The 144,179-nt window shown below is 39.8% G+C and overlaps 2 protein-coding genes across 4 annotated transcripts; one reads left to right on the forward strand and one right to left on the reverse strand.

The window, feature by feature from the left end:
• Positions 1-8,969: 8,969 nt before the first annotated feature.
• On the forward strand, positions 8,970-10,716 carry POU3F2 (POU class 3 homeobox 2). Its single transcript, XM_024552167.4, has one exon. The coding sequence runs from the start codon at positions 9,058-9,060 to the stop codon at positions 10,387-10,389; it is 1,332 nt and encodes a 443-aa protein (XP_024407935.2). The 5' UTR covers positions 8,970-9,057; the 3' UTR covers positions 10,390-10,716.
• Positions 10,717-38,114: 27,398 nt separating this feature from the next.
• Positions 38,115-113,357, reverse strand: FBXL4 (F-box and leucine rich repeat protein 4). 3 transcript variants are annotated; one of them, XM_024551749.4, is made up of 9 exons: positions 113,205-113,357; positions 98,087-98,168; positions 96,833-97,424; positions 88,349-88,691; positions 82,003-82,247; positions 70,817-71,030; positions 48,944-49,015; positions 43,811-44,123; positions 38,115-40,321 (listed from the first exon to the last, which is right to left on the reverse strand). In XM_024551749.4, the coding sequence occupies exons 3-9, from the start codon at positions 97,342-97,344 to the stop codon at positions 40,158-40,160; spliced, it is 1,863 nt and encodes a 620-aa protein (XP_024407517.2). In that variant the 5' UTR covers positions 97,345-97,424; positions 98,087-98,168; positions 113,205-113,357; the 3' UTR covers positions 38,115-40,157. The 3 variants fall into 3 exon arrangements, with proteins under 3 accessions (XP_024407517.2, XP_024407515.2, XP_045044558.2); XM_024551747.4 differs by having other exon boundaries at positions 88,349-88,694; XM_045188623.3 differs by having other exon boundaries at positions 88,349-88,694; positions 96,833-98,168.
• Between the last annotated feature and the right edge of the window lie 30,822 nt (positions 113,358-144,179).

The raw sequence follows: 144,179 nt of genomic DNA on the forward strand, positions 1-144,179 counted from the left end.
AGATTTCTAAACGTGAGGGCACTGCTGGGGAGATGATGGACACACCTCTTACAAACCTCTTCATGAAGGAAATGAGTGCTCCTGTCTTAGTCTTTGGCTGTTCTTCCGCCAAGAAAACCTTTTTTCTTTTCCAAATACAACATTGAGGACTCCTTACATCCCTGCACTTCTGGCTTAGAGGTTTCTATTCTAGAAGGGTCCGTGGCGCGTTTGGGCTGGGCTGGGCTTTCCTGCCTTCCCCGTCCCTGCAGGGTTCTTACCGCCTAGATTTCCTGGCCTCAGACACTGACTGGTGACCCAGCCTTCTTGGGGCAGCTGCAACAGGTCCCGCGGATACGCCAGGTCTGCTTGCGGACCTCCCACCAAGCTTTCTGCTCTCCACTACCACAGCCAGGAGGAGGTGGAGACGCAGTCTAATTCTCTATAATATGACCTCCAACGTGAGGACTCTTCCTGCTGAAGAGTCAACGGAAGAAGAAGAGGAAAGCTGTGGAGTTGGGGGCTTGGTCAGCCCCAAACTCTAACCTCAGAAAAGGAAAACCCTCAACTACCACCTCTCCCCATTTTGCACTGTATTCCTGAAACCTGGAAATGAAAATGGAAATTGTTTGATGTGTGAGGAGACGTTATCTAATTAGGGCGTAAGAAATTTAATCTTTCCAGCATGCAGGTCATATAATTAATGTTAATTTAACGCTCAAATTCTCAGTCATTAATTTTTATTCTCTTAAATGCAGTTTGGCAGGGGCCCCTGATCCATGGCAATGGATTTTACTGGATGTGAGAGCACACTTGGTCTTAGAAGTGACTCACCGCAGACCTTCCCATCCCAATAACAAGATCACATCATGTATGCATTATTAAGCCCCATAATTGAACGGTCCATAGTTTGCATATCAGACTATTAAAATAATGTGTTTTTCTTTTCTCTGAACACGTATTGTTCAAGCCTCTGCGAATATGTGGCGATTCTGATAATTATCACCAAATTACTGCAAATGTTCTCTTCATTAACATGATTTCTTTCAAGCGTTTTTTAAAAATGTGACTATTATTATGAATTAAGGAACTTCTTACAAAGTTATATAAACTTTTTAAGGGATTTGTCACTGGGAAGGAAAGGAAATATTTGAATGGAGGAGGAAGAGAAATGTGTTTCATATGCCTTTCAAATGGCTTTTCTCAAGTCAAATAAAAGTTTTCTCTCTAGTTTCTCAGGCAGTTTCTAGTCAAAAGGCAGAAAAGGGGGGAATGGGGGAGAGGAAGAGAGGAAGAATTTAAGAGTCACAGGAAAGTAAGAAAGAATTAATTTTTATAAGTCCTACAATCCAGTCCTTTTTGATGTAGATAACTTCTCCCCATAAATAAATAACTTTTTACCTGATCTACGATAAACTAATATTACCCCCTTTAAAAGTACCAACTCAAAATTTTCTAAAGCTAACAGCTCACAATTAACTAAATGTTGCTGTTCCCTCCCCCCAGTTATTGTGAGCCATACTGTTGGAGAAATTATAAGCCATAAAGAGCCTTTATTGTAACCTTCCCTTCACACACTGTTTTCAAAGTTGAATGGCAAGACATTAAAAGAAAAAAAAAACTACTGCAAAATAAGAGTCTCTTGTAAATGTAGAAATTTGCATCTACACTACTTTCTAGCACAATTTCCTCTAAGTGATGTTTAAACTCGTAACAAACAGGTCATTCTGCCGCTGGTATTATATCTCCTTCTGCGTAAAGAGTGGGCGCCCGCGCAGGTCTCTGTCCTCCGACGGCGCCTCCAAACGCCTAAACGCGACCATCGGCCCCTCCCAGGTGGTGTTTTCACCCACCAGGAAAGTTTCACGAGTTTGAGAAGGTTGTGAGATTTTTTTCCCCTTAAAAAATGCAAAATATGCCTGGAAAAGTGTGGGAGTGTGGGGCCAGAAGCGAATGGAGAGCGAACGAGAGGTGGCTGGTGCATCTGGCCCGCTGCAGCAGTAACCGCTTGGTCGTTCCCTGCGTGGCTGGACACCCCCTCCCTTTGCTCGGTTCCAGGATCCTCTGGGCCCCTTCTTACAGCCCACAGTCAGCTCTCCGGGGAAGGGGTGCCAGGCCCTGGGAGGCACTTTTATTTTGGCTGAGAGGAGGGAACTCTGCTCCCAGGCCCAGGGGAGGCGAACTGAGCTCTTCTGTTTGGATTTCCCTCCTCTCTATAGCAACCAGCAGCATCAGGACAAAAATGCGCCCTCCCTGGACAATGGCCCGGCCTCCCGCTTCTCACCCTCGTCTTCCTCCCCCGGAACGCAACCAGGCCCTGCCTAGAAGCTCAGTGGCTCAGTGGCCGGGAACGGCTCCACCCCCTCCCCGCTGTGTTCCCTAGCAGTCCCTCGGGAGGTCAGGCCAGGGCGCGGGGGCACCGCAAACGCTTCTCCCTACTGAGCTTGATCCCCCATGTAGGCCGAGGCCGAGACACAGAACCTCCTGACGGAGCTCGGGGCTCCCACAGCGGAGTTCTCAGCGGGATTGTGTGAGTGGTTGGATGGCCCCGAGTGGCACAAATTCCAGCTAGCTTTCTTCGGGGTTAAAAAAAAAAATTGTTCGTATAATGCACAAAGCTGACTAGACCCTCTCCCCACCCCCACCTCCCACAAACGCATTCGTGTAAATATAAGCATCCTAAACCAAGGTCCTAAGCATGATCTCTGACTTTCTTTCACTCTCCCAAGGTTAATTAAGTTCCCTTCCACGAAGTGAGCTCTGCGCCTATTCATTATTCTCTCCCTCTGACCTAGGGCGTTAATATGATCAGGCCTGTGACTTGGCCGTGTCCTGTTTTCCTATTCTGCATTTAATGCTAGGGCCCGGCTGCCCTAGATTACCATCGAAAACTCGCAGGAAAGGCGAGAGAAGTGAGCTGGTTTCATTGCTTCATCCTGCCTAAGGCTTCCTATTTCTTCATCTTCTTCCCGACAGTGTCAGCCTCTACATTCCAGGACCCATATTCTGGAAGTCCGCCTTTTAAAAATAGTCGTCTCTAAGTTCATTAAGCCCAAAGGTGCCTAGAATGACAGTTCTGAAACTCAGAGACTAGCAGAAGGTCCCGGCCCACAGCCATTACGGCTGTGGTTAACTGTGCTCCAGAAAACCTTTGCCGGGGTGCACCGCCCCTCCCGCGCTGGCTGCGGTCCCCAGGACACTAACAACACAACTGTTAAGTGCACCCGTGCACTTTAGAAGAAATTTACATTCATGCTCTGTGCAGCCGGAATAAGGAATCTGAAGTTCAACCTCGACCAAATGCAGCCTTGTTTCCCCGAGCGATGGAAACCCAGACCCAGCCTTGGCCACCGCACCAAGGAAATAGCTGAGGACGCCCTTCCCCCGCGTCTGTGCCCAGGTGTTTGCCGTTGCTCTTGCTCCTCGCCTTCCGCTACTTAGATTGCTCCCGAAGATAAGAGAAGGAAGGGACTGCGACAAGGGCTTCATCTCGGTACACTTCCAAATGTTTTAGAGCTAAGGTGGTTTCTGTTGAAATCACTTTAATTTATAAAAGAATTGTCATTCCCTCCTGGTGGCCAGCCATCCACCTGCTTTGAAGCAGGGTAGGGGATTGGGGTGGGGAGGGACACCTTCAGGCTCCATTGTTAGGAAGTCATTTAACTGTTATTCCTTTGAAAACGAATTTTCAGGAGGGGAACTAGGAGCCACCAATCGCCTCACGTTCTGTTCCTGATATTTCAGTATAAACAAGGTGTATTAACTCCAAATAGAATTTATCTTGCACATTGATGAAATGTGTCCTTTATGCTTTCTTCCCCGTAAGGCCTCATATTCACCAGTCAGAATTTAACAGGCTTCCTTTGATAAATTACTCAAAGTAATCCCTGAAACAGCTAGACTGCCTGAGTGATATGGTTTTAGAAGTCTTCATGCCTTGCCTGCCCATAAAATATTCACTTCTGGACTACAAAGGTGGGATCATTTTTAATGATGAGAGTCAGAACTGGAATAAAAAAGGAAAGATTAGTATCCACAAATTCAAATAATTTCATTTTAAACACTCAACTTAGAACATTATATCTCACTGGTTTACACAGTAGTGAAGATAAAGTAGACTCATCTACATGTGAGATGTGGGCAAACAGAATTGCCAAGCATATGAAGAATGGGAGTTTTAACTTTCAGAAAACTTTTCCTTCTTCAAGACCACTTATAAAATGGAAACAGATGCACATTTAGAAACTTGTAAATTATATGAATAGATAGTAACATATAAATCTATATGGGGATTTTTTTTTAATCCAGGAGACAATATGCTGCTACATCAAGATGTTAATTTCTGTCCCTTTTAAAGGTAAATGTTGATTGTGTTCTCACAAGAACTGGCAACTTGGAAAAGCATTTTCCATGCTTCTTATAAATGCAACCCAAGCCTGCAGTTCTTGAAGCTTTAAGGAGGTTTCTATTAAAGCAGTCAGCTTCCTCTTTGTGTGGATTGGCTGCTTAAAGCTGCAGCTCTGAAGTGTGAACCTCAGTTTTGACATTCTGTAGGCCCTTAGCAAAGAAGTTCCATTCAAATATGGGGGAGCTCTCCACCAAATAAGACAGCCTCTGGGGGCTCACAAGGGAGAAGAAAGCATGGAAATGAATGGCTGGGACTAGGCAGAAGATGGAGTAGGATGAGAAGGAGAAAGGATTCAAGCCATCCTCCTCCAGGGTGGATACATTTAGAAGAAAATACCAGGAGGCAATTTTACCCATTTAAACCAGTTGCCACCTCCTAACAAATTTTCTTTGTTTTTCTATTTCTATTATCATAGGAATACATAGATAACAAATTGAGATCTGTCAAATGAATACTATCTCACCTCTGTTCCAGTAACCATGTTCTTTCAGCTCAATGTATGGTGGTTTTTCTGTTAACTCCTGGTATATAGAAATGAATAAATGACATTTACATGTGGTGTGAGTGTGTTTGCTAGATGAACAAGTTAGTAAACTAGAGTTTGATTTGGAGTGCAGGGCTGCTACTATTACTGTTCCTCAGGTGAAGACTTTGAGGCCTTGGGTGAAGGTGCTGGGGCCTACTAAAACAGGCCTGCCTCACCCTTCCCAGGAGTGTTACAATGTGGGGATAAATAAGGGGCTTTTGGATTAATCTCGGATTAGCTGAGCTGTTTCCTCTGCAAGCGCACCAGGGCAGGAGGGAGTTCTCACCACTTCTTCACAAGGCCAGGATACTGACTGAGTAGAGAGAGAGCCCTTCCTGGGGACCTACGGGAATGGAATGGACTAGCACCCTTGCCAGCAACTCCTCTCTGGTGCCCTGCACTTATTACTGAGGAAGGGGCCTAGGGGACTCCCCCCAACACACACACCCGCTGTCCGCCCCAGAGGCAGGAGGCCTGCATCAGCCGAAACGTCTATTCATCCATTGTCCTAGAAAGTGATCTCCGGGAGCTGTGCTGGAGTGAGGGAGACATCGAGACACCTTGTCAGTTCAAAGCATTTTAGGGTTGTTTGAAATCCTCTCCACGTCAACGTAAGCAGCCTCTGTATTTGAACAGCTGCTTTGAACTGTGAAAGGGAATGAGCTGAATCAAAACCTGGAGGTGTCTCCCAGAGACACCTTCAACGTGCTTTTCTGCGGGTGGAAAAGAACTCTGCCCTGGCGGGGTCAGAAAGGCGCAAGCGACGGAGGGGGCGGGGTGGGGGGAGGAGAACAGAGAAGCCCCCATCTGGAGCTAAAACCTAGGTTTCCGGAGCCCCAGGGAGACGCTGCGCAGACAAGCAGACAGGAAGCCGAGGCTACTCTGAACTCGGCGTTCGCGCCACCCGGGCCTCTGGCAAAGGGCGGGGAGACAGGGGTGGTTGGAGGGGGGCGGGTAGGGGGGATTGTACCCAGAGCTACTGTGCGCGCCTAGCCTTGCCCTCCCGGCGATTGGCCCGGCTCAGGGCGTGAGGGGTGGGATGAGGAGGCTGAGGCCCAGGGATAGAGCATTGCTTTGTGTACTCCCAAGGATTTATTGGGTGTGTTAATCCCCTAGAACTACCAGAGCTTACCCGGTTGGGAACGTTTCGACTCCGTCGCCTACAAGTAAAAAGAGGCGGGGGCGGGGGTGGAGTGGAGACCCAAGACGTCAACGTAGATCTCTTAGCAGTAATCGCCACTGAAGTCCCATTGCAGACAGGAAGTTTTGATGTACACGTGCAGCCTATTTTTGCCCAACCCCACCTACACATAACAGCGCCCTAAACCCGGAGTTGGGGGCGGGGGAAGGCAGAAAGAGAGAAGGGTGGGGGAGACTTTTAAACTGACTCCAAACCCAGCTGCCTCGCTTCCCCCAGAGATGCGTCTGGAAACCTTTTTCTTTGCTGGAGTGTATCACCCCACGGGCTGCAAAGGGACTTGTCCCTAGAGAAATGTAAAAATCAAATCCAGAGAAATGCAGACACCTGCCCGGAAGCGTTGGGGGTAGGGAGCTGCTGAGTATCCCAACACGACCCTTCCCGACGGCTGGATTCATCCATCTGTGGGAGCCTTAAGTATCCAAGTCCGAGGTCAGGAGGGAGGAGGAGAAGCTGCAGGGGTGGGGGTTGAGGGGCGCAGTGGGCTGCAAAAGGCCCGTGCCCTTCCAAAGTCCCAGGGGAGCTGTGCCCGGCGTTTGGGACTCAAGAGCGCTGCCAGGAGGAGGCGGTCCTGCCCGCCGCCCAGTCTCTTCGCTCCTAGTTGAGGAGCCGCGGGGACCAGCCAAGAAGTCTGCGCTCTCCAAGGCTCGGACTTTCTCCTTTTTTGCGAGCTGGGCAAAGTTACGGGATTCTTAGCAGCCCTCAGGCGCACGGCCAGAGTGGCTCCGCGCTTGCGCTGGGATCCTGCACAACACTGTGTGTGTCCTCTCCTCGCCGCGCGGGTGCGCGCGTGGGGGGATGCAAGTCCGTCCTGCTGGTAGCCTGTGGGCTCGACCCTCCCCTAACCATTTTGCTCTCTCCCACACACACGCTCATAAACACAGGGCACGTGGAAATTCCCAGCCAAAGCGCCTTGCCCTGGCGGGTGCTCAATGTAGTGATTTATAAACAGCTCAGCCACTCCCCAAAGAGCTTCGCTCCTCGTTAGTCATGATGAATTCTCTGGCCCGCTCTACTTTGGTGTCTAGATTAAGATACTCAGAAGCCCCTTGGAGCGTTGATTTGGCTTCCTTCACAAACCCACGACTGCCAGCAGCGCCAACGTTAGAGCTACAACGCGCGAGGCCAAGGGTGAACTTGGGGAACGCGATCAAGCTCCTTGGGGTCCTTTTGCCCTTTCCGGCAGCAACCTGTGATTCTCTTCGAAGTATATGCTCCGGTAACGTTGGCCCGGTGCTTCCAGCCTGGGTCCACCACCAGGCCTCTCCTAGCCGACTCGCAGGCTCCGGACTGCTGCAGGCACCTACCCCTGGGCGGCTAGGAAACTGTCAGCGCGTAGTGCTTGCGCGGGGTGAAGCGGCGCTACTGGTGCACCGTCCTGCAGTCTCGCTGAGTTCATGGCTGAAGACTAAGTAGGCAGCTACGCCAGAGAGCGCCTGAGAGCTGAGTTAGATCAACCCCATCAACTGGCGTCCGCAGAAGTTACTGATTAGGAAAGTTCCCCTAGAATCAGCCCATCTTCCATCACACACTCTTCCTTTCCATCGAGTAGCTAACGGGAAAGTTGCATAGAAGAGCGCCAGGATCGCAATGAAGCGCACACACAGCCCCCTCAGCGCGGCTACTCCGGGCTGCCCTTGGTGCCTCCACTGCACCCTGAGGCTGAGCACCTCTTGCCAGCGCTCCTGTAGCCTCGCACAAGGCAAAGGTCTGCGTGCAGTCTCCCAGTTTTCTGAACTAAAAACTGTGCGCGCGCCCTAGTGTGGGAATCTGACAGAGACTTTTAGAGTTTTGTTTTGCTTTCAGTCCGGCCCGCTGCGCTGTCAAAGCAGGCAACTCCGCGCCTTAACAGGAATTTCTCATAAGCTGATGCACCGGCTGAGCCTGCCTCTCGTGGGGGCCTCTCGCGGAGGTGCTGGGAGACAGTTGGGCCTGGAACCTAAACGGAAGAGAGCCTGCGCTGGCGTCGGGGCGGAGAGGAAGAAGACCTTTATTGGGGGCAACAGTGTCCGCACACCCTGGAGCAAGAAGCACATGTGCACTGATACTCTAACCGTGGAGGGAAAGGAGTCTTCAACAGGGGCACAAGTCTCCTTCTGGCTCTCAGTTTAAGAGACGCTGATGTATGTATGTCCCTAGGTGATTAAAAATCGGACGCCTCCTAGCTGGGTGCAACTCAGCCTTTCTCTTCCCCCCTCCTTCTTTACCATCCTCCCCCGCCCCAGCCCTATAGGGGAAAGGAGGTAGACCGACATCCCCCACCCACCCAAGTCTTCCAAGTGGCTGTGAGCGGTAGTGCGCGGGGGCCGGCCCTGGCCTCCAGACCCTCAGCTCCCTCCCAGCACGTCGGCTAGGGAGACAGATGGGGGGCGGGGCCCATCGGCGACGGTCGGAGGAGGCCGGGGGTGGGGGAGAAGGGGAGGTGAGATCTGAGAGAATCAGAATCGGGTGGCGAGGGGGCACTGGAGGAAGGCTAAGAGGACTGAGCGCCCGGGGGAAAGAGGAGGGGCAGCTCTGCGCCAATCGGTGGCGCCGGCCTGGGAGGTTGCTAGTGGTATCCACGTAAATCAAAGGGCGCGGAGCCAATGGGAGGGGGCGGAGGGGGCGGGGCCCAGGCGCGTGCCGCTGCAAGCCGGCTCTGCCAAGAGAGCGGGAGAGAGCTGGAGAGAACCGGGAGAGGGGGGAGCGCAGAGCTAGTCGGAGAGTGAGCGAAGCAAGAAGGAGGGAGAGGAGGAGAAAGAGAGCGAGGGCGGGCGAGAGGCGGCGGCGGCAGCAGCAGTAATAGAAGGAGCAGCAACAGAAGGCGTCGGAGCGGGCGTCGGAGCTGCCCGCTGGGGGAAAGGGAGAAAAGACAGAGAGCGAGCGTGGAGAGGAGCCCGAGGCGAAAAAGTAACTGTCAAATGCGCGGCTCCTTTAACCAGAGCGCTCAGTCCGGCTCCGAGAGTCATGGCGACCGCAGCGTCTAACCACTACAGCCTGCTCACCTCCAGCGCTTCCATCGTGCACGCCGAGCCGCCGGGCGGCATGCAGCAGGGCGCCGGGGGCTACCGCGAGGCGCAGAGCCTGGTGCAGGGGGACTACGGCGCGCTGCAGAGCAATGGGCACCCGCTCAGCCACGCTCACCAGTGGATCACCGCTCTGTCCCACGGCGGCGGCGGCGGGGGCGGCGGCGGTGGCGGCGGGGGCGGCGGCGGGGGCGGGGGCGGCGGCGACGGTTCCCCGTGGTCCACAAGCCCCTTGGGCCAGCCGGACATCAAGCCTTCGGTTGTGGTCCAGCAGGGCGGCCGCGGCGACGAGCTGCACGGGCCAGGCGCCCTGCAGCAGCAGCAGCACCAGCAGCAACAGCAGCAGCAACAGCAGCAGCAACAACAACAACAGCAGCAACAACAGCAGCGGCCACCGCATCTGGTGCACCACGCTGCCAACCACCACCCGGGGCCCGGGGCATGGCGGAGTGCGGCGGCTGCGGCGCACCTCCCGCCCTCCATGGGAGCGTCCAACGGCGGCTTGCTCTACTCTCAGCCCAGCTTCACAGTGAACGGCATGCTGGGCGCCGGCGGGCAGCCGGCGGGGCTGCACCACCACGGCCTGCGGGACGCGCACGAGGAGCCACACCACGCAGACCACCACCCGCACCCGCACTCGCATCCGCACCAGCAGCCGCCACCGCCGCCGCCCCCGCAGGGCCCACCAGGCCACCCCGGCGCGCACCACGACCCGCACTCCGACGAGGACACGCCGACCTCGGATGACCTGGAGCAGTTCGCCAAGCAGTTCAAGCAGCGGCGGATCAAATTGGGATTTACCCAAGCGGACGTGGGGCTGGCGCTGGGCACCCTGTATGGCAACGTGTTCTCGCAGACCACTATCTGCAGGTTCGAGGCCCTGCAGCTGAGCTTCAAGAACATGTGCAAGCTGAAGCCTTTGTTGAACAAGTGGTTGGAGGAGGCGGACTCGTCCTCGGGCAGCCCCACCAGCATAGACAAGATCGCGGCGCAGGGGCGCAAGCGGAAAAAGCGGACCTCCATCGAGGTGAGCGTCAAGGGGGCTCTGGAGAGCCATTTCCTCAAATGCCCCAAGCCCTCGGCCCAGGAGATCACCTCTCTCGCGGACAGCTTACAGCTGGAGAAGGAGGTGGTGAGAGTTTGGTTTTGTAACAGGAGACAGAAAGAGAAAAGGATGACCCCTCCCGGAGGGACTCTGCCAGGCGCCGAGGATGTGTACGGGGGGAGTAGGGACACGCCACCACACCACGGGGTGCAGACGCCCGTCCAGTGAACTCGAGCGGGGGGAGGGGCAGAGCGTGAGGCTCCCCCTCCCCTTCCGTCCACCGCCCTTTCCGGGCACCCTTGTTCCCTCTCTAACTTCTGATTGTTCTTTTATTTTTAATTATTATTTCCCCGTCCCTTAAAAAGAAAAACATAAGAAAAGCAACTAAGGCACTGGACTATCCTTCAAACGGTAGCAGGTGTAATGATGTGTTTTGACCTTTACAGGCTAGTACCCAGGCAATGGAGTGGAGTGTCTCATAGAATGAGGAGAGAATGCAAGAGAGAGTGTGTGCGTGTGTGAGAGAAAGAGAGAGAGAGGGAGAACTGAGATAAATACTTGGCAAAACTAAATAAATTACCAAAAAAAAAAAATTCCACCAAGCCGTGATAAACACAAAACACAGCTTCCTAATGCTCGGAGTTGGCACACGCTGCTGTGTTTCCTTAATGGGATCCCCATCAGGAAAGAGGAAAAAATACACAAGTTCTTTGATGTAGGCAAAATCTTAACCACATAAATTTGCACTGCAAGAAAATTGAAGTTTACATGAACAAATTCATGAACGCATTTTTTTCCTCCCACCGTTAATTTTGAAATTGCCGGGATTTGTGTTTTGTTTTGTTTTTTTCAGAGGAGAGGGTTGAAGCCAGCTCTTGGCCACTTTCCATTTCTAACGGTCTTGTGAGGCCACTTGTTCTGCTTACTGTTTGTGAACTTCGGTTATCTCCAAAGCCCTCTCCTCCCTTCCATTGGTATAACTTTTATTTGCTCCTTTTACCAAAGCAAAATGATTGGCTTCATGCAAAATAATTAATTCTCTGCTTTCAGGAAATGTGCATGGTCTACCCTCTGTAACCAAGGTGAGAATCCAGTTTGGAATATAAAAACGAGAGTCAAGCACTGGTTTTTGTTACCAGACACAAAGTAAACTTCATTTTCAGGCAGTGTTTCTGGGGGAGCTTGCAGAGGGGAGAAAAAGAAAAAATCGAAAATGAGTAACTGATTGCTTCATTTTATCAAGCGGGCCCATTGTGAAAGAGCTCAGAGGCTATGTGGAGGTTAAATACATTTTCAGAGTTGTCCAACAGAAAGAAAGTGAAGAAAACTAGGGAAATATATGTCTTCAGACACCCCCTGTATAGTTCTCTGCCTTCAATTTTAATAACTTCATTTAGGAGGAATTATTTGTGCTGACAGCAGCAGTTAAACTTTGTTCCTGTAATAGCTTCTTTAAGAGAAAAAATATAAAGAAAATGATCTGGGAACTTAATGGTGTATGCCTAGACTGTGTTTCTTAGCACACAGATACCCACATGCATACAGAGATTTCCACTCTAGACTGGTTTTGTTTTCACTAGCTCATTTGTTTATCAAATTATATTTAAGGTCCCACACCCTCTTCTCCAATCATTTATTACAGAAAATACCAGTTTGACTTGGACATCTCTCCCCTCTTTCATTAAGGAAGCCAAATGAAATGGGGAAATATGCTATTTTCAATCCTTCCTGTTCTCCCTTTGTTAATAGTTTTAAGTGCATTTTTTGACCTTATCTTGATGGAAAATGGTTAATTCCCATAACAAAAGAATCTACTGGGAAATATAGGTGAAAATACCTGAAACTGTATTGAAAATAAATGCCATTAAACTGTGATCAGTTAAAATATTTAAAAATAATCAGCACAAAAGGGCAATTAAAAGGGAAAACACTTTTTATTAATCTTAAAAGATCGGGGCTTTTTTCTGGTTAGTGTTAGGTAAATTTTTATTTAAAAAATTAAATCTCAACACCATAAAATTATGGTTCAGCATCAGATTAGCATTGCACTCAGTAGTTAAGGTTTTAGGAAATATGCTTTATATTGTCTTTTCAAACACCAGTGATTGTTTCATTTTCAATGTTTTTGCAAGATAAATGATGACTTCTAATGGGCATATTTACTTGCCTGTATTTCATTTCCCCCAGTGAGTGTCACAAGGAGACGGGCACGGAGCTGCTTGGGGTGCATCACGCTGCTTGTTCCTGAGGTGTGGGGACGGGCCTTTAGTGAAGCAATCCAGAGCAGGGCAAATAGCCAAGGGTAAGGGGAGGAAATGAATTTTCAGATTCTTATTACCAAGTGGGTAAGGTTAGAAGCTGGAGTTCAGGGGATGTGTCCATAGCTCCTCTAACTCTCAGAGGTTTATTAAAATGAAAGTTACCACTGAACCTTACCACTATGTATATATGTTTAATATCTGTCTTTTGAAATGCAGAAATAGTTTAAATGTTTCTTTGTCTATTTTTCTTTTTTTTAATGCTACCCAGGGAAATATTTTCATATCATTTTTAAGTGGCCTGCCTCAATGTATATTTATTTCTTTTAAAGCAAAAAGGTTCTGAAAATTGTTTTTCTGTAGCTTTAAATGAGTAGGTGAGCAAAATCTATATGGGATGTAATTTTTTTGTTTGGTCTCTTTAAAAATACTTTGTTTTGGTACATTTGGTTGTGCTTGTGGGGAAAATAAAAACACAGAGATCCTTATATATTTATGTTAAAGTAATATTTTATTATCTACATAAAACAGAAATGCACAATACCTTCATAGTTTGTTCTAATTATTGAAATATCTTTATGTTATTTTAAAATAGTGCCAAGTTTTGAGAGGGGAAAACCCTAGACCTTATACTGACTGAGTTGAGTTGTATGTAAAGTACTTCCCTTCCTTTATACTTCATGAAGTTTTGGAATAAATCTTATGCATATACTGCTAGGTTTCACATTGATAACTTTCAGAGGCTTTTTTTTTTTTTAAAGTGAGATTACTGTTCTGATTCACTTTTATTTGGAAAAAAAAATCAATCCCAAACCATTCAGCTAGTATGCCTAAAGCATTAAATTGAAATGGTCATTGGGTTTGAGCTTCAATTTGTTTGCCATTTCATGGTCTGACAAAGAGATGTTTGTGCCCTCTAAATATATGCAGATATCCCTGCATCTTCTCTCCAGGTTAGCTGTACCTTATCCGATTTCACTTTTTTGGAGACTATCAATGGAACTAGATGGGCTTTAATCTTTACCCACATCTCCTTACATAATTTGGGGTCTACAGAAAAGCAAGGCTTAGTTAAGGAATTTATTCTTTTTAGTAATTTACAAATATCTTTCAACAAAGAAAAACTCTGACAAAATGCAGTGTGTGTGTGTTTATCAAGTGGTTAGGTAGGTCCTATATATTATTCCTGTTAGGTTTACAGGAAAAGATGGATTTTGCAGTGGTTTATACAATACTGTCTGTTTCTCATCAGGCAAGCAAACAGCCTCTAAAACAAGAAAAAAACGTACTGAGCCCTCAAGACTGTGGTGCGAATAACAGATTGTTTCTGATAGTCAGAGATGAGCATTACACTTATCAAAATCAGTTTTAAGGTTAGTGAGAAATCCAAACAGTGCTGGTTTGGTTTACAAGTTTGCTGATGTACTTAAAGTCCTCCTTGGAACATTGATTTTAGTATAAATGTTTATTTTGAAAGGTAGTTTTTGGGCTTATTACACCTGATCATCTTTTCTAACTCCTAGTCAATATTACACAGGTCCCAAACAGATTCAGCCAAATGATCTTATCAATAGCCTGAACTCGAAGTGACAGAAAGAAGAAGTGTTTTGTGACCGCAGACATGCTGATGGGTAAAATGTTTAAGCTGGGTATAGATTTGAGTTCTGGGTCAATATCCTCCTCCATTGTAGGCAGAAAACAAGCAGCATCTGCCCTCTGCAGGGCATTTTAGTGGACCTTGAGAAGGCGTTTTTGTTCTTAGCCACAGGGGCTACTGACTGGAAACCATCACGTGTTAAATGGACGCACCATGGTTTTGACCCATGCTTGCTGTTCAGTTCTAATGCGACTCAGGCAGTTTCGATGCCATTTGGGGGAATGTATTACATGCCAAGGTGAAAAACTCTGTCGCTGCCACTGGGAGAAATTTGGAGGAAGTCATCCTTAACATGTGGGCTAGACACAATGACAAACCCTTTCTTTTCCCTAAAGACAATAATGCAGAAGACAGCCATCCCGAAAGAGCTTCTGTGTTTCCTCAAAATATGTCACTTTTTAAATTTATGGTGTAAGATGAGGGAGAAAGGATCTTGTGGGAGAGTTATGCGAAGGTCAGATGAAGGGAATGGCCACGAATAATATTATGCTTGGCACTTCTAAACACCCTCGGTTCCCACGAAGTTACCTCCTTTACATTTCAGATGCAGCAACAAAAGCACTCCCCTCCTTGCCCTCCTGCTCCTGCCAGTGGGAGCCACATACTGGCTGGCAAATTTTTCTGGTAAAATGGCTTTAATAAAGGCACTCATCTTTCTACTTTTTTCTCCAAAGGCAACTAATAAAGTGATACATCAGTGACAGTGGGGGGAATGGCATATGAGTGCACTGGTTACCTGCACAAGTAGGTGTATATGTTGCATTAATTTGCCTTTCATTTGCCTTACTTTGGAAGCGGCTCAGGAGTGCTGGACTGCTGGGTGAGAGAAATTATCTTTTTATCAGTGGTCTCTGTGATTTGTCTTTGTTGATTTTTCAATCAGTTTGTACAACTCTGTTCTAGATTCTATTGAATTCCCAGACAAGTTAAAGAATGAGGCAAAAATGGAGCTTGTACTGAAAAAGTCAGAAGGATGGTGAAGTGAGGGTCAAAGGTAAAAGTGTTTCTTTGGGTCTGCTTGTATAGTTCAGTGAGGCAAAAGGGACAGTGTCCACTTAAAATGAAAGAAAAAGATGCATCTTTAAGTACTAGAAATGAAACTTGACAATAAGACTAAGTGAGATGTACAGCTAAATTTTATGCAAACATTTTTCCTTTTCAGGAAAGTTTACTTTTTCAGTGATGCATAATCTATTAACAGGGGCAGTTGGTGGTGGGAGACCCAGGGCTGCTGGTTCCTGGCCCCACCGCTTGATTCAGGATGGGAAATAATTCCAAAGTGGCAGGTAGCAAAGCAGAATAAACTTGTCCACCTTTGTAGAACTTGGGCCAGAGTTATTTCAATGCCCTCTTATCTAGATGTGGGTACAGGAGTGCCAGAAAATGGCTTTTGTAATTTTCTTTAAGGCTTTGCTTAGTTATGGAGATAAAGAATCAGAATATTTTCACATTGTTCTTGTACTTGGTGGGAAGCTAGGAAATTTGTTTCTTTTTTTTTAAAGAAAAAAGTTAATTAACTTTATATGTAGTACTTTCCCTTTACCCTAATAACAACTCTGCTTGGCGTAGCCGTTAGAGGTTTTAGAAACAATATCGTACCCCATCAAAACCACCCTGGCCTCTCTTATTGTTCCTAGAATTCTGGTTGTTGATAACATCAAGATGTATTCCTTTTTAAAAATGTCTGAAATGTTATTTAATACACCAGTAAAAGTGCATCTATATCTTAAAGTTTATTCCTTCCACGTCTTTCTGAGTTTTTATAGCTCTTTGTCTGGGATTTGGGGGGCGGGGGGACTTCCATACGCAGTTCCTGCGTGCGAGCCTGGGCTGTGGAGTGGTCTGTAGCTAGCGGCAGACAGCTCTCTGCTCTCAGTCTGGGGAGCTGTCATCTAGAAGAAAAGAAGGAAATAAATGCCCCACAAAGATTCACTCGTCACTAATTTTAGAAAGGGGGGCTTCAGAAACCCATCTGAGCAATATGAAGGAGATTTTGGTTATTATAAATCGTGTGCGATGAACTCTCGGTGTGCAGAACGGCGGCGATAGAAACCTCGCTGTAGAGTACGGTAAAGTTGCAGCTGCGTCCTCTTTGGTTTGGGGCATATATTTTTCCTCTCACCAACGTTGCTTCTGGGTTTGTTGTTTAAAAAAGAAAAAAAAAATGTCACACACAAAAGAACATGGCGAGTTTGGCCAGAGAGTAGGAAAAAGAAAAAGTTCCTTGAGGGTTTGTAACACAAATTAGCCATTGTAAATCACTGGGTCCAGGCAAATCCGTGTGAAAAGTGTTGGGAGTTCTTGCCCTCCTCCTATTAAGAAATCTCATTCCGCCAGCGGAATTTTTATGTTCCACAGCACATGATTCTGAAGAGAATGACTTGGCATCGCTAACTTTTTGCTTGTTTGCTTCCCTAACAAAATATCCCTTCGAAGTTGGTGAATCCCCTGGCCCAGGTGGGCGAGTGTGCTGCCGGCGGCACCTGCTCAGCGCTAGGGCGCAAAAGAGGCACCCCAGCCTGGCCGTGCGCCCCCAACCTCAGGGAAGCCCCAGCCGCGGAAAGGAAGGCCCAGGCCTTCCCGCCGGCCTCGCAGGAAGGGGAGCGGAGCGGGGCGGGACGCTGAACAGCCCCTGACTGTCTGCCAAGAACGCGGATTCTGGGTTCTCCGCCGCTCCGCGGCTAGCAAGCCCTGATTCTTAGGGGGAAGTTGGACAGCCCCGACATCTGGGGCCATTCCGTCACTTTCCCTCTCCAGGGAGACCCCGGAGCTGGCGGGGGGGGGGGGGGGGGGCGTGGACGAGCGGTGGGTTCGCCCACTCGAGACTGAGGGTAGAGGTGGTGATTTGAAAGAGGACAGATACCATGGGCATGGCCGCCGCCCCTGGGGAAGTCTCGGTGAGTTGGTGGGTCCTCGCTGGGGGCTCGGGTGACTAGGGCAGAGATGCGCTCAGAGGTGACTGAGGGTCGAAAGTCCAGGGGCGACTGAATCTCCTATTTTTCTGCCTGAGTGGCTCTACCCTTTGATTGCAAAGTTAGGCCCGGGACGTTGCTTTCTGCATGAGAGAGGCAACTATGGGAGAAGGTACAAGAGGGTAAAGGAGGCAACTGCAGGAAAACGGAAGGAAAAGGATCCGCTACCTGTGGTGTAATTTGGCCTTTTTCTGATTGTTAGTTTGGGGGTAGGGGTTAGGGGTAGAGGTTGGGGAGGGCCAAGGAGCCAGAGCTAGAAAGCGAAGTTCTGAAGCGTGTTTCCTTCAGCTCACACCCATCAAACTTCTGGCCACTCCTGACCTCTGCGTCCTGCCTCCAGAGGAGAGGAACCTACTCTCCACGCGCTGAAGCGTGGAGGATGACGAACCTCGAAACCCTGGGCAACCGACCCCTCCCTGCTGGGCCTAAAATCGCTCTTATGTCTACACTGGAAGAAAGCCAGTTCCCCAGTGAAGGGAACCTGGGAGCCCCTCTGAACACCCCACCACGCCAAGTCAGAGGCGAGGGCAGCAAGCAGGGAGGGACCGCGCCCCAGCACCCGAGGCCTAGGGTTCCCAGCAGCCTGGGCACTAGCAGTGTGGACAGACACTCTCCCACCCCTCTATCCGTCCAAGGCTCCTGAGAAGAGTGCCTGGTGGGAGGAAATCAATTCTTATAACCTTCGCAGGGTTAAGAAGAGTTCTAAGGCGGTCTCTTGCCTCCGGAGGAGGTGAGGCCCAGCGTGGGGCAGGGGCTCTTGGGGACTGGGCTGTGCGTCTGGGCTACCAAGGCGGGAAGCTGGCGGAGGAGGGTGGGCAGGCGGCCAGGGGCAGAAGCAGGGGCTCTGCCCGGGCGCAGGTCTGTGCTGGCGTTGGGCCCGGCCTCCGCCCGGCGCGCCAGGCCTCCTGCTCACTCCCGCCGCGCCTGCCCGCGGCCACTCACCGGGCCCCGCGGCCAACCGGGGCAGCGACGCACGCAAACAAGGATGCTTCTATTTACTCGCCTCTGCCTGTGGATTTCTAAGACATTCAGCAGGCACAATCATTAAACTAATTTGTATTTGATTGTTTGGGCGGACGGAGGGTAGTTTTATTGCGCTAAGCATTCAAGCAGGCACGCATCGCTGATTACCAGTATACATTAAATAAAGTTGTTTGTACACATTGTCTTACCACATATAGGCAGAGGCTTATTATTCTAATTACTCTAATTAGTGCATTGAAATGTTTTCTACTTGATTTGAGGAGACAGTGATTAGTTCTATTACTTCTTTTAACTCGTATTTTATGGAAAACTGTTGGTGCATGTTCAAATTACTTTACTTGCCCCTGGAATATAACGCTGACCCAAACGCAGTGAACTGCACGGCCCTCGTGGGGCCCCAACTTTGATGTGGGCCTGGGCTTGGAAGAGGAGCCTGTTATTTATTTCCCTCCCACCCGCGCGGCTGCGTCTCCCAGCTCCGGGCCACCACCCCCACGCCCAGCCTGGGCCGCAGACGCACGCCCTGCACTGGCCAAGTCCGACAGACGCAGATTCGAAACCTGCTCGGATGCCGCGTCGCTGGCCCGCTGCCCCGCTAGTTCCCCGGGTGCGATTACTTTTTTTTTTTTTTGTAACGCCCTTAAGCATATTTTCTGTGAATCTGTTTCTTGAGCTTTAATGTTACTATTAATTGATAAGATCAGCTCATCAAACATACTATTTCGATAGGGAATTGTAATTAAAACCTTAATCCTGTTTGAGACTTTTTTTTCCTTTAAATTCCTTTTTCTTATGGAAGGGGTGCAAAGTTCACTATAAAAAAGTATTATAACAGGGAGATTAATTCGTTATCTAAATAACAATCTTTGCTATTGATCCAACGTACTTTCCGCCACCTTTTGTGTTGGTCGGGGAGGCCCTTAAAAAGGAGAATATGACAAAGCAGAAGATTTGAACTGCGCCCTGCACACTCCGACCGACTTGGCCAAGCGAGGGGTCCGAGGCCCTCCACCCTTAAGCACAACCCGAGGAAGCTCCGGAGGTGGGTCTTGGCGTTGCCTCGGGGAAGCGCCTAGCCAGGGCGCCTGGCCTCCTCTGCGCTCTTCTCCCCTGGCAAAAGGCGATCTGCTCAGTTTCTAGGTAAATATTCCACCGGTTTTGCTTTTACTGCTAATATTTAAACTCGGATTATCCCGTCTCTAAATGCACGTTCCTAACCTTTGCCGGTGGCTGGGATGTAATAAACCCTGGTGGGGCCGGGGCGATGGGCCTCCCGGGTCGCGACCCACGCCTCCCGCCTCCCGCACCCTACCAACCCCCGCCCCCGGCCCCGCCGGCCCCCGCCCTCCGTCCTTCGCCGCCCGCCCGGAAAGCCGCTCAGGGATGAAATCAGCTCCTCCTGGCAGCTGAGGGCTGAGCATCCAGGGCGCTGGTATCTAGGGGAGGCCGCCCTTTACCCGCCTGAGGATTCCTCCAGGGCTGCAGATGGGATGGGGCGACCCGGCGGCGCCCAGGAGGAGAAAAAGCCCGGCTTCCCAGAGGCAGTGGCCCCCAAATAGGGGTAGGGACCGGGGGGGTTGGGTGGGGTAGCTGGTGTGCTTGTGGGGAGCAGGTCCTCTCCAAATCCATCTCCCCTCCTCGCATGTCCCCCTTAAAAGAGTTCAGGGCCCCAGTCTGAGAAGCCCAAGAATTTCAGAAGCCAAGAGGAGCATCTATGCTCCTTGGTCAGCTCAGTGGTCGGAGCTTTTCTTCTAAGAGCTTTCCCCCACTCAAACCCTCCTTTCCTTCTTACAAAGTCTTCTTCCTTCCTCCACGCACAGACTTGTTATGTAACAAAGTCTCCCAGGCGACTTTAACTGGAGAATAAAGAACACCCCAGCCCCACCCCTCCTTTCCTTTCCCTTCCCTCTTTCCTCCCCCCTTTTTCCCCCAGTACATCTGTTCCCGAGGACTTCTGTCCCGGCACCCAAAGCGGCCGCGGGCCTAAGCCGAGTAGAACTTTGGCGCCCCACAGTGGCGTCTACTCAGAATTACTCTTGATTTTACAGCCTAATCTGTTCAAATGTTTTGTTTCAGATCCAATTCTCCTGCTCCCTCCTCCCTCCCTCTCTCTCCTTACTGTACATTTCCCCCCCTTAACTCCTCCTAGACAAATACGTATGAAGGTGACTCTATGCACATGACTCACAAAAAGGTTTTTAAACATCCAGGCCCAAGTGGTTTCTGAATAGAGATTTGAAGAGCTTTGACTGGAAAGACCATACATTCTATACCAGAAAAGTTCCCAAACAAAGGTAAGAGGAAAGAACAGCTCCCCAGTCCTTGGTTCCTACATGTTTGGACTATGATAGGTAAGTCTTCAGTCTCTCGGAGCAGCCCAGCTTTTCAGACGAGAATAGCAGGTTAGAAACAACGCTTCCTATCAGATAGAATGCTTCATCAGGAGAAAGGGAGCCTAGTGAATGCGATTTTAATTCAGCCCAGGTTCCGCCCGTGACTTCTTCCTGTTCAGTTTCAAGGTTCAGAACTGAGTTTCTAGCTGCCATTTGAACAGAGGTGTATCTATGGAAGAACTTTCCAAAATAAAATATATATATATCCCCTCCCCCAACATCTGCCCAAAGTATCAATTGAGCACATGGAGCTGAACTTTGCTTCCTTCAGTGCCTGGTTAATTAGTCCTTTTCCCACACTATAGGCCACTATAGGCATTTTCACATGAATCATTTCTCCCCCTACCTTTATCCTACCTACCACGCCAAGGAGGGAGAAAAGAACAGGAAGCACAGGTGGCACCCCGCAGTCGCAATGGAACTGGAAACGGGCCTGCAATCAGAACACCTACATTTGTGTACCAGCCCTGCACTTATGTGTGAGCACCCTGGAGGGAGTCAGCTGACTCCTCCAAGTCTCAGTTTCTTCCTGTGCAGAATGTGGATAATACCACTTCTTTTCTCACAACGGGATTTAAGTAAAGCTCAAATGCAATAATGTACATGAAAGCACACGAAGGGCAAGTCCAATGTGGAGTGCTGTTGTTGCCAGCTCCAGTGGCGGCCTCTGCTGTGACTGTCCAGCAAGAAATGTTTTCAACCTAAAAATAATGATGCCGCCTTATGTCTACCAGCGTGGGGAAAGAGAAGGGCACGTACAGCCATCTCAATTGCAGTATCCAGGAAAGGCACCACAGATTCTGATTAGCTTTAAATCAGGGCTGCCACTTGCACAGGATATTTTGCATTTAGGGTGTTCAGACCCTGGCTTGTAGCTAAAGCTATCATTAGGGCCTCCTGCGCCCACCCCAGTAATTGCCGCGATGGTAGCGCCACTGTGTTGCGAGGGCTAGCCCAGTGCTCCTGCGAACCACTCCATTCCTTTAACATCTTACAACCTCTTGACGTTTATAGCGTCCTACTCTGGGTGTCATTTATAGCAGCCCGAATTAGTCAAGAAGGAATTAATGGGGCCATACAATTAAAACCCATCACCCACATAAAGCAACAGCAGCAACAACAGCACTAACCACCAGCAGCTTATCGTGAATCGATCCAGGACTCCAACCTGTGGAGAGCTCCAGGGATTGAGGGCCATGTCCAGTGTCTGGGCTTGCAAATACAGTTTGGATCCAACAGCAGCTCGGTGACACCCAGAGTTGCCCGGAGGGGCGCTGTGGCAGAAGCTGGAGCCCACTTTGGGGTACCCTCCACCACTCAGGGGGTCCTATCCCACTCAGAGCGTCCTTCCAACACCCTGAGGCCCCTTCCACCGGCTTGCGGACCCCTGCGCCACTCCGGCGCGGGAGGAGTGGTCCTGGTCAGTCCCTCCCTTTGCTTGCTCTGGGAGGTCCCCGGGAGGCGCCTAGACGAGTGCGGGGGTGGGGGTGGGGGTGGGGGAGCGGGTTCTGGGCGTTTTCCCGCAGTGCTGAAGCCGGGGGCCCTGGCGAGGATAGGGGCAGCTGCGTGTGAGTGCCCGCGCGGGCGCCCCGAAGGCGCGCGGGGAGCCGGAAATGCAGGCGGGGAAGAGTGCGCCCGGGCCGCTCCAAGGCGGACTTCCCTCGTCTTCTGGCTGGCGAGGCGAGGCGGGGCGGCGGGGGCTGTGCCAGTTTAAGTTTTACAAACACTTTTTCTTCCCAGGAGTCTCCTAGGGAGGCGAAAGGCAGTCAGGGGCTGGAGCCACCGAGCGAGCCGCGTGGCCCCAGCATCGCGGGACCACGCGACCCATGCGGACAAGGAGGTGGCCGGGCCCGGGATGCCTCACGGCCTGCAGTCGGCTCCTCTGGCAGCCCAGCGGCGTTCCCCCGGGGTGGTTGCCTCCTGGCCACCAGGAGGTCCCAGAGGCTTCCCCTGCTCCGCTGTCTCGGGGAGGAAGACTGAGGTCAGCACCTGGACGGCCTCCGAGCTTGACTGTCGGGCAGGAGCCAAGGACTCCACACTAGATGCACCTTCACCTGTTTATAGGAAAAGCCAAACCACTAGCACAAGGACAGCAAGACTTCTGCCAAATGCCCGGAGCCCCTTGACCCAAGACGTGTGGGCTTTGCTCCCCGCAGCAGGGCCCGTGATAATGCAGGGGACAGGAACTCACACGCCTTTCCGAAAGGACAGGCGCAAGTTTAATTCATTGGAGTTCTTAGTTGGAATAATCAAACTTAGAAGAGAAAGGTAATTTAGCTTTTTCTTTCTTTTTTTCTTTTCCTTTCCTTTCCTTCTTCTCCTCCTTCTCCTTCTCCTTCTTCAGGTGGGGTGCGCTTTGGCAGGAAGAAGGAAGTGGAGTGGGCACTCTAGGTAGCAGGCGTCGGGCACAGTATGAGGCAGGGAAGCAGGAAAAGGCAGGGGGTGAGCAGGTTTGGTCCACTGGGTCGGAGAACACAGCCGCCGCCAGCACGAGAAGGTTACTGAGGGAGCAGTGTGCAGAGCTAATTGGTGAGGATCTTCAAGAAGTTTTAATTAGATTCAAAGGGCAACTAGGAGCCATTGTAGAGGAGTGATCTGTGGAAATCCTGCTTCAGGAAGGGAGTTGGCGCAGTGCTCCGATAGGTTGGAGAGGACGAAGGCTGCGAGGTCAGCAGGGGAGGGGGAGCCCTGACTGAGTGGGCAGAGCGGTCTGGGAAAGAAAGGCGGGCGATGCTGCCCCCATGGCTGTAGGGGCCAAACGGAAGATGTGAAAAACGGGGGGACCACGAGTACATCTGGACAGGAATAGAGACGAGAACAAAAGGAGCGCTGCAGAAACTGCACTCAACGTCAGATGTGCTAGGTTCACTAGGTCGTGTCTGTCTGTCTGTCTCTGTCTCTGTCTGCCACGCACACAGAGTCCCTTACAGCCCTCGTGATAGCAGGTTTTCCATGTTTGTCACTTTTTGAGCCTAGCTGTAAGGCTGACCCAAGTAAAAATCAGTTTAATTTCAATTCAGGAAATTGTCACTAAGTACCCATCATGTGCTAGGAGGCCCTTTCCTCAGTGGTGTTTCTGTAACAAAGATGGAGAAAATAGGAAGAAAGAAAAAATGAACCGAATCAGAGGCAACACATTTTTCATGCGAAGTAGGCACTGTCCACAGCGCCAAGAGACCGTCAGAGGTCCTGGGCCAGGCCTCTTGTAACTTCCCCAGAGAGGCCGGCCTGCCTATCACCCTGCCCTCCACCGCACCGTTTTGCCCCAGTCTTTCTTTATTTGCTTCTAAGGGGGCTAGAGGGAGGAGTCTACTTTAAAGAAATTTAGACACAAACTAAACTTTCCTTGCTTAACATGTCAAGTAAAACTATGAAGGTTTAATTTGGGGGATATTTGTTTATATGACTGTTACTTCCCAATTAAAGTGCAAAAACCACTCTTTAGTACATCTAGCCTTCAAAGATCGGAATGGTATACATCGGCTTATTTTGAGTTAGGAAAACAGGGAAGGCAGTGAGAACAGAGGCCAATAGAATACAAATATGTCAATATTCTCTTGAATATAGTATAAAGTAACTGAGACTGCCTGGCTTAACAGACAGAACATGAGCTGACTTCCATATAACTTCTCTTCTTCTGTTTACCACAGATTGGCCTTACATGGGTTCTATTCTCCACTTCCCGTTTAAAGTCAAGCTAACCGGTGGGCCTTGTTGTTGTTGTTGTTTTGGTTTGGTTTTTAAGCTTCCTAAGTAGTATTCAAAACATAACTTTTCACCTGAAAATGTTTGTTAGAAAATAATATTTGGGGGATCCTGAGGGAAAATGAGAAACTATTTTCTGCAATATTTGTCAGAATAAGATTTAGCTCTAATTCATCAAGGGAATTAAAGTTTTCTGGAGTCCTTGGGCAAGCATTTTTTCTTTTCCTGCATGTAGACACAGTCACGCCAGCCCACCTCACCCCTGACATATTTTACAAAATGCAACACATAAAAATCCTCTCACGTGCAACTGAGTGGACTGGAGAAACTACTGGCTCCAATTGGAAGATGTATGTGAATAGTGGAGGAGCTGCTGGATGCTACCTATCTCTGTGCTTGTCATTATCATTAATTTGGAAAGAAGAGAAAAAAGATATTATGAAATGGTCTTGTATGGGGACTGAATTATCAGAATTATCTGTATAGTAAGGCAGCGTTTTAGAAACCATTAAAATTATTTCTGAAACAGTCTCAAGTACCATACATTATAATGTTATCTTAATCAGGTATAAAATTCTCTTTGTAATTTTGCAGTATTTCATCTAAAGAAAAATAAAACAAATACCGGCCTTCCTACCACACCGTAAGAAATAAAGCATTGCCAAATGTTATTTGCTCCTCCCTTACGCTCCTTGGTGACTTCTCTCTGCCCCCCGCCAGCGGTAACCACCATTCTGAATTCAGTATTTCCCATCCATGAATTTCTTTATATTTTTATACACATTTTTATTCTGAGGAGTTTTTAATGGTTTAAAACTCCGTGTAAGTTACAGAAAAGTGAATAAACCAGGTTATAGGAAAAACGTTAAATGTCTGAAATGCAGACGACAGGCCCCTGGACACACGGCGCCCTTCTCGTGACTGTGGTGCAGCACAGTCAGGAGGAGCAGCTCCGAGGCCTGCACGGCTCGGCCACACCACCCGCGCTGTCGAAAAGCAAAGATCCGTAGAGGAGAGTAAAAGGCAGAATCGATAGAAACTACAATATTTGTGTTTTGCCTTTAAAAAATAGAATGTATTTATTTTTAGAGAGAGGGAACGAGAGGGAGAGAAATGTCAATGCGGGAGAGAAACACTGACTGGCCGCCTCCTGCACGCACCCGCAGCTGGCCTGTGCCCCGACTGCAGATAGAGCCTGTGACCTTCCTGTTGGCAGGACGACACCCCGCCGATGGCAGCGAAGCCTAGACAACATCCCCTTCGTCCACAAGCCAAAGTGTCCTGATACTCACCACTTCAGAAATATTTACTTCCAATGAAAACATTTCTTTTTCACTTTGAGTACTTTTATAAGTATTAAATGGTTCAGGAAGAATTCTACTGTATGTGTCGTGAGAATTTTGAAATAAAAGTCATGCTAGTTTTATTCTCCAATTATAAATGAAAACAACAGTGAAGCAGATGGTTTCCAAAGATGGCCACAAAGCCGCCATCCTGCACAATTCCCGCAATGAGATTTTGCCACTCCTCTCGCTGAGGGGTAGTTTTCCGCCCCCATCAACCAGTTCTATACAGAGGTGGGCAAAAGTAGGTTCATAATAGTAAATAATACAATGATAAATAAATAGTAATACAAGAATAAACTGTTTTGTAGTTTTGCCTTGTAAGAAGCTGGGTTGGTGCTCACTTTGGGAACAGGCGGCCATAGCAAGGACAACATGGCTTGCAAGGCTAAGCTTTAAGAGACCTTAATACTCTTATGTTGGCACTCATTGAATCACCGAGGGAAAAGGAGAGACGTGCCTCAAGCAATAATCTCCCTGAAACTCAGCCCAACCAACCAGCTAGCTGAATGCAGTCAGGAGTAAGCTTGGGCAAGAACAGCACTGACCAAGCAACGTGCAGAATTGTGGAAAATAATAAACCATTAGTGTTTTAAGCCATACATTTTGAAGGGTTACGATGCAATAAATAACTGAAAAAAAAAAAAAGAATACGAGTTGGGTCTATGCTTTAGGTCTGGCATATTTGCCCTGTTAAGGTGAAGTCATAAGAAAATATTCACAAAAGGAAGTCTTACTAGTTCTGCATCATAGTAAAATTCTTGGGGTGCCATTCCTGTCCAACTCACGGTTCTCTGAGATATGTAAAATGTCAATGAAGTACTTTACACTAAATGAAAAATTTCAAACCACCAACCCAAATGACACCATAGCTGTTGCTAAGTGTGTGGGGAACCCTGAGCTACTCTGATACCAGTATTATTTCTAATCGCCACAGTTTATAATCCCAGTATACAAATGCATACCAATTTCCAGCATAACAAAACCACATGAATATTATGTGTACACTGACTCAATTAGAATTCCTAGGTGGAGAATTCAAAGCTAGAAAGGGCAACATAAGAGAACGTTTTAGCCTTGTTTAATAAAGTGAGATGACGTGACCTGGCAGGAACAAGAAGGATGGTGCTACTGAGAGGGGACATGGGAAAGATGAAGGGAACCTGCCCTTTGTAGGACATGAGTGCATTAGTTGCTTGTAAGAACTTTAAAAAAAAGTTTTACATGACTAGTAGGACTCTTTCATTTGCAAATAACTGAACCTGAACCTAATAGGCTTACACAAACAAAAAAAAAACAAACAAATGAAACATAAAAGGAACTCACTGGACTGTGCAACCTGTAACTTCAGCAACAACTGGACCTAGGGGCCGACGGCGTCCTCAGCACTCTCAGACTCTCTCATCTCCTGGCAGGTGAGCACACTCTGGTGACAAGAGCGGCTGGCTTGATCACGTTAGGTTTGTATTCGGTACTGCACAGTTCCCCGGCTGCAAGAGTTCCACCGGCACCCAGAACTAGTCTCACTGCCCTTCCCTTTAAATGACCAGGGGTCGTGTGTCCCTGTGGACAAGGATTGCAGTGCTCTGACTGGTCAGGCCTGGGTTCACATGCCAACTTTAAAACTAAGGCATCAGCTCCATCCAAACCACACACCCTGACAGCCTGAGCGGGGCCGTTCCCCAGAGAAAGCCAGGGTGGTGGTTCAAGAGGGGTTGAAAGGTGGCTGGATAGGCAAAAACTAATTTTAAACAGTTTTAAATAGAAAAATAAGTGTCTACTGTAATTAATGTACTTGTAATATAGCAATGCTTATATTTTACACACCTCTAAGAACTAAAACGTAAGGGTATGTGGAAAGCTTTCTTTTCTATCTTAGTTTAGCAACTTAAGGAAAAAGGTTGTATCAATTTTTTAAATTGTTGTTCAGTTACAGCTGTCCTGCCTTTTCCCCCATTGCTCTCCCCTGCCCCATCACCCCCCACCAACTCCCACAGTCAATCCCCCCAACCATGGTCCATGCCCATGAGTCCTGTATTCATGTTCCTTGGTTTGCCCTTTCCCCCGTTATCCTCCTCCCCTCCTCTGGTCACTGTCAGTTTGTTCTTTATTTCCAAGTCTCCAGTTCTATTTTTGCTCATTTGTTCGTTTTGTTGATTAGGTTCCAGTTAAAGGTGAGATCCTATGGTATTTGTCCCTCACCGCCTGGCTCATTTCACTCAGCATAATGCTCTCCAGTCGCAGCCATGCTGTCACGGAGGGTAGAAGTGAGTTACGGAAGGGAAGATTGCTACAGTTCCCCTATTGTTTTTAACTGTAGAGGTAATAGACCTTTATGGGAAACTACTCTTAGATTAAAAGATCATCCAAAAATGTATTTATTGGAAATTCCACATTCTTAATAAAAAATTATCTGCATAATTATATTAAATGGCTTCTGGAATACATTACCACTAATGATGCTAATAGTTAGTCCAGATGCAAACTATAAAAACATCTCTATAACAAACTATAAAAACATCCATTATCTTTTGTCCTTGAAGGAACTTCCAAAGTTGCTTTTTTTTCTTGTAGGAAGCCTACTAATGCTATGCTCTACATTTCTTGCATGTTGTTTTGTAAACTGTTCTATAGAGCCTCAATATCTCACAGAAGTTTCTAAAATGATTCTGAAAGTATATCTCATAATTTTGTATTTTTCTGTGGCCCAATTTCATATGTAATTGACTTAGTGAATATAGTAGCCAACATATTTAAATATGATTTTAATTTTTCTTACTAGCTTGTAGTCAGGCTACAGATATTAGGTAGCACCAAAAACAACAAAAATATTTGGTACTATAAGAAAAACAGCCCTGGCTGGTGTAGCTCAGTGTATTGAGCACCAGCTCAATCAAGGGTTGAATCAGTGAACCAAAGGGTTACCGGTTCAATTCCCAATCAGGGCACATGCCTGGGTTGTGGGCCAGGTCCCCAGTAGGGGGCGCGAGAGGCAACCACACATTCATGTTTCCCTTTCTTCCTCCCCCTCTAAAAATCCATACATAAAATCTTTAAAAAAGAAAAACAAACATTGTTACCATTACTAGTAATATATAAAGTTGAAAATAAGTTTCATTGTGCATCAGTGTTAACTAAGAGTTTACAAAAATTGCCTTCATTGATAAAGTATTTAATTGAAACATTCTGGGTCTCAAGTTCATAAAAAAGCAAAAGTTTTATAGAAGTGATATTCATTAGGAAACAAAGCAGGTGTTTGTGACGTAGGCAACAAGATATTGATAGAAAAGTCCGGACACTTAGAGCCCAGTGGGTGACTAGACCTTTCCAATGAAGTGTATGTCGTGTAAACTGCCGCTAGCTTTGACGTTCCAGGTCCAGGTAATAAAATTCCTTTATTTCCTTCTCTACAATTTGTCGGTCACAAACATTTTTGGCCTTGTTCAGAAGTGTATTAGGGTTGTCCAGAGAAACAGAACCAATAGGATGCGTATGTATGCATGTATATGTATATGTTTAATGGTACAATATTATAAGGAATTGGCTCCTGGGATTACGGAGGTTGGAAAATCCAAAATCTTCAGGGTAAGCTGACAGGCTGGAGACCAGGAAAACCAACCTTCCAGTCTGAGTCCAAAGGCGGTCTGCGATAGGACCAGAAGGAGCCACTGTTGCAGATGAAGTGTGAGCACAGTCTGCTGGAAAATTCTCGCCGGCTGCAGAAAGGCCAAGCATGTTGCTCTATTCAGGCTTCAACTGTTTGGATAAGGCCTGCCTACATCAGGGATGGCATTGTCTTTTACATGAAGTCCACCAATTTAAATAGTATCACCCAGACCCAGAATAGTGTTTGACCAGGTATCTCAGCACCCTGTGGTGCCAAGTTGACACATGAAGTTAACCATCTGAAGTGCGCCCCTTGTGAACGTGGCATCTGTACACATCTCCTGAATCCATGTCATTAACCTGCAAATAATCTCCATTATTAATCTCCAGATAAAGAGAATAAGAGGGTTATAATTCCACCTAACGTGATACAACTTTCTGCACACAACCCAAAACCACACTAACACTTTCCCCAGAAGAGGACGCAAAAAGTTCTTAGATGATATTTACTCTTCTTGATGTCCCTTAACATACATACTGTGATGTAAAGTTAAGAATACTTAAATACTATATGGCAATATATCTGCCTTACATGATAACGAGGTAAGAGAGGGAAGAAAACAAGAGAGATTTCCTATACACACATTCATAACAAAATGAGGAAAATACTCATGGCAATCAGTCCTTGTTTCTGTAACTAGTCACCTGATCGGAGCTGGTATTCCTGACTACCTCCTTCCACTACCCGTCCCAAATTCCCCTGGCCTCAGCTAACACCTCGGCTGGTCCCAGTTCCTTACCTGTGAGGTGACCCAAATCGTTGCATCTGACATTACCTTGGCTCACAGGACATTTCTAAGCAGCAGCCCAGGTAGTAAGTAACAAGCGGAGGAGTCGAGGCCAGGGAGGAGAAAATGTCCGAATAAGTGCAGTTTTAATGTGGTTGGATTTTACTAAAAATGTGAACATGGTAACAGCTACTTTTCCCCTTTAGTTTTCAAAGTGTGCTGGATCTATTGTCCACATAACCTCAGTTCGGTCCCAGTCAGGCACATCCGTGCAGCACTAAAGCCTCTACCAGTACACATGCTGGTTTTAGAGGGCCTGTACCACAGGGTGCTGAGGAGTAAATTATCCCTCAGCTCTGTTTTTAATCAAGATTTCTAGTTTCAGAGAAAATCGTATACCTACCCCATATATGTGTCACATGAAGGTAAGCACTCCGTTTTATGGGAATGTAAATCTGGTTCCTTTCACCAACACTGAATTCATATTTGGAGTTTCATATTTCAATTAAGTAATTAAAACTTGTTGAAATAAAATATCAACTTTAAACTGCCATAATTCAAAATAAAGTATCACACATAATTTAAAAATAGACTAGAAAAAGATGGAGTTTGCAAAAGGGATGATAAATCTGAAATAAATTGACTTTCAAAATAGATGAGAAATTAAAAGAAAATAAAACTGCCTCCAAAATCATTACTTATTTTATATACTAAAGCCAAGCCAAGCCAAGCTGTGGATAATCTCAAAAAAAAAAAAAAAAGTTCAACAAGTGTTTACTGAGTGCCTACTACGTGAAGGCATTATTGTGCTTATAGAACTAAAAATAAAGGGGTAATTATAAATCAATACATGATACATCAACCAGTCCTAAGTGCTGTAAAAAATAAATAAATAAAGCCGAGTACAAAGGCTAGGATTGATGGATGGAAGGGAAGATTGTATTTTATTTTGGATGGTCAATAGGGGCCTCTCTGAGTAGGCAATATTTGAGCAGAGACCCGAAGAACGTGAGATCTGGCGTGAAGACATAAGGAGAACATTTCAGCGAGGAGCAAGCTGCAGAGGGTGGGGGTGGGGAGCAGTTAGGGAGGTCAGATCCAATTCGTAGCCAGGATAAGGGCTTTGGTTTTTATTCTGGTGTGTTTGAAGTAGAGAAATGACATCTAAGTATGTTTCAAAAGCTGTACTAAGGCTGCGGAGCTTAGATGGTAAGGAAACAAGGAAAGCAGCAGCAAGGCTGGCTGGATGTAATCATCCGACAGTTCCAGTTTTGTGGTGTTTCATTCCGAGATAAATCTATCCATCAAAGCACTTTCAGTTCAAAGGGATATTAAAATATTTTGGTTTCCGCATTTCTAAAATTTATATATGAACGTCCAATATACTATGTGGTAATAAAAAAAAATTAGTTCAGGAAGACAAAATACAAACTCCACATAAAGAATGTATAATTGAGAAACATGGTATTAACAACTAATTTTAAATTACCATAGTAAGTATAGAGTATCCCAGTATGTGGTGTTTTATTATTACCAAAATAATTTATGGGGTTTGTACTGCTCAAACTAGTTTAGACACCTGGGGTGCTCTGTTAAAAATGTAGTTTTCTGGGTTCTATCTAGTCTCAAAATCTCTAGGGGCTTGGGGGCTAGAAATTTACATTTTAAATGCACTCCCAGATGACTCTAATATATAATGTTTAAACCAGCAAATCTCAGAGTAACTGAAAAGTATTGGTTTGAATACTAAGATTAAAAACAAAGAGGATTGTAGTCTATTACTTTATCTCAGATACATTTTTGAATAGGGTTGGATATGAATAAAGAAAAATTAGAATTCCACTGCTCTGTGATACTTCTAAGAAAAACAATGAGCTAAGCTATCATAAAAATATGCTTAAGAATATGCTTTGTTAATCAGATGACAATAAAAAGGCATTAGAATAAAAGGTGTATAGTAAGAAATACAGGAAGCTGGTGAAACAACTTCTTCACTTTACAACTAAGTAAACTGAGCCTCCAAAAAGTGAAGTAACAGCCAAAAAAGTAGCACAGTCCTGAGTGTGGACTCTTCCTGACTCCTGTCTCCCCTCTGCTGTTTCCATTACCACACCATCAATTCATCTAGGAACATTTCTATTAGCTCATCATATTTTCTTTATTTCCCACAGAATCAGGTAATACTGATATTTGAGAAAATCTATTTTCCAAAAACTGAAATATGAAGATCCTTCTAAGAATTCTGAACCAACCTATTAAGTAGCTTTATATTTCTGAACCAACCTATTAAGTAGCTTTATATTCTAACACCTATTATTTATTATTAAACTAGGTTTATATTTTACTTTTTTAAAAACCAGGATATTTCCTTTCATGTTATTTTGACATACTTTGGCTACTCGGCGTGTGTGCAAATATTTGTGGTACCTGGAGTATTATTGTTCAGAATTAGTTTTTCCAACACCCTTGGCCATGACTTGTATTGGATCCCCATATGAAGGGTAGTCTTGTTGCCCAGTGACTGGGCTTGGCCACGTAACTTGCTGTGACCAACAGAATGTGAACAGACTAAATAAGTAGCATATCCACTTAAACACTTTTAGATTCATTGCACAGGGCCATCAATTCTCTTGCATCTGCACTAGATGGGCAGAATCCAGGTAGGGCCTTCCCATTCAGCCTGGGCCCTAGACTGAAAAGCCGTAGCGCCTAACAACTGACAGTAGCCAACATGCCCCGTGAGTGAGAAATACATGTTTTGGAAAGCTACCGAAATTTTGGAGGTTGTTATTCATTGTAGCCTGATTACATAAATGCTCTCAAATTTGGACCAAAAATTTGGCACCTGAGCCAAAAAGGTATCAAAAGTAAAAATTCTGAAGTCCCCAAGCAAAGAATCTTTGTTATAAAGATGTGAAGTATCTTGTCGATGTGCCTGCATAAACATTAGTAATAGAATATTTTTATGCAGTTTAGATTTTGGTATATGACAGGTATGTATTTGAGTTATGGTCATCTGTGTTTGGAAAATAGGTGTAATGAATCTACATGACAATTTCATAATGTAAAATTGCACCGACATGCAGAAAGGAAATGTCACAATTTATCTGGGGATGTAATTTCAAAGTCCATGGAAATATATGGGAATGTTTTAAAATTACAATCCCACAAACACACAATGCTCTATCAATTTATATGACCAATGTCAGATTTACATCAGCAAAAATAATTTGCTTCTCATTAGCTTTTTTCAAAGTTTTCCTTCTTACTATTCTTAAATCTCCTACTAGTGGTTATTGGATATTTGTTTATAAAAATTTATCTTCATTTATTCTTTTAATGTATTCAGTGGCAAGAAAGAATTCCATAGATTTTGAAGGACAACTTGACTACAGAAAACACCAACTCTGGAGGAAATCTAGCTATAGATTATTACTCCTGTTTTTTCAGAGATAATGAGATCAGCGTTTTAACAATTTCATCTGGTAGTGGTGAGCTACAGCCAGTTCTTATCAACTCACAAGGGCGAATGAAGTGTGTGCCTCTCATCCCAACTCAGCATCGAGTGACTTCACATTGGAAGCTTGCAAGCAGTCGTGTAGGAGAATTTACAAGACCAAGTTGGAAGGCACTACAAACCTGGGCTTTCTCCTCCAGAGTTGGTGGTGAAGCATTTCTGCATGCACCACTAGGCTTAAAACTTCACGTTCTTTAACATTTGCTACACAATATTCAAAGCATAAAAAAAATACATGGCCTAATTTGATTTACGAGGGAGGATTTAAGACTACAGACTTAAAACTGAGGCCGGTGGCTTCTCACAGAGGCTTAGAAGGACTGAGGGCACTGAGTGAGGAGGTCTGACAGTGATCCAGGAACATCGTTCTGCTCAGACCTAGACCCTGGTAACACGGATGCCCATACACCAGGAAATGAGGCCCCTGACTTTGGCAGGAGCGTACAGAGGTGGGGTAACAGAAGACGTTTTGAAAGACAGAAGCAGAAGAGTCACCATAGTTGAACAGTGTCTCCCTTTTCTGTGTAGCTGCACGTGGTCAGACACGCTACCGACAAACCGTAAGGGTAACGTATGCTAGGGGCACACGTTTTAAGGTCTTTTGGTTTTTCTCAGTATAAATACTTATGAATAGTTTAGGTTTTAATAGATTTATTTTTAGGACTTTAAAACAAAGTCAACAGGGCTCTAGCACTATCAATTCTTTATTTGGGGTATCTATCAGCAAAAACATCTTAAGTAAGAAAACTGGTGTGCCAGTATTTATATTAACAATTTTGTAGCTTTTGTTGTAATCTTAGTAGCAATTTATAAATATTCAATAGAACATACTGCAGAAGTGTAACTGCCCCCTAAAAAGTTTAACAAGATAATTAAACACATATTTACTGGAGACTGAAATAAATGTATGTAATGTATGTTACATACATAATGTATGTTACATATACAATAGGGTTCACACAACAGTATCCATTTGGGAAAAAATGATCAATCAGACTTAAGAAAAACAAATGCTAGTAGTAAATTGTTGTTACTATACCTAATTTTTAAAATTATGTATTAAATGTAAAATAGTCACTGATCAGAAGCTGGTCTAAAATTTCTACTTTTTAAAATACACACTTTAGAACAGTTTATGTACTAGCCCAACATACAGAAATTAAATAAAGCAACTTGAGAGTGGAATCCCACATCAATCATTAAGCCTCACCAGAAGGTAGAGAGGTCCCTTTACGCATTCCCAAGGACTAGACTATGGTTCCTATTTCACAGAAAAGTAAAGATAAACTCTAAAAGTCTTATATATGAATAAAACTTGGGTTAGAAATTATGGGCCAAAATGAAAAGTAATCATGCTCAGAAATATTTTTTTGAATCACACAACAAAGTATGAATCAACTTCCTAATCTTCTTACCAATTAAAAATCTTTGTCAGAAACAAATTACAATGCATAAACTTTAGAGAGTATATTAAAAGTTACTGCAGAAAATACCTTTCATAATATACCATATAATGCCTCTTAGCAGCAATTTCCAAACTGTGGTCTGAGAAACTAAGTTTTCAAAATCAGTTGACAAGCATCCCACCGAAAACTAGGAAACGCTACAGACCCTAACTATCCCACCTTCAGAGGGTCCCCTAGATGCCAACGGTTCTGAAGCTCAGCAGTAAAGAAACCTGCCTTTGTTGACTCCACTGTATCCCATACTTGTCACCACAGAGTTTTTCTTGGCATACAATTTCTGAAAATTGCTCTGCGGTTATTGACATGCATTCTGTAAACCTACCCCCACCCCAATCTGTGCCTAGCATACATCTTTGCTGACAATAGATACACCGTGGACTAAGTGGATGGCTGAATGCATCTTAGCTGTTGCCATTTAGTCCATTCTAGCTCACCAAAAGTAGTCTGGGCATGACTGAGAACGGTAGCACGACTTGGGAGCTAATTAGTAATGAAGGAATTGGCTTCTGACAAAAAGCAAATAAATACCACAGTACAGGATACCCTACCAGTGAAGGTGGGATAACACTGTATCAAACTTTGGCTTATGTGACAAACCTAACTTTTAAGTAAATAAATCCCATTTGGTGGAATTACGGAGAAAGTGGAAAGAATAAATTACCGTATGGAGTCAGTTTACAGTTTGATTGCAGACTCGTGTAATTTTAGTTTACAATGCACCCGAGCTGATGTCCTTTCATAGCACGAGTGTGGACTGTTATGTTCAGCTCATCTTCCAGGCTTACCCTCGTCTGCTTTCACGGAGGCCGGGACACAGACCTACTTACCCTAACCTTCCATTATACACAGCAGTGTCCGGACATGATCCACTTTCAAACTGAGCTAATGAGGTACTCAGGCTTATCTTGTTATTATACAGTACAGAATAAATCAAACAATAAAGACCATTAATTATTGAACAGCATTTTTATACAAATACAATTTAAAACATCCCAGTTGTCTGTACAGATTCTCACTTTTAACAGAAAGAGCTATCTACTCAATTTATCTGATTATATAACTACTCTTTTAAATTTTTCTTTAAAATTTTTTTAGCTAAGACTGAACTAATGTACTTTACCAAATACATTGATGATAATCTTCATTTCTCTTAAAACGTCAGTTTGGATATAATTACCTTTTCCCTTTCAAACCATTAATAGTATTCACATGTACTAAAGTTTAAGCTAATAATTCACTTACAGGCAAAAGTCTTTAAGTATTATTTCTGCTGTGCCAAAAGAAAAATCTTGGCCTCTATCCATATTTATAAAAATATATATAATAAATCATTACCTCTGATTAAAGTAATTTATCTTTTACCTTTTGACTTGTAGCTATTGCTGTCGATCACCACCTCATTGGTCTGCTGACATTAATGTACTGCTGGAGAACGAGGCTCCGAGGATACAATGATAGCTGCTAAACAGTGTTGTGGCAATAGCTGATATTCTGTTAAGGGCCACGGACAAAATTTTCACAGTGGCTAAAAGAAAAGCTCTTTTGAAGTACCAGTATTACGTGTGCTAAGGGGGGGGATTAGATGCAACACTGGTTAAGTGTGTGACAAATGGCTTTGAAAATGAAAACTACTGTCATTAACAACATCCTTTTAACACCTTAAAGTAAAAAACCGAAAAGTCAAACATTCATTGTTAATATATATGGTAACCAAATGTAATTTTTATTGACTCCTTGGTTAGTATCATTACACTTGTAAATACAAGTTTTTGGTCTTTAGTTAATTCCTGGGAAGCAGCAAAAAATAACACTTCTGCAAAGGAATCAGTTTTTCTTGGTTATATATTGGCTCAAAGCAAGTCACTCCAAGGGAAAAGAAGAATGTTTTCTGCTATGTATTGTGTATTGTTAGGGTCTTATTTCAAGCAATTTAAATTGAGAGGACCCTGTAATTATGCTCAGAGTCAGGGATATGTCATTATCTATTACTACCCACTGGAAAAATAATTTACCTTCCCAAAATGCTAAGGCAAATAATTATTAAAAAACTTATGTCAGCTGACAATGCTAATAACAATGGGTCATTTGGCTTCAAATTTGAATGGCTGGTCTGTACACGCACTCTTGTTAAGGAAACCCTGGCACGCTGTCAGTGGAAATGTAAATCGGTATAGCCATTATGAAAAACATCTTGGAGGTTCCTCAAAAAATTAAAGCTAAAAATATTATATGCGCCAGCAATCCCACTTCTGGGCATATATGAAAACAAAATCAGGATCTCAAAGAGATAATCCGCACTCCCACATTCATTTTAGCATTATTTGCAACAGCTGAAATATGTAAACAACCTAAATGTCAACAGACGAATGGATAAAGAAATGTGGTGTGTGCCTGTGTGCATATGTATGTATATGTATACCATTTTATATAATCCATTATGATTATTATTATTATTCGGCCTTAAAAAGGAAATATTGACATTTGCAACAATATGAAAGAACCTAGAGAAGACGGTGCTAAGTGAAATAAACCAGACACAGAAGTGTGATCTCATTTTTACGGGGAATCTAAAAGAGTCAATCGCATTGAGAGGAGAGTAGAATGGTGGTTACAGGAGACTGGGGGAAGGGAATGGGGAGGTGTTGGTCAAAGGTACAAAGTCTCCAGTCCTGTAAGATGAACAAGCACTGGAGTTCTAATGTATAACAACGTGGCTATAGTTAACAATATTGGATACTTAAAATTTGCTAAGAGAGTAAAGCTTAAGTGTCACTACCAAAAAAAGTGATAACTATCTGAAGAAATACATATCTTAATTAGCTGGAATGTGATTATTTCACAAATGTAAATATATACCAAATCATTAAATTGTACACCTTAGTATATACGATTCTTAATATATATAACATATATACTTATATACATTTATATATCTCAATAAAAAAGAAAATATTCAAAACTCTTATGGTAACAAGTTTGGTTTTCTCTAAATCAACAAAATTCTTCATTTTAAAATCTAAGTGGTAAGATGAGAAAGATAAAGGCTGAGAATAGGTTTGAAGTGGTTTATAAAATTAGGAATGAGCAAACCTGGATTTACTAATTGATTTGAAAATATCCTAGGAGTTACAAATTCCATGCACAACCCAAATCCAGACTATATGGTGTTTGTTTGTTTGTTTAAATTTTGTAATGGCTAAAAAAAAAAAAAATCAAATCAAAGGAAGAATATTTTGTGACACATAAAAATTACACGAAATGCAATTTTTGGTGTCCATAAGTAAACAGACTTTTATTGGAACACGGCCACACTCATTCATTAATATGTCTACGGTGGCTTACACACTACAGAGGCAGAGCTGAGTACCTGCGACAGAGACCAGCGGGTGCTGTCACTGTTTTGCAACACGGCTTAGCACATTACAAAGTACAGCGATGCAGCTATAACTACCAGCATTTTGAATGTCACAGATTGTCATAGCACAATATTTTTAAGTTTATTACCAGTGCATACTCATAATGTGAGGATGGGAGAGTGAGAGAGAGAACTTCAAGTGACACGTGTTTAAGGCACAGTGAGGTATGGGTTATTTCGTTACTGAATTAGATGGCAAAGCATTGTGTTGAACATGCAGTCACCCTGTAGCTGTTCTGAAAGAACACTTTATTTACACTGGAATTACCAAACTATGCATTCTTCACAGTATTCCCAATTTACAGAATGCAGTGGCCAGAGAAATTAGAAAATTTAAAGGTATCTCATCACAGCAAAATTTCTTTATAGAAATAAAAATGAAGCTATAAAATAAGTTTCTGAGTGGCTCATTTGTTGGCCAAGCAAAGAAAGCCTTTTTAGCAATGGGGAGTTAATTAAATTGTTTTTGATTCATTAGCTGAAGAGATTTGTCCACAGTAAACTTGCTTAAGACTATTAGCCTTTTGGCAAGAACAGTTGTTTGAAAGAATTGAGAACACTGGGAACATCAACTCAAAAAAAAAGGGCAAATGATTCTGAGTGGTTTTCCTTGGCTCTTGATGAGTCAACAGATGTTACTGCTACTGCCTAGTGATAGTTGTTTATTTGATAAGTCAATGCCAAGGTTGAAGTGTCTGAAGAGTTAGTTTCTACGACTAGTATGTGTGGAGTAATAAAAGGTAGGAATACTTTCTAAGAAGTTAAGAAAACATGATTTCAGTACAAACTGAAGTAGAATCTGCTAAAATGTGTTAGAACTGGTGATGGTAAAAATAAGTGTGGAGCAAAAAGTAGGCTTAGTGGGTCAAACTTACAAAGCTTGTAAAAATGTATAGTGTTAAAACCTATGATTATATACTGTATTATTCATCAACAGACAGTTTGTGGAATATATCTGACTCAATCTTGTGTTGTTGAATCAGCAGGGTCAACTAGCAGACTGCTGGCTTAGCAGCAGTAGTTTTGTTTTTGAGCTCAGAGCTGGTATTTAAATTCTTCTGAATGAGAAGAAATACGCACAGCCACAATTAAGAAACACTGAAGGGCTTTGGAATTTGGCTTTTGTTGCAGACTTGATAATCCTTCGTAATGAATTCAACCAAACATTGAAACAGCGCAAAATAAGGAGAACAGTTATTCCCACTGTATGTAGGAGTCACTGGGATTCAGGAAAAGCCCCCAGACTCAAGGAGAGGTCCAAACCACAGGCAGCAGCATCACCATCTGACTACTTATTCGAAATGGAAATTCTACTAAATCAGAAGCTGTGGAAGTGGGGCAAAACAGTGTTTATATTGAAACATAGGTAATTTTGACAACACTGTTCGAATTATGTAGTAACATCAAGCTGCTTTATATACTTCCTAAGTTATCTTACCTTTTGGTAAGACAAACTAAGCAAGATCTTCATTCTCACACAAATTTGCAACAGATTTTTTGGACCCTGATGCAAGTATAAGGAAATCTCCATTTTCCAAAACCCATTCAGTTATGCAATCGAGAAGCCTCCACCTAATCTTCAACTGGAAGTGATTAATCTGCAATGTAATAACATGCTAAATGGAAATTATCACGAGAAGAAGGAATCTAATAGAATTCTATCAGTGTCATCCAAGTGATAAATATGCTCAATGAAAATCATATTCTTCTCATGATTAACACATGTATTTGGCAATACCTATCTGTATTTCATAATATTTCATTTTTTCTTTAAAACTTACAAATGTCTTAATGTTTCAGACATTCCCATTATTATAGAAACTACACAAAACACAACCCTAAGATAAAACCCTACAAAAGCACATTAATTTTATTACAGAACAAATACTAAGTCACTGAGTGAAGCTCTTTTTTATGAACACTTTTGGGAAGCTCATGTTGAACTCCAGCACAGCTCTATTGTCGATCTGGGAACAGAAGGACACATCAAGTAGGGAAAGGTCTTTACATGATTCCAGGAGTTTTCTTAAGGACGCTGGACTTACCATTCTTGTTCCTGTTTGGGGGAAAAAAACCCACAAAACACTTTAAATAATATTCATATAATGATCTAATAAACAGTCACTTTATTGTTTATTACTTAGAATAAACTTAAAAGATTGCCTTTTAAAATTTAAAAAAATATTTCCTAAAACAAAAGACTTCTATTGAAATAGTCCTATAAACAAATACAACCTGAATTTTCCCAGACAATTTGGCATCTTCTGTCCACACTCTATCCACTCTCTTCGTCCCTACCTCCTGCCGCTTCTAATCAGCTCCTCCAGACGGTCCTATTTCTGTCACCCCAGTTCGAAACTGTTTGAATCTTCTTCCGTAATCCGTGGGTCAAATCAGACAGCAGTGCTTAACAACGATTCAACCCCTAATTCCATGCAACTACCCTGCATAAACTTCTGTTTCCAGCACTAGAGATGCAGGGAACTCAGTGACCAGGGTTGACTGCAAATACCTACAACACAGCTTGGTAAATTTCACGGTAAGTACTGGGTAAAAAGTGGCAGTAGTGGAAGACAGGTGATTGGTGATGAGTACTGTTAAGTCCCTGTTAAATTCGAAGTGATGATGGGATATTCAGATGGAAGCTAAATTATCACTAGGCTCTAAGATGTCATCTGTTGTCACATACCTTTCTTTAATCACAGCTTTCCTAGGGAGAAAAAATCACAATTGTATTACCTGTATACATCTACTGAGATGGGGATGCAAGCTCCTGAAACGTTAACTCACGCCTTCACTCTGAGCACTCCTTTCTACCCCCCTCCCTGACACAGGCTCTGGAAGCTGTAACTATAGTGCTACCCGGCCTGTGACCGGCCCCTCCCCAAACCAATACAGATTCTCCTGAAAACTGGTAATTGGGATTCAGTAAAGCCTTCAGCGTCCACAGATACCTTGAACTAAAGACATGTAGAACTGGGATGGGTCTGTTATTTTTGGCCATGTGTACCCAGAGAAGTAAAGATGACAAGAGAACAAGGCATACAACTGCAGAGGACAGAGGGAGGGGCAGGCTAGAAAAAGGAAGGAAAAACAGAAAATAGCTTCCTTGCCTTTTGATGGTTTCCCAATACCTCCTGAGGTCTGACCATAACTAGCTGCTACCCATGGGACCTGAGAGAGACACCTGTACCCTCCTCCTACAGTTTCCTTTTTCTATGTTTAAGTTATCTCGAGGGGGTTTCTATTATATAAGACCAGAGAGTCTCAACTGAGACACTTGGCTATGCGGTGTGTTTTACCCAGGATTGTGACTGTTCTGTATTTGCTAGTCTTGGTCATTACAATCTGAGTTTCCGGATAAGCCAGGAGTTCCTAGCAGAATGCCAGAGAAGGAAGCTAGAGGCTGAAGATTTCACGAAGCTACGGTACCCTGTCCTAGGCTTCCGGGGCACTCTGTGCTTTTGTTTTCTTACTCACTTATGGCACAATTATGTTTTTTCAGTTTGCTTGGTTTAATTAAGAATCCTTTAAAAAAAAATAAAGATTCTAATACTTAAGTATGAAAGGAAACCAAAACAACAATACAAGTAAAGAAAATGTAGCGCAATGGTTAGGAGTACAGATTCTGGTTCAAGTCCAGATTCCTTATTGATATGAGACCCTGGGCAGATCACTCAACCTGTTCCAGCCTGTTTACTTATTTGCAGATAATAGTAATAATTACTTCCTAAGGTTGCCGTGAGGATTAAGTCAGTTAACATACGGTATGCTCAGAACAATATAAAAGCATACAGTAAATTGCTGCTTACATGACTATTAATATAATAATAATAATGTGACTTTCCAATATATTTTCACGATGGCTATCTTCCATCTGTAATTAGCTGTGGCGTAACAGATAATGTTCCTTGCTCTGATGCCCATGAAAAGTTACAAATGTTTTCAAGAAGTCAGTATACCTCTTACCTATTTTTCTTTTATGTCTCAATCAAGTAATGTATGCATTTATAAGCCACAGTGAGGCCACCTGACAACCAATCCCACTGTTAGGGTCCAGGCTACAGACTTCTTTGCGGTTCCGTAGCACCTGCTGCAGACTAGCTGCTCTTCATCCCTAGTGGATGAGGCTTTCCCCTGCCCTCCCCTCCCCTCTCCTTTTCCCCCTCCCTCCACTCCTTCCTTCCTTTCGGGGGAGGAGTTGTAAAACAGATTTTAAGCAACAATAGCACTATGCTCCGAAGTGAAGCCTGATGCAATTAATCCATTTTAAACGGCCCTAGTCATCTTCATTCTCCCCGTGAATTCATGATTTTTTCTTGAACTTCATAATATTTCTCTTATAAGTGTTTCTCTAGGTTAATTCAAGGTGGGTAGGAAGGAAAAGAAACAAGCAAGGTAAGTGGATGTGGTGCTGTGAAAAAATGGTACTGACTGTGGAGCCAATAACCATGAATTTGAACCCCTGCTCTGCCACATATTAACTGCCCTCATCTATAGAAAGACAATGATGTCCAACTCCCTAAGCAAGGAAAATTAAGGAAAATATAACCTACATGAAGTATCTGGCCCACAGTGTGCATAATATAACAGGCAAGGATTTCTCCCTAAGTTTTTAGGCAAGAATTTTTGCCTAGATGTATCTTGAAAAAGTAACATGCAGCTATGTAAGAAAACATATACAAATGTATCATCAACCTGGACTGTGAAGAGATTCAAACTCAAATCACAAACACAGGTGTTGAAAATCTCCAGGTTTTTCTTTTGTTGAATGTTTAATAAACAGAAAAATAGAATTAGAATTGCATGGACTAATCTCTTAGTACCAGCAGATGACCAGAGAACACAGTGCACGGGCCGCAAGGTTCGCAAGGGAAGAGCTGTGTGGGCAGTTACAGTGGTGGCATGCCCAGCAGGCCACTCTGGCTAAAGAAAGAAGTACCAAAAGCCCACAGGGTTCCTGGCTGAGAAACTGCATTTAAGGACACACCAAAAATCCCAGGATTGGAAAGGACTTTCCTTAGATTTGCTTTGAGGCAGCACTATTTCTAAACACTGGAATTATCGGCATGGAGATTTTACAGTATTTCTTAATCAAGAGTTCAACATCAAGAGATGTATGTGTGTGTCTATGTATACACATACACACACGTGTGTGTGTATACATGTACATACATATACATATATATCTTGAATTCATGAAAACAATGGATTTCTTAAATGTCCTTAATAAAAATGGAGAACACAGCTCATATAAATTCTCACTCTTCTTACTAGGCCAAGAATTAATGGCTATTTAGAGCTTTCTGATAGGTTCAACAATAAAATTATTATTGTCCTCCTCTTTTACTCAAGTGCAGATCTAATTAATCTCCGTACTAATTAACCTATCTTACACCTCCTATGAAACCAAGAAGTCTTATCAGGACAAAACTTTATTGTATCCAACAAGTTGTTTTTGTTTTTGTTTTTTTTTAACTTGTAAAATATCTGAGTTTAGCTTTTATGTCAAGGCTTTAAAAAAATTTATATATTGTGTCCTTACCTAATATATCCAGTTGCCGTAATCTGGTACAATTACATGCCAGTTCTTCAATGTCTGTGTCACACACAGACCTGTTGGCCGTAAGAAAGAGTTTTTGCAAGTTTGGGAGCTGGCGTGCCAGTTTGGTGAAGCAGCCGGTGCTGCTCTGCAGAGTAGGGCACCAGCCAAGGTCAAGTTCCTCCAGAAGCTGACACCCAGAAGCCAGTTCTGCTATCCCGTTCTCAGTGATATTCTTACATCTCCACAGATCCAGGGTACGCAGTTTTTTACACTTGGCTCCTATCATGCTAGCTATCACATCATAGTCTTCAATCTGAAAATCAAATAATTCCAATCTTTTACATGTTATGCTAAGAAATACCGTTTAAAACACGTTAAAACATTCTTAATCGTCTCCTACTTTTGCTTCCATGTAGACTTACCCACATTCTCATTAATACAGATTTGCGCACTCATCTCACAGACCTGCCACTGTTTCATGAGACAGCAAGAGTAATCACTTACTTAAAAATCTATTTATCAGAACTCCAGACAGAGGACGTTAATGAATGAAATCCCAAAGCAGTCTGAGATCCTCAGTCTCTCACAAAGATTTTGAGGATTCCCTGTTGTTCCTGTGTGCCTCCCATTTTGATCTTGCTGCTGCTACTTGCTGACAAGGCCTAGCTTCTTCTATTTTACATATAATTAACCAATTTTGGTAGATATGTAGGATGTCCCTGATAAAGGTGTACCCTCTACTAGGCTCTAAGTAGTATGGGGATATGCTGATAGTACTAATGAGGATACTTACTAGTTTTGGGTTAAATGAGGCATTTGGGGACTGAATATACAACACAAAAATGATTTAGATTATGATAATGTTACTCACTGTCAGTTAGAGGAGGCGTCCAATGATCTATCTCAATATCACAGCCTAAACCTTTACTAACCAAGGATTAAACATTTAAGTTCACAGGCTTTATATGCTTCAATAATGTTTCTTTAAACAGGTTTTAAAATTTTAAGAGGTTCATTTGATTTTGTTATAATCAGGTATCAAAATTATCACCAGAAGTCAAAAGGAAACAAAACAGCAAACACTTGCAGATTATTTCCTTTTGTTTTTTGCTTCATCATATTCTCAACTACCATGTGCCAGCACCAGTCTGGGCGCTAGGAACAACAGTGAACCAACAAAGACTCTGTTCACATTTTTGGGAAAGACATACATACAAATAAATGAGCAAAATAAAATCAGAGAGTGATTAAGTGGTGTGAGAATAATAAAACAGGGTCATGTGAGAACAGTCGGAGTGTCAGGAGTTAAGGGAGTGCGTGGGGGCTGTTGGGGTCTCCAGGATGAGCTCAGAGCACTCAAGGAACTAGGAACAGGATCAGTGTGGGCCGGGGCAGTGAGGGAGAAGACAGCTGTGAGGGCTGAGGGTTATGCTGGTGTTACAGAACAGACCTGGGGGGGGGGGGTGAACAATATACAAGGACCCCCCTTTTACTCCAGGAGTCCCTCCCCCATACTAGGTTCGCCTTGTCCGCCGCCAGAGGAAAGACGTCTCTCAATGCCAGAGATCGGTGAAAAGGAAAGAAATTATTTATTTAAAAGATATACAGACTTAACAGTAATGACTTAATGTCTTCATTAAAATACTAAAGTCCTCTAGAATACCCACAGATGCACACAGTCCTTCCTTCTCCCTCTGTCCAGTCTGGGGTACCGCATCTCAGAAAAAGAAGTACAAGCCCCTGATTCAGGCTCCCAGCACCAACAGCTGTGTCGCTGCCACGGGGTGCCCACTCCGCCAAAGCTGCATGGTTCTCTCTCTTCTCCCTCAAAACCACATGGTCCTCTCCCTTCTCCCCCCAAACTGTGTAGTCCTCTCTCTGGTATGGCTGCCGCGCCTGGGTTTAAATCCCAGCACCAGTCTTCCTCTGCAGCCCCATTTCCGACTCCTCCTACCACCAGTCACACCTGCCAGCATTCCCTATTCTTCCAGCTTTACTGGGCTGCCGCAGTAAGTCTGGGCAGGTGTGGCCCCATGGCACGGAGCCAATCTTCTCCAAACTCTCACACAGGCACTACAACCAGGGGGAGTTGCTTCTCAGCTACATCTTGGGTGGAAGTCACTCCCAGCTCCCTAGCTCAAAAGCGTGGCCACAACTATTTAACATATCTATGAAACCAGTTAAAGGTTATAGATATGTTGACTGTGCCAGAGGTTAGCTGCACAGCTGTTGCTATGCAAAACAGCTCTGAATGGCCCTGCTCCATGTGTTCCTTCCCCAGGTCAGGCGTGTGGGGGTGAGGACATCCTATATATATTTTTCTAATATTTCCTGGACATCTTGAGTTCTGGACCCCATTACAAATCCCTATTTGGGGCCCCCCTCTTGGCTGTACCCTGTTACACTGGGGCTAGGCCAGGCCATGAGGCTACAAAGGAGTTTGATTTTTACTTTAAGGGCTAAGAAAATCAATGGAAGGTTAGAAACAAATATGATTTCTATTAAAACAAAACAAAAACTCCTTTTAATTCTATCTGGAAGACAGTCTATGGTGGGAAAGAATGGGGGAGGAGGCCCAGTGAAGAAGCTTGCACTAGCTCAGAGGACAGATGACAGGGGCTTGGATTAAGGAAGTAGCAGTGGAACTGGAGAAATGGACAGATTTGGGGCTACATTTTGAGTCAGAACGAAATGCTTAAGAACTAGGCATAGTGGTGATGATTTCTAAGGTTCTGGCCTTTAGCAACTGTGTGTGGTAGAATCATGCAGAAGCCATACAAAACAGAGTGGGGGAAATAGTATTTAACTTTAGTGAGTGCACCTGAATAACACAGAACTATAGCTTTAATAAACAGTGCAGCCAATTTGCTTCTTTAGAAAGAAACAATTTAAAAACTTTCCAAAACCCATGATTCTGATTGCTATTATTTTTTTTTAAATTTTTAACTTTTTATTATTGTTCAGGTACAGTTTTCTGTCTTTTCCCCCCTCCTCTCCCCCCCCCCCGCCTTCCCTACCTCCCTCTCCTGTTTCCACCCCCCCCCTTATTATTGTCCATATGTCCTCTATAACTGTTCTTGTAAACCCTTCACCCTTTCCCCCCATTATCCCCTCCCCTCTCCCCTCTGGTCACTGTCAGCCTGTTCTCAATTTCAATGTCTTTGGTTATATTTTGCTTGCTTGTTCGTTTTGTTGATTATGTTCCAGCTAAAGGTAAGATCATATGGTATTTGTCTTTTACTGCCTGGATTATTTCACTTAGCATAATGTCCTCCAGTTCCATCCATGCTGTCACAAAGGGTAGGAGCTCCTTTCTCTCTGCTGCATAGAATTCCACTGCATAAATGTACCACAGTTTTTTGATCCACATTTACTGAAGGGCACTTAGGTTGCTTCCAGCACTGGGCTATTGTAAATTGTGCTGCTATGAACATTGGAGTGCAGAGGTTCTTTGCTTGCTATTATTTTGATAGTCAAAAGAAAAAAAAAAGCACACATTGACCTTTTGGTCATTTGACAGAAAGGAAACTAAAATAAAAAAAGTATCAACCAAGAGCTCCCTTACTGTCCTGGGCGACTCTGAACAAGCTGTGAAGAGTGCTACTGCTCTGACAAGCACGACGGCAGTAGCAGTTTCAGCAATACCAGCATTATTTCTGAACTGTAATGTCAAGTCCTTAATATTTCATTTCCTGACAACAAATACCAATGGTAAAAATATTTTGCTAGAAGCTACACACTTCAATTTTAAAATAGCTTATTTTTCTAAAGCAGCATTTACCACAGTATATTACATATTTATAGATTTAATATGGAAAAATGGGTTCAATAGTCAGGTAAAGCTGGAAAACACTGGTTTAATCAAAGGAAAAACATTTATTGTCATAGAAATTGCCCATCAAATGTCACTGGGCCCATCCAGAAGAGCCATTAGAAGGACCCCGCAGAAGCTCATGAAATGACTTATTGAGGCAAGAATCTGGCCAGAAGTAAGGAAAATCTAATGCTGAATTAGTGGGCTCCCAGCACTGTTTCCAGAGACCAGGATGGGCCTGAGCCCACAGATGAGGTTTAATCAGGCCTAACCACCAGAATTAAAAACTATAAGGACATGGAAACAAATATGTCATTACAACAGGCCTCTCCAGCCTACACTGCCAAACCTTGGGGCATGTCTGAAGCCACTGCTGAGCTCTAAAAGACATTCAAACAGGATCTATTTTAGGTCAGTGACTGTGCCTGCTGACTCCAAGTCTAGGACTCCAGGAATGTCTCTGGCATCTTGCAACCATCCTGCTTATTCGGGTCTTCTTAATAAGTGGATGCAAAACTGGAATGGTTGGGGCCCTCCTGAATCTGCCTTGAAGAGGAATAGATTACTCACAACTATATTGGGAGATGCAGTTCCTGGCAGTGTGAACACATGTATGCAACACACACGTATATACACGAACACGAAGAGTTCTGCTGTCCCTTTGGTGTCAGAATTATTCATAAATCATGTAATTCAGATATGAAAAATTTAAATCATCCCATGAGTTCTTTCGATGTCACGTAAAAATCGTATTTTAAATATGGAAGGACTTTAAAGACTATCTAGTTGGATAGTCCCTAGGCTTTTGGATTTCATGGACTAGTAAAATTTTAAAAGTCTTGAGTTCCAACACAGAATATCCATCTTTTTGTCTCACTCAGCAAGGCCAGTAAAACAAACAAACAAAACAAACCTATCCATTATCATCAGCATTCCCAGAAATAATCTCAGAACTTAAAAACTAAATCCAGCTTTGTGAAAAACTTACTGAACTACTGGCATTTGGTAGGACTGATAACTTATTTTATAAAGAAATGCAGAGATGGAAATGACTTTTCTGAGGTAATATCTGACTTGAGGCAGAACCAAACTCTTTCTACCACACTGTATTTCTCTTCTTGCTCTCATGGCTACATAATACCAATGTTTCAAAGATACACTCTCCGATTTAAGAAAAACGTTTGAAAGTGGGTCCAACAGTTAACCATGTATCAGAAGAGTGGTGAGTGGGTGTGGGTGGGATGAGTCAGCATAAAAATTCACCCGTGGGAAGGAAGAGAGAATGAACAACTGAGTATAAAAAAATTTCAAATACTTACCATGACACAACTACCCAAACTGAGGTGCTGAAGCTCTGAACAGAAGTTCAAAATGCTGAGCAGTGCTGTTTGCTGCCATCAGGGACCACATCAGAGGCAAATATGGAATGGGAAACAAAGAGAGGAGGTCAATTAGACATTAAAGGCTGTCACTACTTCTCGTGAAATAGAGCTCAAAGCCTAGGTTACAGACACCACAAATGCCATTTAATGAGTCCCCAGGCGCTCCCACCATTGATTGGCTTGGAGTCAAGGTAATCATTACCAGTCTCCATGTAAGTCTTCGCTCCGGATATGGTTGTGCGTGCCCTAAAGACACCTCCATTCCCTAGGACCTCTCATTTCATTTCCCAAAGGTAAGCAATTTGAAAGTCTGGTTAAGACTGAACAAGACAAGCTAAACAACCCCTCCCTTCCAAAAAAAAAGAAAGAAAGAAAGAAAACACCCGCAGCGGGCTGGTGCCACTCTGAACAACGGCCGCAGCCCTGACGCTCACCGACTGATGGAACTGCCAATAGTCACCTGAAAGCAGGATTGAGCTGGTGACTTTAATGTCAAAGGATTCTCTCTGCTGACAAGGAGCCCAACTACCATTGAGTGCCTGTCACTAGCAACATGCTGACTGAAACATACATACGTGCACCTTCTAGTCGTGTTCCTGCCATTTCAGCCCATCTCTCCTGTGCAATGCAATGCAAACGGCCTCACCACTAAGGAAACCCAAAGAAATGCCAGACTGTGACCTAATCCTGGTACCTAAAATATCTCTAAGTAGTCCCAGCTCCATCTGATGACATGTTTGCCATAAAAATGTGTGAAAAACAATGCAAAACATTCAAATTTCTAATTATTTTGTAAATTAAGAAAAAAGCTACTCTAACTTATGTGGCAGAATTTCTTTCTAAACATTAGAATGAAATCATATCTAACAAAATTAAGATGATATTATACAACTTATGTTTAATCTGTTCCAAGTGTTCAGAAACTGACAAATATCACTTGGGGAGGGGATGACAAATATGTCAATGACAATACAAAACATCTGTTCAAACTCAGATAAGATTCTCATTAAGAAAATGAAGTAATGAAGTATTTGAGATAAAATAAACTTAAGGCAAAAATAATAGGCCCTAGAGAGATACTAAGCTTAAGACTGTTTCACTGTTGGGCATTTCTTTACATTTAAGAAAAAAAGTTTATTTTGATTTTATGCTTAAGTTTTAACACAACTTATATACAAGGCAATCCCATGTAGCTCTCAAAATATTGACATTAGAAGAGATATATGTGAGTTAATTTCCGGAGTCTCCATAATACTTAGCTATTTTAACTTACTAATAGAAAAATAGCATGAGGTTTTTTAAATTAAAGTACAGATCCTTACAAGGTTGTTTTGTAAGATTTTCCCATGAGCAAGACCCAAAACATATTAGGGAATTTTTAGAGAGGATCCTGCATATTCTTGTGGACAAGAAATTTTAAATTAACACACATACATACACACAAAAGATACTGAAATACAGACTTCATTATGGAACTTTAATGGTAATATATTTTTAAATTACAGTGAAGAATCTCTAATATACAGACTAGTATATTGTCCAGTATAACAAACATCCATTTTGCCTTCTTTGCTTATCGTTCTGTATTTGTGTATCCCTCCATCCATCACATACCTCCTCAGAGGTAACCTTTTTCATGACTCAGTGTTTAAAAACACACCTGAAGTTTATGTAATTTTATTATACATTATGTGTCCATAAACAGCATATAATATTGTTCTCCATGCTTTATATACAAATGGTGCTATTGTGCATATACTTCTGCACCTTCCTTAACATGTTTGCGAGGCACTTCTCCATGTGGACACTCACAACTTTAGTTCCGTGACTTTTAACTGTTCTATATTATCCCATTATGCAAATATACTAAAGCATACACTTTCACTCGATGAGTATTTGGTTTGCTTACAAGACTTACCATAACAAAGAATGTTAGAATAAACATTCTTATAATGCATCCTGTCTTTCTCTAGAAGACTATTTATAGAACAGCATTTCTCTAGAACTCATACTAGAAGCAGAATTTCCAGGTGTTTATGTATGCTCTGACTTCATTAGATTTTCCAAAACACCATTACTGAGTGATTGTTATCAACTGACACCCCCCCACCAGTGTAGAGTGTGCAGTCCCCACATTTTTGCCAACATATAGTCTTCTAGTCCTTTTTATTATCTGCCTATCTGATGAGTATGGAATGTTGTAATTTGCATGAGTGTAATTCCTACTGAGGTTGAAAATCTTTTTGTATGTGTATGGGCCGCTCCTATTTCCTGTTCTATAAATTGCTTAATCATGTCCTTTGCTGAGTTTTTCATTAGGCTGTTTCTTCCTTCTTGACTTGTAGGAATTCTTTTTTTATGCTGAATACCAATCTTTGTCAATTTCACGCATTACAAATATCTTCCCTGAATCTAGTATTTGTCATTTTGCTTTGTTCATAGAATCTTCTGAGACATGAAATTTTAAATTTTAATACAGTCACATCAATCTTTGTGTGTACTCTGTTGTCTTTTCTAAAAAGTCCCCCTTTACCCAGGGAAGAATATTATTCTATTATTTTTTTAATGACAACTTTAAAGTTTTTCTTTTTTGCACTTAGGTTTTAATCCAACTGAAATTGATTTTTATACGTGGTAAGATATCAAATTTCACAATTGCCTCCTTAGAAATAACTACCTGTCCCAGTTCAATTTATTGAAGATTCTACCTTATCCGTTGATTTGTGATGCTTTCTGTCTTATATCAAGTTCCCCTATATATGTGAGTCTACTTCTGAATCATTTGTTTCACTGGTCCATTGGCCTTTCCCTGCACTAACACTTCGGTCTTAATTATCATAGCTTGTAATAAGTCTATAAATCTAGTAAGGAAAATACCCCTTCTTCATTCTTTAAAACTCTAATGTTTTTGGCCATTGGCTCTTTCATATTTTAGAATCGCTTTAAAGATTTTAGTTTACCTTTTAAAAAATAATACAAAAGATTAGTTTTTCTTTCTTTCCCCATGATCATTATTTAATTTACTGGCACTTTTATCAATCTGTCATAATTGTTTCTCTGTCGTAATTGTTTGCCTAGCTTTCTGACTCACTATAAAGGACTTGCTAGCCTCCATAATCACATAAGCTAATTCCTTATAAGAAGACTGCATACATACACCCGCTCTTATTTCTGTTTCCCTGGAAAACTCTAACACAGTTATAAAAGGGCTGTGGCTCCTCCTGGGTTCCTCCCTCCCCCACTGCTCACTTGGGAAAAGCTAGCTGTCATGTCAATGAGGACTCTCAGGCAGGAGAGGCCCATGAAGAAAGAAACACGGCCCTCTGGCCAACAGCTAAAGAGAAACTCTGCCAATAGACCTGTATGTGAACTCGGAGGCTGATCCTGAGGTGCAGTCCAGCCCTAGATGACTGCAGACTCTGCAACCTTGTTGGAAACCCTGAGACAAAACTGCTCAGCCAAACTACTCCCAGATTCCAGACCTACAGAAAGTGTGTGAGATCATGAACGCAGGTTTTTTTAAGCCACTAAGTTTGGAGAAGTTGGTAGACAGCAATAGATAAATGAACAGAGAACTACTTACAGCAGTGCCTGACATTCAAGACTTCTACAAATTTAAGTACAAACCTCAGAGTTCTCTTCAATTTAGCAGTTCTTTGTGTCTAATTTAGAATTTATCAGCTTACTTTCTTAGTACAATGACTATCATTCATTTTTTAGACTTCTAATCAGTTCTTTTGCACAACTACTTATTCTTGCTGTTTTAGCCCGCGGCCCATAATTTCCTGTTTTATTTTTTAAAATATTTTTCCTGTTCTGTTTAAAAATATGCTTTCATTTACTTTTCTGAACTCCAGTCCCCTGCCATCAGTCTTTATTCTTCCCTGCTTAAGGCTCTTGCAGACCACCCCATCCAGAACCATGTCTTCTACGGAAAGTCAGTGGTCCCACTCCGCAGTGCCGTGGGGGACACTGCAGAGCCAGGAGGAGGCTGGGCTCAATTGTGCCCGTGAGGCACAGCCAATGCCAGGTACCTGTACAGTTTTTGGTATGTCTACCGAGGTGCAAATACCCTCCTTTCTCCAACACTTCCACCCGACCCCTGGAGTGGCCTGGACAGCCATGTAAGCACAGTCACCTAGCTCTGACTGACTACCCCCAGGCCAAGAAGTGATGCTTTTGAGATAGTCTGAAATGAATTCCCTGTTGAATGGTTCTTCTAATTAAAAATGAGTAAGACAAAAAATACTTATTGTCAAGAATACCATATTGACCTATCATATTGGAACTGGACTGTTCCTTATAGGAGCCATACCTATTGCTTATTGTCTATCTTAAAGATTATAACTTTAAAGCACAAAGAACTCATTGTTGAATTAAGATTCTAATAATTACATATTTAGAAAACATCTTGTGTAAGGGTAGATGTATTCTGGAGAAATTTCAAGTCATAGAAGAAGAATTCATGGCATACTATACCTATTCAGGCAAATATTTTACAATAACTTAAATAGTCTGAAGATTACATTGGGAATTAGAAATTCATTTAATAACAGAGAGAACTATCGTTTTTCATTCCCACTTTTAAAAAGAACTAATGTAGGGCAAAAGAGATTTATGTGGAATGATATCACACATCTTTGCTAAATAAGAGGTGTGAGATCAAATGCTGAGGCCAAGAAATGAGGGGACACAGGTGATGACTAAAGAAAAAAATAAGGCTGACCTTGGAAAAGATGCTGTGAGGTCTGTAACAAGGAGTCAAGTAGAGGTAAATCAAAGGGCTGACATGTAGCACGGAGGTGAGCAAGTGCAAGTGGACAGTTTCATGACTGTCCAGCGAAGCTCAGGATGAGCCAGAGACTGTGTGAATACCGAAGTGAAAAAACACATCTGTAGACCAATTTGCATTCTCTCTAAATCCAGTTAAACAGTTTCCTCCTGGCATATCTTTAGCATATTCTTTCTCTATGCTATTAGTATTCAAAATTAATGCTACTGACGCTAAAGCGATTAGGAGAAACTAATTCTTCATTTCCAGATATAAAAGGGCTTGATTTTATAGACCAGACTCAATGGTTTAGAGCAGGAGCTGACAAACTACTGCCCACAGGCCAAATGCAGTCACCAGCTGTTTTGTAAATACAGTTTTACTGGAACCCAGTCACACTCATTCATTTATTTATTGTCTATGGTTATTTTCATACCACACCACCAGGGCTGAGTAGTTACAACAGAGACCACACAGCCTACAAGGCCTGAAATATTCACTACTTTGCCCTTCACAGAAAAAGTCTGCCAACCTCTACTTAAAAAGACAATTCTACTGTAATGAGTACTTGCAGCATTTCTAAAACACATAAATGGACAGATTAAAGCCACATTAATTGTCCTATGAAAAGGTATTCAGATATAAGAGTCTGAAAAATTTTAAGACTCCCTTATTTCAGACTTATGATATCTTTTAGGTCCCCAAGTCCACAGATTCTGCTGTGGTTAGTTCTCTAAAATTCATTCAAGAGAAGCATGAGAGTAGCTCTATAAAGTTAAAATACAATTTAAAGAGAAAGTAAGTAATTTGTATAAGGCAAGGCAGCATTCATTTTGAAATGAGTTTGTAATTTTTAAACCAAGGCCAACCTTATTTAAATCACTGCAGAAAGAAATTCACTAAGAAATGACTGATCATGGTAATTTCTTCTACAGAATTACCAAAGCATACCCTAGGTGAGTACTGGCGTTGGGTAGGGAAATGTATGTTCAGAAAGAAAGAACCCTTTTACATTCCACCTAAAGTCTACCTACTAACCCAGTTCATCCGCTTTAAAATCCAATGGTGAACTATAAAGATAATTATTATTAGTGCCTCTACTTGTTACAAGGAAATCTATTAAGAGGTAAAGGAAGGCAGGAATTGAAATTTTCATTGACAGCCTTTTAAGAGATGCTACCCATAAAATTCATAACCTCCCATCCTCCAGACTTCTAAAGTGCTAAGCAAAAATAGTTCATAAAGCGGTAACTGATGTTTATTATAGTCACATATAACTTTTACACAGGCTAGATTTATGGCTTAGTAGCTATATTATATATATTTTATAATATCCTCAGAGTATATAACCAATGTATGCAATAGTACTATGTTAACTATTCTATATTTATACTTGTTATAACTAGTTTATAACTTTCACTCAAAGTCTTTGCTTATCTTAACTAAGGAATGCAATCCTTAATTATAACACTCTTAGATATGATTCCAAATCAGTATTCTCCACTTTAATACATGACTCCCAGAAAGCATATTAAAGGAACACATAACAAGTTTTATATATTACAGACACACAGAAGCTCAAATATAGACTAGTGGCATCACTTGATAACAAACACGACACATTTCAAACACATCAGATCAATGTCTACATGTAACGAGATGGGCAGTATACAAGTATATTCACTAAATGAAAATTCATAAACTTGCATAATGAATACCACCAAAGAAATCCAATAACACAATCACTCAATTACTGGAATTTAAAATACACATATATGTGTGTGAATCTCTTTCTCTAATTTTTTAGCCTCAGTGTTCCAATATCAATAAATTTGGATAAGGAAAATATAAAAGTTGAACTATTTTGAGGACTATTTAAAATACCTGAAACTAACTATATGTAGAAATAAACAACATCATTCTACAATATTGTAATTCAGTTACTTTACACAGACTTGCTATGAACCATCCACTACAAATTGTTCCTTTGTATACAGTGTAGATATGCAATGTGGTACAGGTTATAACTGATATATAATCACAACCTGAAAATAACATTGCTGCCCTGGCTGGGGTGGCTTAGTGGATTGAGTGCCAGCCTGCGAACCAAATGGTCTCTGGTTCAATCCCCAGTCAGGGCACATGCCTGGGTTGTGGGCCAGGTCCCCAGTGGGGGGCATGTGAGAGGCTACCACACATTGATGTTTCTCTCTCTTTCTACCTCCCATCCCCTCTGTCTAAAAATAAATAAATAAAATCTTTTTTAAAAAAGAAAGTAGTATTGCCTTTTACAGGTTAAACTTTTAAGATCTACCACATTGTGGTAGAAATGTTAGACTTCTGATTAATCTCCAAAAAGAAACGGTTAAAGACGATATATGACATAATAAAGCTCTTACACGTGCCTTCGAGGGGGAAAAACAAGAAAACTTCTTTAAACTAACTGTAAATTGTTAAAGCTACAGCCTCAGAAATTTGGCTCTATAGTGTCAGGTTCAAATTATTTGTTAAATTCCAGAAATGCATGTGTATAATAGACAAAAATCTAAGACTAAATCATATATATCTTCCTTACTGTATAGTCTTATTTCAGAACCTATTTTTACCATTGTGGTGGGTCTCTCCCATAATAATATAGAATAATAATAATAGCATCTTTGCTCACAGATAACTAAACTGGTCAAGTGCTTTAGCAGCCCATAATGAAGGATGGCAGAGATGTGCTGCCAAAAAGTCATGGCAGTGCACACCAGCTGGACTTGGCGGTAACCTTACTGACTACATAAAGAAAGAATATTTCAATCAAAGGAGTAAGGGTTAGAGACGATCATGGAAGTATGCAAGGAGGATTCCAGGCACCTGTCTGTTGACACTGTTCATCTAAATGATGCCCAGCTAAGACAGTACACTGGTCCAAAAACTTTATCTATCTTCTTCCAAAAGTACTTCTTTTCTTCCTAATATGGTGTCAACCTGTTCTGTGCTGATGCTACTAAGCCTTTGTTACATACTTATCAGTGTTCTCTTTCTAAACTCACCAAGTAAGTCGTAATAATTTGGTTTCCCTTTTGACATGCCAACAGTAAGAGAATATAGTAATCAGCTCTCTGTCGTTTCCAACTACACTGCTTTTTTTAAAGATTTTTAAAAAATTGTTATTCTATTACAGTTGTCCTAATTTTTCTCCCTTTGTCCTCTAGTGCCCATCCCAGCCCCCGACTCCCATAGTCAATTCCCACATTGCTGCCCATGTCCATGGGTCATTCATACATGTTCTTTAACTAGTCCCTTCCCCTTCTTCCCCTCATTATCCAAGTACATATCTTATAACCTGGTTTACTGGTCAGTGTCATGAATGTGGTCGCTAATGAGTCTGACCCCCCCGCCCACCAAAAGCCGCCCCACTGCCCCCACTACACGGACAAGTCAGACTTCTTGACCCTGACAGAACTGCAGTCCATTCCTTAGATGACATTCACCAACCCCATCAAAAGCCTCATATTCCTATTGGAACTTCTACAAAGCCAATCAGGATAGAGAGAAGTATAGATATATTCTTGCTTGGAAACAGAGTTTTTAAAAGTTTGTTCATTTTAGTATACGATAACTAGTAAGTTAAATATAAATTCTTAAAATCTTAACTCTTGATTTTAAGAACAAAATAATAACTTTTTGCTTTATGTGTTACCTAGATAATCTGAAATACACTGCATTTTGGGTGACAGTTAGCTAATGACAGCCTGTATCAGTCAATTTAGGTGACCGAAGTGGGTTGTTCCTATTTCAGTTTCTCCTCATGGTCTTGGTTGTTAGAAATGGCTCTGTTAAGTGAAAGTCCATCCCTTTCATTTGCCACACGGTTTGATCTTACAGTCTGAGTTTGTTAACTGCACTGGCTCTATTAAGAGGAAGGCCATCCTTGCTTCTAGTTACCAATATATAATAATGTGTCCTTCAAATCAAGTAAGAATGCAGCTGAGAAGACCACTTTATCTATGCATCAGAAAGCAAATTCATGGCACTAAAACAAATCATACTTTTTTCACAAGGCAGTTTATGTATCGTTCGTAGGACCAGATGCTTTTCATCAACAGACAGGGTGGTATGCATTTTTACTTTTATTTCCATTCTGCCAAATAAACTGGTACAGAAAAAAGAAAGCAGGAGAGTGTTGATATGCAACAGAAGTAAAGATCAACTACTTTTGCCGTTTTCTGGTTCAGGAAGACGAAGGCAGCAGGGTCCTTGAAACTGCTGTCCCAGCCCAGTAGGCCAAGTAAACGCTGCCGAACCACACTTACAGATTACTGTCATATACTAGTCCCCCACAATACCTATAATCAGTTTTTTCACTTCTTCAGATTCTTTCAATTTATGCTCTATCATTCTTGAAGTGAGGCAATCAAAACTGGATGCAGGTGTTCCATTTATAACTCCAACTTTTAAAAACCACTCTCGGTTTTCTTGTCTGCTGCTAAGCAACAGAATGACATTCTTACTGAGCTACCTGTCATGCCCCATCTCACCCCTGCACCGAATACATTTCTTTTCCAAACAAAGAAAAGGTAAACAGGCTCAAATGTCTAATACTAATCCATATTGTTTCAGTAAAAGCACAGGACTTCACTTAAAGATACTTTTTATGCAATATGTTAAAAAGTTATCCTTATACCATCCTTTATAAATTGTAAGAGGGGGAACCTCATAAAAATCCTGGAATTATCTTCTGGAGGGTGACATCCTTGTAGTACAGGTTTCCCCTACTAGCTGGGTGTTCTAAGAACCCATCTGTACCAGTGTACAAGCTGGCTTTGTTGTGAGAGGCTGTGTTCTGCTTCACTGAAGTCTCTTTCAACAAATTTGCCCATTTCATGAGGGGTGATTTACAAGTGCCCCTACCCATACCTCTCTGGAGGTTCAGAAATTTTTGACCAGAGGCATGACCCTGTGCCACCCTCCCCATTCTCCTGATCTTGCCCCAGGCGACTTTTTGTTTTGTTTTGTTTCCCTGGATGAAACAAGTCCTCAAAGGGAAACATTTTGCCACTGTAGAAGATGTGAAACAAAAAAACGGCAGAAGCACTAAAAGGCATCAAAATTGACAAGTTCAAAAACTGTATTGAGCAGTGGAAAAAACCATTTCAATAGGTGTATTGAATCAAATGGAGAGTACTTCGAAGGTGAATGAAGTTTAAACATGTAAGAAAATACACAATTTTTAATAAATAAATTCATTGGGGGGTGGGGGTTCTCCCCTCGTAGGACTTGCCTGCTCTGCTAGAACAAAGCACCATAGGCTAGATCGCTTAAACACCAGAAATCAACTTTTTCATAATCCTGGAGCCTGGAAGTCTGACAGATCAAGGGGTCAGCAGGGTTAATTTCTTCCAAGGTCTCACTTCTTGGCTTGAAGCTGGCCATCTTCTTCTGGTGTTTTGTCAGGGTTTTCCCTCAGCCTGTGCCTGTGTCCTAATCTCTTCTTATTAAAGACAACAGGGATTTGGGATCAGGGCCCACCCTAATGACCTCACGTATCCCTAATCCCCTCTTTAAAGACCCTGTCTCCAATATATCATGAGGAGTTAAAACTTCAACACATGAATTTTGGGATGACACAACTCAGCCTATAGCACAAGTATTTAAGAGTATTTTGCAGACATATGCCCCTATTGGGGTAAAGGAGAATTGTATCTTGTACTTATTTTCAAATGGTTCAGGGGGGAAAAATGCATATAGTAGGGGTATTTACTATTTATGCAACTTTTTGCACAAAACTTTTTTTTTACTTTGAACTCAAATTATTCCAAAATAAAAGTTTTTCCTTAAAGTACTTAAAAGTCTACTTAATGACTTATATTTTTACAGCACTCCTCTCATGAAAATACATCATCATGTCTGGCTAAAGAAGTGCTTGCAATCAATGTTTATCATATATAATAAGAATCTTATGAATAGAGAAGAAAAGGACCAAAGGAATGGAAACAAAGTTCTTCCAATCATTATATACTGAACATCTAACTCTACTATGATTACTTCCTTGTCACAGATAGGAGAAGAAACTAAGTACAATTAAAAACTTTTTTTCCTGTTTGTTCTAAGTTCTCATCTTTTGCCTGAAGTTGCCTACACAACCCCAAGAGATTTCCCAAATTCAGTAAAAAGGAAACTACCCAATTTACCAACCCATTTCACACATTATTCTGGGACCATGCAGTAAACACGGCATAAATCTCAACCCTAGGGTCATTTCTTCTCAAAAGGCTTCCCAACATGGACCATTCTCCAAACAAGCACAAACGTGTGACATTGCCAGCATGCCTGCGCTTCTCGTAAAGGCAGGCATGAATGTCGTGGTGGCCTGTCTCTCTTTAATGTGGTAGTAGCTTGTTCTTTACTAAGCACATATTTACTGCTCTCAGTCTACTGAAATTCAACAAATGTATACCACTAAATCTGCAAATAGCTTACTTAGAGACTATATTTTGTTTTGGTTGATGTTTTAAGACAGTTGTTATTTCTCTAACAAAGCGATTTTTCATCTCAATCTTAAATACATCTGAAGAAAGAAAAAGAACTCATGAAGTAAATTAAAACAAACTGAACTACATTTCACTATTTATTAGGGCTAAAAATTTTTTTTTTAATTTTTATTGTTATTCAATTACAGTTGTATGCCTTTTCTCCCCATCCCTCCACCCCACCCCAGCCGAACCCACCTCCCTCCCCCCCCTCCCCCCTCCCCCCTGGTTTTGTCCATGTGTCCTTTATACTAGTTCCTGTAATCCCCTCTTCCCACTGTCCCTGCCCCCCACCCCCTGGCTATTGTTAGATTGTTCTCAACTTCAATGTCTCTGGTTATATTTTGTTTGCTTTTTTCTTCTATTGATTATGTTCCAGTTAAAGGTGAGATCATATGGTACTTGTCCCTCACTGCCTGGCTTATTTCACTTAGCATAATGCTCTCCAGTTTCATCCATGCTGTTGCAAAGGGTATAAGCTCCTTCTTTCTCTCGGCTGCATAGAATTCCATTGTGTAAATATACCATAGTTTTTGGATCCACTCATTTGCTGATGGGCACTTAGGTTGCTTCCAGTACTTGGCTATTGTAAATTGTGCTGCTATGAACATTGGGGTGCACAGGTTCTTTTGGATTGGTGTTTCAGGGTTCTTAGGGTATAATCCCAGCAGCAGAATTGCTGGGTCAAAGGGCAGTTCCATTTTTAGTTTTCTGAGGAAATTCCATACTGTTTTCCACAGTGGCCTCACCAGTCTGCATTCCCACCAACAGTGCACTAGGGTTCCCTTTTCTCCGCATCCTCTCCAACATTTGTTTGTGGATTTGTTTATGTTGGCCACTCTGACTGGTGTGAGATGATACCTCATTGTGGTTTTAATTTGCATCTCTCTGATGGCTAGTGATGCTGAGCATCTTTTCATATGTCTCTGGGCCCTCTGTATGTCTTCCTTGGAGAAGTGTCTGTTCAAGTCGTTTGCCCATTTTTTAATTGGGTTGTTTGTCTTCCTGGAGTGGAGTTGTGTGAGTTATTTATATATTTTGGAGATCAGGCCCTTGTCTGAGGTATCATTAGCAAATATGTTTTCCCATACTGTTGTTTCTCTTTGTAATTTGGTGCTGTTTTCTTTAGCCATGCAGAAGCTTTTTATTTTGATGAGGTCCCATTTGTTTATTCTTTCCTTTATGTCCCTTGCTTTACGGGATGTGTCTGTGAGGATGTTGCTGTGTGGAATGTCTCAGATTTTCCTGCCAATGTTTTCCTCAAGGACTTTTATGGTGGTACAGCTTATATTTAAGTCTTTTATCCATCTTGAGTTTATTTTTGTATATGGCGTAAGTTGGTGATCGAGTTTCATTTTTTTGCATGTAGCTGTCCAGATCTCCCAACACCATCTGTTGAAGAGGCTGTTTTTGCTCCATTTTATGCTTCTGCCTCCTTTGTCAAATATTAATTGACCATAAAGACTTGGGTTTATTTCTGGGCTCTCTGTTCTGTTCCATTCGTCTATGTGCCTGTTTTTATGCAAGTACCAGGCTGTTCTGATTACAGTGGCCTTGTAATACAGTTATCAGGTATTGTGATCCCTCCTGCTTTGTTCTTCTTTCTCAAAATTGCTGCAGCTATTCGGGGTCGTTTATGGTTCCATATGAATTTCTGAGATGTTTGTTCTATATCTGTGAAATATGTCATGGGTACTCTAATAGGGATTGCATTGAATCTATAAATTGCTTTGGGTAGTATGGCCATTTTGATGATGTTAATTCTTCCAATCCATGAGCATGGTACATGCTTCCATTTGTTTGTGTCTTCCTTAATTTCTTTCTTCAGTGTTGTGTAGTTTTCTGAGTACAGGTCTTTTACCTCCTTGGTTAGGTTTATTCCTAGGTACTTTATTTTTCTTGTTGCTATATCGAATGGGATTTTTTTCCTGATTTCTGTTTCTGCAGTTTCGTTGCTGGTGTACAGGAATGCCTTTGATTTCTGGGTATTGACTCTGTATCCAGCTGTTTTGCCAAATTCATTTATTAGGTCGAGTAGTTTTTTGGTGGAGTCTATAGGGTTTTCCATGTACACTATCATGTTGTCCGCAAACAGTGACAGTTTCATTTCCTCCTTTCCAATTTGGATGCCTTTTATTGCTTTTTCTTGTCTGATTGCTGTGGCTAGGACTTCCAATACTATGTTGAATAGGAGTGGTGAGAGAGGGCATCCTTGTCTTGTTCCTGATCTTAGTGGGAAAGCTCTAAGTTTTTGTCCATTGAGTGTGATGTTGGCTGTAGATCTCTCATATATGGCCTTTATTATGTTGAGGAATGCTCCCTTTATTCCCACTTTGCTGAGTGTTTTTATCAGAAATGGGTGCTGTATCTTATCGAACGCTTTTTCCGCATCTATTGAGATGATCATGTGATTTTTGTCTTTGCTGTTGTTGATGTGATGTATTATGTTTATTGATTTGCGAATATTGTACCATCCTTGCATCCCTGGGATGAATCCCACTTGGTCATGGTGGATGATCTTTTTGATGTATTGCTGGATGCGGTTTGCTAATATTTTGTTGAGAATTTTAGCGTCTATGTTCATCAGCAATATTGGCCTGAAGTTTTCTTTCTTTGTTGTGTCTTTATCTGGTTTTGGGATTAGGATGATGCTGGCTTCATAAAAAGAGTTTGGGAGTCTTCCATCAGTTTGGATTTTTTCGAATAGTCTGTGAAGGATAGGGGTTAGCTCTTCCTTAAATGCTTTGTAGAATTCTCCTGTGAAACCATCTGATCCAGGGCTTTTGCGTGATGGGAGTTTTTTGATGACTGCTTCAATTTCCTCTGCTGTTATTGGTCTGTTCAGGTTTTGTGCTTCTTCTTCATTCAGTTTTGGAAGATTATATTTTTCTAGAAATGTGTCCATTTCATCTAGGTTTTCAAATTTCTTAGCATACAGTTCTTCATAGTAATTTCTTACAATCCTTTGTATTTCTGTGGTATCAGTTGTAATCTCTCCTCTTTCATTTCTAATTCTGTTTATTTGGATCCTCTCTCTTTTCTTCTTGATGAGCCTACTTAAAGGCTTGTCGATTTTGTTTATCTTTTCAAAGAACCAGCTCCTGGATTCATTGATCCTTAGAATTGTGCTTTTAGTCTCTATGTCATTTAACTCTGCTCTGATCTTGGTTATTTCCTTCCTTCTGCTTGCTCTGGGCTGTCTTTGTTGTTGTTCCTCCAGTTCTTGTAGGCATAGGGTTAGGTTGTTTGTTTGAAATGTTTCTATCTTCTTAAGGTAGGCCTGTATTGCTATGAACTTCCCTCTCAGGACTGCCTTTGCTGTGTCCCATAGGTTTTGGGTTGTTGTGAGTTCGTTTTCATTTGTTTCCAGGAAGTTTTTGATTTCTTCCCTAATCTCGTTCTTGACCCATTCATTGTTTAATAGCATGCTATTCAGTCTCCATGATTTTGAGTGTTTGGGGTTTTTTCCTTTGGGATTGGTTTCTAGTTTCAGTCCCTTGAGGTCAGAGAAAATGCTTGATATGATTTCAATTTTCTTGAATTTGTTGAGGCTTGCTTTGTGTCCTATCATGTGGTCTATCTTTGAAAAAGTTCCATGGACACTTGAAAAGAATGTGTATTTTGCTTCTTTAAGATGAAAAGCTCTATAGATATCAGTTAAGTCCATTTCCTCTAGGGTTTTGTTAACTGACACAATATCGTTGTTGATATTTTGTTTGGAAGACCTGTCCATTTTTGATAGTGGGGTGTTAAAGTCCCCTACTATAATTGTGTTGCTGTCAATATCTTTCTTGAAATCCTCCAAGATTTTCTTTATGTATTTGGGTGCTCCTATGTTGGGTGCATATATATTTACAATGTTTATGTCTTCTTGGTGGATTCTTCCTTTGAGTATTATGAAGTGATCTTCTGGGTCTCTCTTTATGGCCCTTCTTTGGAAGTCTATTTTGTCTGATATGAGTATTGCTACCCCTGCTTTTTTTTTCCTGTCCGTTTGCTTGGAAAATTTGTTTCCAGCCCTTCACTTTCAGTCTGTGTAAGTCTTTTGTACTGAGATGGGTCTCTTGTAGGCAGCATATGTGTGGGTCATGTTTTCTTATCCATTCAGCTGTTCTATGTCTTTTGATTGGAGCATTTAATCCATTTACGTTTAAGGTTATTATTGATAGGTAGATATTCATTGCCATTTTTTCCTACCTGCGTTCCTCTGTCTTTCTCTTTTCCTTCCTTTCCTTAAAGCAGTCCCTTTAGCATCTCTTGCAGAGCTGGTTTGGTGGAGCTGTATTCTTTTAGACTTCTTTTGTCTGGGAAACTCTTTATTTGGCCTTCTATCTTGATTGAGAGCCTTGCTGGGTAAAGCAGTCTTGGTTGCAGGCCTCTGGTTCTCATTACTTGGAATATTTTTTGCCATTCTCTTCTGGCTTGGAGCGTTTCCATTGAGAAGTCAGTTGCTAACCTTATTGGGGCTCCCTTGTATGTTACTTCCTTTTTCTCCCTTGCTGCCTTTAAGATCCTCTCTTTGTCTTGGAAATTTGCCATTTTAATTATGATGTGTCTTGCAGTGGGTCTCTTTGGGTTCCTCTTGCTTGGGACTCTCTGTGATTCCTGGATTTGGGTGACTTTTTCTCTCCTCAGATTAGGGAAATTTTCCATCATTACTTTTTCAAACAGGTTTTCTATCCCTTGCTCTTCTTCTTCTCCTTCTGGTATTCCTATTATACGGATATTGTTACGTTTCATGTTGTCCTGCTTTTCCCTTATTGCCTCTTCATTCTTTCTGAGCCTATTTTCCTTTTCTTGCTCTTTCTGGGTGTTTTTTTCTACTTTGTCCTCCAGCTCGCTGATCCGATCCTCTGCTTCATCAAGTCTGCTTTTCATTCCTTCTGTGTTCTTCAATTCAGAAATTGTATTCTTCATTTCCTCTTGGCTCTTGTTGATAGTTTCTATTTCCTTTTTCATGTTGATATAGTTTGCAGTGAGTTCATTGTAGTTTCCTCGTAGTTTCTGGTAGTTCTCTTTGAGCTCAGAGAGCTCAGTGAGCTTCCTGATGACCATTGCTTTGAACTCGGTATCTGATAGTTGACTTGCCTCTTTTTCAGTTAGCATTCTTTCTGAGGCTTCCTCCTTTCCTTTCATTTGGGAATTGTTTCTTTGTCTTCCCACTGTTTGTGAGACTCTTCTTGTTAGCCTCTGCTTCTTAAATTGATGTATTCTGACTCCCTGGGTTTATGGTATGAACTTCTATGGTAGAATGCCAATGGGATTCAGTGGTGCTGTCTCCTTAATCTCCTGTGCTCACTGGTCTTGAGCTGACGTTTATGGGTGTAACATAGTCTTACTCTGGTCTTTTCAGCACTCCAGGTTTTCTTGTCTCACCGTCTGATCTTTCGATGTCCTCTATCTTTGGTCTCCGATCTTCATATATGCTGGAATACTGTTGGCTGTTCGATCTGCCCCTCAGATCAGCTAGGTATTTCACTGGTGTTGAGGGGAAGTGGACTCTGCTCCCACCTATCTCACCGCCATCTTCCCACGGGCTCTTTTCGGTTCGGCTCCGTGGTCAGTGGCTGTTGTGTTGTTTCCCAGCCAGCTCTGGGGTTAGGGCGCGGGGGCGATACGGGGAATCTAGGTCTAAAAATTGTGAATAAATACAGTTCAAATATTTTCTTACAAGAGTTTCAAGTTGCTGATCCACCCATCCATCTGTCTAGTAGATGTTGTTATTTGGTGGAAAGACAAACTTATGCTAACTTATCTAGTAATGAAAAAATGAACTGATAAAAGATAGCTATTGCTCATTCATTGAATACAAATTTTCTAAGTATCTACTATATACTATGGTAAATACCAGACGCTGTTCCATGTACTAGCTGTAAAGAAGTAAACAATCAAACATGGTCCCTCCCATTATGCAATTTACAACTTAGGAATGAATATTCCTTTCCCCAGAAACAAATCTTAAGAGAGAAAAGAGATAATGAAACCTAATCTCTCTTAGCACTTGATAGAAAAAGTAACCCTATTTAGGGAGATCTATAAGAATACTCCCTGGAGGTAAGGCCAATGATATAGGAACACACTGAGTAAATCTGTACTATCACTTCACATCTACACAAATCCATTTAATTTACAGTTTGTTTTTTACACGTGTGGCCTAATTTGGACTTCTCAATAGCTTATGTAATAGGGTATGATTTTTTTAATAGATTAAAAAAAAACCCAAAACTTTGTGTAAATGACTTACCCAAGCACATAAGTCTTTCTCATGAGAAAGCCAAGATAAGGCCAGAGTTTTATGACTTGGGACTTTTGATACAGACTAAATAACAAATATCTCCCCAGGTTTTAAATGATCATAGAATGTGTGAATCCAATAGATACCCAAATCTCGCTGCTAAGCAGTTTAATAACAGCTAAAGTCTCAACAAGACCCTACTACTGCTCTCCCTCACTGTGGAGTGCTAGCCATAGATAGTATTAGCCAAAACCGTGGAGCTGGGGCAGAAAAACCTTCATGATCTAGGCCAGCATAAAATGCTGGGCTCAGAAATCGGTGATGACACCTGGGACTTGTTTTAAGGTCGCTTTCATTTTACTCTACTACCAAGGCAGCAGTCAAGCAGTAGTACAAAGCATATGCACTGGGACAGATCTTCCGTTCCTGACAAGGTTACAGTGAGGCTAAGTGGTCAACGCAGCAGCCATGCTGGTGAAATCTATCAGGCAGAGAGAAGGCCAGTCCCCGGGGCCCACTGCCTGTTTCACCACTGGCTCACAAAGAAGCTGCATCAGCACACCAGGTCCTACCTCCCAGCATATAAGGCAATTCTCACCCTACCACTATAGGTTCATTCATATTGGGGAGTCAGACCTTCAACATGCCTGGACATTCCTAACCACTTACGAATACACCACCTAGACATCAACAATACATTACTTTCAGACCAATAAAAACATGGGCTAACATTATTTTTATGCTGGCATTCACAGACAACAGTCTTCTCATTTTACAAATGAACAGTCTAGGAATTTGAGACACAATGTGACTTAACCTAGATTACCAAGCTTGTTACTGGTAGGGTCATAACTACAATCAAAATCTTCTTTCCGTCATACCAGGTCACTGGTTAAACTCTAGCTAAACATTTTGCCCCAAAATCAGGAATGCTGCGTTAAACAGCAGCCCTCATACTCACATACTTCCAGGCTTCCATAGATTAGAAAAAAAAGCTATGCCTAGAAAAAGCTATCTACTCTGACCTACCAATTTAAGAAAAGCTATACACCCAGGTGGTTTTATAGGTAAATTTTATCTAACAGATAACTTCCATTTCTTCAAGTTATTCCAGATCAGAGGAAAAGATGGAGTTTCCCAAATCATTTCGCTATGCTGACACAATCCTAGCCCTATACCTAATAAGACAGCATGAAAAGGAAAAACCACAGTTCACTCTCACTTAAAGAAGCAGATGCAAAGGTATTTAAAGAATATTTCCTATTACCAGGACCTATTACCTACAACCTACACTGTTGTAGACAAACCACTCAATCACACAACAACTCCTTGAGATGCCTACTAGTCTTATCTTCTTTACATACTTGGTAAAAGGGAAAGCTGAAGCACATGGAGTCAAGAAACTTCTGCAAGGTGACATGATTAGACAACGATAGAACTAGAATCTAAACCAAGGAATTTGATTCCAAAACATTAGCAAATTAACCTAGCTATGACTTAAATTAAAAACATGTAGAAATTACTCCAGGAAAGCAAAGACTGTTCAACGCAGACCATTATATTAATAAATAAAAGAAGAAAAAAGATGAGTGTTAATAGAGGCTTTAAAAACTTAAAATATACATTTTTGATAAAATATTATTAGTCAAACAAGAATGATAAAGACTACTTATCAGAAAATACCATCAAACAACAAATAAAATTAGTAAGGTACATGAGGAATTGTCTGTTTAGTTGACTACTGAAGCCCCAGGGCCTAGTACTGCCTGGCACAAAATATGTACTAAATATTTTTGATATGAATATAAAAAACATAAAACACTGAGGATATCCCATTATATTAGAAATAAGGCTGGTATGCCCCTGGCTGGTGTGGCTCAGTTGGTTGGACCAATGTCCCACAAACCAAAATGTTACCAGTTCAATTCTTGGCCAGGGCACATGCCTGGGTTGCAGATTCAGTCCCTAGTCAGGGCGTGTATGAGGCAACCACTCAGTGTTCCTCTCTTATATAGATGCTTCTCTCCCTCTATTTCTCCCTCCCTTCCCTTCTTTCTAAAATCAAAAAAGAAAAAAGAAAAAGAAAAAGCACAAAAGAAAGAAAGGAAAGAAATTACGCTGGATACCTGTTGTGACTCTATTATTCCACATTATTTATTAAGCTGCATCTAATGTAGTATTGTAGTAATGCTTTACTGTATTTTTTGGACTATAAGACGCACCACCCCAAATGTGGGAGGGAAATGGGGGTGCGCCTTATAGTCCGAATGTAGCTTGCCTGGCTCGCTACAGGATTTCTGCTTTAAAGGATGTTATTAAATATTTTACAACATTTTTTGCTTCAAAATTTCCCCCCCTATTTTCCTCCTTTAAAACCTAGGTGTGTCTTATGGTTCAAAAAATACAGTAAATATTGGAAAAGAAAGAAAAAGTTTATTTCCAGATTATACAATTCTATCACTAGAAAATCCAAAAGACTAAGTAAAAAGTTATTCCAATAATTATAAGCATGTTGTAAGGTGAGTACAAATCATGTATATAAAAATCAAATTTTCCTTTATACTAACAATAACAAACTAAAATTAAATAGAAGAGAAAATAGTATCTAAGACTATAAAAGGCAAGAAATAAATTTAACCAGAAAGGTAAAAACCTTAGGTGATGGATGAGAAGCCTTATTAAAGAGCAAAATGAAATATACTGAATGTACTTTCTAATAAAATCCTTCATGAAAGATGCATCTGGAAGAATACTATACAAGGGTTTATGGAAAATAAATTTCAAAAAGACGAGAGAGATTTCCCTGCCACATGGTAAAACACACTGCAAACCTGCCACGATGGTACCGTCACTCTCACTACTGTTTTTAGCAGCTACTACTTCTTGAGAGTTTACTCTATTCTAGGCACCCCCAGAGCACTTCACATGTTACTGAATTCCTACAATGATGATATGAAATCTGTATTTTTATTGTCTGTACTTTAGAGATGAGGAAACTGAAATACTGAGAGGTTGAATACCTTGATTAAGGTAAATATTTATTGGCTGATCTTTACCAAGTCCATTGTAGATGCTGGAAACGGCAATGAGAAAGACAGGTAAGGCCTTCATGAAACTTATCTCCCAGGTAAGGAGAGAGATAATAGCAAGAAAACAAATAACTTCAGAGTGACAAAGATGCTGAAAATTAAATAAAATGGGAGACATGAAAGAAACAAACTAGCGGGGGTGGAGGGGGCTAACTTTTATCAATGTCTAAGAAGTCATCTCTGAAAAAGAAAATTAAGTTGAGTATCAGGCTAAGAAGGGGGCAACCATGTAATAAAGCTGGAAGAATACTACAGACAGAAGAGAAAAATCCAAGAGCTGGGACCAAATCAGAATGTTCAAGGAACAGCAGGAAGGCCAACACGCCCGGAGTAGAGGAAGCAGGTCCTGGACAGTAAGTGGGTGTTTACTACAGGGGCCCAGGCACACAGTCGACCCGGCACCACCACTTACAGGACTCCCTCCCACAGCAATGACAGCATGTCAATGTAAAATTCTGTGGTAGTGGGGAGGGGTGGGGGTGGGGGGACGCAGATAACTGTACTTGAACAACAATAAAAAATAAAGAAAGAATAAAAATGACTTGGAAAAGGGAAAAAAAAATTCTGTGGTAGTTTGTAAAAGAAACACCTAAATGAGTTGGAAAAACCTAAATGCTGATCTTTTGGGGAATGGCTGAGTAGATTATCAAGTAACATATACCACCCAGTTCATGGAAAGAGTCAGGTGGTATATGTAATGACTTGGAAAGATGTCATAGAGATATTCTGTGGAAACAGCCCATAGATCAATATATATGACATAATCCCGTTTTTCTTTAATGGGACTCTACAGTATCAGAAATTCTAACTCCTAAATCTGGTCCTGGAAAAATGCCACTTTGCTGCCTCCTACTCCAAGCAGAAGGCCTCCTGCATGCCACGCTCTTACTCCTTCCTCTGGTTCATTGCCTGCCAGCACTGCAGCTCAGTCCAGCCCACTCACTGCTTGTTTATTTACCTGAAAACATGAAGAGCATTACAAAATTTTTAAGAGCACAGAGAACATCTTATAACTAAAACAAGAACAAAAAAAGACTCTAATAGTTTTGAAATGACTGAATCTGTTCTAATGATTTTTGAATAGCCAGGGGGCACCACAAACTAAATCTTTTTAAAAACCAGAAATCACATTATTATAAGCAACTAAATATTCAGTTGGCTATACCACTAGCAAATATGTAAATGACTTACTCTTACCTCTACTTTTGTTCGATAGAGCACAAGCCGTCTAAGGCCACATAATTTGGCAATGTGGTTGAAAGCTTGAGGTGGCAGTTTATCACAGGATGAGAGATTTAATTCCTGTAGATTTGGACACATCTCCGAAATAATCTCCAAGCAAGTTTCATTTAGGAAGTGGCTGCAAGATAACTCAAGGCGCACTAATTCAGATCCACAAACCTTCAGAAACCTGTAAAAATAATGATCAACATTTAGATTTTTCCTGTGAATTTTGTAGAACTACAAGTATTTTTTTTTTTTTTGCAAGTACTTTGGAATTGTATCAACTCTAAGCAGACACCTTCGGAAGAATGGATTTCTATTGGGGAAAATGTAAAACTTGCTTCACTTAAATACTCATTTACTACACACTGAAATAGGCATGGTTAAGCTAAAAGAAATCAACCCAAGAAGATAAAATGAACTCACATCCCAAAAAAAGTCAGCTAAGTGGAAAATTAAGAGAGCAGAGCACATATGTCTCCAATGGACATGAAATTCCCATCTAAGTTAGTAGAGCCGAAAACAAAACTCTAAACTCTGGGAAGACATTACCCCCCTAAGCAGTACCATTCAATACTGGATAACTTACTTCGCTCGTCGTACACAAAGGGACGGCTTTAATTAAATGACCTCAAAGCAAATCAAACTAGCCTCATCTCAACTCAGTGTTTTCTGGGTTGGCTTAACTGTACTGTTTTGATATGTTCCTTGTATAACTATTACTATTAAGCAGTTAGACTGATGTTGAAATTACTAGAAGACATTAAAATGCTGCCTCACATAAAATACAGAGAAATAATTCAATGTAGAGGACATAAAATTCCTTTTCAGAGTAAAAATAACAATATCTTATATTACAGATGGAGGAAAACAATTCTGTCCAAAATCATCATCTGAAAATAATCTAGAAGTAAATGTGAGTCTAGGAGTATCTGAATCCATGAAACTATCAACTAGGCAAACTGAACCTTAAACAAGTGCACCAACCATCCCTGTCCAGTCTTTCGACATTCTCTTGCCCATCTCAGGGTCACGTCAGTAGCACACTTTTAGTTTATGGCATGTCTTTTTCCTAAATGGTTTAATTAGCTTACAAATGTAATGGGGTGTAGGCTGGGAGACCCCAGGGCCCCCTAAATGGGGGGATTTGTAATGAGGTCCAGAACTTGGGGTGTCTGGGAGTATAGGATATCCCCCATAGGCCTGACTGGGGGAAGGGAGACATGGAACAGGGCCACTGGGAGTTATTTTGCATATCAACAGCTTCCAGGCTAGCTTCCAGCCTGAGTGGAGCCAGAAAGGCAGGCGTAACTTTGACCCATGATGTAACTGGAAGGCTACAGTGCCTGCATGAGAGCTTGAAGATGGCTGTTCCATGCCAGGGGCCACGCCTGCCTGGACTAACTATGGCAGCCTAGAAAGGCTGAAAATACGGGAGTGATGGCAGGTGTACCCGATTGAGGGAGGAGTAGGAAATAAGTTTACAGAGAAGGTTCTAGGCTGGGATTTAAAGTAAATGCAGGCCACCACGAGGAACGGAGACAATGCAAGGGACAATGGAGGACGATGCGAGACCAAGCATGAAGTAAAGGGGTGAAAGGACTCTAGCTGTTGGGCCATGAGGAAGTGCCACATGGTTTTGGATTAAAACTGGAGATCGTGGTGACAACATAGTTGATGGTGCTAGGGACTGCAGGAGACCTGCCCAGCTGAGCATGGATTACTGGGAGGAACCGGGAGTCTAGCCAAGCTACTGACTTCTATTTCTTTTCCAGAGATACAGTATCCCTGATTGGGCTGGTTGGGCAAAGGGGGTAAAACAGGACTGTGTGTGTATGTTTGTGGGTGTTTTAAAGGGACTTTGGGATTTTAACGATGACATTCTGCCATTACTCTAAACCTGTATAACTTTTGAATAAATAGTTCCTTTCCTTTTTACCAAACTCTGGCACTGAGAACCACAATTCCTAACATATGGCAGCAGGCAAAGAACCCAGTGACAAAGAGACCCCAGGGGAGGGGGCTTGTTTCTGTAACAGTATCTGGGGTCTCTTCCCAACAAGTCCATGTCAGTAACAGTATCCCCAAGGTGGAGCACCAAAAAACTGTTACAGAATGGACCCATTTGGGGAGCGATACTGTTACCAAAAGGATACAAACCTAAAACCAAAAGACTCTGGGGGAGGGGGCTTGTTTCAGTAACAGTATCTGGGCTCCCCCAATGGGTTCATTCTGTAACACAAATACACATACAAAATAAAATTAAGTAAACCAATCATTTAAGTAAATAAAGACGTAACACTGGACTTCTAAGTCCGAAGTTGGATTTTTTGTCCCATTCCACTACTTTGTAGCATATAACCTTGGAAAAGGCACTACCTAAGCCTCTGCATTTCCTTGGTTGTAAAAGGCAGACTAGAATTATGTAATAGTGCTCAACACACTACCTCATGGTTTTGAACATCAAACAATATGTGAAAGCAGTTTCAAAAGATCAAAGCACCCCACAAACACTAAAATAAAAGTTAAATCTTGGCCAACTCACATTCAAACAATAAAAAATACAGTTGCTACAAATTTATTTTAAATATGCAAATAACTCTGTAGCCCACGTATCTTGTTTACACTTGAACACCTATTTATTCTTAATCCATTGCAAAATGTGTCTGCTCTCCCTAAATTCAGCCTTTCCTTTAAAAGGCAAATTCAGCGGTCTTTCTTTTCAGTCTTTGTATTACTTGGCTTCCTTTGGCATTTCAGACAACTGCCCACCCCTTCCTCAGAATTCTCTGACACCTCTCAAGCTACTCTCATTCCTGGATTTCCTCCCACTGGTCTGATTACCGTTACATCTGCTAGTTGTATATACTAAATTGCAGTTTGCATCAAGCATGTTCATTCATTTATTCATTCATTCAGTAAATATTTATTGAGCTCCTATTATGACCTACCATTACTGTAGGCACTGGGGAATTAGGAGTGGACAGAACAAAGTCTCTGCTCTCATGGAACTTCATAGATTTGGGTAGCAGAGGTAGACTATAAACAAATAAATGAGTAAAACAAATACTATATTAAAGAGTGAAAAGTGCCAAGGAGGAAATGAAAGCAGGGGAGGGTGATAGGAAATATTGCCAAGGGTAGGTAAGACAGTCAGAGAAGCCTCACTGAGAAGGTGAGTTAACATGCAAAGGAAGTGAGGGGGTGAGTGAAGCAGGTGTCTGGCAACAGGAGGGGCAAACTCAAAGACTCGGGGCAGGACAAAAGAAGGATAACGCTGGAGGCACAAAGTAAGGGGTAGATGAGGCGCAGATTGAAGTAAGGGGTAGATGAGGAGCAGATCAGAGAGGTAAGGGGCAGTTCATACAGTATGTGTCCTATAAAGACTTTGGCTTTTATTTTGAGGGAGATCGGATTCTCAATCACAGGAGGGATTTAAGTAAAGAAGTGACACAACCTGCTTGTGTTTTAACATGATCACTCTGGTTTCTGTGCGGATAAAAAAATTGAAGGAAATGGGGGTAAGACAGAGGGACCATCAGGGCACCACTGCAATTTCAAGGAAGAAGGATGGTGCACTGGACGCAGGAGGTAGCACTGAGTGTGGTTTTCGCTACTGAGATTCCAGATCTATTTCAAAGGTAGACAACGTACAAGGTCTGTCCAGAAGGCACTCAGCCATGTAATATGAAAAATAGAGACACTTATTGAAAAAGATACAAGAAATATTGTACATAGGACAATGACACCTCAGTCCCCATCAAAGTAGGCACCTCGGGACCTCACACAGTTCTCCCATTTGCCATTAGTTGCCTCATTGTATTTTCCTGATTTTTATCAATGGTCTGAAATCTCTTCCCTTTCAAACGTGATTTCAGTTGTGGGAAAAAAGCCAGAAGTTGCAAGGTGCCAAATCTGGGCTCTAGGGAGTCTGAGTCACCTGGGTGATTTGATGTTTTGCCAAAAAACTCTGCACGAGATGTGATGCATGAGCGGGCGTGTTGTCGTGATGAAGCTGCCAATCACCAGTTGCCCATAGCTATGGCCTTCTGAATCATCCGAATAGTTTTCTCAGAGGAATGTTCAAGCTTAATACAAAATTTGATACAGATTTGTTGCTCAACTCACTCAGTCATTTTGAATGCAATGGCCACACAGTACACATGCTCACTCAGTGTCGTCTACCACCCCCATTGACCAGTACAGTGAAGCTGTCATGTTCCAGTGCACCTTCCTTGGCCACCAGGTTACATCAATGTTGCACAACTGTTCTCAGTGCATTAGTAATGGCTGGACTATTTCCGGACAGACCTCATATACTAAGGTAGGATATACCTTCTAAACTGAATTAAACTCTGGTTCATCTATTCCTCAACAACTATCTATTCTTCTCTTGACCATAATTTTCTTACTAATTTGTTTCTACTGAGTTTTATAAGCTGCCTAAATCCTTTGGCATTTGAAACAGATTCTTTGTATATCCAGTATTTAGCATGATATCATGCGTGCAAAAAAACATTTGATGAGAGCTTGTTGAATCAATCTTCCAATTATGAAAATTCACTTGAAGAATTTAGCTCTGGCTGGTGTGGCTCAGTGGACTGAATGCCAGCCTGTGAACCAAGGGGTTGCCGGTTTGATTCCAAGTCAAGGCACATGCCTGGGTTGTGGGCCAGTTGGGGGCGCATAGGAGGCAGCCACACATTGCTGTTTCTCTCCCTCTCTTTCTCCCTCCCTTCCCCTCTCTCTAAAAATAAATAAAATCTTTAAGAAAAACAAAAGAATTTTAGTTCCTTCTATTCTGGAACAAAGTTCAATAGACTCAGGGTATTTCTGCCTTAACAAAGTCAAACTGTTCCCAAAGCAATGACGAAATTAACATTTTTACCTTACTTTGAGTATACACAGTAGTTATGGGTAGTTCTTCATTATTTATAAACTAGCAATCTAGAAATAGCTGGACATAAAGTTTCAGAGAAGTAAAGATACCGTTTTGATTTGATACTTCTGAAATTAACTTCAGATCACAGAAGTTAAGTGAGTACATTAGCTCTCTTAAAATTAAAATGCTTAAGCATCTTATCTCTTAAAGGTCTTCATGATTTGGCAAAGCACGTTGTTCTACAATTCTTTTTCAGATTGGACTTGGGATACTTTTAACATTCCTTTCCTCCTCACTCTCATTACTGAACTTTTCCCCTCTAAAGAATTTACAGAGTGACATCCAGCCAATCACCAGCAAGCCAACTACTAACAGTCTAGAAAACTTCCCAAATTGATATAATGAATGACAGCATCTGAAAGCACAATAAAGATAATGATCATGCCTAAACTGCCTCTGAGCAGACTATTTGGTCAATATCCCTATATTCTCTCTTCCTAAACTTGTAAGATCTCCATTACCTTCTTTTTCATAACATGTCCATTTCAAGAAGGCAGAAGTATCAGCAGACCCTATTAGCTGAATACAACTCATTTCCTTCCTTAATGCTGCTCATGTCACTTTTATTTTAATGCATAATTACATAATGATTTTGTCTTGACCATGTATTTATTCATCTCAATTGTGTTACTGGTCTTCCTTATTTCCTACAGCCTAGCCATTCCATGTTATGAATTCTCATAAAGTACTTCTTGATACTGAAGGCATTATGACAAGACCTAAGTTCAGACAAACAATCCGAAACTAGGTCTCCTGCTATGAGAAAAGAAGTCTCTGGAGAGAAAAATAAATTGCTTATCCTTTTGAGGTGAATTAATTTGTTCAGAGTAATACAAGTACATAGGAAGTAATTTTCTAAATGGTAACTTGCACCTTAAAATTATTAACATCACATGAATGAATGATTTAATCTGAGTTTACTCATGACAAAATAAAACACAGTAATTCTCACAATCTGCCTGATGCATAAAGGTAAGGGGAGAATTAGATATAAGTAAATATCCATCGCTCTAATTCCTAATCTAATGTTTTATTAGCTGAGGCTGAATTTTATAAAACAGTACATTTAAGATAATTTTTAATCCCAGATAACTTGGAACATTACTTATTACATCTGTTCTAAAATAAAGCCATTAAAAACAAAACCTCCTCCTTAACTCTGTATGGTGCTATCCAGCAACTGTAGAAGGAAGTCTATAAATTGTCTCTAATCTCTAGGTATCGGCATTCTAAGAGACAACTATATGAAGTACAGGCAAGCAATTGAATACACTAATTTCTGAATAGGCAGGAAGCTCTTTATCCCATAAAACTATACCTCTGTGTCAAAATATCTAATAAAGTTCTTGAATCTAGAAAGCATCCAAGAATGTTTTCTAAAGGAAAGAAGTAGAGGACTTAGGGGTAAAAAATCTCTACATAATTAAGGTGGAGATCAAGGTGATTAGTTTGGGTAACTACCTAAAGAAAAATAGTAGTGGAAAAATAAACCTAAGGCTCTCTGAACATCAGAATGATATGATTAAGGAATAGCCAAACTTCCAGCCAAGATGGAGGCATAGGCAGATATACCTTGCCTCCTCGCACAACCAAAAGAAGGACACCAAATATAAAAACAAAAAATAACCAGAAATGCCAGAAAATCAAACTATACGGAAGTCTGACAACCGAAGAGTTAAAGAAGAAACAGTCATTCAGACTGGTAGGAGACAGGCAGCCAGGGTAGAGAGGATGCGTGGCAAGGCAGTGGCTGGAGCACTGGTAGGGAGAGACAGTGGCTGGCGGTCCCACATTCACATGTGGGTAAACTGGCAGGAACAAGTGGGGAGCGATACAGACCACGCAACCCAGGGTTCCACTGTGGGGAAATAAAGCCTCAAAACCTCTGGCTCTAAAAACCTGTGGGAGTCGTGGCAGTGGGAGAAACTCCCAGCCTGACAGAAGAGTTCACTGGAGATACCCACAGCATCCTAGAATGTACATAAAACCACCCACCCGGGAATCAGCACCAAAAGGGCCCAATTTGCTTATGGATAGTGACTGAAAGCCAGCAGAGAGCTGAGCAAGCAGCATTGTTCCCACTCAGTATCCTCCCACATACAGCACCATAACAAAACCATGTGGGTTGCCCTGCCCTGGTGAATACCTATGGCTCCACCTCTTAGAACACAACAGGCACACAAAGACAAAAAAATATTGTCCAAATTAAAGAACAGATCAAAGCTCTAAAAATAGAACTAAGTAACGAAGAGAGAGCCAACCTATCAGATGCAGAGTTCAAAACACTGGTAATCAGGATGCTCACAGAAATGGTTGAGTTACAACCATTATGGTCGAGTTACAACCATTATAGTCACAAAATAGAGGAAAAAATGAAGTCTATGAAAATGAAATCAAGTAAAATACACACAGAACCAACAGTGAAGGGAAGGAAACCGGAACTCAAATCAACAGTTTGGAACAGAAGGAAGAAATAAACATTCAACCAGGACAGAATGAAAAAACAAGAATTCAAAAAATGAGGAGAGGCTTACAAACCTCTGGGACAACTTTAAACATTCCAATAGCTGAATCATGGGGGGTGCCCGAAGGAAAAGAGGAAGAGCAAGAAATTGAAAACTTACTTGAAAACATAATGAAGGAGAACTTCCCCAATCTGGAAAAGGAAATAGACTCCCAGGAAGTCCAGGAAGCTCAGAGAATCCCAAAGAAGCTGGACCCAAGGAAGCACACACCAAGGCACATCATAATTACATTAGCCAAGATTAAAGATAAGGAGAGAATCTTAAAAGCAGTGAGAGAAAAGGAGACAGTTACTACCAAGGAGTTCCCATAAGACTGTCAGATGATTTCTCAAAAGAAACCTTGCAGGCCAGTAGGGGCTGGAAAGAAGCACTCATGAAAGGTAAGGATCTACATCCAAGATCACTCTATCCAGCAAAGCTATCATTTAGAATGCAAGTGTAGATAAAGTGCTTCCCACATAAGGTCAAGTTAAAGGAGTTCATCATCATCAAGCCCTTATTGTATGAAATGTTATAGGGACTTATCTAAGAAAAAGAAGTTGATCAAAAATATGAACAGTAAAATAACAACAAACTCACAACTGTCAACAACTGAACCTAAAAACAAACTAACCAAACAAGTAGAACAGGAACAGAATCACAGAAATGGAGATCACATGGAGGGTTACCAGTGGGGTGGGGGAGGGGGAAGAATTGAGGATGAGGTACAGGGAATAAGAAGCATAAATGGCAGGTACAAAATAGACATGGGGAGATTAAGAACAGTATAGGAAATGGAGAATCCAAAGAACTTATAAGTATGACCTATGGACATGAACTAAGGGGAGGGAGAAGGGGTGCAAGGAGGAAGGGAATAAAGGGGAGAAAAAAAATGGAACAACTGTAATAGCATAATCAATGAAATATATTTTTAAAAAAAAGGAATAGTCAGGACTTAAGGGAACTGTATTATAAAAGCAGAATTATAATAGATGTGACTTTAATGAGTAATAATATGCATGAGCAGTATTTGAAGTTGCAAATCACAAACCTACAGATACAATAGGATTTTAATGATTAAAAATTTTTAAATTCTTGTTATTCCAATTTAACCTATTTCCTTGCTATTTTGAATAATATAAATTCCTTAAAAAATTCTTTAAAATCCATTTAAACAGTTCCAACTTGTGAGAATAAAGTTTTTACACAACAAAAATAAACTGCATCAAACTTTTCCCAGAGACTTGCTCAAAAAGTAGCTTATCATCATTCGTCTCCAGTTTAAAAGTGTACTTTTTTTCTTTAAAGTATTATAAATAAGTCTTCTTCACAGTAATGAGCACAAATAGACCATACTTATTCATAGATTATTCATTAATAATCAAGCCATGAATATTTATTGTTTATTCCGGGAAAGCTGCCTACAAGCCATAATGACTGTCAATTCAGCAGTCATGTCAGGGGGCCAACAGCAATCAGGAGGCAAAACTCCAGGATCTCCCACCCCCCAAAAAATTCTTTCCTGTTATTTAAACTATTTCTTTTTTTAATGGGAACAATGGCTATGCTTAAAGGAATGCTATCAAGATTTATGGTTTTATTAGCTGAAAACTACAGTAAAATATGAAAAACTTAAATTTATGTATGTATACTTTTGTGATTATTCAAACAGTCCCACAGCAACTAACATGGCTAAATGAAACAGAAATTGCTGGTGAGAAAGCAGATTGGAGCTTTAACCTTGCAAAAGAAGATCTTTATTCATTATGAGCCTAGAATTTAAAATATAGCATTGCTAAGTTTTCTTCTTACAACTTGTTTCTGCTCATGCCCCAGAATGAGTTGCACAGAGTTTTAAAATACTATTTAATATTACCTTACACTTTACTCATTATATGAATATTATAGGTAATATATTGCCAAAGAAGCTGGACTTCAGTCATTCACTAACAATGCTTCCTTTAATGTCTATATTCATTAATTGCCACCCTGTTATTTTATTTTAAAAAATGTAGGAAAGATATATTTATATCTTTATCTTTACCTTTCCCATAGCCTGAAGGCAGAAACTATGTTATACATCTCTTTACATGGTAAACAACACTCATTAATATGCCTTTACACATAAAGGGTTGAAAACAAACAATAAATCCTAATAGTAGGAAAGAGCTATGAGGGTAATTAAAATACCGGAAAGGTCCTTATCATGTAAAATAATGCTTACTGACACCAACTGTTCTATTTGCTCTCAGTTTGTCTTGGTTTATAATCCATAGTGTATGCTCAATACCCACCGTCATCACTAGCGCAGAGGGACATTTGCAAATGAAGTATGTGCTTGGGTAAGGGGAAGTAGAAAGAACTAAACCCTGCTCCGCTAGATAGTTGTCATATATCCAACAATTTTTAAAAATTCACCAAAATCACACTGCTAAAAGAAATGCCATATTTTTTCTATTATAGATATCCTCTCTTAAGCAAATTTATATAATGAAAAGGAATTTTGTTTACATTGCATATTATAAAATGTTTAGCTCTGACTGACAATACTGTAATGTTTTATCAAAGAATCCCTTCCCTTTGCTCCATCTCTGGCAGAAAAAAAGACAGTCAGTGTATCCACGGTTTCAACATGTACCATAAGCTATTGCCTGCTTGTGTGTACTTTTTACTTTACTGCATAAATTATCAATATTAGCGTTTTGAACACATTTTTACTATTTCAAACACTATTATTTCAGCTGAATCTAGTGCTATCAGATATTTGTTTTATTGTCTGGAATTGTATGTTTATTTTTTATAATGTAAGTTGAGGGGAAACAAGGCTCAATATACAAATTTCTAATTCATAAACCACCGTTCAAGTATGTAGCCACCAGAGATGTGTGTACAGAGAGCTGAAGTTCATTTTTAACTTCTAAAAACAGGATGGAAGATTATTCACTGATCAAAAATAACAGGTAATTTTCCCAAAGACTACCTTTTCATTATTTAAATTAATGAAATGATAGCGGTAGACTGTAACATACATTGAGAATACCCATCACCAAGGTTAAGGGAAGAACATCTGTTTGTATCATAAGAAAAATTACTATGGCATTACTAAATGAACATGCGCTGGTGCAAGCTTTCCCAGGTTTAACAGGTGGCATTTAATAGTAAGGAAACTAAATGCTTAAATAGAAAGGAGCAGAGACACCTGGGCAGGTCTGCAAGTGTGGTCGCCTATTTAGCATGCAATTGCATTTTCAACATAATTAGTTTAAATGTGCTTCTAAATTTGGGTGATGTATTGCATATGTAATTAAGATTTAATTAAAAATGCTCTATAATAAATTGTTTTCCATTTCTGGCAAATCACATTAGAGAGGTAGATTTTGATTTGAAAATAGTTTTTTAAATGTGTTAATCATCTGTGCTGAAAATATGAGAAAGAAAAAAAGGAGCTCTACTGAAAGTTACTTGGGATTTTAAAAGTAAGAGGTAAAGGGCATATAGTTTCCCTTCATATTATCATGAAGATTAACTCAAGGAGATGGTGAAACTTATTCAGTTTTCTAAGCCAAAGCATTCTAGACAGGAAGATGCACAAAATATGTTTCTTCTTTATTTCTGTAAAGTACACGGTACGTGGTTTCAAACTTTATGACGGAAACTACTACAAAATAAGTACAGCCTGCTGGTGAAATAACCTCAATAAGCTTGGTACTAACCTGCTAAATCCTGCAACGGAGATGAAGCCCCTATTGCCAGTCCAAGATAAATTAAGCCACTGAACGAGAGTGCAGCGAGTCTGCAGAAACTCCAGGGAGGTGTCGTTTACTTTTGCCCAGTAAGGTTGCAGATTGAGATGGATGTACTGGAGAGGGTCATAGCAATGCTGGTTCAGCAGTTTGCATGTCTGTGCTAATCTACACAGGTCTGGTAGTGTAAGATGATTCAGAATCAGTTGAATGAGCTACATAAAACAGAGAAACCAAGATCATCAAGATTGAAAAACAGAATAGTATCATATATTTTGTAACACTCTTCACATGCTAAGAAAAAAATCAACATTCAACCAAATTATCCAAAGCAGAAGAAACCATACCTACCTTAAGGCTCTATTACATTTCAAAATTGCTCAAAGTATACTCAGCTCACGTTGACTAAATTTTTTATAGGGCAGATATATTTTAGTAATCAGTTAAATAATACAATTTTTCACAGATTCAATATTTACTACCCATCAAACACTGGTGATAGAGAGAAAAGAGTTCCCACTTCCAAAGATTTCAGAGTCCAGGGGGATGGTGCGTACAATGACGTGTTTTAATAGCTTTGATAGAGAGAAGCACAGACTGCTACTAGAACCTAACACAAGACATGGGCCTAACAGCAGTGTGAAAGAGGACTTATCAGGAAGGCTCAGCTTTAAAGGGTGGGAGGCAAACTAGATAAAAGGAAAGACAGGTTACAGAAAGCCTCCCAGAACAGCTGGGATTTATTCTGAAATCTGAAAGCAATGAGGAACCTTGAAGGGATCTAAACTTCAGAGTAACATGGTCAGATTTGTGTTTTAGAAAGATTATTGCAGGGGGTCCTCCTGGAGACAGGGAGGCAAGAAGGGACACCAGCCAGGGCGCTACCACAGAATTCCAGAAAGAAAACAGGAGCCAGCTTCAGGAAGCTGGCAGCAATGATGGAGTGGCAGACAGATACCCCCCTCCCCCAAAAAACAGAGAAAGAGGGAAAAAAATGAAAACGATTTTTATGTCTAATTAAAATATTTTCCTTGAGCTAGCCCCAAATTGTTTTTTTTTTCTTAAGGGTGAACAGTTGGGGGGTTCTACACTAATATTCAAAGAACTACTGCTAAGTAACCTATCTGAACCAAGCAACATAAAGAGAGAAAAAAAGATAAAATATTTGCTAAATGGTAAAAATCGTTAGATGAGAAAAAGGATTGAGGTTTCTTTTTTTCTTAATGCAGCATTATTTATCCAGCTACACTTTCTTTTTGGCAAATATGCCCTTTAACATAAATGGTTTTTTTTTCAATTTCTTTGACTATGTAGGCCCCAAATTAACTTCAGATCAGAATTTCACTGTTTTAGGCCAAAATATTACAAATTAAACAGTGATACCATATTTAAAATAAGTTTAAAGAGTATATACAAAACCTAGCATTGCTGACAAATTATTTATTGAGTATGGTAAAGCTTAGGGTGTTTTTGCTACTTATTTTTAACATTTGGACTGGGCTTCTAAACAATAAGATTAAGGGCGTGTGTGTTATAAAAATAGGGAAATATAAGAAAACTAAAAATTAGTCTAAAATCTCATCAGATAACATATAAACTGTTGACATGTAAAATATTACACAAAACAAAAAAAGAAAATTCGGGTAAAACATTAGAAGACCCAAACATTGAGAAAGGTGGACAATAAAAAGTTTCTAACAATCCCTCTCCCCACTGGAAATAAATATGTATGACATCTATTCTTGGATTTGCACTAAAAGAATGATACCATATACACTGTGCTGCACCTCGCTTTTCTCATTGAATGATATATCCTGTCGATATTTTTGTAACTGCACATACAAATCCACCCCATTCCGCTTTCTATATGTGACATACTAATTTAACTCATTTCTCTTTGATAGGTATATTTCCTGTGTTTTTTTTCCTCATTGCAAATATTACTTCAAAATCACTGTGTGATATGTATATCTTGGCAAACTTTACGAATATACCTTAGGGTAAATTTCATGTATTTTAAAGTTTGGTGTAGACACAAAACTATCCTTCAGGATGTTTGCATCAATTTACCACAAGTAGTGTATAAAAGTAATCATTCACATATCCTAAACAGCAGTGGTATCAATACTGTAACTTTTATCAATCTGAAAAGCGGAAGAAGGAAAAATCAGTTTGGCACTGTTTATTGTTGTGTTGTTTTATGTATCAGCTCCTTTTTAAAAAACTACAGAAATCTAACCCTTTGACGATATTCTCTTCTTTCCTCTTGCTTTGTTTCTGGACTCTCTTCTGTTCCATTTATTTATTCATTATTTTTCCCAGATCAACAGCTCTCTGGGTCAAATAAGTTTACAGATACCATAGTTATTTTATGCTAAGTGAAATAAGCCAGTCAGAGAAAGATAAATACCATGTGATTTCACTCATATGTGGAATCTAATGAACAAACAGAACTGAGCAAGCAAAACAGAGACAGACTCATAGAGAGGAGGACGACTGATAGTGGGTAGGTTGGGGGGGGTGCAGGGATTGAGCAAAAAGGAAAAAGGACTCATGGACATGGACAACAGTGTGGTGATTGCTGGGGAGAGGGGGGTATAAGGGGACTAAATGGTAATGGAAAAAAAATACAATAAAGATCAAATTTTTAAAAAATTAATAAAAATCCAAGAATTCAAAAATTAAAAATCCTATTACCCAATAAAGAAATAATAAAAACTTATCACTTGACATATTTAAATGTGTTTTTTCCCCTTGAAATAATCTGCATCACATTTAAGTAATCTGGGTAACTTTGTAAAAAAAAGTTTCTCTTTTTACTCACTGTGAGATCATTCAGTGTTTTGCAGCCTTAACTCTTTATACGTGATACTCTGCTTTCATCATGGCTAATGCCCATCAGAACTACTTATCTCCTGGGTTCTTCTACATGACTTTATTGTACTGATTAAAGTCCTTGCGTGTTTGGAAGCTTTGCCTCTCTACTGGCTCCTTCCCTTCAGCATATACACATGCTTAAGTCTCTCCCAACCTGTATCACAAATGGAAACTTTCCTACTCTGCTGCATCTTCCACCACCCACTCACTTGTCTTCTCTCCCTTTAAAAGGTTAAGTCAGAAGAGATATATCTATAATAACTTCATACACTCCCTTATTCTGACATGCCCTTTTTTGAGTACGACACAAAGGGGTGGAGTGTCAGTCAGCATGCCAGTGTTATTCATTATTGGTAGACAGTCTTACCCATGTTACAGCCCATAATTATATTATCAGAATTATTTTTCTGCTTATACTCAGAGATTAAGCCCTTTTTTGTCTCTGCTTCTTCCCCACTCCTTGATGTCTTAACCAAATATGGTAAGGTTTTCTCATCTCTCACCCTCCGGTCACAGTCACGGTTCCACTGAACTGATAATGGTAAAGGATTATTGAAGATCTCTCAAAGGCCAAAACCAGTGGGCACTGTAACTTACTCTGCAGCAATGTGGCTGACGACATCCTTTTTACGCTTTCTATACTTTAGCTACCTACCACTTTGCTTTTAAAACTGTCTCATATTTATCCTAAGTGCCTTTTACGACTTGTTTTCCTCTGTGCAATTCTTAGATGTTAGTATTCCCAGGATTCTATTCTTGGCCCTTTATTCACACTTCACAGTTTCAATGGTCAATTTCATCTACCACCGTGTCCCTCCCCTCTCTCGAGTAGACTCTCTCAAATGTAAAAATCAGACCTTCCTCCTGAGTTTCAAACTCAGACAGCAACTGCCTACTGTCCTCAATCAGACAAGTCTGCTTTGATGAATCACAGGTACCTCAAAGTCAACGTGCCCTTCCCAGCTTTACCCACTGCTTTATGATAATGGCATGGCTGTCCACTGAGCCATTTCAACCAGAAATTTAAAGTCCCTCTGATGTTTCACCTCCACATTCACGAGTTACCTTTGATTTCTACCTTCTGCATCTCTGAAGTACTTCTCCCACTCATCTGCTTTCCAAAACTCCCAATATCCAGGGCTTTATCATTTATTGTTCAAATTACTGCAGCAGCTTCCTAACTGGTTTTGCTGCCTCCCACCAGATCTTTTGGTCTACTCTTCATTTACCAACAGAGTAATCTGTAACAGAGATCTTTCTGTTTTTCCCTTTTTAATATAAAACCTTCAGTGTTTCCCTACATACAAAAGACGAAGTTTACATGATGCCAAACACCTGGGCAATTATTCTAATTGTGAGCCAAAGCATGTGCAAAAATGCCTGCACATTATGGGTAATTCCTGGAATGCTAGTTATTATTCCCCTCTTCTTTCCACTCAAAAAAACCCTGGGAAGAGTACAAAAGAACACAAGAGAGTGTGAAATTATTACAGATATAATCCTGGGTCTGCTCTAATTTCTTAAACAAAAGTGAGTTATTTATCATACCTGAAGTATGTATGACTCTCCCAACCGACTTTGCCGTGTCCAGGAGAAACACAGCACCCCGAGGACAATGGCTGAAGGGATAGACTGCAAACCTCTTGTTACAACCCGCAGAGCACTCTGTGATGCAGCAGAGTAGGCTGTGCACTGCCATGGCCAAGATGTCCCAGTCACTGTCATCTATGCAGAAAGAGTTCTGTGGAGTTCTGCACAGAGGCAGCCCTGAGCCTGCATCCAATTTCATCTCTTACAGCTTCTGCTATCAAATCCTGTCTCAGCCACATGAAATACTGCAGTTCCCAAACACGTCACAGTTTCACTTCTTACCTTTGTACACTCTCTTCCCTCTCCTTGAACTTCCTCTCAGTTGCTCATTTAAATGCTATGTGTCAAGCATTTTGTCAGGTCTGGACAAAATTTAATAAACTGTTTAAAATATATTTGCATGAATTTAAATTTCTATTTTGTAGTTTTAGGGAAAGGGTAAGAATCAAGGAAGTGATTTAGCTTCCTCCAGGTGCAGTGGTCTCTCCTGGGAGCCCTGGGGAACAACTGTCACTACCTTATTCTCCTCTCCTTCCCCACTCAATTCTTCCTTCATCTTTCCTCCCTCCTCCTACTAAGGGCCAGAGGGTCTTGTTTTATCTGTGAAGCTTCCTTTCCATAACATAAAACTTGACCTAGAAAGCCTGGGATGGATCCTAGGATCCTTTAATAAAGTTGCCACATCTTGTGACTTCAGCTACTTCACAGGATGCACCACAGCATTTGAAGAGTAAAATGTTGTAGAGGCGTTATAGTTGCTGATAAGCACTGGAGAGGCTATCTTATCATTCCATGCAAGTTAAGCTACTTGTGTTATTACAATGAAAATTGAAATACCCACCAATTTGAAAGGAAAATAGTCTGAATTGTTTAAAATTGGAGGTTGTAAATTTTTCTTAAAACATTTTGAATATATTATTTTTTGAAGATTTCATTTATTTATTTTTAGAGAGAGGGGAAGGGAGGGAGAAAGAAAGGGAGAGAAACATTGATGTGTGAGAGATACATTGAATCAATCAGCCGCTTTCACACTTCCCTAAGCGGGACTGGCCCACAACTCCGGCACAAGCCCTGACTGGGAATCCAACTGGCAACCTCCCAGTTCACAGGCTGGTACTCAATCCTCTGAGCCACAGCAGCCAGGGCAATTATATTATTTTTAACCACACAAAGCAGTTCTCAGCAGGGGACAGAAGTGCCAGACCCTATCCCACCCCCAGAAGGTGTGCTACTGGCATGTGACGCCTGAGAGCCAGGGATGCTAAATATACAGCAGAAATGCCCCTATAGAGACACACTGAAAACAAGATTTCCGGTAAAGGCACTCTGTGCCTGCCTAAACCAAAAATTACAGCTAGTTAAGAGAATAAGAATAGAATTGGTACAGAAAAATAAATGACACTTGGAGAAACTGTGGACTATTAAATAGAACAAGCATTCCTCTCGCAATGTTATTAATCCTCTTATTTTTAATAGCAAATCATCTTTAACCTAACTAGCATAAAGTTACACACTGTTCATATTACCTTGTATAATTATGAACTAAAGTAGAATATATTTGTTGTTTTATGTATTTCAGTTATTGTTTATCAGTGACATAAAAACATATTACTTAATAGTTTTTCCAAAATTATTTAACTCAATCCAAAACCAAAGTGGTATTGTCTAGCTTTTTGTCTAGACTCAACATAATTTTGTGTAGTTTTTCCAAAACCAAAATATATAATACATCAGGTTATATACACCTTACCAATACTTCTGTTTGATATCTAGCAAAACAAATATCAACACCTAAACTTTTAAAAATTAGTGTTATATCCAACATTGCGACTGAATATATTTGACTTACCTCATAAGGTAGTTTGTCAAAATATCCATTATTTGGCCCTGCCCTGAGGGCAGTGCTAAGCTTTTTGTTAAGATTGTCCATTCCACAACCATCCTTTTCTTCATAGTCATCTTCTTCTACATCATTCATGTCAATAAGTGAAGTCTTGAGAGAAAGCACTGGCTTGTCCTTCGTACCATGTAACACAACTGCATCTAATTCAGTGTAATAATCCAGAAGAGAACTATTTACTTCCAGCCGTATAAGATTTGTGGGAAAATTTATGTGCTTAATACAAGGTTTAAACTGGCGAGCCTGGGAAGCATTCACCTTCGTAGGTCTCTCTGACCAAAGAATCTCCCATCTGCTAAAGAAAGAAACTTCCCTATAATACAGTTTAGAATGAGTTTTACTGTTACCTTAAGGCTATGGCCTGCGCCCAATATGTTACAGTGTGAAGCAAAGGCATTAAATAAGGGGAAGAGAACCAAACACAAGTACTGTTTCCAGGACATGAAAAAAATAAACTTAAGAACCAAATGCCATAGATATTAAAATACATAAATATTTTTACTACTTAAGTTACTTTTAAAACTCCCAAGAAAATCCTTTTTGGCAGATTTCACATTAAAAACTGGAATAGGTAGTTAGAGGTATATGAAGGACAACACTCAGTTTTATTTAAAAAAAAAAAAAAAAAAAAAAAAAAAAAGAGCAAACCCAAACTAAGACTAAAGCACACAGGATGAAGCTCTGCTGTATACGCGTCTCCAACCAACTGAAAACCACACTGATCACCTTGCCTCACCAAGGTCTCCTTTTGTAGCTTTTCCATTTCTGTTACTAATGTCATACAAAATCAACATCTTATTATCTTTTATTTTTTTAACCCACTCATTGTTTATCCAAAATTTTCATGAAATTGTCTCATATATGCCCATCTTTGAAATTTCCGTTATTGTCACCTTTTAGTCATCCTTGTACCCTCAGCACCTGACAAATATTCAACACGTAACAGGTGAGTAACATTTTCTCCAATTCCTCCAAAATGAATTCCTCCTTTGCAGTCAAATTAAACATTACTTTCCAGAAAACAAACTTATTTCCTCCTTTGTGTCTTTGCTCATGTTGTCTCCCCCGACTGAAACACTCAGCCTACAGATTATCCTATCCTTCAAGGCCCAATTCATATTCCATCTCTTCATATATCTTCTGATAAAACAATTTTCCAAATTTAAGATTCCTCATAACATAGTATCATTAGATGTATATAATATTTTCACATGTGTCATAAGTAACCATTTCTCTAATATTATTTCTTAATATATCAGAGAAAATTAGGGAAATAGAACAAAATGCTCCAATAAACACCTTTCCTCCGTTTCTAATTTAGGTACTTTAGGTAGCAGAACTTTTTAAAGAAAGATTTTATGTCAAAGACTAATATTTTTAAGTCACTCAGTATATACAAACTACTTTGCCAATAGTATATAAAAATGACTACTGAAACAATTATTTTTAAAAATAATCTCTAATATCAGTGAGCCATATCTCCGAATGACCTAATTTATAATTCACTGATTACTAATAACATTTAAAATGTTTTATTCATTTATTAATCATATGAGGATTTTCTCCTCCAATATAGTTCTTTTCCTTGGCCCAATGACCTATTACAATCTAAGTAAAAAGTGATTATGGCGAATGTTTACCAAACTGAAATAGACAAAAGAATGTGAAATCAAGGGGAGAAATCTGAGCCCAAACTACAGAAGTCATCAACATACAGGTAGGTGTTCTGATGGTGGTTAGGCCAAGATCGGAGTAAGAAGGGCATACAGCACCAATCTCGGGAGAATGGAGAAGGGAAGTATGGAAATTTCCACCTTTAGGAATAAAAGCATAAGGTAGAAGCCCAATGGGGATTTTAGTAAACATACCACTAATCATAACATTAGGAATTTTGCAGTTTCTAGAATCTTTATAATCACCCCTACATTTGTTAGTGTCATTGATTCCCTACTGAAATTAGGAATAAAACCGATCAAACATAACAGCCTGTAAATATTTGTATTCAAAGACAACATGAAAGTAGGAACACAGATTGACCCCACTCTAAAACCAATCTTGGGAGACAGGGGGAAAATTCTAAGGAATAGAGCAGGTAGGTTTAAAGAGGAAAGGAAAGCAGACTGGGCATCTTTCTCTTCCTGTGATGAAGTAGCAAAGCAACTGTGGGATGCCAGTCTAGACCTAAAAAGTGCTCCTAAAGCTTACCTGCAAAAATCTTGAGGGTTCTTAACAACGGAATTGACTTGAACACTCTTATGTAAATCTATGCAGTTAAATAGAACTAAACAGAGAGAGGCACATGGGAACAGTAGTATCAAACATTTAAAGCCATGTTGGTGGGAAAGTGCATTCCTAATTCTGGACAGTACAGTTCCAAGAATCATGAGGTACATGGTGGAATGCATGGAAAAATTCAAACTCTGGTCTTACTCTCCTTTTCTTGCTACTGCAAAATGACATCAGATGATGCTGGAGGAACGACTCATGTCCGAAAACAAGGACCACTCAGGACTGAAAAAACTGGTTCACAGCCTATGTGGACTAAACTGGACTATTTTTCAGCTTCAATGAGTTTTCATGAGGCTTAACAGAAACAATGAAAATGTAATATAGAAATCACTTCTGCCAGGTCCTCCTCAATAAATACATACACGAACATGTTCTTCATGTATAGCTTGATTTGCAGTACAATGTAAATTACATTATAAAATCACAAATATAAGTTTAAAGCACTGATTAGTACAGAAATATGCTATTTTAATAATGCATTAATCAAAATAGTCACAGGGATGTAAAGTACAGCATAGGGAATATAGTCAACAATATTGTAATAACTATGTGTGATGCCAGGTAGGCATTAGAAATATCAGGGGAAAACTTTGTACAGTATATGACTGTTGAACCGCTATGCGGTACACCTGAAACTAATACAAAATAATTGAATGTGTACTGCAATTGAAAAATAAAATTTAAATAAAAAGTAATGCATTAGTCCTCTCTATCTACCTTGTAGAATAGACAAGGTTAAAATAATACTTTATTTTTATTTTTTTTAATATTTAAAAAATTGACTTGGAGGTATCTGAATTAAAATGAATTTTTGTTTAAAATTCCATGATAAAACTAGAATATGTTATTTCAAAGCTAGAAAGAGAAAGGTACCCATTATGACAATATATTTTTATTCTGGAAAATGAACGCCAGAATCTTAAAAACTAGTGAGAACAAGCAAGCAAACGTAAGCAAATGTGCATATGTGCACACGCAGATACACACATACACTTTTCTATGAGAAAGCACCAACTTTTTAAATCCTCTAGACCCAGGGCAGTGTTGATATGTGATTAATCTGCTTGAAGCCATGGCCTTTGTCGTCTGTACATTTATGTTGTATATATGCTTACACACTGTATTTACCTACTGGACAAATCTGCCAAACACTAATGTTCTATATAAGTATTTTAAATTTACAGTATCGCACATGCAAAATTCAGCTTGGAATCCCTTTCAGGCTCTGCTTCTGTCTGCATTCAGAGCACTTAATTCTGGGATGATTACCAACAGGACTCCCTCCACCAGCACACTTACTTCTCCTTGCATTGGTTGTACTAAATGCCTACTATGTGTCCAGTTGTTGGAAACAAAGCAACAAGCCACTCTGTGCAACTGCTGACCTGCTGTTACCCAGTGAGAAAGTCTTGGGCTCACTGAAAGCAGCAGGTAGATAAGAAAGGAAGAGAGATGTTAATCAATGGAAACTCAAGAAAGCAAGTTTTCTAATGTATTCAGGTTGGAAGCCAGGCACATAAAGGCAAAAAACTTCCGTATAACCAACATTTCTCCCGGTTAGTAAGCCTATCTAGTAGACAGCACAAAGAATTTCTCTTACCAACACTCTTCTATTTCACCACGTGGAAGTAAAGGGATAGAATAGGAAAGCAACAAGAGTAAAAGAAAAGTATTCTGATGGGTGTACCTACTCACTTCCCTGCCTCCCAGCCTATATCTAATTGGAACTAACAAACTGGCATCTGCTTTAACAAAAATCAAGTAAAGGGTCTGCTCAATTCTGATTTAAATGGCCAAATCATGCTTTCTGGCCCACAAAGTCAAGGGGACCAAGACCATGACCAATTCGTGAAATTGTTGCTTAATTAGGCAACTCCTTCGGGCAACAAATTCTCTCCATAATGGCCACTTTCTTTTCTCCTTGCTTTCTTACCATCAATATTATATGGTTAAAATGCTTTGCTCAAAAAAAAAAAAAAAAAAAAAAAAAAACCCAGAAGAGATCCATACCACCAAATTTTAGCCCCAAATAACTTTATTCTAGTTTCTTTAATATGACCTAAATTTGTCATTTTCTTCCTCCTCTGTCATCTCTCTTCCCATGTGTAACTCTGTGCTAGCCTATTTTCTGCCTCTTATCCAACTGCCCATTAAGATCTTATCCTCAGGACCAGGACACTCTATACTACCTTTTTTATTTTCCCTTAATACGACACTAGGCAAGAAGTCAGAAGACTTTGAGATCTTACAGAACTACCTATAACTTTCCTACTTCACTCCTTGAAAAAAGAAATGCATTCAGAATTTAAAAGAAAGGTTCCTTTAAATTCTGAATGTTCTGGACTATAAGTCCATTTTCTGCAAACAAATTCCTGAGCCACTCCAATACACACTCTCATTTACTAACTCCTAAAGCGGGCACAATACCGTGTGCTCAGTTAAATGGGCAGTATAGTCCAGTGCTTCCCAAACAATACTGTGTGATAAAGGTCCATGGCTAAATGTAAAAAATAAGGAATACATTAATATATACATAAAAGTATGCACATATACACATGTAAAATTGCCAAACTGTTCTTTTTTTGAGATTCTGATCATGCTAATTTCTCAGTATAAACTGAGGTTTTAATATGAGATTACAGTGATAATAAATGATATTGGTATTTCATTTGTTTGCCATTTTAATGTGTTTACTTAGCAAATAATCTGACAACCCTGTATCAGTTATCTAATTTTTATTATCATTACTATTATGTTCACTGATTTATCATAGCCGACTTTTCCTACCTGTGCTCCAGGTAGGTTCTTTGGGCCCATCCTTCATATCTGCTTGCTTCACTAAGGGCTTCCACCTGTAGCCTTATTCAGAGAACTACCTCTTCATCCAGAGTGTGGTGTGTGCCTGAAAGATTTCCATTCCATAGCCCACAGCCAAGACAGACAGGTGCGGGAGTGTACAAGCCCACCTCTCTAGCAACTCTGCCTCCAGGCAGACTGGGATTACACACGTAAAACTGCATCCTTGCCTGACTTCTCCCCTTCCCCAAAGCACTTTCCCCACTCTCGAACAGGTCTCTCCAGGGGCATTTCGGTAACAAACCATTTACAAGGAACAGTCTTGTCAAGGTCTGCTTCTGGGAAACTGGATCCGAGAGCTCTATGAAATCCCGAAGTCTGGTAACCACTACTCTAGATCTTAAGAACAGCACTCCTGTGCTGGTTAGTAGCCCTTCGATAGTTTGTTTTCTACACTCTTGGACTTTCACTTCTTCAAACACCAAGATCTCAGCTCACGATTTCATTTTTGCATGGGCTTTTCTCTCTCTACTGTTCCTATCCAAACTAAAGCCTCTCTCAACCCTCAGGTCTCAAAGTCACTTCCTCAGGGAAATACTTCACTGAGCCCCATGAATTAGGTTCTTCCCTCCACCAACACACATTCCCCCTATAATCTCACAGCCCTCTTCCAAACTGGCCTGTACACTCAAAGCACACAAGCCACGTTTGTCTGACTCTCTGTCTTGTTCCCAACACAAACTGGCAGAACAATTAATGTTTCCGAAATGTCCAAAGACATTCACCAAAATGTTAACAGTTACTGAATCTGGGCAAAAGAACTGTAAAGGGTTTTTTTCCCCCTGTATATTTTCTTTTCTTTGAATTTCCTAAAAAGCCTTTTAAACAATGAAACATCTATTAATTTCACAATCAGTAAATTTTTAAAAGGTCTTTTTAAATTCTGAAATAATAAATGTTGCTTATATTCTTTCCTAAAATATAGGGGTATTTTCTGTATAATAAGGCTAAAAATCAGTTACGCGTATTAGAGATCACTGTAAGTAAAGCTGCCACTTCAGTCACAATCATGCACTAGAGCTCTCAGCTAGGAACCCCAGGGCATGACTTACACTCAAAATCAGTTATGCACACATTAAGTTTTAAATTAGAGGAAATACACTACATGTTTCAAAGATTTTGTCCACAAATTTGTTCAGCATTTAAAGAAAGTAGATAACTTTGTAGCAAAGAATGACAGAGCTCAAGGAATCAATTCTCATGTAAGAAAGGATCCTGCCCAAAGTACTTTTTTTCTCAGAAAAAAAAAATCTGTATATTAAAAGATGCTGGTTTCCCATGTTTAAAATCATTTGATTCGCTAACAATATTGTTCACAATAAATTATCAAGGTGGTTCTGAAAAGAAGAAATAAAAGATTATACCAGCAGTTTCCAGCTTGAATTAAGTTCTGTATTTCTTTCCTGGTAGGCTGGGAGGTGTTCCTTAGAGTGGAGGGAACTGGGACTTCAAAGAAGCAGTATGTCAGGTAGCAGGTGACCCCTGCCCCACTACTCCTCCGCCTGCAGCTGGGTTACTACGGTTTAACAGGTGCCAACCCACTGCTCTGCAGCCAGAACAAACTCATAAGGGCAGGGGTTTTGGTCCATTTTGTTCATTGTTACTGTTGTATCCCCAGTACCATGCTTGCACATGGTAGACACACAAATATGTAATGAATAAATTAATAGTGCTATAAATATCTAAAAAGTGGTAATATCAATAAATAATAGAAAACTGGCAAATAATATGATCGGATAGCTGAAGGAGAAGGAAATATCAATGGCTCTTAAACATGTAAAGATATTCATCCCAGAGATAATAAAACTTAACTTAAAATTAGCATCAGATAACATTTATTTACCAAATTGACAAAAATTTAAAAATCTATTAACACGCTCTATAGGTGGAGCTTTGGCAAAACGTGTGCACATTAATTGCCATTAGAAATATATATATAGGTAGAACCTCTTTGGAGGGAGAGTTGACACTGTATTAAAATTACAAATGCACAGACCCTTGGCCCAGAAATCCTGAGAATTTATCGCATGTGTGTGCACATGTGAACTGACACATAACAAGGTTGCTGTTTTAATGTTTATAACAGCAAAAGTATGGAAACAACTAAGTACTCATCAATAGAGGCATGGTTAATAAGTTGGGGTACATATACACTGTGCATTACTTGCAAATGTAGAAAAGAATGAGTAAGCGCTTTTGCACTTAATGAAAAGATCCAATATATACTACTAAATGAAACAAAAAAGGTCAGAACAATATGAATATTGTGCTTATATGTGTGTATAAAGAAAATAAGAATATATTTGTATTTGCTTGTATTTGTATAAATAAACTCTAGATAAGTACAAAGGAAGTGGGTAAAATTGGGTTTTGTTTTGTTTTTTAGGGAGGGAGAGGTGGATCCTAGGCACATGGAGAACGGGGTACATGCAAGACTGCATTATATACTTTTTAGATTACTGAAACATGAATATAATAGTCAAATAACTATATATTTTTAAAGATTTATTATTTATTTTTAGACAGAGGGGAAAGGAGAGAGAGAGGGAGAGAAACTTCAATGTGTGGTTGCCTCTCACATGCCCCCCACTGGGGACCTGGCCCACAACACAGGCATGTGCCCTGACTGGGAATCCAACCAGCAACCCTTTGGTCCGCAGGCTGGCGCTCAAAACACTGAGCCATACCTGTCAGGGCCAAATAACTATATTTTAAAAAATCAGCAGGCTGAACTACAAAAACAAGAGAGAGTGAGAGTGAGAGAGAGAGAGGCACTGCCAAGCAAATTAATGAGGTAAATAAACAGGCTTTTAGGGAGAATGCATGAATTACTTACAGCATATTTACTTTTAAATGAATATGCCTGTTATAAAAACATTCACCTAACATTAAAGCTAATCCCCTAAGGACCTCCTAAAAGTATTTAAAAGAAATAACATGATGCCTGTTTGAAAATGTTAGAAGTCGTATTTCGTCCTAACTTCTCAGATTTGCCCATGTCCCAATTAGCTCAGATCATTCTTTTTGTTTATAGTAAATAATGGGACACACAAATTTCACAATCTATGAATATTATAGTGTGAGGTGCTATAGGTATGAAGAATGTATTAAATCTTTGTATGGGTGATCTTTTTTCCCCTATCAGAAAAACTAAGAACAATTTTAAATATCAAATTTGTATAATTTAAGAGAATGCTTCTAATTTAAAGAAAAAAAAAAAGCCCTGCAATATTAAAACAACCAAAACCTTTCAGGCATATTACATGATCATTAAAAAATGAGTCTTACCTTACTTCAGCTAGTGGACTTGGGGCATAGGGATTTGCAGAACAAGCTAGAATTCTAATAACTGCTCCAGGATGGTAGGTTTCCAGAACATGAACAGCTGTAGGATACACCTGTTGTTCAAAAGTAAGTTCCACATAGTCTTGGCTCTGAAAATTAGGCGGTGTCCTCTTGAATGGCAAGGAAGCACTAGGACACTGATCCCACCATGTTCCATAAGTTCGAAACACAGCTGTCTGAGTGAAGTCACCAGAACTTGGGAATACATTAGGTACACCTGCCAAATTCCACATGGTATAAGACATACTATTCTCACTTCCATAATGGGAACTAAAATCCACTACTTCTTTGGCATACTGGACCACCTCTGCGTTCAGAGGGGAAGTCCGGCTGTTTGATTCTATAGTTCTATGGCTGTTCATCATTTCTCCTCTCGTAGCTGTCCTGGCTCGGCGCCGAAGGCATAGATAATAAAACATAGTCAGAACTGTTAACATAGGGAACACTGGTGACATCTAGATGTGAATTATGAAGCTTCAAAAGGTCAGGTGTCCTCCGTAAGATGCATGAACTCTTTGAAGGATGTTCTAAAAAACTGAATGACTCGATAAAGTAAAATAACTTAAATAAGTAGAAAAATGCATGAAAATAAGGTAAAGAAACAGGCTTTTTACCCAATGTAATTTCTTAGAATGAAACAAAAAACACTGTAATGTGAATCTTCGATATAATCTCCATAATATATTTTTAAGAAATCTAAAATATCGAAAATTAAACAATTTTATGCTGTTATCAGAAGCAAAACTAATACTATAAAGCAATGGAAGATGTATGACCCCCCAAAACCTATTTTACACAAAATTATAACTATCCTTCAAAAAACAGTTAAGTCCTTGAACTTTTAAAATTAAAATTATTTAAAATACATGGTGAACCACTAAAATATTGCTGTTAATCAAAGACTCTTAGGCATTTTATAACTTCACTTTTTAACTAATGATTCCCTATTGTTAATTATTCATTATGTCCAAACATACTAAGTACAGATTTCACATTATGGGAATATAGTTTTCTGGAGCTGACAGTTAATTCAGACCAACTAAATTAACTGCCTTACACATCACAGATCACCAGAGAGTGTTTAATTTATAACTCTTAGCGTTATTTGTTAGGGCAGTCCACGGCTGGCTGGCATCTGGTGTGCTGCCAGCTACTCTTAGAAATCACTCACCCCCAGATACAAAGGTCATAGGATACACAAAATTTGGCACTCATCCACGTGTCCTGAAAACTGCATGCTGATTTCAGGTACAAATGCTGGTATGTGACATTCTTTTACCTGTAAGATAAGAATTTTAGAAAATATTTTAATTTCCAACCTAGGAAGTCAACTTATTCCAAAGGATTTATCACAGATAAAGAACTTTCAAACTAAACAGGCTACACTTTTCTGAATTTGTAGACTATTACAAATAACTAATATATTTTGTTAATTTTATGAAAAAATATATAAAAACATAATATTGAACCCCATCTATAGAGAGGTTATAAATACAGAGCTTACAGTCAAACTACGTCAACAGATATTTTACTGCCACCAAATAGTATTTTTAAAAATTTGGACTAGTTTGCAACTTTGAACAATCAAGAGGACCCGAGTTAGGACAGGCCTGAGCTCTCTGGGTGGCTGCCATTGTTCCTGGCCAGCTCTACTAGTTCACAGCCCAGGTCTGACCCCTGTCCACATGGAGTAGTTAACCTCTTGTCTACCTAAGCAGGGAAATCAAACATACTTAGTTTATACCTGGAAAATCTTGGGCTTAACTTCTCCTAAGTAAAAGAATAATATACAAACCTTCTTTAGTAGAACAATGTGCTAGCCTTTCAAATCATTAGCACTAAGACTACAAAACATAATTTATAAAACACCTAAGTATGCTTATTCTCTGGTACCTGCTGGTACCATCTTTGTATCAGATATATACCTGAGCTCCACCAGGGTCTACCAGACCGAGTTTCTTAAAAAAGGGAATTTAGCCAAAGATCTTCATTTCTCAAAGTACTCAGCACATAATGTTGATAGAAAGGTGCTAAGCAAACAAAAAAATGTATGTAAGTCTAAAATAATTTAAGATTACCTAATAGCATTCTGTCTCTCAGTCAATCCCAACCAAACCCAAATACAGTGAAATGCTTGACAAAATGTAACAAGTAAAACAGTAAATTAACAGCTGAGCTTGAAACAAGTGAAAAAAATATCCAGAGTTGAGAGAAACGAAGAGGAAGCCCAAGAGCAGAGAGCAGGAGCTAAAGCTAATATGGCTCATGGAACCAGCTACAGGTCCTAATGGTAGAATTTCTGACACCCATGCAGAAGTGTTACTTCAAGCCACAGATCACAGTTGGAAGTAACTTCATAAAGCCAAAGCTCAGGAAAGATCACCTTATCCATGAAACCAGGCATATGAAATCGGCTCACCAGCCAGGAAGCCCAAAGAGACATTACATCAACGTAGGCAATGGGGGAAAGTCACCAGAGTAAAATCAGAACCCTTTCAGGCATGTACCGTGCAACAGAGTGTGAGCCTAAATTCACACTACCTTCCTGGTTTAGAATCCATACTCCATCCCCAAGTCAGAAAATGTAGAAAGAAGTAGTCCTGAACAGGTAAAACATTAGGGACCCGTTAGGGGCAGATGGAAAACCTCTTTGTAGGGATGCTCCACAACACGGGACAGAAATTAAACCCTTTAAAAGATGCCTCACAATAAAAAGTGACAGACCACAAGAGAAAATGAACCACAACGGGGGACAGTCAATAGGTAGACTCACTAAATGGAAGAACTTGTAACCTAAGAACAAGAAATAACAGAACAATCTGAGCAAGACTTTTTGGAGTAACAAAGCATTTATTAAAATAACTAGGGTGTTTCCACAGCGCATGTTTCTAGTGCTGACGTATCATGAACCAACAAATCAGAATCACCTCAGGACATGTAACACCAACTGCTGAAGTACACAGGTCATACTATAAATGTGGGAAAAAGTAATTAGCTAGTATCACTTGCTTGTACAGCATTTCATCTGCCACAAGTATAAATCTGTCAAGAAAAAAATTTTTTTACAACTGCATAAATCTCAAATCTCTCACACCAAAATTTCAAATTATATGACTCTTTCTTTCACCACATATATTTTATTTCAAAATAGGCCTCCAGGTAAATTAAGAAGGATAATTTGCCAAAGAAGTTACTTAGTCTCTCTCTTTCTTAAGAGAATAAGAATGAAATAAATTTAAACTATAAAACTGAAATTCAGGAAATAAGCAACAATGTATACATATCTGCTTCAATCATCTGATCAGCTAATTTGGAAGACTGGATGTTTTATTCCTGTAAACCTTCAAGAAAAGGACAGAACACCATCTGCCAAGGTGGATGGATGAATTTATATAAACTTTAGACATCGCATCTCACTCCACAGTCTATAAATTGTTTCAAGTAGGTTCCTTTCACTTTCTTTATAAAACTGCAATTATTAGAAAGTAAAAGTTTTAAAAAACAAAAAAAATCTGCAAAATAAAATATCATCATTCATGTGAATGTTCATACTCTTGGCAAAAATATTGAGACAAATTGTGAAAGTCAAATTCTATCTGACATACAAACCACAAACTTTATAGCTGTTTCCCAGCTAGACTTTACTGTGCAGACTATGGGACAGTATCAAAAGAGTGTCATATGGGCAATATCATTTTTAGGCTGTGTTAAAGTTAAAAAAATTTGGCATTGAGGCAATATATATAAAAGTGAGTTAAAAACTATAAATATACATATTATATGTTCAAATATCTTCACGGTACAAGAAAAATGTAAATGGTGCTTTATTTTTTCCAACTATAATAATCTTTAATTTTTTGTGAGATACAGTTAAAATGACAAAAAAGCAAATATATTTATTCTTTTACAGCAACACTATTCCAAAAAATCTAATAAAATTAAGAATCTCTTTTTGAAAATAGACAAGGCATAGAAATTTAAAAAGAGAATGTGTAAACCCATTGTTATTAACATCTTTCACTGATTCTAAAGTCCTTTCTAGTCAACTAGGATGACACATAGAAGTGTTTTGGGGGTGGGAAAAAATACATGGAGAAGAAAGGACAGCACATTGTACTTGTCCCTGGGAAATGAAACTGAGAAAGGGAGTAGAGGCACAGCCTCAGCAACGACCAATGCAGAAGCCCAAACTGCCCATGTACTATTTGGACTTCTGCCAAGGCATGGAGGTGATTTGTAATAACCAACAAATATCCTAATGGGCAATAAACCAACGCAGATGATACACTAACTCTATTTTGTAAGGAGAATGGTATTCAAAAACAAAATTGTTTTTCCCGCCTGGTGCAAATAAATAAATATTTGTCTGGTATACTAAATTTTTCCAAAAGAGTGATTATAAAAATATACCTCTTGGGAGGCATTTTCCTTTACAGTTCATTCAAAAACACTTCTTTAAAGATTCTTGTAACATATAAAAATATTATATTCCATTTATCAAAACATCATAATTAGGAATAGGGTGACCTTTATTTTATTAGTTGTTTAATCCAATACTTAACTGCAATGATTATGCGGTGAAAAATCCTTGACAACACACTGAACCTTTATACTAACATAATCAAGGAAATAAAACAATAGCCATTTTAACTTGTATCATGAGACTTTCATACTCCTTAGGAAACAACTTGCTTTATAGGACATGATTTTATTATAATACAACTTTATTTTCAACTATGCCTTTCATATTATAGAATGCTTAACAAAGTTAAATAATACAATTACAGAGAAAGCAGTAACAGTGGAAAAGAGAAATTAAGAGGCACAGACAAGGGAGAACATATGTTTACTACTGAGATTTGAAGTGAGATGGGGAATCGATGAGGCAGAGAGAAGCAGGATGGCAGAAACTGCAGAGAAGATGGCTTGTGCTTCAGCAGAGGAAAAGGAAGGAAAGGACTTTTCATGAAATACACAAAAGGAGGCAATGGCAATGAACTTGAGCCAGGGCCACACAAAGACTAAGTTCATAGTGTGATGAAGAAACCTGCAAAACAAGTTTAAAACTCAAAAGAGAATCCTTGACTTAAAGTGAAGAGAAACACAAAACGACAGGCAGTAAGGCCGTGTCATGTACTGAAAGCAGTCATAACATAATACTTACTTGCAAAATATCCCACAGAAACATGTCAATGAAGTAAGAGGAAAAAAAGAGCATTTTGGCAGCTCTGTGTTGGGAACCGCCCTACCTGGTTTCAGAAGCTGTAAACCCCCATGGCTAAGGCTGAGTGAGAGACCTTGGGACCATAAGCCACTAAGGAGACAAAGTTTATCTCCCTGGCTGGGGCACCACCTCTGCCCATTTTACTTCACCCTGCCTGGCCCCCAGTGCATGACCAGTTAGCCAATGACAGGTAAGATTCCTCAAGGGAGGGATGACCTAAGACAGGCATGGTCACAAAGAGGCCCTCAGGGAAGGACTTGGGAGACTATAGAAAAAGGGGGTGATGGACCTCGCCCCTCAGCTTTGACATAGCCTGAGTCCTCATTCTGTCCGCAGGAAGTCTCCTAATCTCTTGGCTGCCTTACTTCCCCTGCCTGACTTAAGCCTGAAACAATGGGAGGTGGGTGCAGCCCTGTGATGGAAAGAAAGGGCGGGTTCCCTGGGGCGATCAGGCCTAAGAAAGAATGCATGAAATCCTACTTTGCTAATACCCTCAATTTAAATGATAAGGATGCAAGCATGAAATGAGTTTGTTCCCCAAAGTTTTATAGCCCTTTAGTTATCTGACCCTGACTCTAAATAGCCCTCATAGTTCTTCGAATGTTATCTATTGTTTGATCCTTACTGCCTGACAATGATTGAGCTTTATGCATACACCCTATATTCCTATGCAAATTAAACCCAATAAAAGCCCACTGAGGAAAGGTTTCTGGCCCTTCTCCTTTGAGAGATCAGCCACCTTTCCTCCCCAAGCAGATCATGTCTCGGTACACTTATTCTCATCTGTGGCGGCCGGTGGGAGTGGGGGGCGTGGTGGGGAGGCCCTGCTGGCAGAGCCCCCCCACAGCTTTGCAGCACAGTACCAAAAGGTAATAATAGAGTGTGTAATGTGGCACGAAATCAAGCAAAAAGGCCAAACCTTGTATGTTATATCTGTATTCTGCTGAAACTGATCAAGAGACACTATTTTGAGGAAAGGATTTTGCTGGTTGACTCCAGAAATCAAGACATGGGAGAATGGAGGAAATAATCAATCAAGAAGAGTGGAATTAGACTTGAATTTGGTGCAGAGCTGATGCTCATAAGCAACCCTCTTTCCAGGCCTGCCCCCTCAGGGTTTCTATGGTACCACATGCTATTATACCTCCTCCTACCTCTCAACTGCTTCTCAGTCTCCTTCTGGGTCTTCTTCCTCATTCTCAAATGTATAGAGGCACCATTAAAGGAAGGCTGTCTTTCTGATGAAATGATACCCCAGAACATTCCACCAATCGCGGCACAAGTCTTCTCCTACCACACTTGCTGTATACCCACCAGAACTGCACGTGTGCTTTCCCACCGAGGCTGGGTTCCTCTGGAACGCCCCTGTATCCCTCAGCGTGGCATCCTCTCACCCATCCTTTAAGGTCAGGTTTAGACCGTACCCACCACCTACTTCTTTGCTCTTACATGTTGCATCATTTCCTACATGTTGAAATAACTTTCTACCCTAATAGACATTGAGTTCCCCAAGTTCAGAGAATGTGTCTTAATTGTAACTACACCCTTAGGGTCTACTATATGTCAATATATGCTCAATAAACATTTGTTCTATTTTTGAAAATTGTCAGAGTACATGGCAGAAGATAATTAAAATAAGCACAGAAATGAAACCAGTGACTCTTTAAGAAAAGATACATGTAGGTAGAACAAAAAAATGAAGCAAAAAAATCCCATATTTTGATGTAGAGGAAAAGAGGGAAGAATGAATAAAAAATGAAACACAATAGGTGACACTTAAATGTATAAACTTCTCTGAAGTCATTCGATAAGGGAGTGTAAACATATTGAAATTTTACTGTTCAAAGAGAATGTAAAAAAAGTAGTAACTTCTCTTAGTATAAAAGCAGCCCCGAATATGTAAAAGACTTGACTGTGGCCACAAAGAAACTCTGATTGAAATTAAAGAAAGATTCATAAAAGAGATGATTGGACAGTTAAAAGAAAACTATTTCTCAAATACAATGATTTTTTTAACACTCCAAAACTGTGTTAGGACCATAGGGTGATTATGAGGAACTGGAAAAACTATGGATGAAAAAGAAATTCATCAACAGAACAGGAGAAAAGAGACAGCACAAGAAAGGCAATAATATAAGAGCAAGGGTAAAAAGACTGGTTGATACTGTTCTTAGCAAAAGCATCCCTTTCCTTTATCATAATTATTTACACTCCAATGTACTGTATCAGTGACTTTCAACCTTTTTCATTTCAGGCCACACATAAACTAAAATTCTGTAGCACACCAAAAAATATATTTTTGCCAATCTGACAAAAAATAGATATAATTTTGATTTACTCACACAGGACAACTATTGTTGTGTTGGCTGTTGCCATTTTTTTATTTAACAATCTAAGGGGAAAGAGGTCAGTACCCCTCAATAAACAGTAAGGCACTGCATGTCTTAAAATTCTTGCTGCATGCCAGTTGAAAATTGCTGTACTATATTGAAAAAAATGTAACAATGTCAAGAAGGAGACTTCTGGAATGGCATATTATGACTTTATGTGTCTCTCTTCTTTTAAAAAAATTCTCTTCCAGTTAAAACATTTTTATTATGATTACAGTTTTTAATCAACAAGTCCCCAGTATAGAATAAATAGGTAGAGTTCTTAAATGAACCAGGAGGATGAACAGGGATGAACAGGGACAATAGGGCCTCCGACCAAGCTTTATAGCTTCCTGGAAATCCAGGTAAGTAAAGCAGAAGGAGAAGGCAAGGGAAAAAAGAACTGTAAAGGCTGAGGAAAAAGCTTGAAAACCAAAGAGGCAAATAATACCTCTCTCTCTTCCAGAAACATACAAGAAGTATTGAAACCCAGCGGGCACTCTCCTTCTGCTGAGTTAATGAACACATGGTGAGGACTTACCAAGAAGTGCTAAAAAGTCAAACTAGGAATGAACTTGTCAAAAACAAGAGATAAGATTTAGAATTAATTTAAACTAGAAATTAATAATGGTTAGTTCTGCAGAATGTTTCTCTCTTTCTTCTCTAGACTTTCTTTAACTAGCGTATCTAAATTTGTGAAGTGCTGCAGGGGCATTTTCAGAGCTGGCAGGGATGTTAACAATCTTTAGTAGCAAGAAAAAAAGAACTGAGTCAATTTTTTTTTTTTTAAACAAAGCAGAGCTGTAGGATAAGTGAATTGTGATTTTCTGATCTAATGGATCTGAAAACCCTCTTCCTGCCCAAGGTACTACATCACAAAGTGACAAGAAGGGCATGTTTCTAATTACATAGTTATGATAACAAACATTACCTCTGATACAAATGTCACTATGCTAGGTTATCTATATATTTACCCTTTTCTTCACTGTTTAATGATGGGTACAAATAAACCATCCGAATGGGAAGAACCATGCAATTAGCATAACCCTAAATCTTCAGCAGATACACAATTTATATTTAATTAAAACCTGGAATATTAAAAATTAGGATACTTGGTTGAGGATAATTTTAATGGACTCACTGGAGAAAAATATCTCCCTCTAACTATTAAAATGATAAAGTAAATATGAATTTACTTTAGCCTAATACTAGCTGTATGTTTCTGTACATTAAAATAAAGACCAATTTACATAATAAAAATATACTGAATTTAGTTAGCTTTCCTAACAAAAGTCCAAATACAAGATCATAAGTATGTCACTGCTAGCCATTCAAACTAAGAGTAACTAAAATAGTGCATAATGTTATTAAATTAACTTTGGGGTACACTTTATATTCCAAAAAATGTACTCCATTTTAAGTGTACGGTTCAATGACTTTTGACAAAGGCATATACCAATGTAACCACTACCAGAACCAAGATACAGAAGATTTCTATCAGCCCAAAAGCTTCCCTGGTGTCCCCTGCCAGTCCCCCATCCACTCCCCTCACCTAGTAAAAACCAATCTCCTTCCTATCACTATAAATCAGATTGTCCTTTACTCTAGCGTTAGATATTAGTGAAATATGTACTCTTTTGTGTCTAGTTTATTTTGCTCACTATATCTTTGGAATTTATCTCTGTTATGTTTATCAGTCATTTGTTCCTTTTTATTGCTGAATCATATCCATTACATGGACATATCCATTCACCTGTTAGTAGACATTTCGGTTGTTATTAGTGCCCAAATGTTTCCAAAATGGCTGTAGCATTTCACATTTCTACCAGCAATATATGAGAGCTCTTTCTAGTTGCCCCACAACCTCACCAATCGTTAATATTGTCAGGCATTAGCCATTCCAGTGGGTGGGGGTTGATATCTTCTGGTTTGAATTTGCTGTTATCAATTGACTAGTAATGATATGGAACATCTTTTCATCACTTTATTTACCATTTGTACCTTCTTTAGTGAAATGTCTACTTTGCCTATTTTTAAAATCAGTTGTTTTTATTGACTTGTAAGAGTTCTTTATACATTTTAAATACAATCTTTATCAGATATATGGTTTGCAACTATTTACTTCCAGTCTATGCTTGCCTTTTCATCTATTTGATGATATCTTTTAAAGAGAAAAGTTTTCAATTTTTATTAAGTCCAATTTACCTTTTTTTTTCTTTTATGGTATTTTTGTATGTCCTAGTAAACATTTTACTTGAGTAGGTAATATCAAGCATAGTTTCAAAAGGGAAAACCCTGGAACAGGTAGTATTTAATATCTGACATCTGAGAGCAGTTAATTACATATTAGTAAAATTTTAGGATGATATCAAATTGTATGCTACAAGCACTTCCAGTGGAAATGCAAAATGATAAAGCCACTCCTAGATGTTTACCCAACTGCACTGAAAACCTACATTCAACCAAAAATCTGTACATGAATGTTTATAACATATTTATCCATAATCATTCCAACCTGAGAACATCCAAGATGTCCTTCCACAGGCAAATGGACAAACGGTGGTACAACACACAATGGAACACTACTCAGTAATAGTAAGGAATGAACATTGATTCAGGCAACAGTTTAGATGAATCTTTGAATGTATTTTGTAAGTGAAAAGAAGCCAGGCCTTGGTTTCTTTGTTCAATCTCATTTATGTGACACTCTTGAAAAAGCAAAGCTATGGGGAAGGCAAACAGATCAGTGGTTGCCAGGAAGTCAGGGGAAAAGAGAGTGGACGACAATAACTAAAAAAGGGGCCACACAAAGGAATTCTTAGGGTGATGGAAATGTTCTATATGCTTTTTTCTTTGTTTGTTTTGGATCAAAACAAGTCAATTTGGAAATTTGATACCCTCATATTAGCTTGTTTATGGGCCTAGTTTATTAGTCTGTTCTTGACCAGCACACCCTGAAAGATATCTGCTAGTTGCCATGTCCTGCCCATTCATTTTGCCCAAGGCAAAGACTGATCTCAGAGCCTCAACCACTCACCTGCCCTTAGGGTACCATCCTGGAAAAGAGAACAGTGACTTTCACGACTTCAGAAAGATTATCCACCAGGACCAAATCAGTCAATATAGATCTGCACTGATATACATATGTGTGTGTGTATATGTGTATGGAATTAGCATCTTAAAGACCAGGGAAACAAGTTGGGCAATTAGAGCAAATGGTCTTTAACAAATGTTAATGCAAAAAATAGAATAGTTTTAAAATAATAACTGTTACCTTTAATGTAAATTAACAAGGTATAAGATCCATAAATAAGAACAAATTAAATTTTTTTTTATTTTTTAGAAATTAAAGACATGATGGCCAAAATATTGAAAATTCAAATTAAAAAAGTGACCTAGAACACGGAAGCAAGAAACTTAGTATCTATAGAAAATAAAGTCAAGAAGAGAGTGAATCTGACAAAAATTCAAGAAAATGCTAGAAGATCATGCAATACTTTAGAAATTCTAAAGGGGAAAATTTGGCTAAGTTCTTAAATAGAAAACAAGCGATAACAAAATAAAAATATTTCTGGACATGCAGGTATATTCCCCACAACTCTTTTTAAAAACATTAGTCAAAAAAGGACCTGGCTGGTGTGGCTCAATGGGTTGAGTGGTGGCCTGTGAAGCAAGGGGTCACTGGTTCGATTCCCAGTCAATGCTCAAGCCTGGTTTGCGGGCCAGGTCCCCAGTGTGGGGGCACATGAGAGGGAACCACACATTGATGTTTCTCTCCCTCTCTTTCTCCCTCCCTTCCCCTCTCTAAAAATAAATAAATAAAATCTTTTAAAAAAATCAGTCAAAAAAGTATTTCAGTCAACAAAAAAATTAAAATAAATCATTTTAAAAGGGGGAAGACAGAATACAAAAAGTAACTAGTCACCTTATAGTTAAATCAAATTCATTACAGACACAGTACTGGTAAAATTGGTAAGAATGGTTAGAGAAAAACAGAAGGGAAGTAATGTAAAAAGGAAAAAATATCAATAGAACCAAGTTTGGGATGGGGGAAAAGGCTTCACCTTTTGAAATGGAGGTGAGAGGGTAACAGAAAATCAATGATACATGGTTCTAGAATTTGCAAACTGTCAGGGGAGAAAAATAATAAAGTGAATAAGTTAAATTTTCCTGTTAAAAGATAAATCCTTTCCCACAAGGGATCCTTGTGATAGAACAGTTCCACATTTTGGCTATGGTGGTGGTCACAAAATCTACAGAAATCGCAGGAACACACACATGGGCATATAAAACTGATGAAATCTGAGTACGATCTGCAGATTGTATCAATGTCAATTTCCTAGGCGTAGTATGCTACAGTTACGTGAAATGCTACTGTAAGAGGAAAGGGGATGAAGTGCACATAGGATCACCCCGTATCATTTCTTATAATTAATTACATGTGAATCTGTAATTATCTTTTTTTAAAAATAGAGATTGGTTACAATGCAAAAAAATAAAGACAAACTTCCAAATTGGGAGGAGTGAAGACTGAAAAGACAATATGTCTGGCCATGTGAAGTCTGATATATAATAGAGGTTAAGTAAAGCCAAATGATGTAAAAAGACTGAAAATCAACACATGGGCAATAAAGATCTTTCTGGTACAACCAAAATCGACAGAGATGGTGACAGTAATGTTAGACAATGTACACTCCAAGGCAAAAGTCATTCAACAGGGCAAAAAAAGATATATTTTTAAAGACTAAAATCCACTAAGAACAAACAACTACATATAGTAAGTAATCTATGAGGATGAATTCAAACAAACTAATGGTCACTGTAGGAGACGAACATATTTTGCTTACTGATTTGTCAGTTTTGAGAAAACAATAAATAAGGATATAGTATGTCATAATGAATGTGTCAAATCAAAACATTAAGGAAAGGACAGCTCATCAAAAATGTTTTAGGACAATGCCCAGACATTTAGAAAGTAAATTTAGAATATTATCATAGTAACCATTTTTCTTAAATCTATACATAATACAGACTATCCAATAAGAGAACGTACAAAGAATATTTTAATAACTTTGGGGTTGAAATTCAAAGGCCATAAAGGAAGAGAATACCAGACCTGACAACAAACATATTAAAGATTTCCATACAGCAAAAGCTTCCAGAAACAGAATTAAATACATAAACTATAAAAATACTAGTAAATGATATGTCAAGTCATTAATAGCCACTACATGTAAAGAGCTATTACAAATCAATAAGAGTAACACTTCAACAGAAAGCTAAGCAAAAAATATAAACAGTAAAAAAATAATACAAATGGCTATAAACATTTATAGATAGCTCTGTTGATAAGCAAAGAAATGAACAATTAAAGCAGTAATAAAATAGTATTTTTCACCCATAAAATTACAAAAATATAAAAGATGATTGTATCATCTTAGTGGCAATGGTTTTGACACAATTCTACACAGGTCTCTCACATTTCTGCCTGTCCTACATGCAAAGCTTTTGTTCCAAAGTATCTTTCCAAGAGTGTTTCTATAGCAAACATCCTTGACAAAACAAAGGTCTCCCTCTAGAGGAGAGGGTAGGTTTGTTTACTATCCAGCATAATATAGATAATGTCTCTATCTAGGACAAAGGTTAGGTAGGTTTACTTGCAGCCTATTTGAAAGATTCAGGTTCCCTAATGTCAGGGTTCCTCTCCTGTAATGCAATCTACTGTGCGCGCTAGAATCATCTGGTCCTCATCATATTACCCACTGTAAATTAGGGTTCAAGGAAGCAGCACAAGAAAATGATCATCCTCTGGCTACTTTTACTGCTGTGATTTGTCTCTGACCCAGGAGTCTCATGTCTTCTGCCAGCTTCCATGAGACTGTTAGCTTGCAAGTGAAGTAAAATCTCAGCCTTGACAATTCTTGGCAATGATATGGCAACAGAAGCACCGTCATAAATTGTGTAAATTTGCTCTTACAACAATTTTTTCAAGAGCAATATGGAACAATCTATGGAAATTTAAAACATAGCTATCCTTTGACCCAGCAATTGCATGTTTAAACATTTGCACTAAAGAAATAAACAAATGTGAAAATATGTATATACACAAAAATGATCCCTGTAGTTTTATTTGTAATAGAAATAAATTTGGAACTGCCTAAATATCAATAGGGGATTAGTTATATATTAAAATTTTGGGATTATTCCTACAATGACATACCAAAAAGAGTTTTAAAAGATATTATTATATGCACTGTCATCAATTGTCATCAATTATTACTAACTGGAAGTTATAGTTAATTATATATAGTACACAGCCATCTATGAAATGACTATAGACTTACACTTATTTCTAATGTCTGAAAGGAGAGAAAACAAATGATTAAACATTTATTGGGTTACTGGGTAGGTAGGCACACAACTTATTTACTTTCTCCTTTGGCTATTTCTGTACGTACTGCTTAATTTTTTTTTTAAAAGAATGAATACATTTATTTTATGACCTCATAAAGTTTCTAAGTATCTATTATAGCAATGCTTGAAAATTCATTATATTTAAGATGTCCAGTGGGGATGGTAAAATACAGTCATGAGGCTGTTCCAGGGGTCACTCCATAGGTATTTATCCCTTAGAGCTGCGGAAACCAGGTACATACAGTCCTGCGTAAGAGCTGATGCAGGGAGAAACACCACACTTAAAATACACAATGCAAATCAAAAGACACGCAGATTTGAATCGAGCTCTTCTCCAGGTACAACTCTGAGGAGCAACTCAACCTGGAGAGCCGTGAGTTAGCAAGAAGGATTTAACAACAGTTAGTGATTCAACTGACCAGGAGAAAAGCAAGCTTAAAAAATTATTTCAAGAATAGTCAAGAAACTTCAAAAGAAGGGACGGTTAAAAAAGGAAATCAACTTACCTGACTAAATGTGTTAATTCCAAAAATACTTAGTCATGTTAACAATATGCCAGGCATTGTCAGAATCTCTAGACATTAAAACACATTATAAACCTAGAAACCTAAGAGCAGCATGGTACCAGCAAAGGAAGCCAGAGATTACTGAACAAAAGTTCAGAAGTGCCAAGGATAAACAAGAACTAAGACCTATGCTAAATACAGTATTTGTTATCAGTTGGGAAAAACTGAATTCAACATATAATGATGGGGGGTCTTTGGTTAACAATTTTTTGGGGGGGGTAAACGGTAGAGCCTTTCTTCCTTTCTTACCCTAAATATTGTGGAGGTAGGTTAAAGATTTAAATATGAAGAATAAGGCCACTCGAAAATACTAGAAGAAAACAGAGGTGGAAATACACAATCCATGTAACAAACGGTCTAAGAAGATACCAGAGTTAGAACCATGGATTTAAAATGGATTATCTAAGAGGATGGGCAATGAGACTAACACAGTGAAGAAAAAAGGGGGTTTTTGTTCAATGACCACATTTCAAAATAAAAGATAAGCAGTTAGCAATACTTTGAGATGCCATTATACAGAGGACTATAATCGCATTAATGGATCAAGGCATTTGTAAAAAGAAATTAACCGTCTGACACTGAGCTGCCCTGATTTTCAAGTCCATAACAAAAAGGAAGAACATGAAAATACAGGTTTCAGAGAAGCCATATTTGGCGCAGCAGTTAAAAAATTTTCAAAGTTAGTACGGAAGAAAGAGATGGGGAAAGAAGAGCCGGCTTCAACGAGTGATTTAAAGAGTGCCTACTATGGGGTGAGGCACCTTGACACTGGAAATGTAAGTACTGACCCTTTCCCCCAAGAACTTAATCACTGTTAGGAGCGTTTGATGTTTTAGGAAAATCTCTCTACTCAACCAAAAGGTACAATATATATATAATACGGCCAAAAGCATGAAGTGAGCTTTAAGGGGGGGTAAATGTGCCTATAACCAGAATTTAAGAAACTCAGAAATGCACACCAGAAAGCAGTTAAGAAAGGCAGCTTCTGTCCTGGTCTGGAACAGCCCAGAACAAGCAAGATCCAGCACCTGGTGTTTGGGAGTCCTCCAGGGCTTAAAGTTTACGCAACTACCTGACCACAGGTTTGTATGGTCTTGACTTTCTAATTATTTGTGTATTTCAATCAGTGAATGCAGTCTGAGACTATGGCAATGAGTACCTGGGAAACCATCGAAGGAAAGCAAAACCACTCCCCTTGTTAGCATGTTGACAAGGAGGCCAAGTGGACGTCCATCACCACAGTGCACTCTAAGGACACCCCTAAACTTAGAAACAAGGCTGCTGCAGGGTATCTCGTGGCGGTCCTGAATGAAGACATGGCCCTGGTCAGGCAAAAATCATAGGACGTCACAGGACTATCAAGGAAGCACACATAGAAGCAACAAATACAGACGTGCAGGTGGCCGACGCGGAGCTTCAGAGCCACAGAGGGGCTGCGGAGTCACCAGAACCCGCAGACGCCGCGGAGTAAACACCCAGCGCCGCCCGCACGGCGAGGCAACGCCTCACGCCCTGCAGGCAGACTAGCGTGCAGAAAAGCGCCCGAGGGCTGAAGGTGTTTTCAGGGTCCCCAACAAGCCCTTCAGTCGTGGTGTGGGCAGCGGGGGAGGGTAGACAAACGCCGATCACTGCAGCGTGCCCAGGCCCCTTAAGCGTGGCGCTCCGCCCTGGCCCGGCCCAGCCCCAGCGCCCAAGGAGGAAGACGGAGACCGGATGAGGGAGAAAGAAAAAAAGGGCCGTACCCTGGAGGGTCCGGAAGAGCACGCGCCGTGGGCTTCACCAGCGACCGGGCGGCGCGGGGAGGGCTGCGTCGCGACTACAGCCCCCGAACTCCCGCGCTGCTGCGCGATTGCTCCGAGCCCGGCCCCGCGCGACCCGGAAGGAAGACGTGGCGGCCCCGAGGAGGGCGGGACCAGAGGGAGGCGGGGCGCTGCACCGGCTCGAGGCCCTCCCAGGCGTCGGGACCGCCCTCTCCCAGGAGGAGGGTTCCCAGTGTCCAGCGAACCCTTTAAATTGCTCAGTTACAGCCGGGAGCCAGTGATTGCGAGGCCTCCGCGGGAAGTTTCTGGAGCCAGCTTGCCGACTGTAGTGAAGTTTTGCTAGGGATCCTTCAGTCCAGAGTTAGTGAATCAGGTGATGCTTAGGGCTTGCAGTTGGTAGAATCTTCAGAAGAAAAGTGCAACAAAGTTATGTCTTCTAAAGGCATAATTCACCAAGTTTGCAAACCTCTTCTGCCCCAGATACAAATCTTTCCTGCAGGCTCACTTCCCTCCCACCATTTAGAAGCCCGTTATCATTACCCCGATGAATATGCTCTCACAATCTCCCTTACTCAGTCGTTTTTCATTTTCAGTATATATAATATCACCTTTTTTAAAGTTTGCATTATATTTATCTTTTTACAAGGTTTCCATTACAATAGAAAAGCATTTAACAATGACGATATGTTGAACTACACATACTTGCTATCTGCTCCTAAGGAGGCAAAATAATGATATTTATACATATGAGCTGAGCTGGTATATGATGTTTAGTATAAATTGTATACAAAACGGGAAATTTTAAAAGGGAATTGAAGCTTCATCCTCAACCTCCCTTGAGTGTGGGCAGCAGTTAGTGACTTGCTTCCAAAGAATATGAGGGAGTGGAAAGTAGCTTTATTGTAGAGAAACGTAGTAAACACAACTTCGACCAGATGAAAGTTAACACTATTAGTGATAAATCAAGTTGACAGCACGCACCCTAATATGGTGTGATGAGAAGGGTACTTCATCCCTTGATGTTCTTCCTCACAACCCCATAAACTCAGTTTAACCTTGAGGAAACATCAGAATATCCAGATATCCTGCAAAAGGCCTGAACAAGTCAATGAAAACTGTCAAGTCAATGAAAAAAAAAGGTAAAATGGAAAAATTGTCAGACCAGAGGGAGACTTAGGAGATAGGACCAGAAAATGTAATATGGTATTTTGAACAGCATCCTGAACATGAAAAGGACATTAATGGGAAAGTTAGTGAAATTGAAATAAAGAGTGGAATTTAGAGAATAGTAATGTGTACGTTGATGTTGGTTTCCTAGTTGTAACAAATGTGCTATTATAATGAAACGGATGAGTAGTATACATTAACCCTTTGTACCCTCTTTTCATCTTTTCTGTAAATCTCAGTCTATTCTAAAATAAAAATGTATTACAAATAATAAGTGAATGTATTAATAAGTAAATAAACCTAACTCTTTAGTGAGGTTTATTTGAGTTGATAAATATCAACGGTGAGACTTAATTGACTTGATGCCTTCAGGGCACTCAGACCCAATCTAAAGCAGTTTCTCATTTATAACATAATTCCAAATAAACTTTTTATTGAAATATAAAATAGAAAATTAAAGAAAATCTGGGTGTACAGTTTGATGTATTCAACACTCAGATAAAAAAATAGATAACTACTAGCATTCAGTAGCTTCCCATGTGCTCTCCTAAATGTCTACTCTTTACTCCTCCCCAAAGGCAACCGTTGTCCTGATTTTTAATACCAGAGATTAATACCAGAGATTAATTTTGCTAAGTTTTTGCCTTTATATGTATACATGGATTCATACATTACACATCCCTATGAGTCTGGCTTCTATCAGTATGAGGTTTGTGAGAAGTATTTATATCATTGAGTGTGGCTTCTTGAGTTTCTATTGTGCAAATATACCATAATTTTTTTTTTATCTGTAGTTAGTTTTAATTAAGCTTTGTAAGAGATGGATTTTTTCCCCCTCTAATTTTATTGTTATTCAAATACAGTTCTCTGCCTTTTGCCCCCACCCCGGCCTAATCCCCAGCCCTCCCCATCTCCCTCCCATTTCCACACCTCCCCCATTAATGTCCATGTGTCCTTTATAATTGTTCCTGCAAACCCTTCACCCTTTTCCCCTGAAATTCCCTCCCCTCTCCCCTCTGGTCACTGTCGGCCTTTTCTCAGTTTCAGTGTGTTTGGTTATATTTTGCTTGCTTGTTTGTTTTGTTGATTAGGTTCCTACTAAAGGTGAGATCATATGGTATTTGTCTTTCACCGCCTGACTTACTTCTCTTAACATAATGCTCTACAGTTCCATCCATGCTGTCACAAAGGCTGGGAGCTCCTTCTTTCTCTCTGCTGCATAGAATTCCATTGTGTAAATGTACCATAGTTTTTGGATGCATTCATTTACTGATGGACACCTAGGTTGCTTCCAGCACTTGGCTATTGTAAATTGTGCTGCTGTGAACATTGGAGTGTATAGGTTCTTTTGGATTGGTGTTTCAGGGTTCTTAGGATATAATCCTAGCAGTGGAATTGCTGGGTCAAAGGGCAGTTCTATTTTTAGTTTTCTGAGGAAATTCCATACTGTTTTCCATAGTGGCTGCACCAGTCTGCAATCCCACCAACAGTGCATTAGGATTCCCTTTTCTCCACAACCTCTCCAACACTTGTTTGTTGCTTTGGTTATGATGGCCATTCTGACCGGTGTGAGGTGGTATCTCATTGTGGTTTTAATTTGCATCTCTCTGATAGCTAGCGATACTGAGCATCTTTTTATATGTCTCTGGACCCTCTGTATGTCCTCCTTGGAGAAGTGTCCATTCAAGTCTTTTGCCCATTTTTTAATTGGGTTGTTTGTCTTCTTAGAATGGAGTTGTGTGAGTTCTTTATATATTCTGGAGATTAAACCTTTGTCCAAGGTATCATTGGCAAATATGTTTTCCCATCAGGTTGGTTCTCTTTTTATTTTAATACTATTTTCTTTGGCCATACAGAAGCTTTTTATTTTGATGCGATCCCATTTGTTTATTCTTTCCTTTATGTCCCTTGCTCTAGGGGACATATCAGTGAAAATACTGCTGCTTGAGATATCTGAGATTTTCCTGCCTATGTTCTCCTCTAGGATTTTAATGGTGTCACAAGTTATATTTAAGTCTTTTATCCACCTTGAATTTATTTTTGTGTATGGTGAAAGTTCTGATCGAGTTTCATTTTTCTGCATGTAGCTGTCCAGATCTCCCAACACCATTTGTCAAAGAGGCTGTTCTTGCTCCATTGTATGCTCCTGCCTCATTTGTCAAATATTAATTGACTGTAGAGACTTGGGTTTATTTCTGGGCTCTCTGTTCTGTTCCATTGGTCTATGTGCCTATTTTTATGCCAGTACCAGGCTGTTTTGATTACAGTGGCCTTGTAATACAGTTTGATATCAGGTATTGTGGTCCCTCCTACTTTGCTCTTCTTTCTCAAAATTGCAGCAGCTATTCGGGGTCGTTTATGGTTCCATGTAAATTTTTGAAGTGTTTGTTCTGTATATGTGAAATATGTCATGGGTACTTTAATAGGGATTGAATGGAATCTATAAATTGCTTTGGGTAGTGTGGCCATTTTGATGATGTTAATTCTTCCAATCCATGAGCATGGTACATGCTTCCATTTGTTTGTGTCTTCCTTAATTTCTTTCTTCAGTGTTGTGTAGTTTTCTGAGTACAGGTCTTTTACCTCCTTGGTTAGGTTTATTCCTAGGTATTTTATTTTTCTTGTTGCTATATCAAATGGGATTTTTTTCCTGATTTCTGTTTCTGATGTTTCATTGTTGGAATATACCATAATTTCTTCATCTATTGTACCTCTGAGAAGCACTGAGCTGTTTTGAATTTTGATTATCACAAACAATGCTACTGTGAACTTTCTTATGCATATCTTTTGGTGCATGACCCTCTATCCATTTTTTTTTTTTTTAATTCTGGAGCAAGGGGAAGGGAGGGAGAAGAAGAGAGAGACACATCCATGTGCTGCCTCCTGCATGCTGCCCGACTGGGATTCAAACCCTCCACCTTTAGGTTTGTGGACAATGCCCAACCAACTGAGCCACACCACCAGGGCTACCTTCCATACATATTCATGTCTCTGGTGTTTAATAGATATAGCAGTTGGTACTGTTATTTTATTTATTGTTTTTGTTTAGTTTGCTTAGTTTTGTTTTTGAAGGCTCCTAAAGTACTTCTTGGAAAGCATGCAATTTATATTTAAGGAAAGGAAAAGACTACAGCAAAGTTCCATTTCTGAGACTAGATGGCATTTTGGTCATCATTGATCAATCTAGCCCCCTCCAATCCTCTTGGCCCAGGGGCCATGCCATTGCCCTGCTTTGTTTGCTAGGCAAAAGAGCCAAGTGAGGCCAAGGAAAAGGGTGATACTTATCAGTTAGTGATGGCACTGATTTGGTGGGTGAACTAATGCCTAGTTATTAAATGGAATGTTGTTTGCAGCTGAATAGCATCCCACGCCATAACAGCACTATTACAAATAAAGAAACTCCCAACAAAGCTTAATTGTGCATAAAGTTACCAGCTCAGCAAGCTGGTTATGGTCCATTCTATGTTAGCTTCAAAAGTTTCAATGTTATACTCAGATGGGGAGGCAGGCAAGGAAGGGGCATGTTCAAAACTCTTCTTTGTCTCTAATCTTGAAACACTCATCATCGTGACCCTTCACTATTTTCAAGTGATTTTTTTTATTTTGAAATGAAATGGCTACGGATTATAAACTTTTGGGATAAGGAGCATGCATGACAATAAGATGCTATATCAGAGAAGTAGAGATATCATTCAGCACACTGCAGAAAGGGCCAAAAATGTCTTCACAATGATCTCTCTTAGGTTTTCTATCTTTGGTTACCGAGTAGGTTTTTCTATTAAGTCAAGACCTCTCAGCAAATGCAACTCTGTGCATTCTCCAAATAACTGAGCCAAAATTATTTACTCCTTTGTGAAATCTTAAGTTAGCTAGTTTGTTGGAAAGTGGTGTTTAGTTACTAATGTTAGTTCAAGGTTTTTAATATGCTGGTGACCAAAACACGTGGCTAATATCCAGTAGAAGTGATCTCTTAGTGTATTTTTTAAAACTATTTACAGTCAATAAAAGTTTCATCTTGATATTAAATTATCAAAATATTAATCTAGAAACAGTCACAGTCATGAAGAAGAAAATAAAAATTTCAAGCAAGAAATAAACCCAGAGTCATGTAGCCTAAACCCCTTTTTCTACAGCTGAGAAAAATGAGGCTCAGAGAGGTTAAGTGTCTTCTCCAAATCATAGTGTCAGAACTGACATTGAAACACAGTTCTGGCTTTAAATCCAGGGGGTTTTTAACAATGACATCACATCACTTTATGATTGAACAAAAACTTTACTAATCTTCCTCCCATATTACCATCACCTTGAAGTAACTGAATACAGTGGAGAGAAAATTGACCTTGGGAGTAGGAAGACCTGTCTATCCATGTCCAGCTCGCCATGTATGTACCTCTGTGATCTTACATTAGTTACAACTTCTCTGTGCCTGTTCTCGCTTCTGTGGACGGTGCCCAATTCACAGGCACTGGAGAGACTGAAAAGAATTCATATATGTGAGAGCACTTTGTGAGCTATAAAGTAGTATGCAAATGTATGAATATTAGTATTTATTAAAACATGTTGAAATTCAGAAATTGAGTCTTTTCAGCACAAAGTATCAGAATAGAACTTTCAAGTTTATTCTGGTCTAATCCTTTCCATTGTTGCCAGAGGAAAGAACAGCTTAGAAAGACTGGATAATTTACTCAAAGACTTATGGCAAATTGCTGGCAAAGCCAAGTCTCAAATGTAGGTCTCTTAACTTGCAACTTCCAATAAACAATTTCTAATATCTCTGATAACTAGAAACCAGTAATATGTTTTAAAATAATCTGATAAAACTTTAGACTGAATTTGCACAGGCCTAGAAGGGATATCTTGAAATATTTTGTAAAAATATTTTCAAAATACAAACATTTAACTAGCACTGACCAGTGTGGCACAGTTTGTTGGGCATCGTCTTGCAAAGCAAAAGGTCTCTGGTTTGATTCCCAGTCAAGGCACATACCTGGATTACGTGTTCGGTCCCCAGTTGGGACATGTACAGGAGGCAACCAATACATGTTTTTCTCTCGCGTCTGTTTCTTTCCCTCACTTTCTCCCTCCCTTCACCTCTCTCTAAAAATAAATAAATAAAATCTTTAAAAAACGTATCTAACTTATACTGTTTGACTTGTACTTTTCCTTTTTATGTAATGGGTTATTTCTTTACAACTTAATGAAAAATCGTCAATGGTCAAGAATACTGTAGGAGAAATATCACCTGGAGACAGAATAGATCCCTTCCTGAAGTAACTTCATGCCTATGGTTCTTTGATGGATGGAACACACAGCGGTGAAAATGACGCTTGTGGCCATTGCCCCAGGTAATCCCTCTTCTTCCTACTTTTTCCATTTTTAAGTAAACTTTTGAAAGAGTTCCTATGTATCTGTAGTAGGCAGATCCCTGTGGTCTAATCACAGAGTGACTCAATAATCAATATAAAAAAAAAGAAAAAATTTTTTTGTCCAAACAAGTAAAACAAAAGTGATATGTGATTATCTGAGAGTTTCGATATTAATGTTTCATGTAATTCAAAGTCTTCCATTTCTCACAATTATTTTCTCCTCAGCGGAAGATTTGAGGGGACTACATTATCAAGATAAGCATTACTCACCCATTTATTTGTGCCCTTGAACAACTGTGAATTCCCTTCCCCATTGAAACATAATCTGTGTATTTAAAACAAAAAATTTATAATAGGATTTTCCGGGTTACCCATGTTTTTTGGAGTATTAAAAAAAGTGTATCCAAACAAGACCCTTACATACAAGGGTCTACAAGAGACTCGCTTCAGATTTAAAGCCACACACAGACTGAAAGTAAAGGGATGGAAAACAATATTTCATGAAAATGGAAAAAAAAAACAATAAAAAGCTCGGGTAGCAATACTTATACCAGACAAAATAGACTTTAAAACAAAGGCTGCATATAACAAGAGACAAAGAAGGACACAGTTTCACTTCTGGGTATTTATCTGAAGAAAGCCAAGACACTAAATCAAAAGACATGCATCCTGCATCATTGCAGCATCATTCACAACAGCCAAGATGTGGAAGCAATCTGAGTGTCCATCAAGAGACGGATGAATAAAGAAGTGGTGCATATATACAACGGAATGTGACTCAACCGTAAAAAAGAATGAAATCTTGCCATCTGCAACAACATGCATGGACCAAGCGGTACAGTGCTGAGTGAAATAGGTCAGATGGAGGAAGACTGATGCCATATTATTTGACTTACATGTAGAATCTAAAAAACAAAATGAACAAATAGGCAGAACGGAAACAGACTCATCGATACAGAGAACATTTTGATGGTGCCAGATGGGAGGGGGTTGGAGGGTTGGGTAGAAAAGGTAAAAGGATTAAGAAGTACAAATCAGTACTTACAGAATAGCCATGGGGATGTACAATACGGCATAGGGAGTATAGTCAATAATATTGTAATAACTATGTGTGGCATCAGGTGGGTACTAGATTCATTTGGGGTGACCACTTAGTCACATAATGTCTAATCACTGACTTGTATACCTGAAAATAATATAATATTGTATTTCAACTGTAATTGAAAAGTAAAAAATTAAAGTCAGAAAAAGAAGTGTATCTTATTTTTTGAGCTATAAGTAAATATTTTCCCATCTACTTAATATAACATATGTAGTAAGTAAAAATGACTACAGAGTAATTTATTAAGCATCATCTAAAATGAAATCTTTACAATGATTGAAGAACTTTTGTTATAAACTTTTCCCCAAACCCAGTACCCTTTGATGGTGCGTTTCCTTCATCTCCCGTGGATAGTACATGAAAAGACAAACGTAATCTGGCAGAGGCTCTCCAGAGTGCATCTTAAATGTCATCCTTTGTGATACTATAACTGTTTGGGGGTTTTGGTTGAGCCCTCAACATCTTATTGGGAAAAATTCCTCTATTTCAAGGTTATTTAAAAAGAAATATTAAAAAAAAATTTAAAACAAGGCTTGCCTTTCCCTCCCACCCCAGGTTATAAATTAATAGAATGTTTTCCAAATTTTGAGAAATTGACTTTCCTCTCTAATGGCCTCTCAAAATGTTACCAAAGATAAAGCTGCCTATTATATACTATTTTCTTGCTATTTTTTCTTGCTTATCATTTCAGCCTTTAAAGTGGAGATATTTGATTGTGTTAGAGGAGGGATCTTTTCCTCCAAATCAAATGACTTACAAAGTCACTAAGAGAAGAGGGTGAGAAGCCAGGATGGGCTGCTGGCAGCGTTCCCCCTTCCGGCCACCTCCTGGCCTCCTGTCCCCTGAGAACGCCTGTGGCTGCCAGGACAGCACAAACAACTTGGAGGTGGGCCAGACAAGATTTAACAGCGGTCGGTTGGGATCGATTTGTTATGGAACTGGGCACTTTATTTACTATTTACTAAATAGATTGCTATTCATATTGTGTTGGACTATTTTATAGGATGAGAGGTCTTGAGCCAATTTTATATTTGTGTATCTTATTTCCCTAATAATGAATATTTTTCCATAGCTTTTAGTGCAGCTACAAAGTGAGCTTAATGCAATCACTCAAAAATATCTCTTTAGGGAACCAACACAAGTATTTGAAATTCAAAAGAGTGGGTGTTGGAGCTACTTCCTTTGAAGGTCATATTTTGAGGATGAGAGGGGCCATTTTTTTGGTAAAGACAATATCAGTATTTTATTCTCCCACTAATAAGAATTTATGTTCATTTAGACCAAGAATTGGACCTCACATAAAAATTGTGTTTGGTGGTTTATTTCTATTCCAATTTTGTCTGTGCCTCCAACTACAGATGGGAATCTAAGCAGGTATTGTTTTATGTGGAATGCCTGACAAATACTATTTACAGTAAAAATAGTAACAGTCCTATAGACCAATGCTTCTCAAACCTTAATGTACAATGGTATACTATTCAGCCACAAGAAAGGAAGAAATCTTCCCATTTGTGACACCATAGATGGACCTTGAGCACATTATGCTAAGTGAGATAAGTCAGACACAAGTACTGTGTATCATTTATTTGTGGAATCTAATAAAATTAAATATGTAAAAAATAGAGAGTAAAATGATAGTTACCAGGGGATGGGGGAGAAGAGATAAAAGTGATGATGTTTAAGGGTACAAACATATAGCAAGTAGTAAATAAGCTATAGAGACCTAATTCACAGTATATTGAATATAGACAATAATATGGTACTATAACCAAGTAATGCAATCATATTATAATATATAAATGTACTATATAGTAAATACATTATATACCTTAAACTTAAACAATGTCACATGTCAAATTTATTCAATTAAAAAACAACTTTAATTTTCAAATGAATCTTCTGGGAATTACATTAAAATGTAGTTTCTGATTCTGGGTTGGAGTCTGAGTTTTGAACTTATAACAAGGTTCCAGATGATCTGGACGTTACTGAATCCTGAACTATACTTTGAATAGAAAGATTAGGTCATTTTACTTGCCGAATGTTGTATCTGAAATATGGGGCTTTACAATGAAAAAGTACTAATATTATAAAGCAATACCTAAACTCTAACTGGAGACTTGAACAAAGTAAATGGATAGAATCTTATTAAACATTTGAGGTGACTCCTTTAGATAATTTTAGATTTCCTTGGGAATAGAGAAAGCTAACCCATATTCTATTTTGGTTTTACTGAAAAGGCAGGTAGGTGCAAGAGAAAAATCTACGCAGCGATGGCACAAGTGGGCATCCCTTTGGTCTCAGAAGTTTATGGCTAGCTCATCTTTCAAGAGAGGCCAACAGTCGAATTAGAAGGGTTTGAGGGATAGAATTCTAAGCATGTACCAAGACTACATGACCAGTTTACCTTCCTATATGTCAAAGTTCTCAAACGAACGTGTCATGTCTCCACCTGCTATTCTGCACCAGCCTGCCTTTGCTTTCACCAAGTGCAAGTGCAGCACAGAAATGAGGGCATAAGAAAAACAACAGATTTTATATTCACAGCAACAGCTCCAAGCCCAGACAGCTCCAAAGTAAATCCGAACAAGGTCTTGCTGTGACTTTGTGACTAAAAACTTAATGTCCTCATACCATTAGTGGGCTCTGGCACTTTATCAAACCTGTGATATTGACTAACTACCAGTAATTGCTGATTTATGGGCAGAATTTTCTCAGCCTTGTTTTCTTCAGGACTCTAATATAGCTTCATCTTCTGGAAACATGTTGAATCAGTCTATTCACGTGCTCTGTGAGCTTTGCTCTTGACTTATCTAAATAGAGGACATCTTTCTCTTTTACCTGTTGCTGTTAAGATGACCTTGTAGTACTTTGCTCGTGTTAAGTTATCTCTTTAAAAAAACAACCACACTTCTCTGTTTTCAGGGAGTGCAATTAACAGAATATATAGTATGTGGGAAATAAATTGTATTGTTCTGTAATTTTCAAAAGCTCTTTTCTTAAGCACAATAAGATAATGCTATAACTAGAAGGATTGATAAAGAGGACCTGGTCCAGGATGAGAAATTGGTGTCATTCCCAGGGCCCTCCAACACAGGAATGAGGGCAGATGTGCCTCTAATTTTCCAGTATAGATCTAGTATCAATCATAAATTCTAGTCCACGCTTTGCTTTTTCTTTCTTCCTTTCCCTCCCTTCCTTCCTTCCTTCCTTCCTTCCTTCCTTCCTTCCTTCCTTCCTTCCTTCCTTCTTTCCTTCCTTCCTTCCTTCCTTCTTTCCTCCTTTTTTTCTTTCTTCATTATTTGGCACCACCTATGTGCATATAAGTATCAACCAGGCCTCAAAATTACATCCAAGAGAGGATTAGGGTTATATAATGAGCCTAGAACAACTCTACCAATTTCACCTTGCTTTCAAATTTCCTCTACCCCTATTCCATAATTAACCAGTATCTGGTTAACCACATACAGGTCAACCTTGGCCCTCAAGCACTTCCAAAGGAGTTAGTGTTACTGCTGGGTGCTTTGTGCCAGATTCCATGCTTATGAATGGTCACATTACAGCAACCCTTGAAAGCATTCTACAGACCAAGCCACAGTTCATAAACATCAGACACATAGATGTGTCTTTGGTTTCCATTTATATCATTCTCCAGAATCAAGGCCTCCAAACTCTTGTCAGGGGACTCCTCCATCCCTTCTATACTTCCTTGTTCATTGGAGACAGATTGGGAGAGAGGCTGATGACAGCACCATTTGAGACCATATAATATCTTCAACGTATCCAAGAATAGAAATATATTTTGTCCTGTTTCTTTCTGGATTCAGAAGAGCACTAATTGCAGAAAAAACATCTAGAACTGATTTAGATTTCTCTCTGGCAGTATGAATTTGGTTGAGCTATTTTGCCTTCTTGATATTTTGTGGATAATGGCGCCTGCTCTTAAATGTGGTTAATCAAAGAAGAAATGCAAAAGAACTTTGCTCTCTCCACAGGAAGGGTTCTAGTCTACATAAATACAAAGAATTATTTATACTGATATTTTCACGCTGAGTTAGGTGATTGAATTTTATACCACTAAATGTGTATGTTCAGTGATTTTGTTATTCGTGGGCTGATTCTTGGTATGTTAATGAAGACCTCTGTATAGTTTTCTTGATTAACTCATGGCTTAGGACTTGTTACTTCAAGCACCAAACAAGATTCAATTTTTGAGGTGTTACATCCAATATCTCAATTATTCATCTTAGGAATTAGTGAAAAATTACCACAGATCCTTGAACTTATGGAAATAGATGGGTATGTTAATTGAAATGCTGCAGTTGGAAAAAATCTTGCATAATGAAAGGACTGATATAAACATATTTGAATGAAAATGTAGATCATATAGTTAAAAAGGAATAATTCATTCATGTGTATTTGTTGTAACAATTATTTTATGTAGGTTATCTCAATTCCAAAGAAGGAACTATTCAACATACCTAGCAAGTATTTTGAAACAGAAATGTGCTAACATACTTCTTAACTTAAAGCTGTGGTTAAAACATTCAAATTTCTTTGTCACTCATTATTATCATATTTTCTATGACTTTCCATGTTCAAATTTTCACATTCATTTGCAGTAAGAGTTTATTAATCCTTAATTATGACTAATAATTAGGGTATACTTCCACTAACTCTCCAGATTAAACACTAAATGTGTGATAGCTTGCCATCACTAAGATTCCCTGGTTCACCCAGGTAGGTCCCTTAGAGCTTTTCTGAGTTTATAAACAAAGTTAAGCCTAAATAGTGGGAACAATGACATATTGAAATGCTGAAGGAAATGAAATACCCCATCACATGTAAATGTATATATATGTATATATGTGCATATACAAACACATAAACCCTGAACTCCAGTTGTGTCCTCTAATCAGTTTTATATTTCTGAGCTTATTATAATATGATATAACATAAATTATAGAAACCTTCTTATTATATTCCTTTTATGATTTTTCACCGTTACTTTTTTCTTTTTTTTCATAAATTACTTCATTGTTGTTCAATTACAGTTGTCTGCATTTTCTCACCACCACTCCCCTCCCACCCCAGCCAAACCCACCTCCCCCACTTGCTTCCATCCCCCAACCCTTGGTTTTATCCCTGTGTCCTTTATAGAAGTTCCGGAAAACCCTTCTCCCCACTGTCACATTCCCCCTCCCCTCTGGCTATTGTTAGATTGTTCTTAATTTCAATGTCTCTGGTTATATTCTGTTTGCTTTTTTCTTTTGTTGATTATGTTCCAGTTAAAGGTGAGATCATATCATATTTGTCCCTCACCGCATGGCTTATTTCACTTAGCATAATGCTCTCCAGTTCCATCATGCTTTCACAAAGGGTATAAACTCCTTCTTTCTCTCTGCTGCATAGAATTCCATTGTGTAAATGTACCATGGTTTTTTGATCACCTCATTTGCTGATGGGCACTTAGGTTGCTTCCAGCACTTGGCTATTGTAAATTGTGCTGCTATGAACATTGGGGTGCATAGGTTCTTTTGGATTGGTGTTTCAGGGCTCTTAGGGTATAATCCCAGCAGTGGAATAGCTGGGTCAAAAGGCAGTTCCATTTTTAGGTTTTGAGGAAATGCCATACTATTGTCCACAATGGCTGCACCCGTCTGCATTCCCACCAACAATGCACTGGGTTCCCTTTTATCTGCATTCTCCCCAACACTTGTTTGTTGATTTGTTTGTGGTGGCCATTGACCAGTGTGAGGTGGTATCTCATTGTAGTTTTAATTTGCATCTCTCTGATGACCAGTGATGCTGAGTATCTTGCCATATGTCTCTGGGCCCTCTGTATGTCCCCCTTGGAGAAGTGTCCATTCAAGTCTTTTGCCCATTTTTTAATTGGTTTGCTTGTCTTCCTCGAGTAGAGTCATGTGAGTTCTTTATATATTTTGGAGATCAGGCCCTTGTCTGAGGTATAATTGGCAAATATGTTTTCTCATATAGTTGGTTCTATTTTCATTTTAATGCTGTTTTCTTTAGTCATGCAGAAGCTTTTTAATTTGATGAGGCCTCATTTGTTTATTCTTTCCTTTATGTCCTTTGCTTTAGGGGACATATCAGTGAAGATGTTGCTGCGTGGAATGTCTGAGATTTTCCTGCCTATGTTCTCCTCTATGATTTTAATGATGTCATGAGTTATATTTAAGTCTTTTATCCACCTTGAATTTATTTTTGTGTATGGTGAAAGTTCTGATCGAGTTTCATTTTTTTGCATGTAGCTGTCCAGATCTCCCAACATCATTTGTTCTTGCTCCATTTTATGCACTTGCCTCCTTTGCGAAAAATTAATTGACCGTAGAGATTTGGGTTTATTTCTGGGCTCACTGTTCTGTTCCATTGGTCTATGTGCCTGTTTTTATGCCAGTGCCAGGCTGTTTTGATTACCGTGGCCTTGTAATACAGTTTGATATCAGGTATTGTGATCCCTCCTGCTTTGTTCTTCTTTCTCAAAATTGCTGCAGCTATTTGGGGTTGTTTATAGTTTCATATAAATTTCTGAAATGTTCTATATATGTGAAATATGTCGTGGGTACTTTAATAGGGATTGAATTGAATCTATAAATTGCTTTGGGTAGTATGGACATTTTGATGATGTTCATTCTTCCAATCCATGAGCATGGTATATGCTTCCATTTGTTTGTGTCTTCCTTAATTTCTTTCTTCAGTGTTGTGTAGTTTTCTGAGTACAGGTCTTTAATGTCCTTGGTTAGGTTTATTCCTAAGTACTTTATTTTTCTTGTTGCTATGTCAAATGGGATTTTTTTCCTGATTTCTGTTTCTGATATTTCATTGTCGGTGTACAAAATGCCTTTGATTTCTGAGTATTGGCTTAGTATCCGGCTCTTTTGCCAAATTCATTTATTAGGTCAAGTAGTTTTTTGGTGGAGTCTATAGGTTTTTCCATGTACACTATCATGTCACCTGCAAACAATGACAGTTTTACTTCTTCCTTTCCAATTTGGATGCCTTTTATTTCTTTTTCTTGTCTGATTGCTGTGGCTAGGACTTCCAATACTATGCTGAATAGGAGTGGTGAGAGAGGGCATCCTTGTCTTGTTCCTGATCTTAGTGGGAAAGCTCTAAGTTTTTGTCCATTGAGTATGATGTTGGCTGCAGGTCTCTCATATATGGCCTTTATTATGTTGAGGAATGCTCCTGTATTCCCACTTTGCTGAGTGTTTTTATCATAAATTGGTGCTGTACTTTATCAAATGCTTTTTCCGCATCTATTGATATGATCATGTGATTTTTGTCTTTGCTGATGTTTATGTGATGTATTATGTTTATTGATTTGCCAATATTGTACCATCCTTGCATCCCTGGGATGAATTCCACTTGATCATGGGATATGATCTTTTTAACGTATTGCTGGATGTGGTTTGTCAATATTTTTTTAAGGATTTTAGCATCTATGTTCATCAGCCATATTGGCCTGAAGTTTTCTTTCTTTGTTATGTCTTTATCTGATTTTGGGATTAGGATGATGCTGGCTTCCTCAAACGAGTTTGGGAGTCTTCCATCTTCTTGAATTTTTTGGAATAATCTGTTCAGGATGGGGATTAGCTCTCCCTTAAATGCTCTGTAGAATTCTCCAGTGAAACCGTTTGGTCCAGGCTTTTGTGTGTTGGAAGCTTTTTGATTAATATTTCAATTTCATCAGCTGTTATTTGTCTGTTCAGGCTTTCTGCTTCTTCTTTATTGAGTTTTGAATGATTATATTTTTCTAGAAATTTGTCCATTTCACCTAGGCTTTCAAATTGGCATATAGTTCTTCATAGTAATTTCTTACAATCCTCTGTATTTCTGTGGTATCAGTTGTAATCTCTCCTCTTTCATTTCTGATTGTGTTTATTTAGATCCTCTTTCTTTCTTTTTCTTTTTTTTTTTGATGAGCCTGCTTAAAGGCTTGTCGATTTTGTTTATCTTTTCAAAGAGCCAGCTCCTGGATTCATTGTTCCTTAGAATCATGCTTTTAGTCTCTATGTCATTTAACTCTGCTCTGATCTTGGTTATTTCCTTCCTTCTACTTTTTCTGGGCTGTCTTTGTTGTTGTTCCTTGAGTTCTTGTAGGCATAGGGTTAGGTTGTTTGTTTGAAATGTTTCTATCTTTTTCAGGTAGGCCTGTATTGCTAAGAACTTCCCTCTCAGGACTGCCTTTTCTGTATCCCGTAAGTTTGGGGTTGTTGTGAGTTCAATTTCCTTTGTTTCCAGAAACTTTTTGATTTATTCCCTAATCTCATTCTTGACCCATTCATTGTTTAATAGCATGCTATTCAGTCTCCATGAGTTTGAGTATTTTGGGGTTTTTTACTTGAGGTTGGTTTCTAGTTTCAGTCCTTTGTGGTCAGAGAAAATGACTGATATGATTTCAATTTTCTTGAATTTTTTGAGACTTGTTTTGTGTCTTATCATGTAGTCTATCTTTGAAAATATTCCATGTGCATTTGAAAGAATGTTTATTTTTCTTCTGTGGGATGAAAGGTTGTATATATGTCAGTTAAGTCCATTTCTTCTAGGGCATTGTTCAGTGCCACAATATCTTTGTTGATATTTTGTTTGGAAGATTTGTCCATTTCTGACAGTAGGGTGTTAAAATCTCCTACTATAATTGTGTTGCTGTCAATATCTTTCTTGAAGTCCTCCAAGATTTTCTTTATGTATTTGGGTGCTCCCATGTTGGGTGCATATATATTTACAATGTTTATGTCTTCTTGATGGGTTCTTCCCTCGAGTATTATGAAGTGACCTTCTGGGTCTCTTTTTATGGCTCTTTTTTTCAGGTTTATTTTGTCCGATATGAGTATTGCTACCCCGGCTTTTTTTGCCTGTCACTTGCTTGGAATATTTGTTTCCTGCCCTTCACTTTCAGTCTGTGTAGGTCTTTTGTTGTAAGGTGGGTCTCCTGTAGGCAGCATATATGTGGGTCATGTTTTCTGATCCATTCCACTATTCTGTGTCTTTTGATTGGGGCATTTAATCCATTTATGTTTAAGGTTATTACTGATAGGTACTTATTCATTGCCATTTTTTTGTACCTGTGTTCCTCTCTCTTTCACTATTTCTCTTCCTGTTCTTAAAGCAAATCCTTTAGCATCTCTTGCAGAGATAGTTTTGAGGAGGTATATTCTTTGAGGCTTCCCTTGTCCGGGAAGCTCCTTATTTGGCCTTCCATTTTAATTGAGAGCCTTGCTGGGTAAAGTAGTCTTGGTTGCAGGCCTCTGGTTCTCATTAGTTGGAATATTTCTTGCCATTCCCTTCTGGTTTGGAGCATTTCCATTGAGAAGTCAGCTGCTAACCTTATCGGGGCTCTCTTGTATGTTACTTCCTGTTTCTCCCTTACTGCCTTTAAGATTCTCTCTTTATCTTGGAATTTGCCATTTTAATTATGATATGTCTTGAAGTGGGCCTCTTTGGGTTCCTCTTGCTTGGGACTCTCTGTATTTCCTGGATTTGTGTGACTTTTTCTCTCATCAAATTAAGGAAATTTTCCATCAATACTTTTTCAAATGGGTTTTCTATCCCTTGCTCTTCTTCTTCTCCTTCGGGTATCCCTATTATACAGATATTATTATGTTTCATGTTGTCCTGCATTTTCCTTAACCCCTCTTCATTCTTTCTGAGCCTCTTTTCCTTTTCTTACTCTTTCTGGGTGTTTTTTCCTACCTTGTCCTCCAGTTCACTGATTCGATTCTCTACTTCATCAACCTGCTTTTGATTCCTTCTACTGTGTTCTTCAGTTCAGAAATTGTATTCTTTATTTCTTCTTGGCCCATGTTGATAGTTTCTATTTCCTTTTTCATGTTGATATAGTTTGCAGTGAGTTCATTGTAGTTTCCCTGTAGTTTCTGGTAGTTCTCTGTGACCTCATTGAGCTTCCTTATAAACATTGCTTTGAACTCAATATCTGACAGTTGACTTGCTTCTATTTCATTTAGCATTCTTTCTGAGGCTTCCTCCTTTCCTTTCACTTGGGGATTGTTTCTTTGTCTTCCCATTGTTTCTGAGACTCTTCTTGTTAGCCTCTGCTTTTTAAATTGATCTGTTCTGACCCCCTGAGTTTATGGTGTGAATTTCTATGGTAGAAGACCTGTGAGATTCAGTGGTCCAGTCTCCTATATCTCCTGAGGTCACTGGTCTTGGGCTGTCATTTATGTTGGCTCTCTGTATGTCTTTGGGTTTTGATTGTTGTTGGGTCTTTCTTTGGTGGGTCCTTCCCTCCAGCTGGTTAACTGAGGGTCACTCCATCCACCACCTCTTGTATTCTGTTGTGCAGGTGTGGGCAGGTTGTGTCGAAGCTGATTCTTCTGTGTGTACGAGGTTTTGACGATTCTCTCTTGTTCTTGCTCAGTTGTTTGTTCTGAGTAATTTCCCCACTATTTAGTTGTATTTCCAGAGAGGTCCTAGGTTGAGTTAGTGTGGCTTCCACTCCCTCCTGCACCTTCTTCTGTTGTTATCTGTTGGTGGTTCCTTTGTTGGTGAGTTTCCCTCTTCCAGCTGGTATTCTGGTGTTCACAGCTTCCACCTACTCATCTGATTTTTCAGTGTCCTCTACAATTTTTGGTCTCCAATCTTCATATATGCTGGAGTACAGTTGGCTGTTTGCTCTGTTCCTCAGAAGATCATCTAGGTGTTTCACCCATGTGCAGGGAGAAGTGGACTCCACTCCCACCTATCTTGCCACCATCTCTAATCTGTCTACCATTCATTTTTATTTAGAAATTTAATTCTGAAATTTAACAAAACAAACATATATTGGGGTCTATTATGGGAAAGGCATTCTGCTAAATGTTGTAAAGGAAATAAAAACCAATGAGGACCTCCCTATATATGTGTACAAATATCCATGTGTGCAAATATCTTAATCAAAAGAAGATTTAAAAGCATTGTAAACAAAGTTGTTTGTGAGCATAAAGCTGAACAAGATCGCCACTAATCATGACTAGTAAAGGAGTCTGCATGATTAACTGAGCTAAAAAGGTAAATTATAGGGATTATCAGGCAAAGTCAAGGGCATGAAGAAAAGCCTACAGGTGGACATGGAGGTGGAGGCAGGGAGGTGGGAAGAGCAGGCAATGTTCTGGGTTTGGTGATGAGAGAGCTCCAAAGAGTATAGAAAAGTATCTCCTACCCCTTTTACATCCATAGCACTTTATTATAATTTTAACTCCTTTTCATCAGTATTGTAAAAATATTATTTTTTAATACAGGTTGATCTGTGAAGAAATTCCAAAGCAGAATGTGATTTTCCATAGAGAACATATACAATGATTTCACGGCTTCAAATTGCCCAAGATAACTGAGGATGGCATTAACTAACATTTAAACACTCACCAAACCTAAGGAGTGCCCAAAAGGAAATGAGAATCATCTGGTAGTTCAGTGTTGGCAACCATCTGTCAAGCCCAGTGCATGGTGAAGACAGTGACAAGGCATAAGAGGCCACGAGGTGAGAGTCGTCAGCTGAGGCTTCAAATTCAGGCACCAAGCATCACTTCCTACTCCCCACAGTGAAGGAGACTGAGGGTTTGGAATAAAAGTATTGAGCAAGTAATCATAAAATGGAGGGGCTCCTCCAACCATTTCTAACTCAAAATTAAAGGAGGAGGACCCCTAAACATGCAATATATCTACTTTTTGCCCAAAGGGCTTGATCCACTTACTATGACTGCATAGTAAACAACTCTAAAACTTTGTGGAGAAAAACAACAGTTTACTACACTCAGATTCTGTGGATCTGGTTTTTGACACAGCATAGCGGGGCCTCCTTGCCTCTGCTCTGATCTGTCAGGGGCTGGCATTATCTGAAGTCTCACTCACTCACATGTCTTGCAGTTGACGTTGGCGTGGTCAGCTGGGGTCAAAGTTCCTCAATATTTGGGCTTTTGCATGAGGTCTCTCTGCAAAAAAGCTTGTTTGACTTCATCATATTGTGGTGGCAGGGTTCAAAGGGCAAGCATCCTAAGGGAAAGAGCCAAATGTAGGCTAGCATTATTCTTCGTATGCCCATTTGAAAGTCATATAGCCCATCAGCAAACGAGTGGATCCAAAAACTATGGTATATTTACACAATGGAATTCTACGCAGCAAAGAGAAAGAAGGAGCTTATACCCTTTGCAACAGCATGGATGGAACTGGAGAGCATTATGCTAAGTGAAATAAGCCAGGTGGTGAGGGACAAATATCATATGATCTCACCTTTAACTGGAACATAATCAATAGAAGAAAAAAGCAAACAAAATATAACCAGAGACATTGAAGTTAAGAACAATCTAACAATAGCCAGGGGGGAGTGGGGTGGGGACAGTGGGAAGAGGGGATTACAGGAACTACTATAAAGGACACATGGACAAAGTCAAGGGGGAGGGTGGAGGTGGGGGAGGGAGGTGGGTTCAGCTGGGGTGGGGTGGAGGGATGGGGAGAAAAGGCATACAACTGTAATTGAATATTAATAAAAAATTTTTAAAAAAGAAATTTAAATTAGTATGACTTTTTGCATTAAATAATGTAACTTCTGGGGAAAAAAAAAAAGAAAGTCATATAGCATCACTTCTGTGATGTTTTACTTGTGGAAATGGTTGTAAGCTCCTGCCCAAATTCAAGTGAGAAAGCAGAAACCTCACCTCTTGGGAGGAGGAATAGCCAGCTTCTGAAGAGCATGTCAAACCAGAAATACTGCCATAGCCATTTTGGAAACTACAATCTGCCACAGGACCCTGGACAGCTCACAAACCAAACACTGTGTAGCAACCTGTTTCTGCTCCTCTCTCCTTCCCTTTCCTATACCCTGTGTAACTGTTGCAGTTTCTTGAATAAAGAGAGAAAATGAGGACTTAACAAGAAGCCTGGACTCTGCTTAGCAGAATTATTGACAAAGTTTATTATGGGTTCTCAATATTCAAGCTCAATGTAGATTGATATATTTCTCAAGATGAAAAGATAAATGTAATTGGAGAAGTGGCTTGGTACAAACCCTTGAGGACTTTAAATGCCATGCTGAGAATTTAGGTTTAATGCCAGATGCAGGACTTTGTTCTGTGGCAATGGAGAAATGATTGCATGTGTTTGATCAGATGAGTAACATAATCATTTAGGAAAATGATGCACTTTGAAAGTCCTAGGCAGGGTGGCAAGAGATTGAAAAGTAAGGGAAAACAGAAGTTCTCTTATATGACCTCCTCTTAACTGAAATACCTAGTTAATTTCTGCTCTTAATGTTGTGTCTAAAATCTATGGACTAATTTGCACCCTGGAAGCTGAGACCAGTGAGACACTCTCCAACACTGCCTTGTATTCATACTCCTTCCAGATGAGTTGCTTGCTTACCAACAGTCAGGATGTTGGCTCCTACATCAGTTTATGAACTTTAGTTACATAATTCAATCAAATATTTTTAAACAGAATTAATTATGAGGGCAAAAGAAATGAGGGTGGTCATTTTGGTAAAACCAAATATCTACTTTGAGAAAAACTAAATATGGATTTAATAAGCGCTTCAGCAATAAGGGTGGGTGAGACAAGGGTAAAAAATTGGGAACAAATGAAAATATAGAGGGATTCTATAGGCAGGTTACTTTGGAAGAGTCTTTCAGAGTAGCAGAGTGGTTAAGAGCCAAAGAGCTAAACCTAGTGAATCCCATTCCAGTTCTGCCATTTGCTATCTATGTGACTTTGAGTAATTTTCTTAGCTTTTATGTGCTTCAGTTTCCTTATCAGTAATATAGAGTTACCAATAGTACTACCTCATGGTTTAGAGTGAGGTTTAATAGAGTTAAAAATTTTAAAGTGCATAAAAGAGTATCTGCTACATAGAAAGTGTTAAAGGAAGGCTATTATTACTATTATTATTTTGCAGTATGATATAGTTTTTAAAAGAAGGACAGTGCAGAAGATCAATAAATTCATAGGAAAATGCTATGACCACATCAAAGATGATGAGTGAATGTATGTGGTCTGTCCAGAAAGTATCTAGCCATGAACTATGAAAAATAGAGACATTTATTGAAGAAGAGACAGGATACAAGAAACATTGTACATAGAACAATGACACCTCAGTCCCCTTCAAAGTAGGCACCCGGGGACCTCACACAATTCTAATCACCATCAGCCACCCTGTCATATTTTCCTGAATCTCATTGACGGTCTGAAATCTCTTCCCTTTCGAAGGTGATTTTAGTTTTAGGAAAGGGCCGAAATCACAGGGTGTCACATGTGGGCTATAGAGGAGCTGAGTCACTTGGGTGATTTGATGTTTTGCCAAAAAACCCTGCATGAGACGTGATACATGAGTCTTGTGATGAACCTACCAATCACCAGTTGCCCATAGCTGCAGCCTTCTGAATCACCCCAATAGTTTCCATGGAGGAATGTTCCAATTAATGCAAAATTTGACGCAGATTTGCTGTTCTACTTGCTCAGTCATTTTTAATGCAATGGCCACACAGTACACCTGGTCACTCAATGGCATCTACCGCCCCCACTGACTAGTACAGTGAAGTCATCATTATTCACACATGTGCATTCCAGTCCACTCTCCTTGATTGCCAGGTTACATCACTGTCATGCAAACTATTCTCATTATATTAACAATGGCCAGACTCTTTCTGGACAGACCTCGTACACTTGTATTTTCATAAGGTATGTGTGTTGTAATTTTTATAATTCCCTGCTAACACAGACTTAAAAATAATATTGACAAGTTTTTGGTCCCAATGATCTCAGACAACAGAGCCTTCTATGTCTGGAGGGCTCTTGTCGATGGTGACCTTAGAGATCTAGGGCAGAGACAGGGAGAATGGAGAGTAAGGGGCAGAGAGGAGAGAACTGATGAAAGGGAACCCAACAGTATCTAAAAACTGTGCACAGGAGAGCCAGGAATATGACCTCAAGTCTTGAGCTTGAGTACTTGAGAAGATATTTACCAGAAGAGAGACCCGGTTTGGCAAGGAAATGATGAAAACACTTTATTTAAATGTAATTGATTTAAACTTTGGTATTCCCCAGTATGTGATCCCGAACCCTCTTTATTTCTTCCCTAAAACACTCTCTCTAGGCAAATGCATCTCATGGCTCTGGCTAGCATGTTCTAACCATGCCAAAATTCATAACCAACCTCAAACTTCTTCACTGAACTTTAGACTCATATAGATAGCTGACTCCCAAACACAGCTCTTCTTCAATGTTCCATAGAATAGTCATTGAACATTCAATATGTGCAAGGTAATTTATCATCTTCCTGCTAACACCTGTTTCTTCTCCAAATTACCTTAACTAATGATGTCATTATTTACCCAATTATTCAGGCCATGGATGATCTGAAAACCAATCTAAATGTCTCACCCTACCTTATCCCTCACAGTTAATTAGTCTTTAAAACTTGCTATTTCATTTTTTAAATAATAGTTGAATCTATTCCTTCTGCCTCTCAATTCACCTCCCTACCTTCATAACTGGTATCTCTTCCTTTATGTTTTCTCCCTTCTAACCCATGCTTCACATTGCTACCAGAGATAGATTTATAAAATGCAATATTACCATACTACATAAATGGTTAAAACTTCAATAGTTCCCCATTGTCTAAAGAATTTGGCCCAAAATTCTATAAATCGTACATAACATACATGACATGTAATCTATTTTCTGCCTTTCTCTTCAGATTCATCTCTACTCTTTGTATCCTATAATCAACCATATGGAATTTTCATGAAAATAACCCCACCTCCCAGAATTTACCATTCAAAAACTGTACAATGAAATTTTCAAGGAGATCTTAACTGAATCGGTGAAGAGCATCTATATTTGTTTTAAGGACTCTTTCAAGAAACAGAAAAAACAAACTCAATCCAAACTTTCTGAATTCATTTTAAGAAGCTTACTTAGTATAATTCCACAGGAAAAAATCCTCAAAAAGGTATGTTTGCAATCTATATTTTATTCTAAATATTTGTCTTATGAATCTATAAATGTGTTTCTAGTTACCAATTATATTTTGTGTTTTGCTTGCATTTACTTCTATGATTAATTTTGGTATTTTTATAGTATTAATAGGATCAGAACTCTGATTTGTAACACTTTATCTGTAAGACAAAAAGAATTTGTCTAATAATGATTTAACTTCTAACGATCATAGAAGAACCAATTATGCTGTCAGAAGTGCCCTATACACATTTAGAAATGAAAAAAAGAACAGAGAGGATATTAAAAGAACTCCAAGAAAATAATTTGCATAGCTCTATAATAATAAAATCTACAAGAAATGAACAGTAGTCTAAGAAAATATAAATTACCCAATTTGGCCCTTGAAGAGATAGAAAATCTAAATAATTCATTTTTTATGGAAAAATAGTTATTGTAGAACTACTCCTCAAAAATGTGTAAGACCCAGATGGTTTTACAGATGAATGATTTCAAACTTTCCAAGAACAAATTGTTTCTATGTCATATAAACTGGTCCATGACACAGATAAAGAAAGAAATTGTCTCTCTTTCTTATATGAAGTTAGTTAGCATCATCTAACGAGGAGAGCACAAACTTCAGACAAACAGTTCTTAAAAGCACTGACATAAACTTCTAAGTAAAAGATAAGTCCATTTACTTTAAATATTTTCAAATGTTTAAGAATGACTTAGCAAAGTTAATTTCAAAAATTCAAAGACAGCTCAAGAGTAGAAAATGTATTAATAGGTCCCAAGAGGAAAACTGTATTATCCTGTATTGTAAAAAGTTGAAGGTGGGGCGGGAATTTATTTTGATAAATTTGAACTAGGAAAATGTGTGGATGCTCCAAGTGTGGCATGGCTCTCACGTGCTCTTACGATCAGGATGAAATGGTTAAACAATGAAATGTACAGACTTTATGATACCTTGACAACACATACAAAGTGCTGCCAAACAAGCAACTCACTTGAGTCCTGGGGTCCAGGGTTTTTAGTGGAGGTCAGTTATGCAGGCTTACAGAACTGAATGAGCAATCACAGCTACTCAGAGTCTACCACCTGGCCCGGCCTTATCCATAAAACCACATTTTATTTTTTTTAAATAGACCTATTTTTTAGAGTAGTTTTAGGCACACAGCAATGTTAAGCAGACGGCACAGAGATGTCCCACATATCTCTGGCCACACACATGCACAACCTCCCTCATTACCAACATGTTCCACCAGGGTGGTACATTTGTTACAACTGATGAACCTACATTGAAAAATTAACATTCTTGGTGTTGTATATTCTTCAGATTTAAACACATTTGTAATATACATCTAGCATTATAGTATAACAGAGTAGTTTCACTGCCCTAAGTAATATCTGTGCCCAGTCTATTCATTCCTCCCTTTCCCCAGGGCCAGGGAACTCTGATACGTATATTGTTTCCATAGTTTTGCCTTTTCCAGAATGTCAAATAGTTGAAATCTTTCTGTAATCTTATCAGATTGGCTTCTTTCACTTAGTAATATGCATTTAAATTTCCTCCACGTCTTTTCATGGCTTGATAGCTTGTTTCTATTTATCCATTTACCTACTGAAGACATCTTTGTTGCTTCCAAGACTTGGCAATTACAAAGCAGTTATAAACATTGTGTAAAGGTTTTTGCTTGGACGTTTTTGCAACTCCTTTGGGTAAATACCAAGGAGCATGATTGCCAGATCACAGGATAAGAGTATGTCCAGTTTTGTAAGAAACCAGTAAACTGTCTTCCAAAGTGGCTGCACCATTTTGCATTCCCACCAACAATGAATGAAAATTCCTGTTGCTCCACACATAAATTACATTTTTAAGGTAATTGTATCTGGAAAACAGATGTAGCATGACCCAAAGCTTCAGGCATAAAAACAACTTTTATCAGACAGAATATTCCAAGGTCTCAGAGGTTATCTCCCAGGAGTTGGCCAAGGGCCAGCCTGAAAATAGGCCTTGAATTTGAAAAACCAAAAGCCTTTGGGTTAACCCTTTCCTACCTCCAGAGCCCAACTACTTTCAGTAAGAAGCTGATTTACACCCAATTAGCACCATAACAGGGAGTGCACTTTGATTTTCTCCCAAGCAGCCTAAATGGGAAACACCACTGGCTGAAATGCTGTTCCTTCTCTGCTGAGAAGGGGTGTTTTCATTATACCTGGTGTGATAGGGCTCCAATCCCCAGTTCCCACTTCTATTTCTAACCAGTCCTGTACCCTCTATTGTCCTCTGGACTAGAAATGCAACCTCTCCTCACCCACATGCCTGAGAGAGGCTGGAGGGAAGCATTAAAACTTTCCTAAGTTTGATTTCAAATTGGTGAGTTAGAGTTCTTGGGAAAGGAACCGTTTGATTAGAGGAAAAGAACCTGCTCTCACTTCCTCTTTTGGAACTAAGCAAAACAGTGATCTTCAATTGACTACTTTAGAGACAACCCTTTGCAAGGCTGAGATGTGACTGTACAGAGTGAAGCCTGTCTCTGGGTTGGCAATGTTCCATCTCTCTGGTAGCCAGAATGTTTAGGTCTGGGACACAAAGGTTAGAGGTGTGAATGATACTACTCTTAATGACACCTGGGCACCCACTCTCAACATTTCAACAGGTTAGACAAGGTCAAACCAAAAAAAAAGTGCATTCCATGTTAAGAAAGTTGGATTTATCCTGGAGGTTTAGGAAGCTATTAAAAGAATTTATAGGGTCCATCAGACTAACATTTATATTTTATATTTTTATTGGCAAGAAACTTTATCTTAATTATATTTTATTGTTTATGCTCCTACAGTTGTACCAGTTTGTCCCCCTTTGCCTCCATCTACCCAGCCCCCTCCACTCCCTCAGGCAATCCCCACACAGCTATCCATGTCCATGGGTCATGCATGTATTTTCTTTGGCTATTCTATTCCCTATGCTGTACTTTACTTCATCTTGACTATTCTGTAACTACAATTTGTACTTCTTAACTCCTTTCCCCTTTTTGCCCATCCTCCTGACCCCCCTACCTACCTGGCAACCATCAAAACGTTCTCTGTATCAATGATTCTGTTTCTGTTCTGCTTGTTTGTTTGCTTAGAATCAATTATTGATAGATATGTATTTATTGTCATATTATTGTTCATATTTTCTCCTTCTTCTTCTTCTTCTTCTTCTTCTTCTCCTTCTCCTTCTTCTTCTTCTTCTTCTTCTTCTTCTTCTTCTTCTTCTTCTTCTTCTTCTTCTTCTTCTTCTTCTTCTTCTTCTTCTTTTCTTCTTCTTCTTCTTCTTCTTCTTCTTCTTCTTCTTCTTCTTCTTCTTCTTCTTCTTCTTCTTCTTCTTCCTCTTCTTCCTCTTCTTCCTCTTCTTCCTCTTCTTCCTCTTCTTCCTCTTCTTCCTCTTCTTCTTCTTCTTCTTCCTCTTCTTCCTCTTCTTCCTCTTCTTCTTCTTCTTAAGACCGTTTAACATTTCATATAATATTGGTTTGGTGGTGATGAACTCCTTTAGCTTTCTTTTGTCTAGGAAGCTCTTTATCTGTCCTTTGAGTCTAAATGATAGCTTTGCTGCATAGTTATATTTTCAAAATATTGCTTTGAACACCATGAGGACTGAGGGGAACAAGAATGGATGCCAATTTAGTAGGAGATTTCTGCATTAATTACAGCAAAAAAATGACCATACTAAGACTCTATCCATGGAATAGAGAGTAATTTGAGCCAGGGATATTTAGAGAGTAAAACTGACATGCCAGAAAGAATCTAGCATGATGCCCATGTTCTAGGATGGACGAGAGAACAGAGAATCCATTAGTCCAGGTCCTCCAGCAGGGAATATAGAGGGAGGACCACCTAACATGCATTAAAAATGACTCCTGTTTTCCAATTTTAATTCCTGGTTAAAGTACCAAAGTCACATGACTGAAGTCTCATGGATATTATTAATTTTAATATGAAACTTCAATGTGAATTTTTATTGTTGGCTAAATTATTTTTCTCCAATTGGCACAAAAGTCTCATTATACTTAACAACCATTATCCCATTGGGAAAAGAAGTTTTCTTGCCCAGAATTAAACTGGTTGCCAAATTACCATTTGTGCTGACAATGTTGAAGTGCCATAGCTTTGTTTCTACCTGATGCTTGCTCGCTGATGAACGGTGATTTAGTTTGTGTAACTGTTAAACACGCTAAGTTTTAAAGACTGGTTGTAACTTTTAGTTTGAGATGTTTGACCTTTTATCCACATTTAAATATCTGAAAAACATTTGGAAACCTCAGCTAGAAGATCAAACAAAATTCTGTCACAAAAGTTTCTGACCTTCCTATATTCCCGAGTAAAGGAATTAAGACGTCAGGCTTTCTTAATACACATTTGAAACCAAGTTCATTGATTGAGAGCTTTCTGTTCTGCATTTGTCTCCTCAGCTTTACCTAGTGTCAGTGCGAAGTCTGTGGAGCTCCATCCATTACTTTCTCTTTTTCCTCTAATCTCTGTAACGTTTGAGTGACTTGCAGTTGAGTAAATACAAGTTCAGATTCTGTGTAGGTTTGAGTATGTATTACCAATGTGGTCAGAATTTTGTACTAGGAAGCTAAAACTATAATCCTAATACTGGTTGGCAGAGGATGTACTTCATTTTGGAAACTCAGTCTTGTTTTCATTTTACTAAAACTGAGTATTTTCTACTTCTTTTATTTTATTATTACTATTATTTTTAATATTTCTACTTCATTTATTCATTTAATGATCCTTATTGGGGTATACTTTGTGCCAAGTACTTGGGGTAAAACAGTGAATTAAGACCTTTCATTCATAAAGCTTATAGTTGAGTGAGGATATAAAACAATAAGCATTATAAATAAGTAAATCTATGACACGTGAGGAGGAAATTAGTGCTCTGAGAAAAATAGCAGGTAGAGGAGGGAATGGAGCAGAGGAGCTGCTGTGTTAAACATGGAGATCAAGGTAAACCTCACAGAGGAGGTGATATATAGGAGCATAAACCTGAAGCATATGAGGGAAGTAAACAGAAAGATATATGGGAAAAGAGCATTCCAGGCAGAAGAAACAGCAAACACAAAGACCTTAAGGCAAGATGGTTCTTAGAATGGTCCAGAAACAGAAGGAGTTGGAGCTCAGGGGAGATCAGTAGAGGATGTAGCTGTTGCAAGCATAGGCATATGTAAGTACTCAGAAATACCTGCAGACAAGCTCAAGGCCTCATTTGATCTAGTCATAAGTGTGCAATCTTTCTTCATCTCCCCACAATAAATTTTCCACTTATTAAGGTCATATTTTCACCATGCCTCCAAGCCATCCATGTCTATTTCTTCCTCTATGCTTTTGTACATTCCTCTGGCACCACATTTTGTACCTTACTCCTGGTGGCAAAGTCCTCTCTTTTGCTCAGGTCTACCTCATGGTTCATCCATCCTTCGTGATGTTTTTCCTAACTTCACTTATACATTACTTTTAATTTACTCAGTGCCACGCATTTCATCCCTTATGTGTTTCCTGTCTTGTGTCATTCCTTTATTACATCATGCATGTTACTCTTTTCTTATACAGTATGTGCTTCCTGAAGTTGAGATCACGTGTAATACTACCTCTGTATTCAGCCTCTGCAGAGTGTCTATGTCATATCAGGCACTGGCTATACAGAGATGAGTAAGACCCCATCACTATTCTGGTGGAGTTCAATCTGGAGAGAAAGTGACTGGCAAATCAGTAACAACGTGCAGCTATGATTCTGAGAACAAACAGAGGCTTTTGTTTCAGAGATTGCTGTAGCAAGGGAGTGACCACCATCACTTGCACTTTGGCAGAGACTCAAAAGCAGGCGAAGGAGTGGGAAAGCTTTGTAGTAGATAAAAGAAAACCTTTGGTATGTCCTGATGGGAGGCTGTTGGCATGGAGAAGCTGTAGAGAGGCTAACTACAAGTGTGGTATCCTAAGTGATTGGTTATGAGTGCATATTTGGCTCTTTGATTGATCCTTTGTTGTGAGTTGTGATAAATATTAGGGAAGCTGTCAATTATCAATCAAGTCATGACCATTTTTTAAAGTATGGTTTATTCGTTATGCTATTACAGTTATCCAAATTTTATCCCTTTTGTCCCCTTCCACCTGTTAACCCCCCTCCCTCCAGCAATCCCACCCCTTAGTTCATGTCCATGGGCTGTGCATATAAGTTCTTTGGCTTCTCCATTTTCTATACTGTTCTTAACATCCCCCTGTCTATATTGTACCTACAAATTATGCTTCTTAATCCCTTTGCCTTTCCCCCCATTCTCTCCCTTCCTCCTCCCAGCTGATAACTCTCCAAGTGATCTCCATATCTATGATTCTGTTCCTGTTGTGGTTGTTTGCTTGGTTTGTTTTTGTTTTTTAGATTCAGTTGTTGATAGTTGTGAGTTTGTTGTCATTTTAATATTCATAGTTTTGATCTTTTTCTTAAGTAAGTCCCTTTAACACTTCGTATAATAAGGACCTAGTGATGATGAACTCCTCTAGTTTTACCCTATCTGGGAAGCATTTTATCAGCCCTTCCATTTTAAATGATAGCTTTGCTGGGTAAAGTAATCTAGGTTGTAGATCCTTGCTTTTCATCACTTTGAATACTTCTTGCGAATTCCTTCTAGACTGCAAAGTTTCTTTTGAGAAATCAGCTGATGGTCTTATGGGAACTCTTTCATAGGTTACTCTCTGCATTTCTGCTGCTTTTAAAATTCTCTCTTTATCTTTAACCTTTGACAATTTAATTATGATGTATCTTGGTGTGGTCCTCTGGGTGCAACTTGTTTGGGACTCTCTATTCTTCCTGGACTTGTATGTCTATTTCCATTGCCAAAACTTAGGGAAGTTTTCTTTCATTATATTTTCAAATAAGTTTTCAATTTCTTGCTTTTCCTCTTCTCCTTCTGGCATCTGTATGATTTGGATGTTGGTGCTTTTGAAGGTGCCCTAGAGTCTTCCTGTTCTCTCCTCATTTTTTGAATTCTTGTTTCTTTATTCTTTTCTTGTTGACTGTTTATTTTTTTCCTTATGTTCCAATTAATTGTATTGAACCCTGGCTTCCTTCCCTTCACTGTTGGTTTTCTGTGGATTTTTCTTTATTTCACTTAGTGTACCCTTCATTTCTTCCCTTATGCTTCTGCCATACTAAATGATATCTCTAAGCAGCCTTATCACCACTGTTATAAACTCTGCATCTGATAGCTTGGCTATCTCCATTTTGCTTAATTCTTTTTCTGGAGTTTTACTCTGTTCTTTCGTTTGGATCATATTTCTTTGTCTCCTCAATTTGCAGCCTCCCTGTGTCTGTTTCTGTGTATTAGGTAGAGCTGC

Source organism: Desmodus rotundus, chromosome 11 (genome assembly GCF_022682495.2).
Source record: "Desmodus rotundus isolate HL8 chromosome 11, HLdesRot8A.1, whole genome shotgun sequence".
Lineage (NCBI taxonomy): Eukaryota > Metazoa > Chordata > Mammalia > Chiroptera > Phyllostomidae > Desmodus > Desmodus rotundus.

Excerpts from the sequence above, each read along its gene's own strand:
- POU3F2 (XM_024552167.4), top strand. The coding sequence starts at position 9,058 with ATGGCGACCGCAGCGTCTAACCACTACAGCCTGCTCACCTCCAGCGCT.
- FBXL4 (XM_024551747.4), bottom strand. The coding sequence starts at position 97,344 with ATGTCACCAGTGTTCCCTATGTTAACAGTTCTGACTATGTTTTATTAT. Across the intron at positions 88,695-96,832 it reads AGTCCACTAGCTGAAGTAAG|CAGATGGGAGATTCTTTGGT; the intron begins GTAAGACTCATT and ends TTCTTTCTTTAG. Across the intron at positions 40,322-43,810 it reads ACGGCAACTGGATATATTAG|GAACAAGAATGGTAAGTCCA; the intron begins GTAAGGACACAA and ends TCCCCCAAACAG.